The 144,179-nt window shown below is 46.4% G+C and overlaps 2 protein-coding genes across 4 annotated transcripts; one reads left to right on the forward strand and one right to left on the reverse strand.

The window, feature by feature from the left end:
* Positions 1 to 11,996: 11,996 nt before the first annotated feature.
* On the forward strand, positions 11,997 to 20,453 carry BRI3 (brain protein I3). 2 transcript variants are annotated; one of them, XM_081257533.1, is made up of 4 exons: positions 11,997 to 12,338; positions 12,853 to 12,955; positions 19,084 to 19,135; positions 20,040 to 20,453. In XM_081257533.1, the coding sequence occupies exons 1-4, from the start codon at positions 12,194 to 12,196 to the stop codon at positions 20,217 to 20,219; spliced, it is 480 nt and encodes a 159-aa protein (XP_081113659.1). In that variant the 5' UTR covers positions 11,997 to 12,193; the 3' UTR covers positions 20,220 to 20,453. The 2 variants fall into 2 exon arrangements, with proteins under 2 accessions (XP_081113659.1, XP_081113660.1); XM_081257534.1 differs by lacking the exon at positions 19,084 to 19,135 and having other exon boundaries at positions 12,001 to 12,338.
* A 1,665-nt stretch (positions 20,454 to 22,118) lies between these two features.
* Positions 22,119 to 108,307, reverse strand: BAIAP2L1 (BAR/IMD domain containing adaptor protein 2 like 1). 2 transcript variants are annotated; one of them, XM_081257532.1, is made up of 14 exons: positions 108,085 to 108,307; positions 85,414 to 85,489; positions 80,414 to 80,500; positions 49,727 to 49,788; positions 49,551 to 49,622; positions 48,162 to 48,299; positions 47,342 to 47,494; positions 44,257 to 44,424; positions 41,232 to 41,379; positions 39,271 to 39,478; positions 38,576 to 38,653; positions 36,748 to 36,928; positions 23,165 to 23,202; positions 22,119 to 22,561 (listed from the first exon to the last, which is right to left on the reverse strand). In XM_081257532.1, exons 1-14 carry the CDS (start codon positions 108,133 to 108,135, stop codon positions 22,489 to 22,491), a joined length of 1,533 nt encoding a protein of 510 aa, XP_081113658.1. In that variant the 5' UTR covers positions 108,136 to 108,307; the 3' UTR covers positions 22,119 to 22,488. The 2 variants fall into 2 exon arrangements, with proteins under 2 accessions (XP_081113658.1, XP_081113657.1); XM_081257531.1 differs by having other exon boundaries at positions 22,119 to 22,564.
* Positions 108,308 to 144,179: the final 35,872 nt, after the last annotated feature.

Raw genomic sequence — 144,179 nt, forward strand, 5'->3', positions numbered from 1 at the left:
TCTGGCAAAGGGAAACTTGCAGAAACGGTCTGTAGAAAAATGCAACTCAGAGTTCATGTGCACGTCCAGATTCACACATCCAAGTACAGGCGACGATGCCTTGAAGTGAAGAGATGATGTTTTTGTGTCTAAGAGAAAACCTACAAAACCTCTAAAAGCAAACAGACAAAGAGTGAGCGAAACCTGGAAGCCAGTGATAGTCACTGTCCCAGCTGCCTGACCCTCGCCCAGTTATGCAAAGTCATGTAAACACAGCCAAGTCAAGCATTCGTTTGACAAACATTTTAGGAGTGCTTACTACGTGTTAGGCTCCGTGCAGGCACTGTTGGGAGTTCAGATTGGTCAAGAGACCTTTTCACCTGGAGCTGAGAAGGTCCAAGAGGGGAGAGAGAAATACGTTAGAAGGCAGGAAAGACTGTAACCCGTGAGGTTTTTTTTGAGTTGTGTGTATAAAGGCAATTAATTAGGGGTTAAGGAGGAGAAACTGATAAGGTCAGGGGTAAAGTACAAGGGTCAGGAGTAGACCAAAAGAAGACCCAGGGTAATTTGCTTAGCATAAGCTATGCTCCAGGAAGCAAAATAAAACTTGCACTCATACCTTCAGTCCCTAGTGTTTATATACCTGTTGGTATATGGGTCTCTGTATTTCTCTATTATCTGCCAGAAGCTTCTTAGGCAGGGTTCACCTTCTGCTCGCTTTCTGTGTTACCTGCGCTACGCCACATGACGGCTACTGGTCGACAGCAGTTTGAGGAGCTTCTAACGGCACTAAACTCGCACAGAATGTTCAAAACCGGACCACTAGGGATTCCCTGGCAGCGCAGTGGATAAGAATCCACCTGCCAATGCAGGCGACACGGATTCGAGCCCTGGTCCGGGAAGATCCCACATGCCGCGGAGCACCTAAGCCCATGCGCCACAACTACTGAGCCTGTGCTCTAGAGCCCGTGAGCCACAACTGCTGAGCCCGCATGCCACAACTACTGAAGCCCGCGCGCCTAGAGCCTGTGCTCCGCAACAAGAGAAGCCTGTGCACTGCAATGAAGAGTAGCCCCCGCTCGTCGCAACTAGAGAAAGCCCGCATGCAGCAACAAAGACCCAATGCAGCCAAAAATAAATAAGTAAATTTATAAAAAAAAAAAAAAAAAGTCGTCCCATAGACCCATTCAGTGGCAGGGCTGAGACTGATGCCCAGGGCTATGTACATGAATTTTACTGTCCCTTCCATCTTGCTTTGGACCCGGGGGATGGGACGGGTGGTGACCACTGGTCACCAGTGGCAGCATTCTCACCCCCTTGCATGGTTGCTGGTCTCAGATCCCACATGAACAGAGAGCTCACCCTGCCTGGACTGGAGACCACTTGCAGGAAGCTCCTGAGGTCCCCTCACAAAAATAAGTCCCAGCAGCAGCTCTTCAGTTACTTTCAAGCCAATAAATGTGCAGGTGCAGAGAGAAAAACTCCAGGCTCCTGCTCTAAAGAGCTTGCTGCCTACCCTCCTAAAACACCAGCTGTATCTTACTGCTACCGTGAATGCCTTTCATGTAAAATTCCTGAATTCCTCTATTCTGGTCCCCCATTGTATTTCCAAGTATATATTTTAGGGGTCAAGTACTCTGTGTGAAATCTCTTTTCCAATTTATGTTTTACAGTTATGGTCATGCCTCTTTCTCCCCAAGTGATAAAGCTCATCTATTAAAGGAAGCTTTAGGAATGCGAATTTCGGGATTGTTTGACAAGCTACTTCACTGGCTGGTGTAGTTCTTTGGGCATCATGGTAAGTACTTGACAAATAATAGTGAACGGTGAGAGGTGGCAGGTCGTGGAGAGAGAGGATGAATCTGATTTCGGTATTGAGAGCCTTCCATAGGTTACCTAATAAAAATGTCTCCTGATCCGAAGGAAGTCAAATTAAGGGAAACTTCATAAAGGCAATTCCTCCAGAAAGTGAAAAGGACCAGCAAGGGGTCGGGAGCAGCATGGGATCCCCCGCCAGGGCCTCTGACCACCAAGAAGGCAGGTGAGCTTGCCCTGAAACCACACAAGGAGCCACTTTGATCCCAGGTAGAAAGGAGTCAGCTGGATAACTGTGTATGTGGGCCAGGGGTCTATGAGAGCCCAGACCCCTGTCCGCACTTGACCAAGGACGACCCTCGGGCTCGGGGTGGGAGGTCACACGGTGGGTCCAGAGGCACCCGGGGTTCACCCTTCGGAGCCTGGCTCCTGACCCCTACGCTGCTGCTTCTCTGAGCGGTTTTCTGATTTCTCTGATGGGGCGACAGTTTAGCAGAGGCTAGAGATACAGTAAAGGAACGAGGATGTGGCTCTCTCAGGGGAGAGGGAAGTGGACAGAGAGAACGTCAAGTGCAAAGGCCCGGGACCAGCAGGGAGGCCAGGTGGCTGGAGACCTGGCGCAGGACACCTTGAGGGAGACGGCCTTTGGGTCTGCGGCAAAGCCACAAGCTCATAGTGAAACTCCAAAGGGAACCATTACTATGATGTGTGCACAAAGGTAGTTGTAACTGCAGAAGATGGGGGAGAGTGGCCCCCGAGATCTCTGCCCCTCATGTAGCCCCCTCCCTTGAATGGGGGCTGACCCGTGACATCCTTCTAGCTGGCAGAACACTGCAAAGAGGAAGGGATTTTGCAGGTGTAATTAAGGTGCCCAATCAGTTGATTCTGAATTAATCGAAATGAAGATTATCCTGGTCGAACTTGGCTTAATTAGGGAAAAGCCCTTTGAAGACAGACTTGGCTCTTTGAGGCTAGGAAATTTCTCTGCTGCTGGCCTTGCAGAAGCAAACAGCCAGGCTGTGAACAGCCTCCAGGGACTGGGGGCACCCTCTAGATCCCAGGGCAGCCAACAGCCAACAAGAAGCCAGGACCCTCAGTCATCAGCTGCAAGGAAATGAATCCTGTAAACACCCTGCATGGGCCTGGCAGCGGATTCTCCTCACTGAGACCTCCAGGTAAGAATGCAGCCTGGTCGACCCCTTGATAGCAGCCTTGTGAGACCCTGAACAGAAGACCAGCTAAGCTGAGCCCAGACTCCTGGCCCACGGAAACTGTGAGATAATTAATGGGCATTGTTTTCAGCTGCTAAACCTGTGGTCCTCTTGTGTAGCACAGAAAACTAATACAGTAGGCGGCTGCTAATGTATAGGTGTGCTGTCCACCCCCCGCCCCGCCCCGATTATAAAGGGATGCTGTGTACTTGTTTCTGTCTGTGTAAGTAGAAACTGGTAAATGCGTGGACCAAGGGACAAAGCTAGTGGTGCCCAAAAAGCAGGAAGTGTCCACACTGGTGGTCACTCATGAGAACCAGGAGGGGTCTGCCCCAGCACTCACACACAGAAGCCAGGTAACGGGCAGGCGCAGCAGGGTGTTCCCAGATCCTGCACTCCCCAGGTGTCCTAAAGAGAAAACTTAACCACGAAGATTCAACCCTTCATTTCTGGGCAATGGAATTTTTACATGGCTTTGCTAATGTTAATGCAATACTAATAAGACACACATAACTTTAATAATGCTAACAGATAAGTCACTAATTCGTAATGACAGGACCAGGTTAGTTGATCAGAAAAACCCAAAGATGGATTACATAATACTGTATTACCAAGCAAGACTTTACAAATGCATCGTTTTAGGGGAGACACAAGGCGGCAAAGAAAACCTACGCGAAGGGTTTGAGCTTTCAAATCTGATCGATGTAGCAAATGGCATTTACTTATAAACAGCAACTTTCAACTGATGGCCTTGGGAAGAGCCGTCTAGATCCAGCCCTATCCAGGAATTACTCCGTCTATAACCAAAATGCCTTAACTCGGCTGATTAGAGATGGTATTCTTCTTCTCTGGGGCCATCAATCCTGGAAGATTATCAAAGTAAAGATAACTGTAACCCGAAGAAGGTATTTGAAAAAAATAATAAAGGAAATAACGAAGATGTTAGTTAAATCCATGATGTTGATATTTGGAGTAAGAAATTGGTTTTGTAGTCATCACATTAATATAAGCTTTATTTGCTGTCTGAGGTGTTTGCAGTATTCGAAAGAATCAACCATGCCATATTGAAAACTGCAGGTTACATTGTTTAAGAGAGTTACTTTAATGTATTTGTAATCGTTGTTTAGATGTGCAAAACAAAGAAAGATGTGTAAAATTTGGTTCATTGGACATGAGAGTTACATTGAGCATTAAACAAAGTGCAGGGAGTGTGGATGCTCCTGGGACAATTGGGAACCCCATCAGCAAGTGAAAGGGATCTGGGTATGGGGTCCCAATTGGGGGACCTGGCCTTCCAACAAGCAGGGACGTATATGGATCAGACAGAGGACAGAGATCATGGGTATCTTAGAGGAGAAGCAAAGATCTCCAAGTGGAAAAAACAAATTACCCAACAAGACAGAACATGTCCCCACGTGGGGAAAAGGCAACCCTAGTCTATTACATATGCATGTAACTGACAGGAAAGATGACAAGATCCACTCCACACCATTCACCAAGATTGCTGGGTGGGGGGCAGCAGGGGGACGGTCAGGTCTCACCGAATGTCAATGCTTGACGTGCCACTGCCCTGTGCAGGGGCCCCAGGCAGCAGCCAGTGCTCAGAGGCAATAACCACACTTGGCTGATGGTCGCTCACTTGGTGCCACGTGCCGTGTCCTGGACCTCTCACAAAGATCGGATGAGTACGTGCTATTAATACCTCATTTTACAGTTGAGGAAACTGAGTCACGAGTGGGCTCCTCCTTAGCAGGCTAAGGAGACGGAGTAGCGGACCCCAGACTGCCTGGCCTCCTGGCACCTGCGTGCTGAGCGTGGAGGCTCTCAGGCATGGCGTGAGGGGCGCCTGGAGAGATGGGACGCCTGCAGGTGACAGAGGCCAGGACCCGCAGCCCTGAGATGGAAAAGCAGGCTGTGTCGCCTTTAAAAGAAAGACCACACGATTACACCTCCCAACAGGCTACAGGTAGGAAGACAGGAAGGAGACCTGTTTTCACTAAAGGCCACTCCTCCTAAATGAAAGAGGGGTAAGGGTTACATAGTGGGTAGCGCCAAAGACCAAAACTTAGTCTACAGCACCCAGCTCTGCTCGCTGTAAGGATGTGAACTGCAGGTAACAGCTCAGTTTGCCAACGGGTTCCTTGGGCAAGGTGGTTCGTGGTAAGCATCTGGGAACCCTCCCACACAGCACACCTGTTACCGCTTTCCACCTGCAGCAGCTGAAAGTACGGGCAGCCCAGGGAGCACAGGACATGCCCTGGACAGAGTGCACGCCTCCAGGGTCCTCCCGCCAGCTCCCTGCACAGACCCCGGGTACCCCCTCCTCCTGGCGGAGGTGCACGACACCACTCCCCTTTCCTTGGGCCTTTGTCAAAACTGCAGAAGGAACTTGGCCTCAGAAAGTAAAGGGAGGAACCCGCGAAAGCGAACGAACAGTGGCCCCATTTGAGGGGGGCCTGGCTCTTGGAATTTCAGGGGTTATTCGTGTCAACATTCCCCACCCCTCCAGTCCCTGCTGACACTTTATAGGGACACGGGAAAAAGCCTGACGCTGGGCCTTTGTCTTTGGTGCCAGTCACATTTTGTCGTCACCTGAGTGGCTCTCCTGCCCCTACAGACCATCAGTTATGGTTTTCATCAGGGATCCCCTGGGCAGTGCTCTTAAACGGGCTTCTCGCCGAACCCTCCCGGCTCCCAGGGGTGAAATCTGGCGGTGGCACCTCAAGCCTCTTCCTAGAGGCGGGACTCCAGGCTCAGAACCTGAGAATCTTGGATTGTGAGCCAGCATTCTGTCCCCCAAGAGGCCCGGCCCAGCCCAGCTCTCCCGGCCTTCCTGTCCCACCCCTGTGGCCTTCTCCATCACCCATTCATGTTGGCCCCTGCCCATCTTCTGCTGGAGCATAAGGGGACTCTTCCTGGCCCCCGTCCTCAGGCTCCCGCCCACCGCCCAGGGGTATCTCACTGAAGCCAGCCATGTCCACCGTGCAGGCAGCAGGTAGGAGCCACCAAACAGGGCTGGAGAGGGGGCCCAGGGTGGGCCTGGCCGGAGGAGGGTATGGAGCAGGTGGGGTGGGACAGAGGGGGCCCTCACGGCAGAGGCGGCCTCTCCTTCCTGAGGACCCCTGCCCTCTGCAGTCTTCCGGGCCACCTGTTTTACAAAGCCAGGGCCCCATGACGACATGGTTTCTTCTGCTTCCCTCTGCGGCCTACAGGAAAACTGAGTTATGTGGCAGAATAGACTAATGACCGCGAGAGCAGGAGACCAAGACTCTCCCAGGCCCCGCAGGGCCCCTTAAAAATCACTCACGATGAGGGGAGGTGGTTGGGTGACCCACAGAGGTCCCGCCCTGACCTAAGGAAGTGACCTCTCCCCTCAGCTTGGGAGTGGTCATTTGCTTGCCCTCAAACAAAGATGCCGCCTGGTTGCCACCAAATTCAGTGCTCTGGTAAATGGTAACAAGTCCACTTGGCGGCAGATTTCAAAGGGAAGTACTTTCTGTAAATCTGAGTAACTTTCACTGATGCCTGGCAGAGGGTAGAAAACTTGAGCAGTCCATCATTTCGCCTGAATGACACTCTGTAATCACAGAAAACACCGAGTGAGTCCCAAAGAGCAGTCATCATCTTAACGAGTGTCTCCCCTACTATCTGGGCACTCTTGATTTTATAAAACCAGGAATGGCCTTTTGGAATGGTCCAGACCTATTTCTAGCCTGAAGCGGGGGCGGGGGTGGGGTGGGGGACACACCTCACAGTCTCTGGGCCGGAGCTCAAGTCTGGAGGCAGAAGGACCTAGGTTTGAACCCTCACCTGGGCAAGTGACCCTGAGTTCCATTAGACATTCATTGAGCACCTACTACGTTCCAGGCACTGGGGATGCAGAGATAAGATACAAGGGGTTCAGTGGACCCAGCTCAGTGGGGAGGTGGCCTCTTTCCTCCAAGTTGGGGGTGATACCCGAGTATCACGGCCTTGATAGGAAGTATGAGTCCCCACAGCGTCCAACGCATAGCAGGAGCAGGATACACGTTGGTTTCTCTCTCGAAGTTCCATTTAGAATTGGCGATTCTGTCATTCTGGAAGGTGATGGGGTAAAACTGCCCCCCACAGAAGAGACGTTGTTGTATTTCTGAAAGGATGGTGGATATCTTCGTGTAAGAAAGCCCAGCTCCCAGAGGTGAAGTGACTTGTCCAAGTCACACAGGGAGTTTGTAGAACCGTCAGGATGGGGACCACATGCCTCCTCAGCATCCAAATGTGGCTGAAGTTTTCTTGGACTCCCCCTGCCCTCAGTCAAGAAGTCCTGGAGAAGCACCCTGTTCTGTTACTCTGAATGTGGCAGATGTAAAAGGCGTTCAGTTCATCTTGCGTGTGGTTGCCATAAATGTGTGGACTTCTGTGTTTTAGCTCATCGTTAGTCCAGATGCATCACTGACATCTATTGATACTGCAGTGTTTTCAGAGGTTTTGAGTACAGCTGCTTGGTAACTTATTTAGCTGGAAACTTTCTATTCAGAACTTACTCTCTGTTCTTGCGAGAATTGCTAGAAAATGTTGACTTAAAGAGATGCTTCTGTGTTTCATTGCACAAGTAAGTGTGTTCTGCTGAGCAGGATTATGCAGTGAGGACCACCTCTTAGAGACTGAAGGGCGTAGTATGGATTTAAATATAGTAATACATCCAAGCAGACCTCGGAGGTATTTTGGGTTTGGTTCCAGACCACCGCAATAAAGCGGGTCACACAATTTTTTCTTTTCCCAGTGCATAGAAAAGTTATGTTTACAGCACACTGTAGTCTGTTAAGTGTGCAATAGCATTAGGTCTAAAAAAAAATGTGCATACCTTAATTTAAAAATAATTTATTGTTAAAAAATACTAATCCTCATCTTAGCCTTCGGTGAGTCGCAGTAGTAACATAAAGATCGCTGATCATAGATCACCATCACAAAGATAATAATAATGAAAAAGCTTGAAATATTGGGACAATTACCAAAATGTGCCACGGAGACATGAAGTGAGCAAATGCTGTTGGAAGAGTGGCGCCGACAGACTTCCCGCGGGCCTTCAACTTGTAAAAAATGCAGGTCTGCAAAGTGCCGTAAAGCAAAGTGCACTAAAACGAGGTCTGCCCGTGTATTGTACTTGTGATAAGACTGACCTCGTGATTTGCATGAAATTGTCATTTGTGTTGTGTAAAAACATCTGTGCTTAATTTCTAAAATATTTAGAAAGATATTCCTGGTAGAACTGTAAGGCTTGCCATCAGACGGAAACCTCGGTGTTCATCTAAGATAAACATTTAGCAAATATTTGGCAAGGGCTTTCTCCAAGCCAGGCACTTGTAATCAGTTACAGCCTTGAATTTGGAAATGATATTTGCTTCCTTTTTTTAAATTTTACTTTATTTTTGCCACAATCCCAACCACGTGAGGTGCTGCTTCTCAGATGCGCGAGCAGCCCACGTGACGGGTTATCAGCACTTCTCAAAGCCTGCCAGAAAGGGTGCAGTCCCGGTTTTGGTTTCCTTTGGCTATATCTGAGGACAGTCCTTGGTGACAGTCAAGGTCTGGAGGACAGTGGCACCTTCCCTGGCCCCCTGGCCAGGGGCCAGCACGTCCCCTACCCGACAAGGTCCCCTGCTGAGTGCTCCCAGCGAAAACATGTACGGATAGCAGTTAAAATCATATTCTCACTTCTATGGAACTGGCAATGCTAAAAAATTCTTTTGTTAATGTATGCATGATATAAAAGTGGATTGGGAGCAGAATTTCAGAGACCTGAAAAATATGCACAGAGGAAGGTATGTTTCCAAGCCTTCTTCAAGAAGAAAGTGTTTCTGTTAAAATCAGCACACAGTGGCAGGCTTTCCTCTCATGCATTTGTCATGGAGGCCACGTGCTGGGATCGTTAGGGTCACCTGTGCTGGATCAGGGATCCAGAGATCCACTTTCTGTGGCTGGGAGACGGCAGAAAGGTCACGGAAACTCTGTGTGCCTGGGTTTCCTCGTCAAGCGATCGGGGGATGTTGGTGCCTACTTCTCAGGATGGCCCCAAGGATGAGCTGAGATAGGAAGTAGCTTGGAGGTGAGGTTACTCCTGGAGGCTGGCCTTGCTTCCTGTTTCATGTAGAAAACAGAAGCAATCAGAAGCGAGCGTCCCCTCCCGCCTCCTGCCCTCCTGCCCGAGTGCCCACGTGCTCCACCTTCTCCCGCTTCTGTGGGTGGCTCGTCTGGGACTCTGCCAGGGACCCCACACCCTTTTTCCTCCTCCCCCGCTTTCTCCCACACCCCCCTCCTCTGCATCCAATTGTTCCCCCAGCTTACAAACTGTGCTGTTACTTCCCCTTTCCCTTAAAACACCAGCAAACTGGCAAACACACAAAAGCTGGTCCCTCCGGCCTCCTCACGGCTGGCTCTCCGACCTCCTTCCAGACTCTGCCCACCTACTGGCTCAGCCTCTCTGAACAGCAAAGTAAAATCGCACACCACTCACTGCACCGCCTTGCCTGCCTCACTCCCTATGCCCCTGACCTGCTCATTCTGTACCCCCCCACCCCGCCCACCCGCTGACTTTGCAGCACCGGCCCCACCCCATTGGAGTGTCAGCTCCACAAGGCAGGATGTTGCCAGTTTTGTTGCCTCCTGGGGCAGAGTGTCTGCTCCAAAATACTTGTGGGTGAACTGCCACTGAGACGGCGCAGGTCTTTATCTGAAGGCTAGTGCTTCACGGATGCGTACACTCGCCTTTGGTTAGGTGTCGCTTCAGGATGTGCACATTCCGAGTCCACCCGGGCCCCTCAGCCTCCCCACCCGCCCCGTCCCCTCCTGTTGGCTCCTCCTGATCCACATCCAGGTCTTGGCACCACTGTCACCTGAGCCCGAGACCCGAGCGTCCTGAGTCTCCCATATCCAGCCAGGCGGTCGCCAGGCCTTAGCGGGCTCTCCACCTCACGCACCTGGCCTCTCCTCCCCGTCCCTGCAGCTGTCCCTCCTCGTTGATCCCCCCTGCACCTCTCACCCTTCACGCTGCTGCCAAAGTCATTTTTCTAATAGATCTGATGCTCCTACTTCTCTGTTTCAACTCCCAGCGGTTCAGCCCCCTCCCAGGGCTCCGGCCGCACCAGGTGACCTAGAGTCTCAGCAGGTAGTGAGCTAATGCTCTCTGGGACCGCAGTTCACTCTGCCTGGAATGCTCGTCCCCTGGTCCCTCGGGACCAGTCACTGCTGGCCATACTTTCAGGTGGGGCACTCCCGGGGCACCCAGGGTTCACGGGCACCTCTAACTCTCCCCCCTCAAGCCTCGCTTGCTGCACTGCTGTAGTGAGGCTTCCTACTGGACCGCTCCTTTTCCGTGGCCAGTTATCTTTGTTCCCCTCAGGCCTTGCTTGGGGGAAGCTTGGAGAGCCGGTCACCCTCGGCTCAGTGAAGGAATGACAGGGAGGGGCCTGCTTTGTTGGGAAGTCCCACATCCTGTCATTCACTGAGACGGACTTCCAAGCTGGGGGGCACTGCTGGGGGCGAAAATCTATTACTGGAAGAGAAGGGAGCCTGTGGCTATGGATTCTTCGGAGTTTGATCTGTAAACACAGACACGTGGGGAAGGGAAAATTAACCTTGAAATTGAAGAGACATCTGCCAACTTGAGTCTGATAGGAAAGGCTGAGGGGTAGGCGGGGAAGGATGGGGGCCCCGCAGGAGTGTCCACAGCTGACGAATCTTAGGAGGCCTGCCCCGAACCCACTTTTCCGCACTCCTTGGTGAGGCTTGGGCTCGCGCCTCAGATTTCCCTAGGGCACGGGGGGGGGGGGGCGGTCTTGATTTTGGCTGCTCTCACCCTATGGTTGGTCACAGCTCACAGCTGCCCCTTGGAGTGCAGGGCTTCCCAACCGTAGCCAGGACCTCTGCTGGCCGGAAGTCCTTGGCCACTCGGGGCCAGTCTCCATTCTGTACCTGGCTCTTCCCCCCAGTGCCAGCCAGGCCCTTACCCGGCCGCCCCTCCTCCCTTCCCACTGGATTGTTGGGCTACACTTGCGATAAAGAATCTCGATGGTCTCTTAAGAAAAGTTGAAAATGAGGCGGGGTCTGAGAGTTGTCCCTGAGCTAGATCAAAGTGCGGGTCACGTGAGAAAGGCTGGGAAACCCCAAACGCTGCAAAAGGCCCGGGAGGGGTGCAGGGGGAGCTACAGGGTGTCAGGGCCTGAAGCTCACACATCTGTTTGTTTAAAGTTTTATTACAAAACCATTAAGCTCTTAGCATGTGACATAGTGCTTCCGTGAGGGCGTGGGACTTAGCGGCCTTGGCGGTCCAGTCTAGGTCACTCCCCTCTTCTGAGCCGTCTCCGGACTGTGGACCAGGGGTCAGTACTTCCTTGGGTTGCCGTGAAGATTACCGAACCGAGGAGCAACAGTGGGACAGAACCTGCCACACAGCGGTGCCCGATATTTAGGGTTTGTCCCCAACAGGGGAGTTAATTTGTAATCAGTGGCCACAACCCCTATAAATTACCGAATTTAGTTTGTCAAAAAGAAAACCGAGGAATTGAACACCAGCTGAGCACGAGCAGGCACGATTCACGGGGTCGCTCAGAATGCGGAGGCCCCGGCCCCTCTGCCCGGGGCGGTGACAACCAGGGGGCAGCCTGGGGACTCGCCCCGCCTAGCACCTCCTCCGGGCCGCCCCTGCCCCCCAGGCCTCAGCCCTCCTCAGTGGTGGGTGGGCTCGGGCCTGGGCTCGGGCCCCCGAGGCCCAGCGGGCCAGGAGCGCCGGGAGGGACAGGTCGACCGGCCATAAGGTCACGCCCCTAGTGCGGCGTCTCTGGGTCGGCGTGGGGGCGGGGTCTTTCCTCGCGGTGTGAGGTCTGGGGCTGCGGATGTCGGGACGCCCGGACTGGAGGCCCGCGGGGCGGCTGAGAGCGGGCGCGGCTCCTTTAAGACGCCGCCGGCCCCGCCCCGCCCCGCCCCACCCCCCCGCGGGAGCCGCGCCACGTGATCCGGGTCTTGTGACCGGCGGGGGGAGGCGCGGGGGGAAGCCCGCGGCACCCGCCTCCAGGGGGCCCAGCCCCGCCGCCGCCGCCGCCCGCGAAGAGCGGGTCCCGCCGCCGGGCGTCCGGGCGTCCCCGCGAATCCGAGTAGGAGCCGAGTCAGAGCGCGAGCGGGAGCCGGGCCGGGCGCAGTGGGCGCCGCCCGCCATGGACCACAAGCCCCTGCTGCAGGAGCGGCCGCCCGCCTACAACCTGGAGGCCGGCCAGGGCGACTTCGCGTGCGGCCCGCACGGCTACGGCGCCATCCCCGCCGCCGCCGCCCCGCCGCCGCCCTACCCCTACCTCGTCACAGGTGGGCCCGGGGCCCGGGGGGCGGGGTGGGGGTCGGCCCGGGACCAGGGCTGGCCGAGCGGGCGGGGCCCGGGGCCCCGGGAGCAAACTTTGGGCGGAGTTCTGTGGCGACCTTTAACCCCGAAACCAACTTTTCTCCGGACGCGGCTGCGGCGGGGGCGCGGCCGAGGGGAGACCCGGTGGCGGGCAGTCTCCGCTCCGCGAACCTGATGTCGGGACCCCGAGTCTGGGTGCTGCCCGAGGGCCCTCAGCCCACCTGCGCGGTCGCGCGCGCCCGGCTCGCCCTTCCCGGGAAGCATCACCATCTCCTTGCAAATTAACTTTATTAATGAGATGCTGTCTGCAAGTTAGCACCTGATAAAGCCCATAGTAGGCACTTAGTGGACGCTGTTGTTGTCTTGATTTTGAAAAGGATGCGAGTTTTTGGTGGGGAGAGGGGAAGGGCAGGAGAAGTAGACCTCTGACTCCCCGCGTTTTCCTGCCTGCCCCCTTCTGATGTGCTTTCCTGCCCACAGGGTTACCCACGCACCACCCCAGGGTCTACAACATCCACAGTCGAAATGTCACCCGGTACCCTGCCAATTCCATCGTTGTCGTTGGAGGCTGCCCTGTCTGCAGGTATGTCACGGGCCTGGGGGCCCCAGAAACCTCTAAGAACACACTTACTGAAACTCATAAAGGCAGGGTCGTTTGGAGACACGGTCAGTCTTGGGACAGGCTGCTCACTGGGGCATGGGAGAGAGTGGGTTCAGTGGTCCTTGGGTCCATGCACCTTTCATGGGGCAGAGGGGGCTGGGTTCTCTTTCCTGGGGGAGTTGCGTGCTTTGGGGGCCACTGAGTCCCAAGTGGGTGGGATGAAGAAATGGTAGCAGTTAGACTGGCAGCCTCTCATCCCCGGTTCTGGGAGCTGCAAGTTTGCTCTGCGGTTGATTCTTGAAGGTGGTAGAAGGTTCTCTTCTCGCGGGAGGGTCAGTTTGAAGTGCGTGGGCAGGAGAGACCGACTCAGGTGGCCCGTGTTAGAGGAGCTGGAAGGCCAGGGGGCCAGGGGAGCAGCCGGTGTCAGGGCTGCTTCATGCCATCAGGGCCCTTACCTGCATAAGGGCAGCAACGCCGAGGTTCTTTGGGGTGGGAGCGATATTTCAGATTCTCAACCTTGAACCTCTAGAATTTTCTGTTTTTGTAGGGCCTGAGAGGCAGCTGTTAGATGCTTGTTCTGTGTGGGTCCTGAGGATTCAAATTTAGATAAGACTTGGTCCTTGCCCTTGGTGGATTCGACTGCATGGACAGTTTAGAAAGTCAGGGCAGACTTGGCAAGGACGGGGTGTTCAGCCTGGGTGGAGAGGCGGGTGGCGGAGGAAGTTGGAGTTCGTGAGATGGAACTGAGAAGCCCTGTTTTACACTTAGGCTTAATTTCAAAAGTGTATCAGGGACGCCCAGAGTGGAGTCGAAGGGAAGTTAACAGTTTGAGTCACAAGGGTCAATTGTGTGGGGAGACAAGGGCCTGGGAATTGGGGGGACGTCTGGAAGTGAGGGCAGGAGGCTGGACCCCCGGAACCAACCGTGAGTTTCCTAAAGGGGCTGTGGGCAGGGGAGAGCCCTCTGGGTTGCGTGCCGGCCAGGTGGATCTTGATTTGCAAACCCTAAGCAGGTGTCTCTTGGGACACATCTGGTGATACTCTGGCCTTTGGAGAATGTGAAGGGGGAGGGGAGACAGCTGGCCGCCTCCGGAGAGGAGCTCTCTGCACCCTGCACCGGGCACCTGTAGGCGGCGGAGTTCTTGGGGTTGGGGGCATGTGGGTGGGCTTGGAGATGGGGGCATGGCCTGGGAGGCTGGTCCCTTGTGGAGAGAGCCATTGGGAATCCTTTTGGAAAGTTGCACAGAGAGGTGGGCGACGGGAAACCCGCTGTGCTTGGCTTTGAGGCTGGTTCCGGGTGCCCAGAGCCTTGCTGTGTGCACGGCCCTTCTGTCCCCAAGGAGCCCAGCTGGGCGATTCCAAAGGCCTGTTTCCGGGCGGGAGGGGTTCCGAGCGATATCCTAAGTGTAAGGAGGGGTTTCAGGCTGGCAGCTGAGGAGGCGCCGCACCTGGAGCAGAGCCCTCTGGCTGGGGTTTCAGCGTCTCCCCGCAGGGCCCAGCCTGCCAGACGAGCTGGGCTCCGATCCTGGCCTTGCCAGCTGCCAGCTGGGCCCGTTTCCCCATCTGGGAGATGGGGTGTCTGATAGGATGGTCCAAGGCTCTTGCTGGCTCAAGGCCCTGAGCGTGGAGGAGGGGAGACCAGCAGTGGGGTTTACGGGGCACGGATCCCCCAGGGTTGTGAGCTTCCAGGCTGCTGCAGAACGGGGAGCATTTCCCTTGATTCCTCTCTTTCCCTGGGGTGGGGGCTGTCACAGCGGAGGCCCCGGCTTCTGCTCTCAGCCCCCAACGTGCAGAATGTGGGTCACCGTCTCTCTGCTCTTCTGAGGAGGGGTCTGGGCTCAGGGCTGCTCGAAGGCTGAGGGTGGGCGCCTGCATCCGGGATCGTTTCTTCCCTTTTGTCGGATCGCCGGCCTCTGGGTGGTGGGCGCAACGACGGGGAGCAGGTGCTCTGAGAACAAGTCTGGGGCCCGGGTGGGGAGCACACACTCTGACTCCCGCCAGGACGTGTCCTCCGTGGGCCCTTCTGTCAGCTTGAGGACAGATGCCGGCGGTTAGGGCCCTCCCGGCGCTTGGGCTCTTACACAGGGGTGTCCTGGCCCCCTGCCTGCAGTGCCCTCTGCTGCCGAAGAGTGGGCTGGGGGCCCGGGGAGGTGGGCAGCAGGAAGCAGGGGAAGGCCGGGTGCTTCCAAGGAAGCTCCGCGGTGGTTTGGGGAGAGGGTGCCTAGTCCCTGGGGACAGCCCGTGTGGCTGCTGTCCGGCGTCATAGGGTTGGGAGACAAGCGGCTTCTCATGTGACCACACTTCCTTCCTTCCCAGCCAGCCCGCCAGGCTCCGTCCCTCCCTGGGAGCTTGGCAGGAGTTTGCCGAAGTCACACGTCTGTGATTCCCTCTGAGTGAGGCCTGGCGTCAGAGGCCTGTGCCACTTGTCACTTTGCCACCGTCTGAGCTTTCCCTTAAGCAGCCTGACCCCATCTTCCCTTTTTAGCCACTATGAGAGCATTTCTTTCTACCCCTGCAGACTGAGCATGCGCCTCACCCCACCCCTGCCCGCCCGCGGCCCCTGTGGACCAGCCTTGGCTGGTGGGGCTTCGGCCAGGCCTCGGGCCTCTCTGAAGCTGTCCTTCTCTGGGGCGTGGGCTGTCCCTGGATGAGGCCACTTCGGGTCTGGGGGCCCGGGGCTGCAGTGGGAGGGCCTGTGCAGAGGGCGCTGGGCAGCGCGGGTCGGAGGCTGGAAGGCGCGTCGAGGCGCGGGGCCTGGCTGCACCCGGCTTCCCGCTGGGCGTCGCTGGGCGTTCGGTCTTAGGGGTGACCAAAGAGGTAGGAGGGAATCCAGGAACGGCCGGGGTCTTGGAAGCCAAGACAGGGGCTCAAGGAATAGCTGTGGAGGTCAGATGCTGCCCAGAGGTCAGGACAGTGATGAGGCCGGGGCTCCGGCCCCGAGCACTGATGAGCCGGTCCCGGCTCCCGGGCTGCCGCGGGCAGGCCGTGCCGACCGTGGGGGCCTGGGAGCGCTCGGGGCCTCTCCGTCCAGATGTGCTTGGACTGAGCCTGGGGTCCGGGGAGCCCCCGGAGCCCCAGGCAGGCCTTCCCACCTTGCAGGCCTCCTGCAGCATTTGTTCTGCTTGGGGAGGCTCTGGGCTACCCGGCTGCAGGCTTGCTCAGAAGCGCCCCTGGAGTGGCCGGCGGCTCCCCGTCCCTGTGGGACCGTGGGACAGCTGGGGGCGAGGTATGACCTGGTCTCTGGAGGGGGCTGGCCAGGTGCTATGGGGCATCATGCCCCGCCCCTGCCTGTCTGCAGGCTCGTGGCCACCGGCACGAAGCCCTCTGCTCCCCTCTCTCGGCTTGTCTGGGATTGTTCTGCGGCAGATCCTGACCTGAGGCCACCTTGTGCTGGGAGCAGTGGTGGCACCAACTGGAGGGGGGGTGCTCAGAGGGTAGGGAGGCCCTGGGCTGGGGTCTGGATTGTTCCCGGCCAGGCCACTCGCTGCCTGAACAAGGCTCCGGGCTCCAGCTTCGTGTAAGGGGGACGCGATGGGACGGGGAGGACGCTGTGAGGAAACGGGGGGTGGTGAGGATGGGATGGGACATGTGGGTTGCAGGGTCTCCACTGCGCTCGTCCTGGGGCCCCACCCAGCCCAGCTCCCTGAGCAGATGGGTGTCAGTGGAATCGAGTGACCACTCTCCCCATAAGGTCAGAGTTCGTTAAGGAAGTGTTTTCAGAATCAGTTCCCAGATTTCTCCAGTTTCTATATCCTCCCCACCCCCATTGTTCAGGAATGGGGGAGGGGCCTTTTAACCACAGCTGGAGCCGCTTGGATTCTGAGCCAGTGGATGAAGAGGTGAAACTCACTTTGAAACGGTTAGGGCTTTTGAGGGGCTTGGAGAGAAAGAGAGGCCACGCCACTTAGGAGAGGCTGGCAGGACGGGCAGGGGGTTTCCTCCCTCCCACGTGGTCCCAGAAGGACAGGTTTGCTCTGCAGCCTGCTGTTGCTGCGTCAGGACTGGCCTAGAGACCAGATTGTGTTCTCAGTTCAGAAGATTTTGGATGTTTAAAAACAGTAAATCATGCCAGCACTGCTTTTGAGGTTTGGGCAGTACCCATGGTCAAATGTTAACATTTCTGCAGCAAGACACAAATATTCCCATTAAGGGGACACATTAAGACTATAAAAGGCCACACGTCAGTTCAGGTCACATGTGGCTGCCAGCTGGGTTCGTTACAAACTTATAAAGAAGTTCTGCGTTCAGAGCTTTTGGCATTTGCAATTGTGGGTAAGAGGTGTGGACTGCGGGTAGCAGGTCCCTTGGGCTGGGAAGCCACGTTGGCGGGTCGGGCCGTGGTTCTCCGTGGAAGGTCTGAGTGTGGAGCAGACCTGCTGGCAGGGCCCGGATTCTGCCCACCTCCCTGGCTGCTGAAGGGAAACGGCCTGGCTCTGCCGCCTTCTTGGGGTGGGCTGGAGGTGAACGGGGGAGAGGGCGTGGGGTTTCTCCCCATCAAACCCGGACTCCTGACTGAGGGTGTTGGGAAGGGGAGGCCCAAGCTGCCTGCTCTGCTCTGGCTCGAGGGAGTGATGGATCTGGACAGAAAGCACTCCAGCTTTGTGGAATGAGGGAGTGTGTTCCTCCTGCCTGGGCTGCCAGGGCCTCCCCCGGCTGGTCTGGCTGCTGCTGGAAAGCTGTGCTCACGCGGGGCCAGTCCACTGGCCTCATGGTGGGGAGGGCCCGGATGAGAGTGACTGGCCCTCCTGGGCTTCCCCCAGCTTTAGACAGTGTCGACTGGGGTCTGGGTGGAGAATTAGGGAAGAGGCAGATGGGGGGCTGTTGCTGTTTGACCCCCAACCCCAGAGGACAGGAACGAGTCGCAGACGGGCCAGTTCACGCGGACGCGGGCACCAGGCAGCACAGGGCAAGCCCCGCCCCTCCACTGTGGGGAGACAGCCGCCACTCGGAGGGCTTCTCCAGCCAGGGGGCGCAGGGTGCCCTCCAGGGCACCAAGGGCAGCAGGGCGGGACCCCACCTGGGCCCAGCCTCCTCCTGGGATCTCCTGGAGCCTTTGAGTGGACACACTGGGTTCTAAGCTCTGCCTCTGAACAGCTTTGATCCTTAGGTGAGATAGTACAGAGCATCTGGTAGTCACTGTCCTCGGGCCTCATTGGCCCCTGGAGGGGACATGAGGCACCCTGGTGACTCAGAAGGTTCTCAGCTGGTGCAGGTGACCCAGCTGTGAGGCCTAGTTCAACTCTGTCCTGTGCTTCTCCTCCCTTGGACATTCTAACCGAACGTACAAACCGGTTTGAGTCTGGGGATTTCAGCTGTAGGTGGAACCTGGTTCGGTGCCTGGAGGAAGCAGGGAGATGGGGCCATGGCTCCCCGAGTGGTCCCCGGCTGCCTGGCTGCCCCCAGTTATTCTCAGGTGGCCTGATGAATACCACTAGGTGTAGGAGCTGCTGGCAGCAACTGCACAGAGCAGGCGTGTTCCGGGCCCGGGGCAGCCTGTCACGTCCTCCTTTGTGTGGAGCCACAGGTGGTGGCTCAGGGCCTTCTGGAAGCCCCGCTCCCTACTTCGGCCGCGTGGCCTCAGGTGCTCGCTCTCTCAGCAGGTTCTTCTGCCACCTGGTCTGAGAGGGCCTCGAAGCTGGGGCAGGTGGGGTCTGGACGGGCACGGGACACGGCGTGGTGACCTGACAGCCTGTGTTATACTGTCTGGGCCAGAAATGGCGGCCCTGCTGACAGATGCTGGCCAGCTGATGCGCTTTCCCTTGGGGCGGGCCTGGCCTGTGGGCGGCGTCCGTGAGTCTGGGCTCAGCAGGTGTCTCCGCTGCAGGGCTGCTCAGAACCTTTCCTCAACTAACTCGGGGCGTGAGGCAGGTCCCCAACACCCCCCGCCCTTGGTCTCTCTGCAGAGCTCCCAGGGCTCCCGCTGGCCAGGCCCGCTGGGAGGTGCTGCGGGAGTGGAGTGTCTCCCGCGCCCTCTCCTCCGGGGCAGGGCTTGGAGTCGGAGTCCCGGCTGAGCTGCCCCTCGCTGGGCCCCCGCAGCTCTGTTTGCCCGCGCCCCCCCCCCCCCCCGCCCACGCTTGTTGGTTGGGCCGAACCTTCCTCCTCTCCACACAGGCGGCCAGAGGAGGGTCGTGGGCATAAAGGATCCTTACCATGTTTGAGGACGGTAAGTGGCTTCAGGAAGCCCAAGGACCTTGGCGTGTGCGTGGGGGGATGGGCTGGGGGCCCGAGGGCGGGGCACTGGTTCTGCGCTGCAGCTGGGGCGGGGCTGGGCCTGTGGGGCCGGAGAGAAACGCTTCTGGGGGGCGGGCATCATTGGGCGTCGCCGGAGGAGCTGAGCACAGGGCTCCTGCTCCCCCGCTTCGGGGCCTTTGAAAAGGACCCGAGACCCGGGGTGGTGCCCTCGTGGGCACACGGTGGGGGGATGGCCCCTAGCGGTCCGAGGGATTATGTACTGTGCATGTTGAAGGTTATCGTGACTTTTTCCAAAGAGGAAGCTTTGAGATTAAATTTCTCAAGATAAGTGACATTGTGTGAACATGGTGTGAACATGGCTGATTTTAGTCTTTCACTAAAATCTGCCCCCCCGCCCCGCCCAAACCGATAAAAATCACACAAAATCCAAACTCTATCACTATTTTTGGAATTTCCCTGTAGGGAATGGGAAAATAAGTCTAAAACTTTTCAGCGTTGGGAAAAAATATCCTAAAGTGATTTGGGTTTCTTGGTCTTGTTCTTCTCAGAGATGTAAGAATTTTTATAGAAACCAGCATTTGCCTCTTGTTCCTCGTTTTGTAAGAGAAAACATGTGGCAGGTTATATGGCAGCCAGATGTTCTTGCTTTTATCAGTAGGTGCTGGTGCCTCCCAAGCGGCTCTTCTGTCCTCTTCACATTTTCTGTGCAGCGACTGGTGGCAGCTGGCCGTTCCCTCCACGACCGGCGCCCGAGCTCTGGAGGCACCTAGGCTTGCGGACGTGGGCGGGAGGCACCTTGGGGACAGGGGTTCGCTGGGCCGGCAGGCCTGGGGTCTGCGAGGGCCCTAACCCGCGTGCCCCCTCTCTCTCCGCAGGGTCGGGGTTCTGGAGGACTCCTTCACCTTCCTGGGCATCTTCTTGGCCATCGTCTTGTTCCCCTTTGGGTTCATCTGCTGTTTTGCCTTGAGGAAGCGAAGATGCCCCAACTGTGGAGCAAACTTTACTTAAAGGGAACAGCACGCCTGGCTTCCCCACACCCAGCTCTCTTTTTCTAATGTAAATGTCGTGTACAGTAGCTTCATGGGATTCAGCTTCAGGACTGTTTTGTAAAGGGAGGTGGGTGGACTGGGCGCTGGAGCCGAGGGCACAGGGGTCGGGAGTGTGGACGCGCACGGCACTGCTCCCAGGTCAACGACAGCTCAGTAAAGCACTGCTTTTACTTTTCGCAGTCTTCACTTTGAGAAAGGTGAGAAACACTGTTTTAAATAAATGAGATCCATACCATTGTTTACCTGGTTTTGCTTATTCAGTGTTTGCACACTGCCACTTACAGAAATCAAGTTTTGTTACGAAAACTTCAAACATATACAAAATAGAGAAGAGTGTTTACCTCTCCTAACTCAGCTTCAACATTATCCAGTTCACACCGACCTTCTTTTATTCCTCAGTAGGCATTTACAGCTCAAAAAATGTGCTTGTTTTCAAGTTTGTATTATAATAATGAAACCTAATACCTTGACATTTACAGAGCACGCACCCCAGTGCCCAGGACCTAAGGCAAGGCCTCCCGTGCTGTGTGACGCAGGTAAGTGACGGCTATCGTCCCTTCTGTGGAGGTGTAGAGGGTCTGGGTGAGCCAGGCGGGCCTGCAAGTGGCATCTGATAATCCCAGGACCTGTGCCATCCCTGTAACCTAGCCTAACAAACACAGCCAGAAGACCCCCAGCAGCAGAGCTCTGGGGGCCGGGGCCATGGTGTGACACCCCCTGCCCCTTTCCCTTATTAACAAGCTTCTACACCTCACTCCTTCCACACTGTTGAAAATGAAGGGCTTCTGTGAACCCTACTCTTGTCAAACGGTGAGAGGAGCGATGGGCCACGTGACTAATTTGATTGTGTTTTCTTGGCTGGTGGACGGGTCTGCTCTCAAAAGACAAGTGTGCTGCTTGACAGATGCCCTTAGCCTGCGGGTCCTGGGAGCCCTCCCACAGCCCCAGACCCCCACCACCAAGGGGTCATAGTCGACCAGCCAGGAGGAAGATGGGACCAAGAACCCAAAGCATCACATGCTTACACTGGTTTACCTGCATTTGACCTTGACCAATTTCAAGCTTACAGAAAAATAATATTCATGGCAAAGCCAAAAGCTGTGGTCAGCAACAGGCTCCCCTCCCCTGCCCCCATACAGTGGATGGCCTGCATGTGAGTTTTCATCACCTCTCTCCACTCCTCCAAATTGGGCGTAGTCCCTGACAGCCAGAGATAAACCCTGCCACTGGCTCCGCCTCGCCTCGCTGCTGCAGAAGCGGAGGTTCCGGGTACGCCGGCGTGGGGCTCAGCCGAGGTGCAGCCTCCCACTACCCTCCCCTGGCTCCCAGAGGTCCTCCTGGCTTCAGCAGCGCTGTTTGCAGTTTCAGCACCTGACTGAAAAGTGGAGAAACTTGCACCCCAAGAGGTTTCAGAGTAAATCAGTGATGGAGGCAGCTTTGGTCAACTAGCTTAGCAAGAGGACCCTGGGTTTCTACATGCGGAGTCCCCAGACGCATGTGTTACCCTGTGAGCCAGGCCCGCATGTAGCATGGCCTGGCATGTTTTCATTGGTATTCCAGTTGGTAACTCAGAACGCTGAATTCAGTACCTCTTAGAAATTATTCAAGTGCTAATATCATGGCTGTGATAGAGGACAGGTGAATTCTCAGTGCCCTAGCGCTGTGTCTAGATCACGAGAACTTGTGGGATGCTTTATCTTGGGTAGGGCTGCATTTGATTTAAGCAAACATTTAAAAGTTTTTAAGTTAAAAAATTAAATTTTATACAATATTCTCATAATTTATATTGCTTAAGATTATTTGCATGCTGGGATGCAAATCTACACAGTGTTTTCTTTAAACATCATAATGCTATTTGAGAGCACATGCTTTATAAAATAAAACTGTGATCTTATTTGCATTCAGGTGCAGAAAGCCAGTCACAGAAGCATCGACTGTCCCTTATTCTGGCTATTAAAAAAAAATTCATAGAATATTTAAAAAAATGATACAATAGGATTGGAACCAAATTTACAGTTCTTGAACAGAATAGAAAGAAAATACTTTAAATGATTGAGTTGTACCTAAACTATGACGGAGTTATCTTAAAGACAGAAATATGTAAACCCAACTATGTTAAATTAGAAAATGCACTGATTTGCTCAAGTGGAATACATGTAAAATCAGGCACCCTCCTGTGCAGCTTTACAACAGGACAGCACTTATCACACGCGTATACCTATCATTTCCCAAGCGAGAACCGAACGGGGAACCAGAAGAATCTGGGCCCACCTCTTCATCGAATGACTGGTGCTGAGCGATCGTTTGTCACCGTTGGTCGGAGTTTCACAGTAGCAAAGGGATTTTCTCTGCTGGGGAGGCGGGGGGAGAAAAAAATTGTTGGCAGAAATACTTCAAGACAGGGATTTGGTTCAGAAAAAGAGCTAATAACTCCTCTTGCTCTGTAAAATTATATAGCTTATATAAATCCCAGACATTTTCTGAACATGAAAGTTTTGTTCTGTGACAGTTCTCTCCATGCGCCCATTATAAGCTGCTAATTTGTTTCGTTTTGGCCGCAGAGGGGCCTGATGCTGAGAAAGCCTCAGGCCTGGGGGTCCTCTGGGAGCGGGGCCTGCCCAGCATCTACCTGATCCAGAAGGGGGTTCCCCTGGCCTCGTGTTGCATTTGGCACTTAATAATGCAGCCGCTGTCCTAGAAGGCTCTCCCACCACCACCTCCCCGCCCCACACAGGACTGCAGAGAGGTACGCTGCCCTCTGTCAGAAATGTTTAAAGCTCTGATAGTTCTGTAATGAGCGGTGGGCTTCCCTGGCGGTCCAGTGGTTAGCACTCCACACTTTCATTGCCAAGGGCCTGGGTTCAATCCCTGGTCGGGGAACTGAGATCCTGCAAGCCCAGTCCTCCTGGGCTGAGCAAGGGGGAGGGCCCTTGTGGAGGAAAGTAACATACCTGAGAAAAGGAGGCTTTGCAAACCCATTTGCATCATTCTGTGGGAAAGAAAAAGAAGTTTATGGAAGGCTCATGAAATTGGGGCATTTTTAATAAGACCTGAAGGTAAAGACATCTAAAGCATAAGGGACTGCTTAAAGCTATGCATGTTTCAAAGTGCCCTGGAGTCTCAATTCATTTGTCTCATTTAACTAAGTTCACTCAGAGGCTTAAGGGCAAGAACAGAAGACATTCTGAAACACAGTGAGGGACCCTCACAAGTGCTGGAACATCTTAGAGGGAAACACAGGGTCTGCTGCTCCCTGCCTGTGGCCTGAATTCAGGTGCAAAACTGTAGTGATTATGGTTGGCTTTTTGGGAGCCCGATCCTGAACGATGCCATGAGAAACAGTAAAAAGAAAACCTTGTTGGGTTTCGGTGCCGTAGACTGGTGCCAACTGCCAAGCAGAGATCTGATCTTGTACAAGTTCCGTAATTGCGGGAGAGAGAGGACGGAACAGTGCCGGCACTGTCTTTGCCTTCAGGAATTGCCAGAGCCCTCTCGGAGCCCCGGCCTCCGGCTCCCAGGGGCTCGGGGTCTCCCAGTGTGGCCGGGGACCAGGTGGTCGTGTGTCCTCTCCTTCATTCCACAAAGAATCTGCTTTAAATCTACTCTGGCTGTTGTTGTAAGAAATAACTGGCCCAAGCTGGTGGGCTTATTCAGATGGCTGCCCAGGAGAGGGCAGTGTCATGCCGTCTGACTGGGGCCACCAGGCCAGCTCCCAGGATGCCCCATGGTGTCGGGGCTTGCAGGCCTCTGAGCTCCTCTCACTTCCCCTTGCCAGTTGCCAGCCTGGGGCTGAAGGCCACGCCTGGAGTAAAAGCCAGGCCAGGGCTCCCTTGGGACGGCCTCTCCTGGGTGCTGGATATACAGACTCAAGGCAGAAGGGGGCTGGGGGCACCAGGGCTACTTCAGACCTGCACCTGCTGTCTCCGGGCCTCTGGGGACCTCACACCTTGACCATGAACCTGGGGCCAGCAAGGTCATCCCGAGGGGGAGCCCCCAGCACCAGGGGCAGCCAGCCCGGCGTCTGGATTCAATGTCTCCCTCTCAGGACTGAAGCACAAAGCAGCTGCTCTGCTCGTTAGCACATCCTAAAAGGGCCTGTCCCACAGGGCGCGCCGGGCTTGCTCAGCAGGCCTCGGAGTGAGCAGTTTCTGGTGTAACATTCATGTTACAGGATGAGTAAGGGCTAACTTATGATTTATTTAAAAAATACCCCAGAATGCCTGTCGTGCAGTCCCACACGTGCTCAGGGTGCTGGCATTAACCTGCTGCCCAGAGCAGGTGCCCCCAGACTGGGGAGGCTGAGTCCGGGCTGTGACTGTGGCTCAGGGGGAGGCTGGCTGCATCCTCCCGGCCTGGAAGGCCCACGTCCGGCCAAGCTGGACTCCCTGGATGCGGCCTCCGGAGGGCATGTAACAGAAACCACCTTCCTGCCTGTCCTTGGGGCAGGACACTGTTTCCCTCCCCTGTGTGTCCTCAACTTGAGCAGCGCCCCCGCTGCCCTCAAGGCAGAAACCTTGGAGCCCGACTGAACTCTGAAACGAGCTTAGCCATGGTTTCACAGGCTGTGTTATCTGGGTGACACGACATGGTGAGAAACAAACACTGGAGGAGATGCACTGAAGTCCAGCCCTGGCGGTAAAGTGGCAAGAAGTAACAACTTGTGCTATGAGGAAAGAGAGCAAAATGACCCTTAAGACGGCAGCCCGAAGCTACCGGGCCCTGGCACATGCCCCAGCGAGCCCACTCCTGGTTGGTACAAGCAACGTGCGTGCACATTGGCACTGAGACACCCGCTAGGATGCATGGGGCAGCCCTTTCCTCACAACAGGAGAGATGTCAGGCAAAACATTCTCTGACATAAATCGTAGCAATGTTTTCTTAGGTTCCCAAGGGAATAGAAATAAAAGCAAACAAACAAATGGGACCTAATCAAACTTACAAGCTTTTGCACAGCAAAGGAAACCATGAACCAAACGAAAAGACAACCTACGGACTGGGAGAAAATCTTGGCAAACTATGTGACCGACAAAGGCTTAGTTTCCAAAATATACGAATAGCTCATACAGCTCAATAACGAAAAAACAATCCAATCCAAAAATGGACAGAAGACTTAGACATTTCTCTGAAGAAGACATACAGATGGTCAACAGGCACATAAAAAGGTGCTCAACATTGCTAATTATTAGAAAAATGCAAATCAAAACAACAGTGAGGTTCCACCCTCACACTGGTTAGAATGGCCGTTATTAAAAAGTCCACAAATAAATGCTGGAGAGGGTGTGGAGAAAAGGGAACCCTCCTACACTGTGGGTGGGAATGTAAATTGGTGCAGCCACTATGGAGAACAGCATGGAGGTTCCTTAAAAAACTAAAAATAGAATTGCCATATGAATCAGCAATTCCACTCCTGGGCAGATATCTGGACAAAGCTCTAGTTCAAAAAGATAAATGCACCCCAACGTTCATAGCAGCACTATTTACAGTAACCAAGACACGGAAACAACCTAAAGTGTCCATCAACAGATGAATGGATAAAGAAGATGGGGTACATATATACAATGGAATATTATTCAGGCATAAAAAGAGTGAAATAATGTCATTTGCAGCAAAATGGATGGACCTATGGATTATTGTACTAAGTGAAGGAAGTCAAGAAGAGAAAGACGAATACCAATATGATATCACTTATATGTGGAATCTAAAATATGACATAGGGACTTCCCTGGTGGTCCAGTGGGTAAGACGCCACGCTCCCAATGCAGGGGGCCCCCCCGGGTTCGATCCCTGGTTGGGGAACTAGACTACCACATGCATGCAGCAACTAAGATCCCACGTGCCACAACTAAACGTGCCACAAAGAAGATCCCACATACTGCAACTAAGACCCGGTGCAGCCAAAATAAATATTTTAAAGAAATAGAATATGACACAAATAACTTATTTACGAAACAGAAACAGATTCACAGACATAGAAAACAAACATGGTTACCAAAGGGGAACACGGGGAGGGATAAATTAGAAGTTTGGGATTAACAGATACACACTACTATACATAAAATAGGTAAACAAGGTCCTATATTCAGTATCATGTAATATACTGTAATGAAAAAGAATATTTTAAAAAAGAATGTATACGTATGTATAACTGAATCACTGTGCTGTACACCTGAAACTAATGCAACGTAAATCAGTTATTCTAACAGGAGGGATGACAGCCTCTGTTGAGACACCAGTGGAACCACAGGGGGACACAGTTCTGTCTACGCAGGGCCAGACCAGACAGGCACCCAGCGTCCAGAGGAGGGCAGTCTGGCCTGTGAGATGGGACAGTGGCGGGAGGGACTCCTGGAGGGCTGGTAATGCTCCAGTTCCTGATTGGGTGTTGGTTATATGGAGTCACTTTGTGAAAAGTGACTTTTCTTGCACTTTTCTGTATATGGTACTCTTCAATATTTACTTAAAAAAATAGGACCTTTTCAGAAAGGTGTCCTCTTTAACACACCTGCCAGCGAGCTTATTGCCACGGCCGCCCTCCTCCCTGCTCCCTTCTCCTCGGCGAAGGCACCTCCTTTACCCAGAGAGGAGCTCCGGAACGCTGGCCTCAGACCCGCCCGCACGGCCCATCCCCCGCCGGCTGAGCCGGGAGCCACCTGTCCCTCTACTGCCTCCACCAGCCTGCGGTGAGGGATTTGGGGTCTCCCCCCCACACCCCGTCTTTCCCTCCTCCATCGCCTGGCACACGTTGCCCTGTGCCACCGAGGGCTCGGGAGGCTCTTCTTGGTCGTTCTGACCCATCTCGGCACAGCTTCTGGCATGCCCGGGGCACCTCCTCTGTCGCAGTGCGGGCCACACAGCATGCGCTCGGAACAGCTCCGGGCCATCCACTGGGGAGACGCTGGTCTTCACTCACCTGTTGGGCTCTGCTCGAGTTCGCAGCACACCTCCCGCCCCCACTTCCCTCAGGCTTCACAGAGCACGACTTGCAGGCGCTGGTCCCTCTGCTGGGCTGCACCCGTGGCCACGGGCTGTCGCATGTTGTGTCCCTGCTTGGCAGCCAGCATGCTTCCCTCCCTGCGAGTGGCCAGGCTGCCAGGGGACAGCGGGGCCGGGGAGGCCTGGGGACTGGATGGCGAGACAGCCCACAGGTGGGAACAGGCACAGGACACGCCTGGTGACTTCTCCCGAAAAACCCCAAACCCCAGGCCACCTGGAGGTGGCCCTTGCTGGCTGTCACGGTGTCCGCGTCACCCCGGAGTTCTGCCGGGTGTCTACTGCGTGCCCGTGTGCCTTGAAGATGATGATGCGGTCCCAGCCTACGGGTCAGCTCAGATGCACAGAGATGATGGGACCTGCAGCCCAGCCAAGGCTCTGCTGAGAAGCCTCACAGGGAGCCCTCCACTCCCCTGGGGACCGAGCCACCCTGCAGACAGCAGGGCCTGAGGGACGGGCCCTAGGGCTTCCTTGGTGCCTGCCCTCCTGCACGGCTGCTTCCTCGGACAGAACGTCCCTTCCTCTCCACCGCCAGCTGGAGAGCAGCTTCGCGTGGCCCGCAGTGTGAGCAACCCTGAGTGACACAGCTTTACGTGTTAACAACTAAGTCCTCAGCTGCAGGCTGGACTCTCCCAGTTCACAACCTCTGACCCAGTTCAACCTCTTTATTTTTTTTTAATTTATTTATTTTTGGCTGCACTGGTCTTACTTGCTGTGCACAGGCTTTCTCTCTCTAGTTGTGGAGAGCGGAGGCTACTCTACGTTGTGGTGCGCGGGCTTCTCATTGCAGTGGCTTCTCTTGTTGCGGAGCACGGGCTCTAGGTGCATGGGCTTCAGCAGTTGTGGCACGCGGGCTCTAGAGCGCAGGCTCAGTAGTTGTGGCGCATGGGCTTAGTTGCTCCATGGCATGTGGGATCTTCCCGGACCAGGGCTCAAACCCGTGTCCCCTGCATTGGCAAGTGGATTCTTAACCACTGTACCACCAGGGAAGCCCAACCCGTTTATTTTTAAAAGGGGAACTGAAGCCCAGATGGGGAAAGCCGACTGCCCTGGTCATGGGGCTCTTTTCTGAAACCAAGGTGCCCACTCGGTGAGGCGGGGGGTAGGGGTGGGGGTTGGAGGCAGCACCCGCTCAGCGCAGCTCTTACAGGTCGGCAGACGCGCTGTGAAATCTGTGTGTAGGTCTGAGGGCTTGGTTTCTCAATGGCTATTTAAAGCCCAGTTATCGGATTACTTAAAAGCTACTGCCACTAAGGCAGAGAGCACGTGACCGACGCCCAGCCCCTGGGTAGCGAGAAGATGGCATCTGATCTCTTGAGATGGGACGTCCCAGGGCAGCTGGGTCCACCTCACTGGGTTCAGGAACATTCTCTGATGGGTGGCTCCCAGGTACACCCTAGGTTTCCTGGTGTTTAAGGAAAACTCTGTGTGTAACTGACAGTATTCTGATGGTTGTGTGTAAAAACTACATATATAAAAGTGTTAAGCTGCTTTACCAGCTCCCACGGACCCCAGAGTTTGGCTGAGACAGAACATACTTTTTTCTCCAGTGTTATCAGCTGGTGTAAACAGTTTAGGAAAGATAAATGACCAGCCCAGTTGGGTGTAAGAACCTCTGAGATACGAAATTCCAGGGCTGTGTCTCCAGCCCTCAGGGGGTCCTGGAAGGGCCTCATCATGGTACCTGCTTCTCCACCACCACTCTCTGGATCAGGTTTCTAAATGGAATCTCGTTCTCTCTTGTGTGATCTGTACCTGACTGATACGGCAGCCGCTCACTGTATGACTAGATGAAAATACAAATTTAAAATTAAAAACTCAGTTCCTTACAGTTGCACTCTCCAGTTTTCAAGTGCTCAGCAGCCCCTGTGTCCAGTGGCCACTCTGCTGGGCCACCCAGTTCTGGAACATTTCTGCCCGATCCATAATCTCTCTGGGTTTGTTCACTGACGCACAGATGATTGGATCCTGTGTCTGCTGCCTTTGCAAGAGGCCACGACGAATAGGTGGCCTATTAAAAACAGGCCTTTTCACCTGCTCCCCAGGGGCTCTCTTTGGGGCAGAGCCGGTCCTTCTGTCCGCTTTGCTGTGCTCTTGGACTCCCACTCTGACTTGGTAGCGATGAAACGCGGTAGCTTGTCTAACGGACAGGATGTAGGCAGCGGAGGTATCTGAGGGTGTACACCGCTGACAGTTGCAGCTTTTTCTTTGGCACTTTGCAGAGGATACTGAAATATTACTTCAAAAGATGAAGCGATAGAAATGGAATACGAATCAGTCATTATACCTCATGATGCGTCTGTGAACGCCCTGTACTTACTTTTGGGTTATTACCATCTTCAGCCCAAGGTTAGATGCACGTTTACAGATGTGGAAAATTGGACATCCAGAAGAGTCAGGGTGACTGGGTGAGAGGCCCTGAAATGACGGCTGGCAGTGCCTCGTTCAGGAAGTGCACGAACCTTGTGGCCTTTGATGATTTTTAAAAGCCAATTAATATTTTCTTGTGGCCTTTATTAATTGGCATTTTCCACTATTCTCCAGATCAGAACAACATAGTAACCTATTGGTACCTCTTAAACAGCACACAGGTGACGGCAGTACTTGTCTCATCAACAGAGTTCTGATGGAGGGACACCTACAGGCTGCTGATCCGTGAGGACGAGAGGGGCGCGGAGGTGCATTCATGGGCTCACAGGGTTCCTGCCGCAGGCCTGCAGCTCATCACAGCCCAGGCACAGTGCTGGGGCTTGTTAGAAGCATAAATGCTTCTAAGGTGACATGAGAAAATGCTATGGTCCCACCATGAGGGTGGGTGCTGGGGAGGGAGGGGAAAATATCTATGTATCTAAATATATCAATATTTATCTATATCTCAAAGGAAATATAATGAAATGTTAACAGGAGTTATCCTAGAAGTGAGATTATAAATAGAATTTTCTTTTTAATACTTGTTCTATGTTTCCCAAATTTTCTACCAAAACAAAAATTCTCTGGATTATTTTTATGAGCAGAAAGTGTTATTTTTAGAAGTAGTATTTAAAATGAGATGTAATGATTAGATGTTTTAATTTTTACAAAGAGACCCTGACCAAACTTGGATTTTGCTGTTTAGCCAAAACCTGTAGCTTTGACTGCCAGCCGGATTTAAAAGGAAACCTCATTTCAGCGTATGTTTAATGTACCCAGCAAATGGCAACATTGGAGGTGAAAAATATTAAAACATACTTTTGTTTACTTAAAGCATGGGATGGATAAATATTAATTTAAGAGTTCATCCTTATTTGTCTCGAGTGGGATAATTTATCAGTTTATTTGCGAAGTAGAATTTTAGATAAAAATCTTACCATAAAGCCATTTCTTAATATAGTAGTCAAATCATGAAATATATAAATACCTCCATGAAAGGCAACTTTTATCTGTTTTTTAATCAAAAGTGGGAAGGGGGCGGTTTCTCAAATTGTAGGTACTTTAACAAACCATAAGTAACTTTGTCTTTAATTAATACAATCATACTTATTGGACACTGATTATTTTTAATTATTCAGAACCTCCAAAATAAATACTTATATTTTTCTAGTAGTTAAAAGTGTAAGAATGTTTTTTCTTTCTAATGCTGGCATGTTAAAGATCTAATGTATGTGCTCGTTATATAAATTATCCAAAGAAAGAAAAAGGCTCCAAAATATGTAAACACGAGTAAACCAGATCTGCTCCCAGAGCTGAGACAGAACAGCGCTCTCTCCCGTGTAGGTACCAGCAGTTAGTCACTAGCTCTATCAGTTCTTCCCCTTAAGTACTGACAACTCCTGTCACCCCATCCCCAGCAGTGGACGGGGCTCCTACCGTCCCCTCCCTGGATGACCGAATGCCACCCGGAAGGACGGGAAAGGACGCAGTACAGCCCAGGTGGCCTGGCTCGGGGAGCGTCACCCCTGGCCTGCCCATCCCCCGCTTCTCCACCATTGCCGCGACCGCGCCCAGCCACGCAGACCCCACGACACCGTTGGAAGGCTTTGGGTTTCATCAGAGCTCTTCCTTCAGGACTCGGCTCAAATGCTTGCCTCCAAGAAGCCACTTCTGATGCTTCCCAGGAGCCTGAGCCAGGGCCCTTCCTGCCTCCTGTCACCCTGCACCTTGTCCGCAGCCCCAGTAAACACCGCTCACTGGACTCAGCTCTGGGGTTGATTCCTATTTGTTTCTCTAGAGCCTAGCCCAGGGCCTGGACCGTAATAAGCTCGTCAATAAATGTTCCATGGACGAGTTCCAATGCGACCCGCAGATCCCCTCTACAAAGTGTACCTTCACGTGCCATGTGATTGTGTTTAAAAAAGTTTCGTTGGTCACAGTAGTCTGATGCCATAGAAATGTTTGTTGCCAGCGTTATAAATGTGACCTCACTGTAACTATCGACTCTATACCTGTTCCCTTTTACTGCGAGGTTTCACTTATTATTAAGAAAAGTGTTCGTCAACATTCATTATTCTGACATTTGCAAAATCAACGGCAACTAATCGCCATTGGAATCACAGAAGGAGGGCGTTTTCATTACATATTTAGAGCTTTTAAATATTCTTATATGAAATAAAGAAATAAAGGCCACTAAAATGAAAGACTGAAAAAGGCCTTCCAGCCTGCAAGGCAGAAATAGGGGCCTATCATCAAAAAATCTACAAACAATAAATGCTGGAGAGGGTGTGGAGAAAAGGGAACCCTCTTGCACTGTTGGTGGGAATGTAAATTGATACAGCCACTATGGAGAACAGTATGGAGGTTCCTTAAAAAACTAAAAATAGAACTACCATACGACCCAGCAATCCCACTACTGGGCATATACCCTGAGAAAACCTTAATTCAAAAAGAGTCATGTACCACAATGTTCATTGCAGCTCTATTTACAATAGCCAGGACATGGAAGCAACCTAAGTGTCCATCGACAGATGAATGCTTAAAGAAGGTGTGGCACATATATACAATGGAATATTACTCAGCCATAAAAAGAAACGAAACAGTTATTTGTAGTGAGGTGGATGGACCTAGAATCTGTCATACAGGGTGAAGTCAGAAAGAGAAAAACAAATACCGTATGCTAACACATATATATGGAATCTAAAAAAAAAAAAGGTTCTGAAGAACCTAGGGGCAGAACAGGAATAAAGACGCAGAGGTAGAGAATGGACTTGAGGACACGGGGAGGGGGAAGGGTAAGCTGGGACGAAGCGAGAGAGTGGCATGGACTATATACACTGCCAGATGTAAAACAGATAGCTAGTGGGAAGCAGCCACATAGCACAGGGAGATCAGCTCAGTGCTTTCTGTACACCTAGAGGGGTGGGATAGGGAGGGCGGGAGGGAGACGCAAGAGGGAGGGGATATGGTGATATATGTATACATATAGCTGATTCACTTTGTTATACAGCAGCAACTAACACAACATTGTAAAGCAATTACACTCCAATAAAGATGTTAAAAAAAAAGAAATAGGGGGCCTGACCAGAGTGTCAGGGCAATGCTGGCCTCACAGAAAGAGTTAGGAATTCTCTCCACTTTTAAGGAAAGTGTGAGTAGGATTGGTATTAGTTCTTTAGACGTTTGATAGAATTCACCAGTGAAGCCATCGGGTTTTGGGCTTTGTCAGGAGATCTTAAGTTACCGGTGGGGAGGGGCTTCGGGTGTGGAGCTCTGCCTGGAGGCGGCCTGGGACCTCACAGACCGCAGACCGGGACCCCCAGGGTGTGAGCTGAGGACACCTGCACCTGGTCCAGGGGGCAGGGCAGCAGCTTCCACGAGGGCCTGCCACAGAGGAGGCGGCCCCAGGGCAGCCAGGCCACCCTGGGCCTCGGGAGAAAGTAGTGTGCTTGAAGCTCTGCTGCTCAGCAAGTGGGAAGGGATAAAAAGGTGGGCACGGTGTGCAGTGCTGCTCCCTAGCTGGTCTCCATGCTTTTCAAGACAGCCTCCTGGTACTGACAGTCTATTATGATCCAGTCAACAGAGAGGTTTAAAAATAAAGTTAGAGCTCATTTAAACTGCCAAATGCTTAATAATGAATATCATTACTGACTATATTGATATCTAAAACCAGGATTTTTCAATCTATCCATCCAGTGTGGTAAGAAGTGCACCAATGCTTTCTTCATTGAGCTTTATCCACGTGGTAAAAATACTGAAAATTAAAAAGTTATTTTCTAAAATCGGTGCTGTTAGCTAAAATGTGTTTTCATTTATAATTCCAGTGCTAGCTATGATTTGGGGGCAAGGTTCTTTTACCCTAAAAGACACTATACAGGCAGACCTCATTTTATTGCATTTCACCTGACTGTGCTTCACAGATGCTGCTTTTTTTTTCTTACAAATTGAAGGTCGTGGCAAGGCTATTGGCATCATTTTCCAACGGCATTTGCTCACTTCGTGTCTCTGCATCACATTTTGGTAATGCCTGCAATATTTCAGCTTTTCATGATTATTACAGTCACAGTGATCTGTGATCAGTGGTCTATGGTGTCACTACTACGACTCACTGAAGGCTCTGATGATGGTTAGCATTTTTTATCAATAAAGTATTTTTAAATTGAGTCTTTTTGAGACATAATGCTATTACACACTCAACAGACTACAGTATAGTGTAAACATAACTTTTAAATGCACTGGGAAACCAAAAAGTTCCTGTGACTTGCGTTATCGAGATGGTCTGGAACCAAACCTGCTACATCTCTGAGGCCTGCCTGTACAACCTGCGTCTATGGAGCCGGGCGGTCATTATCAATGGCTGCTGACATCACGGAAGGAAACAAGCAGACACGTGTACCCACCACCACCGCTGATGAAATGCTCTACGAAACAAATCTGATCAAAGCGGGAAATATAGGACAAAGGGGAACTCAGTAAAGGACACCATGTGGATGCAACCAGCAAAAATCCAGACTGGGGACACCCTCCAGGACCAGTAACCTGGGTTTTCTACAGAGAGATTACAAGGAAAAAGAGACAGGGGAGACCTCTAGATATGGAAAGACTCATCACGAGGCTGAACCACCAATTACAATGTAGGGAGCTAGCCTGGGTCCAGATTCGAACTATACTGTCAAGAAATTTTTAATGAGACAATCAGAAATTTGAAGTGACCAGGTGATGATACTCAGGAATTATTGTCAATTTTAAAAGATACGATAATTGGCATTGTGGTCATGTGAGAGAAAAAAAGAGGATCTTTAATATATTTACAGATGAATGATATGATGTCTGTCGTTAGCTTCAAACTGATCTCGGAGTGGGTGGGGGAGAGATGAAACAAGATTTATAAATGAATTGTTAAAGCTAACCTGGGGGACCAGGTCATTAGATTATTCTGTCCATTTTTCTGTGTGTTTGAATTTTTCTATAAGAAAAAGTTGAAAATCAAAACCAGGAGAAGGCACTACAGACGGACAGGTCACACCTGAACAATGTGCCTCATGTGCCTGGATTCTGAGTTTTGTGACATGCAAATTGTAAGGTTTTTTTTCCCCCAGCAAAAGGAATTGTTAAGCTTTCAGAAATGCCTTAAGATCATTTCCAAAGAGTTTGAATACTGTTTTAAAATATACTGGGGCCTTTAACAAAATAGCATTTCACATGTGCCCTTCCCAAGCAGTTTGTCCAGTTTTGACATCTACTGCTAACAAAATGGAAGACCTCCATTTTCTTCTGAAAATAATTTTTGGAGTTAGTTGGGGGTAATTTGCAAACAATCATGCAGTATGCTTATCTAAGAGGAGAAGCCAAAGGCATTTTTGAATGAGATTTCAGAACAGTGCATTTCCTGGATCAAAACACGTGCTTCGGCCTGTGAGGGGGCCGGCACGGTCCCTGACACCTGCGCTCGCACTGTAGCACGGGCCCATCTCCTGTAACCGACTCCGCCCCCGTCCCACTCAGAGCTGAACAGAGGCCCCCACTAGGGGTGACAACACACCCCATGGGAGGCATGGCTTCTGCACGCACCACAGGAAGGAGCACATGATAACGAAGGATGAGGAAAACAAGCAGAAACAGTGGCCCAGGCTTACGCACCAGCTGCTCGTATCCCACTCCTCTCTGGAGCATGCTCACTTTCTCACTCTGCAAAACACCTCTGGCACAAATTCTCTTCTTTCGAACTTGTTCAGCACCACCCTGCCCACCCCGTCCGCTGGTGATCTGTCCTTCGGCACTGACAGACGTCCCCCAACACAGCCCTTGAGCCTGTCCTCCCAGCTGCACCCAGGCCCCCGCCCTCGGCCTTCCCGTCGGCACAGTGGACCCGCATCCCTGCCCCGCCGGCCGGCTCCTCCCCGTGTGCTCTTCTTCCTTCTCAGTCATCCCCTTTCCTCCATCCTTTCCCCCTTCTCTACTGTATAATCTACACTGAAAATAAAGTTTAAAAAAGACGAGAGCCCCCTCAGGAGGCTCCGCCGCCCTGGAATCCTCGCCTCCCTCCTCTGCTCCCTGAGGGTGCCGAGTCCACCCCCACTTCAGGACTTTTAAACTTTCTGCTCCTTCTGTCTGGGAAGCTCCTCCCCTTGACCCCTGGGTCTCAGATGTCACCCCCCCCCCCCGAGAAGTGCTCCGCTGCAGGCTCTGTCATGTGTCGCCCAGATCCCCTTCAGGACTGGGACTGGTTCTGGCTGTGGGGAGATGGCCCTCGGCTGGCAGCGCTGCTCGGGAATCGCTCTGGCTGACCCCGGCCCCCAGATGCTGCCCCAAACCCAGGCAGCTCCAAGGGCCGTCCCAGCCCAGAGGTCTCGGCAGGGGCAATGGAGGCACCGGCCCAGCCTCTCCCTTCCGTATGGGGCCCGGGCGGCTCTCATCAGCACCCGCACTCGTTCTCAGAGTCAGCTTCCCAAAACACCCAACCCCTGACCTCTGTCCAGGACGTCACCTGATCCCTCATTCCTCTCCGTAGCTTCTAGCATTAATATTTGTGTTTACTTCTCATCGTCTGCTTCTTATCACTAGAACCTAAGTTCCAGCAGAGCCAGGGGCTGGTCTTGTTTATCTTTGCGTCTCCAGAGCCCACACCGGGGCCTGGCCCAGAAGACAGAGTTGTCAGAGGAACAGACGAAGTGACTCACAGCCTCTGTGCCTCTTACCGGCTTGTTTAGGATTACAGATAACGTACACACAGGGTTCACACAGCACACTTTCTGAAGGTGTAATGATCAGATCGCTATGTTCAACCTTAAGTCTTCCTTCAGAAAACAATATGAAAACGGAAGAAAATGCAGAAAAAGGTCCCTACAGGTCTAAAGGACTGCAGCCATGACCCAAAGTAAGGAGAGCTTAAAACCTGATACAGTCTGGCAAACGATGGACCTACTGTGTGTAAACTGTCATTTACAGATAAACTAAAAACAAAAGGGGGACTGAAGTTAAGGAAGTTGAAAGGCTGTGTGACAGGGGAATCTGCAGGCCCTGGGAGCAAGTCTCCACCCCGCCTGAGGGTCATCACCTTCCTGTGTGGAGGGAAAAGCACCCCGCATCACCAGAGCCTGTTGTTCAGGATCGGGGTGCACTGGGCCTTACTCACAGGAGACGTGGTTTCTGGTTTGGACACTGGTGCTTTAAAGGTAGAAGCGTTTTGGGAAACAGCTCCTTTCTTTTCTGCAGCCGCCCCCGTGGATGAGCGTTCTAAGTAATCCGGTGGGGGGATGACGACGCTGCTTTTCTCAGACAAGTTCATCGTGCTCACGCTCCGTACAGATACCGAGCTAGCAAACAAGAACCAGAGGATACAAGTTAGATGTGACCTGGCCCCTGCGCCCCAAACATCCCCAATCTCCTATGACCAGAATTGCAGTGGATTAATAATCCAATATGGTGAGGGAGGAGGAGATTACCCCCCCACACACACACACACTGTATATGACACTGCAGTGTTTCTACTGACTTATAAATGTACACTCAAAAGAAATCCTTTAAAAGACATGACAGGGCTTCCCTGGTGGCGCAGTGGTTGAGTGTCCGCCTGCCGATGCAGGGGACACGGGTTCGTGCCCCGGTCCGGGAAGATCCCACATGCTGCGGAGCGGCTGGGCCTGTGAGCCATGGCTGCTGAGCCTGCGCGTCCGGAGCCTGTGCTCCGCAACAGGAGAGGCCACAACAGTGAGAGGCCCGCGTACCGCAAACAAACAAAAACAAACAAACAAACAAACAAAGACATGACAAAAGAAAAGGAGAGGAAAACTGGCTCAATTAGGGGCTGGCTCTTAATTCAAGGAGTTCAGTAAGAAAATACAGCAAATGCCTTAAGCAAAAGCATCGAGTACTTCGGACTAAAAAATCTCAGAATTTTAACATCCTAAAAATATTTAGTTTCATTCCTTGGCCACTGGCAGCTGAGCTATTCTGCAAGGGACGGAGACACACAGATGGCTTGGAGCAAGTATAATGGGAGGACTTGCAGGGGGCATCAGGTGCGGCGTCCGTGGTCCGCCGGGGACACGGGATGGGTCAGGACGGTTGCTCTGACATGGGAAACACTGTGGCCAAGACGATGCCACGTTCAGCTTGGACATGTTTCTGAGGACCCACACCACATACAAACATTCACATCTTGGCTGGGAGACACCTGCCTGGGTTAGTCTAGTCTTGGGTCCACCACTTCCAGCTCCTTGAGCAAGTTATTACACCTTTCCGTGCCCCCGTCTTCTCAATTTTCAAGCGGGGACCTATCTCACAAGGTTGTATGACGATTAAATGACCTGGTCAGTGTAAGGCACTTTGGACAGTTCCTAAGCAACGGTGATAATGATCATATCTGGGTGGGATACAGATGTGAGGGGGCAGTGATGGCACAGAGGCGCTGAGTGAAGCCCGTTGATGTAATTCGAGCTTAGGGGGCAGACACAGTGGCCCAGGAAGCACCAAAAAGGAAAAAAGGACTGAGGACAGGTCCCGAGGACACCTATTGTCTAAGCACAGGGCAGAGGAGAGGTCTGAAAGAGTACTGAAGATGGATGGCTGGTGAGGTAGAGGGGAAATAAAGAGTGCAAGGGCAAGAGAACATTCCAGATAAAGTGTTCATCAGTGTTAAAGGCTGCCAAGTAAGACCAAGATGGAGCACATGGGCCCTGGATTCAGCTGCGGTGGGCGGTGGGGAGAGTGCTTCTGAGGCTGAAGGGGGTTCTGAGGCGCGTCTCTTTCCAGCAGATGGTCAGTGAAGCGCGTGGGCAACAGAAGTCAGGAAGGAAACAATCATGGAGCAGCAATCCCCCGCAACCCCCCACTATTCCACACCGTCTGCGGCCTCCCCGTGGGCTCTGCTGCACATCCAGATTAATCCCGACACGCCTGAGAACACGAGGTCGAGGTGCGTGTTCTGCCCCTGGGCCATCTGAGCCGCAGGCAGGTCCTACCTTGGCCCGGGCATGCTCATGGTCTCCTCCTCGTTTTCCTCCAGCAACTTTGTGTATGACGACGGGAACCAACCCCTCCTGCAGGTGAAGAGTGGGGAGAAAAAGACCTCGCTGGGATGCTCACAGCAGACAAGCAAACCATAAACACACCCAGGAATGGCTCGGTCACAGCTCAGGGGCCGGCCGGGCCACTTTCATCACAGGATCTCATAGGTATCTTATATACAGGATTACTTTTATTTGGATTCCCTTTTTGTCTTTTGTTTCCATATTGGTTTTACTTAATACCTGAATAATCTACACAGAAACTTGATTTAACCTACTTCCTGTAAAGCTTATGCACGTACAGTTGAAATGATGACAGTGGCATTTAAACTATCAGGTGCTAAATCTTAACAAAGTATATCTTGAGAAATCTGAAGTCACATGAAAAAAACATTTAAAACTACTTTCAGAAGTGACTCCTATTTATTTATGCATCAAATTCATCTATATACGCACACACATACAGAAAACAGTTTGGGAATGACTGGGAATAGAATAACTGCAGTTAACTATAACTATCATTAAACTATGAACCTAACTGTGGTGAAAATGCTAATCTGCCCACAAGGAAGACCTGCTACGAGGAGAGACAGCAGCCTTCTCGGTGTGGGACTGCTGGACCCCGTGCGGAGGCCGCTCCCGAGACCTACACTTTGGTGGCCTCGTGCTCTCCGTACAGCCAGCCGTCCTTCTCCTCGGAGACGAGCAGCGTGATGACATCTCCCTGCGCGAAGCTAAGTAAGGTCTGGTTAGCGCCGGCCGTGTGCGGAAAGATGGTTTTCACTTTCTGCTTTTTTACCCTGTTCAGTCCGGTGGCAACAGAAACCGATCGCTGTAAACTGGGGTCATCTAAAGAACCTGTCAAAATGAACCGAGCGGTGATGGCTTTTCAAGGAAGGATGATCAGGCAAGTTCAAAGGAGCCAACCCCAGGAAACCACCCGCCCCCATCTCTCCAGCACACTCATTCTACTGAGACACCAATCGGATTATATTTCCACACCTCCACCCATGTCTGGATGGACAGGGACAGCAAGGGACAGCAGCAGAGCCATGGCCCAAGGCCTCTCAGAGGAGGATGCCTGTGGCTAAAGGCTCTTTTCCAGACCAAGAGGATAAAGTAGTGTAGCCAAGCTTCGTCTGCACTGATTCAATCAGGACGGCTCTTAAAGAGGCAAAGTGCTCCACCACCAAGTGGCCCACTGCTTTCATTGCCCCGCTCCCCCAGAACAAATCACAGAAGGGCTGTGAGGCACCAACTCAGACCAAACTGTCCAAGGCCTGTGCCACAAAAAAGAGAGAAACCGGAAATGCAGATGTCCTTGCTACCATGGCTGCTCACCTGCGAGCGCGGCAGGGATGTGGTGAGGACGACTCACGTGTATTGACCCCTCCCCCTAGGTGACGTGGCAGAGGCAGGAACCAGACTGAACCAGATTCAGGCGGCCTGGCTCCACGGCCTAACGCTGCACTACGTCATGTCTCAGCTCAACGCAGGCTGATATCTACCAGCACTCCCCCCGCCGCCCCAAAATTGGAATGGAAAAATTTTTTTCCAGATTTTTTTCCACTCAAATTTTGCTAGCCCACTATTTACTATAAAATAATGCAAAATCTCTTTCTGCATCATTCTCGCAAATTCTTACTAAGTACAATGTAAACTCTGCTATCTCTTCAACATGCCGCACAGTCTAATTACCTTGGCTGTATTGAATTCAGTGATTTTCATTTAGCTTTTACCAATAAGAACCAAAGAATCATTTGAATGACTGGGCTGCACACAGCATTGTATATTTTAACTTTATATTATATATAACTTATAGTTCTTCAAAGGCAAATGGCTACAGAGTATCATCTTTCCAGCTGACATTCTGAAAATCCCGTCTCTTCCCCAAGAGCTGCACGCGCTGGACAGCCCATGGGCTCTCGCGAGCAGCACACCGTGTGACTGCCACAACTTCACGCCCAAGGGGCCCATGAGTCCCCCCAACAGAGACGGGTCTGGCGCCACGACAGTCTTGAGGTCCTGGCTGCCAAAGACTCTGTGTAGGCAGAGTGGAGCCTAACCAAAGCCACCTGAAATGCCTGCAAACAATAACTGGTCCCAGTTTACTGAAATAGAGTCAACTGGGTTAAGAAATGCAAGCAGTTAGAACCTAAGCCCCCACAAAGCATGAAGTGCTCTGTTAGAGATGATGAAAACACCGATTATAATTCAAACGAAGCCTACTGGTAAGACTGATAACCATTAATTTTGTCATGTGAACTTCTAGTTTGTTTCATTGAAAAAAAAGAAATTTTAGTCCAATTGCCACAAATACGTAACACAGCGTGAGGCTCTGTAAGTTATATCCCATTTCTTTGAAAATATAACACCTTTCAATAGGATGTTCACTCTATGTAAACATCAATCTGTATATAGAATTAGCATGTGTCAAAGCAACATGTCTTAGAATAAACCTAGACTCCATCAGAAGGTGTGAGCTCCTCCAAGCCAGTGTGGAGGGGGTGCTACCATACAAGTGTATTTACCTCTATCTCAAGGCACACTTATCCTAAATATTTAAAAAATTTTAAAGGTACTTTAAAAGAAACCCAACTAAGTATCTCACCTGTTGAATTATCTTTTCTTGCTGAATTCTGTGCGACTGTGGCTGGGTTATTAAACATATCAATCAAAGGGCTGGTTGACGCTCTGCCTGAAGGAGCTGAGGGGATCTTCGGTGAATATTTAGAAAGGGTGTCATAACCTCGCCCAACCTGTGAAAAATTCCTTATTAGTTTAACATTAGTATAATACAGCAATGGCATTAGACAGATCCCCAGGACTGTTTTGCATTACGTGCTTTAAATTCCATTTTTTTCCCCAAACTTTTTGTAGGGCAATGCCCCTTTTTGAATTATTTCAAGAACACCACATCCGTTTTTCCATTTTTGTCTTTTTTTTTTTTTTTAAAGAAGTTACTCCCCATTTTCCCCACCCCTTGAAAAGCACTCATCTCCTTCCTATCTCTATGGATTTTTAGGCTCCCTTTTAAGTGCTGCTTGGCTAAAGGCATCTACATTTAAAATTATTTTTCCACAGAATTTTGAGTGCATTACTCCATTACTTTCTAACATCTTATTTTCCAGTATCAGTGGGATTCTCTTTTCTTTGTGAGTAATCTATTTTTGCCCTCCCTGAAAGTTTTCAGAATCTTCTCTTTATCGCTAGCATTCTGCCGTCTGTTGAGGTTCTGGTCTTTTCCATTCAGCCAGGATCACCCTCCTGCTGTGTTAAAGGCCAGGCTACCATGGTCATCTCTGCCGGACCTCGGTTAGAGCAGGGTGGGGGTAGAAGTGGTGGGAAACAACAGTGTGTACCTGCGGGCTAGCCGCGGCCTAACAGAGGGAGAAGGTCGATGTCCGGTGTCCGTGCTGCTGGAAGGATGAAGCCGCCATTTACTGGACGGGAAAGACTGATGAGAAGCAGGGTTAGAGTGAGAGCGCCTCAGGTTTGTGGTTTTGGACACGCTGAGCGGGAAGATCCCCACTAGACATGCAGGCGGTGAGGCCCCAGGCGGCAGCTGGACGTACCTCCCACGTTTCAACCCAGCTAACATTATGTTTATCCTCTTTGATTTTTTTTTTTTTTTTTTTTGCTGTACGCAGGCCTCTCACTGTTGCGGCCTCTCCCGTTGCGGAGCACAGGCTCTGGGAGCACAGGCTCAGCGGCCATGGCTCACGGGCCCAGCCGCTCCACAGCATGTGGGATCTTCCCAGACCAGGGCACGAACCCGTGTCCCCTGCATCGGCAGGCGGACTCTCAACCACTGCGCCACCAGGGAAGCCCTGATTTTTTTTTTTTTTAAATCCTGTTTTTGCACTGTATTTTGGGAGAGTTCTCTGGCTTAATTTCCCAAGCTGATTCATTCTGCTAAGGAGCCCAGCTGTTGTTTTGGGGTGTTTTTGGAGGGGACGAGGGGGAAATGAAAAACTTTAATTTTAGAAAAATTTTGAACAGGTACAAAAGTAGAGAAAACAGCACAATAAATCTCCATGTACCCAACGCCTAGCTTCAACAATTACCAATCCACGGCCATTCTCGTTTCCTGTATGCCCCATCCATCTTCCCCCACAACTGGATTATTTTGAAGCGAATCTCAGACATACCATTTTAACTAGAAATAATAATCCTTTTAAATTTCCAAGACCACTGACTCTTCTCTGTGGTTGTGATAGCCTTTCATTTCATCTCTTTTCTCCTCTGCCCTGTTGGCTCTGTTGCCCCTTTTACTTGTCATTCCTGTTTTTACTTTGGTGCGTCTTTTTATGACACTGGTTTCCCCCACCTGTTCAGTGACCGCTGGTTGTCTGTCCATCTTTGTAGTGGGTGGCGGTCCCCATTCTTTTTATTGTACACGACGGTCTGTGTTTTCTCTGTGCTCGATCGCATGCGATGTGGGGAAGAGGCAAGACACACCCCCAGGAGTGAGCCCCACCCTTCAGTCCACACATGCTGTTTCAGTTCACAGACGAAAGCCCAGGCTGCCTGTGCTTTAGCACAGGTGGGACCAGCGGAGGGACCAAGCAGCCTGGACAGGCTGCACCAGTTCCCCAGCCGACAACACATAGGACACCCCAGCTTCTTCCCCGCTTGGATCCACTGGCTCTGAACTGACGGCTCCACCCTCTGCAGGAACCTTGCCCTGCACATCTTCCCTGGGGCTGAGACGTCCTTCTATTTTCATTCTCCACATGCCAACCTTGCCTTTCTCGCGCTGGAGACTCCTTCAGCGTTTCTGGTCCGTTGACAGCATCTGCTCTTTATTTTCCCATGCAGTTATGGATCTATTAGGCAGGTTGATGGCTCGTCATTAATATCTTTGCTGTCATTTCAGAGGGCTTTATATGGAAAGGGAGGGTGGACTGACTCATGTGTTCAAACTACCTGCTGGATTCGAATCTCCACACGTGTTTGTGAAAAAATAATAAAGCCCATGTTCAAAGAACAGTGAACTACGATGCTTGAATTCATTACCTGGAATACTGGGGTGATTATTTTTTTCCTCAGGTGCCTTATGTAGTGATGAATGGCACCAGAGTTTTGCTAATCTGTGTTCTAAGACACTTTACGCTTCCTTCAATGGGAATAAACTTATAAAGTTGGAATCATTACAATTAAAAACAGAATCAGTGGGCTTCCCTGGTGGCGCAGTGGTTGAGAGTCCGCCTGCCAATGCAGGGGACGCGGGTTCGTGCCCCGGTCTGGGAAGATCCCACATGCCGTGGAGCGGCTGGGCCCGTGAGCCATGGCCGCTGAGCCTGCGTGTTCGGAGCCTGTGCTCCACAACGGGAGAGGCCACAACGGTGAGAGGCCCACGTACCGCAAAAAAACAAACAAACAAACAAACAAAAACAGAATCAGTAAAAACATCTCTGAAACAAAGATTACAGTGCTAACACAGTGTGAAACATTTTCACATCTAGTTTCAAATCTGAAGGTAAGGGGATAAAAGAAAAGGCAGGCCCTAGAAGTAGTACAGGAGGACCCGTGATTTCCACTAACAAAGAAGGCCTTGGTCTGTCGTGCAAATTTGGCTGAAATCTTATTAGCAAACATACAACCGAAATCTTGAGGAGACAACCAGCTCTTACCATGCTGCTTCTCTCGATCATGGGTGAAGGCAGAGGCGTTCCAGACATTGGGGTGGAGATTGGGGTCTTAATTTCTTCGATCATATTCATGATTTTCTCTGGTACTTTGGTGGCATCACCACATGTTTCTTGCCACTTAGGCAATTTGGAATTGATCAATTCTGCAGACTATAAATTCAAAAGAAACAAAACCAAAGACAAATGTGTACTGTTGGAAGGACTGACACAAATTACAAGTACTACTAATGTCTTCCTGGCTTACCACCGGAAGTGTGGGAGCTATGAGTTAAATTCAATGAGGAGCTTAAGCACCTACAAGGATCTGCTGTGGGCCTCCCTGGTGGCGCAGTGGTTGAGAGTCCGCCTGCCGATGCAGGGGATGCGGGTTCGTGCCCCGGTCTGGGAGGATCCCATATGCCGCGGAGCGGCTGGGCCCGTGAGCCATGGCCGCTGGGCCTGCGCATCCGGAGCCTGTGCTCCGCAATGGGAGAGGCCACAACAGTGAGAGGCCCGCATACCGCAAAAAAGAAAAAAAAAAAAAAAAAAAAAAAAAAAAAAAAAAAAAAGGATCTGCTGTGTCTTATTTGCTGAGGATGTAGAGGCTCCTGTTCTATAGGAATTTACCGTCTCCCTCAGGGTGAATACAGAGTTCAAGACTAATACAAGGATTGTACATGATTCAAAAGAAGTTCAAAAACTAAAAGGGAAGGCGGAGCAATCCGTCTTAATCCCCATGTTTCCCCGCGGCCCCAGAACTGCCAATCCCTGCTGTCTTCCTCCCACAAGAAGCACCTCTGACCGAGCGACAGGACCAGGAGTGGACTCTGTGTGTGTGTATGTTCGTGTGCACTAAACACTGTCCTAAGTACTTCATCCTTGTTAATTCACTGCATCTGCCCCACAATCCTAAAGTAGGTACCATTCTCATCCCCATTTCACAGATGAGGAAACTGAGAACTTTGAGAGGCTAAGTAACTGGTTAACACAGCCTTCCGTGGTAGATCCAGGACCCTGAGGTTTCAGCTACTGGGACCTCAGGGAAACCGGACTGGCGTGTTAGAGGAGTGAATCAGACCTGCCCTAAGAAGTTCCTCTACGGGACAGAGGGACTAGAAGCAGAGCGTGGTGGGTCTTCAGAGTCGGGGGCAGTGCTGAGGGGAAGCCTCGCCCACAGGCCAGCTGGGGCTCTGGGGCAGGCAGACCATGGGCCTTGCAGAAAAGCTGGATTGCTGAACAGACAGATGCAGAAGGACAGCGACGAGACCCCCTTAGCCCCAGAGGCAGAGGCATCTGTCCTGGTTCCCACAGCCTGGCTCTTCCTCCAACTGGACTCCCAGACTCCCCGCAGCCTTTCCGAGAACCCCTTTTTCCAGGGCGGCAATCTAGTTGGAAAAGGGAAGTAGGGGATGTTTTTTGAAACTATTTTCATAACAACCACACTGTTTTCATCTAGGCTCTGTGTCCATCAGAAGTGGGCTGGGGGAGTTGGTGTAAATCCTAAGCCCCGCCCCTCACACCACCCTGTCCCCTGCCTGTGATGCAGACACACTGCGGACCAACTACTAAGCCTGCTTCATCCAGGACTGGGATCAGGGAAGGCACAAAAGCGGTTTCAGAGACTTGAAGAGACTTCTGCTAGGGAAAGGAGGAGATCTGGCTTGCATCACACTAAAAAACGTAACAGGGACTCAAGGTTAAGTGTAAGAAAGACTCTGTCAACAACTAGAGCTCTCTGGAAATAGGCCATGTTGCCTCACGACACAGCAAGTACCCCATTGTCACCACAGAGAGCTTCAATGTTGCTTCTGTGCCCCTCCGGCCCACGACCCTGCCCCAATAGGACACTGTCACCATGGAAACATTAGTACGTATGCACTGGTGACAAAAGCGATCATCTAATGCAGCATATTTTTCTTTCCTGTAACAACCTGAGACCTTAGGTATTTAGATTTGGTAGCTGAATATTCCTTAAAGTTGCAAAAACTTTATGGAATATGTAACCTGTGATATATGCATACATACAAGTCCAAGTTTTTCTTTCCCCTGAAAAGAGGAAGTTGTGCTATATTCAAGCTCTTACAAAGCTTCTCATATCACGGAGTGCTCTCTAAATTACTTTATTATGAATAACAATGAATATTTGACTTCAGTCAATGCTAGTTCTGGATGCTTACATAAGCCCAATAGAATTCATAATTTAAAAAACAAAGAGAGAGAGGAAAGGAAATTTAACACACGGTTTGTAATGATTCCTGGAAATATAACCTCACAACTGCACATGCTGAAGGAGAGGGATAAATCCAGTCACACAGCTGATGCGACCTTGAACAGACACACAACCTGAGGAGGAGTGAAAAAGGAGCCCCGACCAGCTGTCCTGAGGCTGTGAATGGGGTCTGTGGCCTGGGATAGAATTTCCAGCAAGGCCATCTACATGGACCCCCAAGGTGAGCATCTCAGGCCACCCAGGTGGACCTGGGGCCTGCCGGGACTCACCCCGTGGTTCTGGGGAAGACACTGATGTTGAAGATGCATCAGAAAGAGTCTGAGAAAAGCTGACTCATGGGTGAGAAAAGGAAAAAAGTGCCATTTCTCAGTTATTCGTTAAGTATGAATGTGTTACTAAATTAAACACTATAAACAAGCATTTGACCATTTCATCTACATTTCTAAAAGTTTACACATTCAAGTTGGTAAAAAATTATTTCCTTGGGGAACTTCCCTGGTGGCCCAGTGATTAGGAATCCACCTTCCAATGCAGGGGACGTGGGTTCAGTCTCTGGTCAGGGAACTAAAATCCCACATGCCACGGGGCAACTAAACCCACGTGTTCTAGAGCCCGCGCGCCGCGATGAAAGATCCCGCATGCCACAGCTAAGGTATCCTGTGTGCCGCAACTAAGACCCAGTGCAGCCAGATAAATAAATAAATAACTATTATAAAAAATATAATTCCTTGGAATCTTCTCCCTGGTAAAATAAGCCTTTCGCTTTATATTTGGGCATGTATGGAAGGTGAAGCCTTTCAAGGGCATTTAAATATGAATAAAATTAGTCCACACAACGCAATTTGCCACCACACCCACCTGTAAGTGATACTGATGAATGTGATTTGCGAAGCTGCAGTGTTTGTCAACTAGGAAGCAGAAGCGCCTTTTCTCTTCAAGTAGAGCTTCTTTGCAACCATCTGCAATAAATTTCTGGATTTCATTCTGGCGAGAAGTGATGGTTTCTACATACTAGGAAAATAAATAATAATTATACAAGTATGACATGAGGAATCAAATAGCTACACAGCCTGACACTTATCTTCTCCCATCTTTATGCTTGGTTTATTTTGATAATGGAGTAAGTGCTAAATGCAGATAAACATTAGACAAAACGACGTACTTGTAACCTGATCTGAGCAGATGGCAAATTCTCATTAAGATCCCTGACTCATGCTTGGAGAGAAGTTGCCAAAGGCCTTACATTCCACTGGGCAATTTGCACAAAATATTACTTTGTAATCCAGCGATATGATCATGTTTTACTGGAAAATCGTGGGACCAAAAAGTTCAGAACCAGAAAGTTCAAGTTCAAATCCCAGTTCCAAGTGCCAACCATGTGACTTAACCTAAGCCTCACTTTCCCCATCTGTAAAATGGAGATAGTAATGCTTATAATGGGGAGTCCCTGACCCTCCCTGAGTTGGGAGAAAATGTCAGTGCTCTTGACTAATTATCCTTAACTCCATGGAACTCAGAGGCCTTCAGCTCCTACCAAGTCGAAATGCTTATTTTTAACTTTCAACAGCAGCACAACAGTGACGGATGAAGTATAGACTGACTGAGGTGAGCACGCTTCCCAGTTAACTGTACAAATCATCAACCCCAAAATAAAGTAAAATAGTGCTGAAAAGTTCACCTCAATCTCCTTGTGTTCATATTTGAGTGCATTTCGTCCTCCTTGACTTTTCCTTCTGATCTTCTTCAATTCAGCTTGAGATTTCTCCAAAGAATCTAATTTATTCCTGTGTTCTGCTTGGTATCTTTTGAGAGTCGCCTGTAAGTTAAACGTTGCACTTATTTTTACTGCAGCACCAGGCAAAGTGTCAGGCGGTTACTCTTGCTGCGTTTCCACTGGGCATGGTGGCAACAGGCCCACGCTTTGCGCTGCCCTGCCTGGCTGCAGGTATCCCCACTTCACACCACCCCCCTCCGCTCCTTCGACTTCAATGTCCTGTCCTGAAGTTCCCCGTTTATATGATGAGCCCCTGACCAGAAGGGCAGCTTCTCGGAGGAAAACAATGTCGTTTCTTTCTTTTATTCCTTTTTTCTCCAAGGTTTTTGGACACTGGGTGCCCTGTAAGTACTTTGATGAATAAATGAACAATATCAACTCACACACTCCTGTTTTATGACTTAACAATTTCAAGAAACAGAATGAACAAGAGCCATCGCTTCCGGTGATTCTGAGGGCTGTGAAACAAGAGTGTTTTGGAGCCTCACAGACCTGGGTTAGAATTCTGGCTTCATCCCTCATTTCCTGTGTGATCTCAGCAATTACTTAATTTTTCTGAAATCCATGCTTACCCTCTAATCTGTACAGTGGGGATAGTGAGCGTACCTACGTTAGAGTTTCTGTGGGGATAAAAATCAGACAATGCACGTAAAGGGCTTGGTATTACATCCTCCGGGCCGCACAGCGCGTGCACGCAGGGCAGCAGAACAACTTCAGGGTGACCCCCACCGCTTACTGCCATGCAGGGCTTGTGGAGAAGAAGGGGGGCTTCGGGTGGCCAAGGAAGCAGCTACTGTGCAGCAGGAAGGCGAGGCAGAAGGAACAAACTGCTGGAATCGACACTGCCGTAGGGCAACAGGGGAGAGACACCATGATGGGACCTGGAGCCCCAGGGAGCCCCAGACGGCGTCCTCCCACATGGCTCACGTCCGCAAGTGCCGGTTTGTGAAAGCAACAGCTGCACTAACGCAGATGCAGGTGTCATCCACATATGCGTGTTCCTTGAAAACAATGTTTTCCAGACGTGTATGATTCCCTGCAGGATTTCCTGCTATGCTTTTTAGTGAAGATCCCAAGTGTTAGCACGTGGCCCACTCAGCCCAAAGGGACCTTGTCGGTGTTATGCGGCTGTGTACACACTCGACGGCCAGCTCCATACCTGCTGCTGCCGAGTCAGCAGTGGGGGAAGTTGTCCTCGAGCTCAGCCATCAGGCAAGTGCAGCCTTCGCGAGCTGGGCCCCCAGCCCCGGGCCACCTCCACCCACGGGAGGTGGAGCAGAACTAGGTACTCACGTTCATATATTTTACATCAAGCTCTGTCTTCTTCTCCAGCTCATGGATAATCTCCTTACGGAATTTTCTGAACTGTGAACACAAGGAAATGAAAAATTCAGACCAGGTTTGAGACTGGAAGTGAAATAAAATTTAAAAATAAGTATATTTGGTAAATATAAAAACAGTTCACATACATTTTCATCAAGGCTCTCGTTGAGTTTCTTATGGATACTCGAAATCTCTATGAGAACGTGGCCTGTGGACAAAACCAGGTACGTTAGGGCAAAAAGCCATTACGTGGTTTTTGTAAAGATACAAAGGGAAGTAAAGTGGTGGATGAAGCCCAGTCCCCGGCTGCTCCCAGAGCAGGTGGGCACCAGCCCCGTGGCACTGGGAACACCGGCTGCGTCCTGACAGCGAGGGTGGGTCAGATGGACACAGCTGACAGCAAACTTACTCCACAACACCGTTCGTCAAAAGCTCGCCAACTTTGTCTTCAAACTCACGTTGTTCTCTCGCCATTTACTCATTCCCTAAGCTGAATCCTATTTATCTGGTTTAACTGTTAAATTCTCTTACAGGAGATTATCTTGGTCATTATAGTTCTAACTATGGGGAACAAATGACTGATTTTCACTGAATCCTGGGTAATCTGATTATCTGTCAGGCATAAAAGATAGAGGTTATTTTCTCTTTCTCATATTAGTTCTCGTATCATTCTGGAAAATCTCAACGCCACGGGAAACTGCAGCAGGGACAGTGTTCTGCCTCGCATCTCCTGGGGCTACGCCGTCCTCTGAAGTGACTGCACAGAAGAGAATGTTCCGGGACAAAGGAGTGTTGCTCCAAAAAAGCAGCGAGATGACCACTTGATTTGCAAAGCACATGTCTTGTGGCTCGCAGCAAAGCGTGGCCTCCCCGCTTCTAAAGGTGAACAAGAGCCCCCCTGCCAACTTCTCTACAGGAATCAAATGGGTCTGATACCCAAAAACTGGGAGCAAAAGAGTTATTTGGAACCACCACCAAATCATCCCAAACCACAAAACGTGCCGAGCGGACCATCCTACGGTTCGGTGGGCAGATAAAAAGGAGTTCTTTGGGCAAACTGAAAGGCTGTGGATGAGGGAGAATGAAAAGGACGACTATGGTAGACACGGGGGAAGAGGAAAAGATTACTGACTAGACTCTGGCTTCAGCGAGCACCTCTATGCAAATGACTTTAGTAGGCCCAGTTCTGGAAACACCTGAAGACATCTGACATTACGGGGGCAGCCCAGGCTCTTCCCCCATCTTCAGACTCAGAAATTCTGCCTGTCCTGAACACGTCCACCTGGATGTCCCACTAGGTGCCCCGTATTCAGCAGGCCTATAAGTGAACCCCACCCCACCCTCATCTTCTCTAATCCCAGCTCTTGGCTGCCAGCCAGCTGGTCATGAGGGGTCAACACCCCGCCTACGCCCAATGACAAAGGCTCATTCCCTTGTGCCATCACTTGGGCACCTCCGGCATGGAACCATGCCTCTTACTCATCCTGCTTCCTTGGGCAACAAATGTGCCAGCCCTCCCCTGCCCAGGAGAGAAGGCACGTGGGGATGACGTGAAGTCGATGTTCGCTCGATGACCTGTTCTAGGAGAGGTGGGCAGGGGTCTCCCCAGGCCCTCTGCCCCACACGTTTACACCTGCTAGTTGGACCTCTTAAGAGGCACCCTCCTCCTTCAAGCTCTTATTTCTCATGACTCCCAGCTTGTTCTCTTCTGGATCTCCTCCCTCACAGGTGCCAGGGATCTTTCCAATCTCCATGTAAAATGTCACTCCCTCCCATGGGGTCCCAGATAAAACAACTCCTTGGCCTGAAGCCCACCATGAGCAGTGTTGCTTAAAATAACCATGGTGGGTGGTGGGGACAGAGAATCTCCTGGAAGGATATAACCATGTTAATAGGTTATAGGTACATGTAAGTCCCTAAGCACCATGTGATTATAGGAACATCTGCTGGATAAGCATGAGAGCGAGGGCAGACACGTCCCCAGCACTCATGGTCCACGTGCCAGGGTATCAAGGTACCCACTCTACACCCTCAGTGACACTGACTCCATTTATCCCATAATTCAGTTCTCCTAAAGCTCAACAGGAACCAAATAAACCAGAGTTCTTCACAAAGGAAGCCTTTATATGACCAAGAATATAATTACATTAATATGTCATTTCATATATTGAAATAATCTGAGTTACCTTCACATCTATTTTAAAACCATAACTCCGAGTTGGAGATGAAAAATAAACAACAACAACAAAAACCACTTCAATTAATTGAAAATCAAGCACTCTATCCTGGGCAAATCAGATCTACTTAAAAAAGAAAAAGGTCTAAAAATAATTTTGCTTAAGTCATTCAGAGTGATTCAGGCTAGAAGCAAAGTGTTCACTTTTTTTTTCATGTTGTCATGAACTTAATTTCTACAACCTTATATAACATGGACCTCCGAGAAGCGTGTCAAAAGTATGTGCTTGTGCAGTGCCCTCGGGAACGCCAGCGCTGCTAAAGCCAGCGCTCCGGCCTGAGGGCCCCGGCCACCCGAGCCCCCTCCTCACTCTCCCCCTCCTGTCCACAGTCTCTCCCCGCCCCGCAGGCGCCCAGTGAAAAGGCCCAGTGAAACAGCCCATTCACTCTGTGGGCAGAGACGGAACACCTGACCTTCCCCCCTGTTATTCCTGTCCCTCACAGTTCGTGGAATTTAAATGCCAACCTCATAGCAGCAGCCACTGAGTCCTCAGTCATAAAAAGGATTAAAAAACATCTTTACTGTGATTTTGCAAGCTGCCAAAAGAGTATCTTGAAACAGAAAATGAAAACAGCCTTTATGTTCAATCTACAGAAGTTTATTCTTAACATAGCAAGTGTTACTTTATGTCTGAAATGTGGTATCGCACGTTTTACTCTTAGCCCTGTAACCTACTTTTTCATAAATTACATTTGGGAAGAAAAAAATTTTTGAAACGAGAGGATGCAGTCGAGAAAGCATGGCCCAGATTCTAATGGAGCAGAACTAAGTAAACGCCTAAACAGGAATCAGAGTGTTGATCTCAGAAATTACAGTACCGTATGTACTGGATCAACCATTTCCTTTTTTCCCTTTTAGGTTCTGAGTCAATATTTTGGGAAGAAACTCATAGTAAGTACAGTAATGTAATTCGGTCTGAATAAATTATATTCTTAAATGGCAATATTAAGGGAATTTAAATATTTACGAATTTTTCAAAATCATGAACTTGATACAACTAAAAGTCAATGTCTACCATCAATTTTTCTCTAAAATTCATACAAATAATAGCTACTCGTGGTATCACTCTAATTTTAGGAACTATGAGCAAATATGTCCAATATTTTGGACAATACTGTATGAAGATGCACACTTAGCCAATAGGCAGTATGGACTTTAAAAGTTAAACAAAAATTAAAAAATATTACTAGTATGAACACAAAGAAAGTTTTCATCTGAAATATAGGTTAGTCATTGGACTATTAATATATTTTCAACTAGATAATTCTTCATCAATTCCCAGTATAAATTTAGAGGAACCAGATGGACACTACTAACAGACTTGAGTAGTACAGAACGTGTAGGCATAAATATTCTTTTTCATTTATATTTGATTGTGGATAATCAGAACATTTATTATTTCCAGATAGCACAGAGCAGTGACAGGCGCACACTACTTCCTCCAAGTGACTTTGAGTGGAATCAGACAATAAAATGACAAGATGGAAGCCAACCCACTACTGGCCTAAAGTTACACTGTATGGATGAAAGGAAAACTGATAGAAAAAAATTTTTTTCACTGGAAAAAGGATATACTTTTTCTGAGAGTTTTTCAAATGCCCAATGTGATGCAGAGAAAATATAATGAAAGTAAAACAAATTACACATAGATGGGATACGTTAGAAAACACAAGTATGTACTCAGGGTCACCAACACTGTTAGCAGAGTCGGAGTAGTACCCACCAACATGTGACCCAGCTTGGAAGGCTTTGCCAGCATCTAAGAATAGCTCCCAATGGCTGTTCCCGAGTCCCTGGATGCAGGTGGAGGTGCTCGTCTCTCGTCAGTATTGAAATTGTGCAAATAAACAATGTGCACATAGGCACAATGCCAAGTCAGTGACAGGGTGAGCATTTCATCCAACGTTCCTCCAAAGTCTAGCTTTTGACTTACCCAATCATAGTTCCACAGTTCTAATTAACACCTTGCATGGAGACTATAATTATTCTACCATTGATCATGATTTATCCCATCTGATGAAAACAAGTGAGACAAACTGAAGTTATACAACAGAATTATATAGTGTTCCAAAGTTCTTTCATTGTCAGAAATGAAAGTAAAGTGCCAAGCAACAATTGACTTTGATAAGAAAAGGTGCATGGTGAAATCTCCAGGGTAGCCAATAAAAGAATAAAGTTCATATAACTATCAAGCTAATAGAGAGGAGAAAAAATAAGTCAAAAAGAGGACTAGAGAAGAAATTAACACAGGACAGAGAGTAGAAAGCAAAAGTAATTACACTGGAGGTAAATGGAGTATATAGTTTAATTAAAAGACAAAGATTGTTAGGATTAAAAAAACAACACCCAACTATATTCTGCTTACAAGAAACACACTTAAATACAGAAAGGTTGAGAGTAAAAGGACGGAATCAGATACATGGCAAACACTAACCAAAAGAAAGCTGATGCAGGTACATTAAGACCAAACAAAGAAGACAAAATAGTCAAAGAAGGCAAGAAGCATTATTAGAGATAAAGCAGTCATTTCATAATGGCAAAAGGTTCAATTCATCTGGAAGATAGAAAAATTTTGTATTTGTGTGCATCTCAATGTAGTCTCAATGTTTCTAAAACAAAACTGAATTATAAAAAAAAACAGATAAATCAATAGCCATCATAGGAGATTTTAATATATCTCTCTTAGTAAACTGATAGAACAAGCAGACAAAAAATCAGTACAGATATAGGTGACTGAATAATGCAATAAATAAACTTGATCTAGTGAACATATAAATAATACTATATAATACATATAAAGAATACATTATCTATATATACCCTACATATAAAGCTTATCCAATAATTTCATTTTAAAGCAAACACAAAATACTAAAAAGGAACCACAAGAAAGCCTCCCGGTATTTCAGAAAAACTGATATTATACTTAGAATGTTCTTTAAATGCACCACAATTAAGCTAGAAATCATTAACAAAAAAGTAACTAGAAAATGTCCATATATTGGAAATGAAACAGACTTCTAAATAACCTGTAAGTCAAAGAAGAGAGCACAATGGAAGTTAAAATGATCTTGAAATGAAATGATAAAAGAAAATATAGCATATAAAACATGTAAGATGCAACTAAAGCTGTGGTTACAGGTAATTTTATAACCTCAAAATGTATATATTAGAAAAAAATGAGTGAAAAATCAATGCTCTAAGCACCCATTTCAAGAATTTAATGAAATACTACCCAATAATAAAAAGAAATGAACTAGACATAAAAATATGGATGAATTCCAAACACATTATGCTCAATGAAAGCTACATACTGTATGATTCCATTTATAAAACATTCCAGAAAAGGCAAAACTGACAGTTATCTGATAAACAAATCTGCTTACCCTATTACCCAGCAATTCTACTCCTAGATATTTTTCCCAAGAGAAATGAGTGCATTTGTTCACCAAGACATGTACAAGAATGTTCACAGCAGTTTTATTCATCATATCTCCAAGCTAAAAACAACCCAAATATCCATCAACATAAGAATGGATAAATTGTGGAATACTCACTCACACAATGGAGGAGCAGGGAGACCTCAAACTGTATATAAATTCCCCTCAAATCCTTGACTAACACTTAAATTGCACATGCTCAGGGTGAGACTAGGAAATGCAGCAAAAGCAACAGTTGGAAGGTTGGAAAGCTTAGCGGATGTTCTCAGGATACACAGTGTTGGGAATACAGAGTTTGGAATTCAAGGTCTGGTAAACACCACAGGCTTCCCACTGAAATTGAGAAGGGCTATACCTTAGGAATGAGGACTAAGTCACAGGACTAAGGGCAAAACCAAAATAGATCCACCAGAAAAAAGTCCAAAATTAAGCCTCCACAAAGTCAGGTGATTCATCAGTAATTTAACTGTCTGCTAGAATAGAACTCCACACTCTTAAGAGGAGGGTAACAGAATCCAAAGTCTCTACAATATTTTACCACAATATACAGAATAGGAAAAAAAAATCAGTAGACAGGGTGAATGGTAAAACTACAAACAAACTCTGAACTCTTTTTCCCAAGAGTTAGTATGGTCATTTTTGGGTATTTAAAATATATTTCATAACTCTAATAATAGTTAAGTTTATAACTTATAATAAAATATATTAACATATAATATAAATTTATAATATAAAATTATAAATTTATAAAATTTCTAATAATTCCAAAGCTATTTTAGATGTATTATAGGATTGAGAAAGTGTGTAAATATGTTGATGTTACCGGGAGCCAGGGTTCTCAAACATTTCCAAAATACGTAAGTGTAAGTGCATTTGCTCATTTGTGTATGAATATATGTGTGTATACATATATATATACACACATGTCTATTTTTGTGTATGTACACAATATAAGCTATACACATGTATATATTTCCTAGCTCTGTTGGCTGAAAGGACCCAGATGACATCTCAATAGCAATGAGCACACCTAGTACCCAAATCTTGGTTTCTAAAATCATTCCCCACTAAGGGGAAGCAACACTCCTCAGAAAAATGGCTATGGATTCCACAGCTGAGGCGTAAAAGGACAAGATGAGCCCAGAACACACTGTTATGCAAAAGAGTAAGGAAGTGCACAGGAATGAATGAATGAATGAGTAAAAGAGTCAGCTCAAAAGAGCTCCTATAGGCCAAACATGGGACAGTTTGAGCACCAAAATAAGGACAGTAATATATTATAAATCATTGAAAAATTCGTAGAATCCATGAGACCATAGCAATAATAAATAGATACATTTAAAAAGAAAGAAATGAGGGAGAAGGGAGGGCTCCTGCTAAAAGTGGAATGCCAAGTGCCAACTGGTCAGTATGATGGGAATGTTAGAGCTGGAAAATCATCACAGTAGAGTTTGCAACCATCACAGAAAAGACTGGTTCGGGCAAAAATCATTAATAGGTGCTAAATTTAGGATACAAATGTTGATAAGGAATAAGATATTTACATAGTCTGAAAGTAGCAACAGAAAAAAAAAGCAACTGTACATTGGAGGAATCAGACAACACCTTCACTGGACAGTCAAAAATAATGCCACAAATGAGAGGCAGGTAACACTGTGTGTCCAAATTGATATTCTGAGCACAAACTGCCTTAGACAGCATTCATATAACCTGAATCTATTCATGAAGACCTGGCATTTGAGAGTTATTATCTTGCGTTCCTGACTATTCATCCCCTTTTAGGGTTTCTGATACAGGGCTATCTCATGCTAGTTCTTTATTGCCAACATTAAATTTATTTGCTTACTGTTGGAGAAGAATAAAATGATTTCATCCTTCTCTGATGGTTCATCCAGTACTAGCCGACAAAGGTAAGGAAGAGATGAAGAGGTCTGTTGTCAGGAGAAATAACATCAATGTTCTACTTATTTAATAGTAAGACCTCTGAAAACCTCGATTTTAGAAAATAGTAGAAATGGCCAAAGATCTGAAAGTGACAAGTCCTCTGAGCCAAACAAAAGTTGTAACCACAAACCTAAACACCACCCCTGCCCCCGACCCCACCAGAGTGGAGTCCCTTTTAGACACAGAACGAACAGAACTTACTTTTATATAAAAGTCTAGAAGAGATTGCCTAAAGGATGTCGGTTTTTCATAATAAGAGGCCAGCAGCTACTGCTGATGTCTTAGTAATAGAACACAAGATCTTTAGGAAGAAGAGCTCATGAAGAAGATGAAAGGCTGGTAAAGGAGTCTGGAAAGGGCCAGGGTACTGTGAAAGCTAAAAGACTGAAGCATCTTCAGAAAGTGGGGTCCTCTGGGCTGTCATCACCCACAGAGAACTCAAGGGACACGAAGACTGGGCAAAGGTCAGAGTCTGCAATAAGTTACAATGGTGCCAGACAAGCCTCTTAGCTGTGCACACCTGGGAAGTTACTTAACTTCTCTCCAGGTAATCTCACCTGTATGGTGGTAACTAGAATACTTACTTCACAGGCTTGGGTGAGTGTGATACTTTCCTGTGAGTTGAAGAGAAATACTGGCTGGTAAGGTGTGTGCGTCCAGACAGAAGTAGCAAATTAGTTCAATAATGCATGATATATGCCAACAGCATGGGGCCCACACTCCTCAACACGCCATTTTCTGGGTGAGTACTTGTTTTCTAGAAATAAAATCCACATACTAGGTTGTCAACTTGTAACTAGTCACCGTGTTTCATTATTTTTTGTTTCTTATACATATACATCTATATATTCTTTAGTATGCTTTATTGTACTATGTTTAAAATGCTTCGGAATAACTCTTAAAACTTACAGAATGAGAGAAACAGACATCAACCTCTCCTAAACTCATCTCCTCCCTCCCCACCCTCCATTCCCAGGGTCCCCAAAGGAAAAACTGCTACTCTCCTACTACCAAACGGAACACAGTTAGAGAATACACTCTGCTTTCCTCCACCTCACAGCCTTTACAGTACTGTAGTTAAACAGTATCTATCAGGATTGATCCACGATGAGAAGAGGTACATCTGACCACTGCAGGTTAGAACGAATTGCAAGGGCACTTCTGGTTTCTGCTCCAACGTGTAAAAAGCCTGCAAGTCGTCACTCCCTTACTTACAACAAGAAACAAGCTAAACAAACTGAAAAACAACTCTTAGATTCATCAGAGAATTAAGTTCACAGGCTGATGTGGAAAATCAGAGTTTGCCAGGAGCAGAGACTGATGCTGGAGCCATGGCTGCCAGGAACCCAAACGGTAACTGAGGCTTTGCTGGAGGCTCAGTGTGGACCAGCTTGAGAGTTAAAAACAACAGGCGGCTCACATTTTCATGAGTTTTATCTGTAGGAGGCATCCTCGCCACCAGGTTTTTATTGTTAGGAATGGAGAAAATTCCTCTGGGGCTTCTGGCAAGGGGAGGGAGAAAACGACCATTTTGAGATCTGCCCGAAGTTGTTCTGTTCTTGTTTTGTTCTGTGTAAGGAAGGCTAGCCCTCCAGGGAAACACTTTTCATCAGCTTTATCTGATCTGGGGAAAGACAACTAGCTACCTGCAGCCCCTCTAGCCTCCCTGTCTCAAGTAAGGGGAGGGGGATAAAGGCTAAGAAATTCTTCCGAAGGTCATATCCCAGATACTGTGGCCCACTGTAAAAACCAAAAATACCCAACAAAACAAAACAATGGAGATTTAAACGTGAGATTATACAATGGCCCCCTTCTCCAATACTTTACCACCACATCACCCATCAACAGGACTCCAGGATAATAACAGTGGATTATAACTGACACTCCATTTAGAAGGATTTTCAAAAGAAACCCAAAGACAACAGGGGAGACAAAGACAATGGAGAAAGGATAGTCCTTTCAACAAAGGATGCTAAACAACTAGACATCCACTTGCAATGAATCTAGACACTGATCTTATACTTTTCACAAAAAGCAACTGAAAATGGAGCATACACCTAAATGTAAAATGCAAAACTATAAAACTTTTAGAAGATAACACCAGAGAAAATACACATGACTTTGGTTTAGCAATGAGTTTTTAGATATAATGCCAAGCATGATCCATGAAAGAAAAAAAACTGGTTAAGTTGGACTTCAGTAAAATTACAAACTTATGCTCTACAAAAAACACTGCTAATAGAATGAAAAGACAAGCCACAGATTGGGAGAAAATATTTGCAACACACATATCTGATAAAGGACTTGTATCCAAAATACATGTAAAAAATATATAAAGACTGCTTAAAGCTCAACCATAAGAAAACAAACTCAGTTAAAATGTAAGATATACAGGGCTTCCCTGGTGGCACAGTGGTTGAGAATCTGCCTGCTAATGCAGGGGACACGGGTTCGAGCCCTGGTCTGGGAGGATCCCATATGCCGCGGAGCAACTAGGCCCGTGAGCCACAACTACTGAGCCTGCGTGTCTGGAGGCTGTACTCCGCAACGAGAGGCCGCAATAGTGAGAGGCCCGCGCACTGCGATGAAGAGTGGCCCCCACTTGCCACAACTAGAGAAAGCCCTCGCACAGAAACGAAGACCCAACACAGCAAAAATTAATTAATTAATTAATTAACTCCTACCTCCAACATCTTAAAAAAAAAACTATAGAAAAAAAGAAAAATGTAAGATATACAGATGGCCAATAAGCATATGAAAAGACGATCCATATCATATGATTAGGGAACTGCAAATTAAAACAACAAGATACCACCATACACCTATCAGAATGGCTATAATCCAGAAAACTGACAACACCAAATGCTGAAGTGGAGCAAGAGGAACTCTCATTCATTACGGGTGGGAATGCAAAATGGTACAGTCACTTCTCAAGATAGTCTGGCAGTTTCTTACAAAGGTAAACAGTCTTATTTGATCTAGCAATTGTGCTCCTAGGTGTTTACCCAAATGACTAGAAATATTATACCAGTGGAAAAACCTGTACAGTATATGAATGCCTATAGCATCTTTATTTATATTGCCAAACCCTGGAAACAACCCAGATGAGTGGATAAACAAACTGTGGTACATTTGTACAACTGAATATTAACCAGGGATTAAAAAGAAACCAGCTATTAAACCACAAAAAGACATGAAGGGAGTTTAAAGGTATGTCATTTAGTGAAAGAAGTCAGTCTGAAAAGGCTGCATAGTACACAATTCCAACTAAATGACATTCTGGAGAAGGCAAAACTATAAAAACAGTAAAAAGATCGGTGACTGCCAAGGACTGGTGGGGGAGGGTGGCTGTTTATACATTTGTCAACCTCATAGAACCCCAATATAAACTATGATCTTTAGTTAATAATAATGTACCAATACTGGTTCATCATTTGTAACAAATGTACCACACCAATGCAAGATGTTAAAAACAGGGGAAATAGTGAGTGGGGGAGAGAGTGTGTGTGAGAACTGTATGAGATCTATTCAATTTTGTATAAACCTAAAACTGCTCTAAAAACTAAAGTCTATTAATTAAAAATAAATTCACAGCAGTCATCTGGAACCTACAGTGATTAGGAACCAGCACACTGCTTGGAGAAACACACACGTAGTGCCTGAACGTTTCTGGCAGTTACACATGGAAGAGAACTTGATCTTCTGATTCCGTTACCTATGTGACCCCCAGTGTCTGCCTGGAACACACCGGCCTTAAAAGTCTGGTTGTTAATGAATATACTGAACACACAAATGAAAGGGTGACTGCAGTGAAGCATGGAAGTTCAGTGATTGCAGGAGAAGAAAACCAGCAAAAGCTGGACCTATCAGAAAGTGGCATCTGTAGTGTTTGATTTTATCGGTATGAATATATTGATTACAGAAATGCCTATAGGAAAAGTGAGTTTTGTGAAACCCAAATGCCTGTTCCCTAACGTGTGAGCGCTGGGCATCCATCTGCAGCCACAGCAGAGCCGGCTGGCTCCAGGTGGGGCTGTTTCCATCCTCAGGGCTCCAGGAGCAAGTTCCTGTCATCTTTTGTTTCCTATCACCAAGATTTAGTAACACTGAGGTCCAGTCTCAGAGGCTTCTGAGTCACAAACAAGATAATTAAAAAAAAAAAAAAAACAAGAGACATATTTGTTTATAAAATTTTCATTTTGCCAAGCAAGAAGCTACAATCCCAGACTCTGTGGGTTCAGTGCTGGACACCTGGCAACCCGAGTTGTGAGGATTAAGTGCCTAACAAGTGGAATGTGCTAAGAGCAAGACACACACTAGACACTTAGTGTTTGATTCCTTCCAGCTTCCTGATAAAAAGTGGGAGAGGAAGGGAGAGACGAGGGAGAAAGGAGGAAGCTGGCATAAACTACTTATTTTGGAAGTTTAGCAATAGAAGAAAAGTGAATTAAGAAGGTAGCTAGAAAAAGAAACATTAAAACATTTTTTCTTTTTTAAGAAACATTTTCTTTTTCTAAATAAGGTCTGAAAAAGGAAAAATGGAAACTAATAAACCCCATATGACTGACACACTGAATTAAATTTAAGCTTATGTAAGAATGCTTTTAAAAATAAAATATTACTATTATCCCAACAACAGGACTTAAATCTCAATGGGAATTATCACTAGAAAACCTTCTGGATATTTTAAAATCAAGTCTTTTCAGTTAGGTATAGAGCAAATGCAATCCCGCAATATCAGCGATCTAGTCTTCTCAATACCTAAGGTAATACCTAGTAGAGATGTCCTCTCAGAAAATTATAACCAAGTATTATGTCAAGGAGGGTGGAGATTCGGGGCTTAGGTGATAATTCTGTCATTAGATTGATTCAGGAAGCAAACTGAATGTTTATTATCCACTTCATTTTTGATGAGCAATTAAACTGATTTAGCCTACCTGCTACACATAAGTGCTGTCAAGTTAAACAAAGTACAGGATTTGCAATGAAAATATTTCCCAAGTTGGATTTTAATGTACTACTCTTACTTTAGCTAAAAGAATAATGTGAATTTGTTCAAGTGTATCAATTATATCACACAAATAATTTATCAATTTTGCATCCATATACAGATTATAAGTTGTCTTCTTTACATGTGAATGTAAAATACAGCATTAAAAGATTAAAAGTTTTCTATAAGTTATTACATCAAGTGAGGTAAATTAACATTAATTATTTATTCTTTTTCATTGATTAGTAGTTTAAGGTTAAAATACAACCATTTTGATGCCAACAAAAATGACAGCAGGTGCGCATTATCAATAATGAATGAAGCTGACAACCAGTTAGTCTCATGGAATCACTAATTAACTGCATGCATTTTCATTGAAGCTTGAAAAATGCTACATCTGAAAAAATTTTAAGTTCTTTAAAATTATTAAAACAGGACCCCAAATGCAAAGATGAGGACAATACACAGGTAGAGGAGGCACTAAGAGACAATTTCCGTCCAGTATTACTGAGTAAAACCATATTAAATTTTCAAGTGAAGAAATTTTTCAAAAGACTATGGTTTTTTGTTGTTTTCTTTTAAGGCAACCAGTTCTAATTAGGCAAGTTTAAAAACACAAAATAAAACTGGGCTACCGCTCCCAACTTTTGGATGGAAAGCCATTAATCTAAAACCATACTCCCCATGTGGATGTTGGTCAGTCCTATTATGACGTAAATTTAAGGGAGATTCCACAAAATCCAGAATCCATTTCCTTATATCTCTTACTCCGAAGGGACAACTGAGCAAACAGGATAACTTGGTGCTTTCACAGTTCAAAAGTATTCCTCACCTTCTTCTCCTTCAGACAGGAAGATGACAACTGTATGATCCTCACGGACAGCTTACAGGTGTCAAGTCCTTGCCTCGTGCCAAGCACGGTGCGAGCTGCCTTACAGAAATGGCCTCATTTAGTCTTCACAGCCCAAGAAGAAGTAGCTCTATTACCTCACGGTACAGAAGGGGAAGCTGAGACTTTGAGAGGTTAGATGATTTTTCCCCAAATTACACAAGTACTAAAGGTGGTGGGGCTGGAATTTGAACTCATGTCCGACCCAGAGTCTGTGCTCTTAACTACTTTGCATCCTCACTCAAATATGCAAAAGGAATCAGATTTTCCCTACCGGGTACCCTAGGACAGAATGATGCCCAGTACGTGTGAATTACAGGGACAGGCATGTGTACCCAACATCCACCAGGACACTTTAATTATTAGGGCTGTTTTAAAATGGAATAGGCTACCTCTGCGGCGGGGGGGGGGCAGTATCACAGAGGCACGGACGCACCGGGTGAGGGCTGGCCTGGTCGCTTGAAGCCATTTCAGCTCAATGTTTGGTTTGTGCAGGAAGTAAAACCAAAGTAGTAGGACTGAATCCCCAAGGCAGCCCATGACAATCAGCCTCCCCACACCTGTCACAGCCCAAACACACCACACACACAGGCCCTAACTCCAAGTCAAACAGAGTGGTCGATGGCCACCTTGCCTGATGCACCTAAACTTTTGAAACAAACTAATAAAATGCTTTAGGAAAGGAACTAGGGAGGCATAAAAAGATGACGATCCACTGCAAAGGGCAGAGAACCCCACAGCCTCCAGTACAGCTACACTGGGGAAGAGTGCTCAGAAAAGGGCTGGGCTGCCAGCCCGACTGGCACGTTCCTGTGGCTGTGAGGCTTTATGTGGGGTGGGGAGGGCTGGTCCCTGCATCCCTGGTTCATCTGTATGATGGACATGTAAACAAACAGCCCCCGATATGACCTGGCGAGAATCAAATGAGAACACAGAGGTGAAGCATCTGACTCGCTGTGATGCTTATAACTGTTGGTTTCCTTGTGACTGAGGGAAGCCACAGGGCACACTGCGTGAGCGAAAGAGGGCCTGTCTTGCCCACAGGGATAAAAAGCTACTCGTTCAATGAACTCCGGACCCACGTTTCCAGCTGCTGCCTCAACATTTCCGCTTGGTCTAACAGGCATCCCAAACCTAAGACATCTACGAACAAACCCTGACCCCTCATCCACCACACCCCCTCACAGCTAGCGGCCAGTGCACAGCAAGCCCACTGCCTCTTCCTTCAATCCCAGGCCGACCCAGCGTTCTGGCTCACCTGCACTGGGACAACAGCCTCCCAGCCCGTGTCCCTGCTCCCACCCTTCTACAGCCTATTCTTTGAGCAGAGCCAGGAAGAACCTTGCCACTCCGGAGTCCAAAGCCCTCAGAAGCCCCTCACCCTCACCTCAGGTCAAAAGGCAACGTTCTTACCATGACCCACAAGGCCCCACGGGGCCTGGTCCCACCCGCGCAGCCCACCTCCAGCCCTCATCCCCTCCCTCCTCCCATCCTGAACTGCACCTCAACCGACCGGCTTCCCAACTGGGACCCAAGCTCACCAGGCCTCAGGAACGCTGCACTTGCCGGCCTCCTCGGAACGGTCTCCTGGGACATCCGCTCTCCCTCCTGACTGCACGTCCCTGAACGCCCCACCCAAACCAGCTGCGCTCACCCCTTTCCTCCATCAGTGGCCCCTCGCCTCATTACTGCCTGGCAAATTAGACCTGTTTACCACCCACTAGAATGCAAGTTCCCAACAGCAGGGACTTCCATGTATTGATTTACCCCTAAGTGATCAGAACAACGCCTAGCAGAGATGCTCACTGAATGGAGCATACTGTTACTTAAATGAGGAAAGAAAAACTACTGTAATCCCTTGATTACTGAATATTTGGTTTTATGTGCTTTTCAGAAAACCATAGAAGGACTTTTCTGTTTAGTTAAAGGACAATTTTTCACAAGAGCAAAGAAGAACAAACCCTGTACTCATCCCGCTACCACAATGCTCACCCTCCTCCCCAGCACTGGGACTCCACCTCCGTGCCAACAGAGGAAAAGTTAAAGAAGTGAAATGTAGGCAGCCATCAAAATGATGAGTAAATGGATTACTTATGAATTCAAAGAAATATGTGTGGAATGTTAGGTTAAAAAAGCAGTGCCCCCTCAATGTTCACAGCAGCACTCTTTACAATGGCCAAGACATGGAAACAACCTAAGTGTCCATCGACAGATGAATGGATAAAGAAGATGTGGTATATATCAAGATATACAATGGAATATTACTCCACCATAAAAAAAAGGAATGAAACAATGCCATTTGCAGCAACATGGATGAACCCAGAGATTATCATACTAAGTTAAGGAAGTCACACAAATATCATAGGATATCACTTATATGTAGAATCTTAAAAAAATGATACAAATGAATTTATTTAAAAAACAGAAATAAGACTACTGACATAGAAAACAAATTTATGGTTACCAAAGGGGAAAGCAGGGAGAGGGATAAACTAGTAGTCTGGGATTAGCAGATACAAACTACTATATATAAAATATAGGTACTACTGTATATAGCACACGAAACTATATTCAATATCTTGTAATAAACTATAATGGAAAAGAATCTGAAAAAGAATACATATATATGACTGAATCACTTTGCTGTACACCACAAACTAATGCAACATTATAAATCAACTATACTTTGATTAAAAAAAAAAAAAGCAGTGCCCAAGATAGTTTATATAGCCACGGGTTTTAATTATTTTAAAACAGACATTTTAAAATAATAAGGAAAGAAACTCTTTCTTAGGTTCATTTTTCAGTAAAAGTATTAATTTTTTTAATATTTGAAGTGTATTTTAATACTCATTATAAAACAAGTTCTAAACTTCCTAGAGGATTCATAAGTTGTTTTAAAATATTAATATGAAGTGGAAAGTTGGGCAGGATTGAGTACAGAATAAAAGTTAGATAATATTAAAACATTTATTCATATATATATGAAGAGAAAAAAGAAACCTTAGTATGTCACAAGTTTCTACTGTTATAAAAATGGAAGCCGCTATCAGCTATGGCTTTGAGTTATAAATACCCGAGACATATACACATATCAGTTTCACTGCACTCAAGAGTTACAGGAATAGACTTATTCTGGACACTAAGAGTCCAGTTTTTAGTTGTAAAGAGTGTGCCATTTAATTTGCCTTTTTAGTCATCTCATATTTTTTTATCTTTGAACTCATGTTCCTAAAATATTAGTCAGCTTTTAATAATGCAAAACCTTTTAGTCCTAATAATACTCTTACTTCAATTTGAAATGAGACATACAAACACAGAATCTGTAGCCTATCACTCAAAGTAATAAGGCTCCAATTCTAACCTACACTCATGACCCTCTCCATGAACCCTGAATCCCAGGCAAACTGAAATATCCCCTGTCCCTTCCACCTGCTCCCTCCACCAGAAACCACCCCCTTCCTACTCAGGATTACAGCACCCCCTGACTCAGTCTGCCTCGACCTCCTCCACCTGCACGTGGGTGTGACTGCCTCCTCCCATGAAGTCCTGTAGCCTTGGTACCTTTTACTCTTGCACTGGGTCCTGTATTAAAGGTATGTATGTATATATTCTCATAATCTCCCTTACTAAGCTGTAGATACCCTGAAGGTGGGGACCAAGTTTATTAATGCTGTAAATGACAGTCATGGTTTCAAGAAAGCCCAGAAAAACCTGATTCATAGAGTTAGAATGCAAGAGCCCAACACCTTTACCTGATACACTCATTTCGTCCATCAACAAACATTTCTAAGCTCATCCTAGAGCTTACTTCTCACTGAAAGTTTCACTTAGCAGGGCAGTGGTGGCACATTTGTTTTAACTGCTGCCATCTCCCCCTCTGGAACCTCCCTAGAGCAGACACTGCTAAAGGACCATCAGGATACCTCCCCCAGCCTCAGAATCCTTCTTGAGACATTGCTGCAAGCACAGCTGTTCATAGCTCCTTTGCAGGTTTTATAGGAGGACTTGTCCCAAGGCCATTTTCTATACTGAACCAAATGCCAGCTTCCCGTCACTTCCTCCCACTGGATTTCAGGAACAATACACGAGCGACTACACCCTTCTGTTGCACACCCTGTCTTCCAGATTTTAAAGACTACTTTTGTAATTTGTTCCCTGTGTAGAAATCCAACTTTTGTGGGGTCCTCTTTAAGGAGTACAAAATCACAAATTCAAAATTAAGTACAAGGTTTTAAAAGATGTCGTGAAACTGAGAGGCCTTAAAGCTTAAACTCGGAGTCTGTGGGAAACCCTGCACTCGCCATGGAATCAACCAACTGGAATTTAAACCCCAGCTTCACTCCTAACCACTTGTGTGAAGTTAGACAAGTTATTTAACCTAAGTTTTCGTTTTCTTGTTTATAAAATGGGAATGATATCTCCTTCCTCAGAGGACTGCTGTGAGAATTACATGAGACTCTTGAATTTTGTATTTCCATTAACGCCAACAAAATTCATTAAAGTTTTTTTTATATTGAAGTATAATTAACAATTCATATTGTATTAGTTTCAGGTGTACAAAATGATACAATGTTTGTATACACTGCAAAACAATCACCACAAGAAGTCGTTACCACCTGTTACCATGCGTTACCAAAACATTTTGTGTGTGTGTGACGAGAATTTTTAAGTTATACTCTCTTGGCAACTTTCAAATATGCACTACAATATTATCGACTATAGTCATCATGCTGTACATCACATTCCAATGACTTACTTATTTTATAACTGGAAGTGTGCACCTCAAAATTCATTTACTGTGTAATTCATTCTGAGTCGGGCAGAGCCAACTAAAACCCTTCACAGGGGCTGGGAAATGTGTACCACTAGCCTCTTGAATCATTACAGTGTCTATTATATTGTTTTTAGCATGAATTAATTAGGATATCCCATATATTGGGGACTTCTCAGAAGTGGCATACTTATTTTTGAGGGGGTTTTTTGGTGGTAGAATACACATAACCTAAATTTACCAAGTGACATTTAGTACATTCACAATGCTGTACAACCATCAACACTATCCAGTTCAGAAATTTCACTACTTGAAAAGGAAACCCTGTACCCATCAAGTAGTTATTCCCCATTCTCCCCTCTCCCCAGCCCCCGGCAACCACCAATCTGCTTTTTGTCTCTTACGAATTTGCTCTAGAGCTTTTGTATGAATGGAATCTTACAATATGTGGCCTTTTAATCTGGCTTCTGTCACTTGGCATGTTTTCAAGGTTCATCCATGTTGTAGCATGTGTCAGTACTTCATTCTTTATGACTGAATAACACCCTACAGTATGGATATACTATATTTTGTTTAGCAGTTCATCAGCTGCTGGACATTTGGGTTGTTTCCACCTTGTGCCTGCTGGGAATAATGCTAAGACTTTGTATGGGCATTTCTCTTGAGGAGACATCTAAGGAATGGAATTGCCGGGTCATAAGGTAAACTGTATTTTGAGGAACTGACAGACTCTTTTCAATGCAGCTACTCCATTTTACATTCCCACCAGCAATGCACAAGGGTTCCCATTTCTCTACATCTCTGCCAACATCTCCTTAATTACAGCTGCTGCGGGGTGTGAAGTGGTATCTCATTGTGGTTATGATGTGCAAATCCCTAATGGCTAATGGTGTTGACCAGCTTTTCATGTGCTCCTTTGTCATCCTTACTTTTTCTTTTTTCCTTCAATTGAGGGATAGCTGATTTACACTGGCATCCTTCCTTTTAATAATTTTGTTAAGGCATCCAGACCAGGAAAGAGTACCTGAGGAAGTGCATTTACTTCCAAGTGGAAGACCAAAAACATTCAGAACCCCACGAGCGCTAACAAATCTACCATGTCCCCCCCGCCAAGGCTGTCATTCTCCTCCGCAGCATGCCCGTGTGCTGGGGAACATGTGGCTGGCAGGGTCAAGGCAGGCCTCACCGCACCACGATTCTAACTACACCTGTCTCCGCCGTGTCCCTCTCCCTTTAACTTCGCTGTCCTCCCCCCTCAACCTACTGCAGGGGCCATACCCTTTGCTGTGTCTGGTGCCTCTGACCAGAGCCACTCTTTCTTGCTGTGAAGTCCCTTCCCCTATTTGTGTGTTAGAACTTTGTGTTTTTGTTTGACTCCTAATTTCAGGCCCAGCAAAGCACCATGAATAGAGTAAGACACCCGCGGGCATTTGTGAGAGGATGTGGGTAGCTCTCGTGAATGACGACAGAGGCGGTCACGAGGCAGAGCCCCCAGCCCCTGCCTCGTGGAGGCCTGGACAGTTGCTGTGGCCCCCTGACCGCTGTTCTTTGGCCACGGCTGAGAGCCTGAGAATAAGGAGTCCTATCATCTCCCCATCCGGAGTCGACAGGACACATGATATCCTTTGAGGAGAAAAAGACCAATTTAAATAATTGTGAAAACTGGGTCTAAACAAGATAATTTTCCCTTCACACACTTCAAAATTCAAAGATTTAAGAGAACAGGCAAGTATCATAAAGTGCATTGAAAAATAGGTAATGACATTCAGGATGTGCCCATCATGCCGTCAGGAAGCATTAAATGTTAAAATGACTCATCTTGATTTGACATCTTAGCTTTTATACCTGTAGTTTTTACTAATTATAATACATCATCTGCACATATGGTTACTTCAAAGCTGGGAGAAGGAATGCTTTTCTTATAATAACTTCTGTAGGGAGGTACAATTTACAACACAGAACATCCTCTCACAGTTTTAGAAATTTATATATACTTATACCAATATGCCTAGATGATATATGGACTTATATGGTATGTGCTTATATAGATGTTATAAATTATACATTTATAAATTATAAGCCTATCTTTCCCTACAGTTAGATCTTTTTTTTGCTCCCAAAGAGGAGCAAATGAAAATTGAAATGGCAAGTCATTTGCAAAGTTGGAATAAATGGTCATGTAATCAATGCTCCTAATACAAAATACAAACTCTTGATTATATCTGATAAAAACACAAAATACAGAATCATACTCACATGATGAATCAGTTTCAGACTATATGATGGTTCACTATTTAACACAACCTTTTATCTGCTGAACTATAATGGACAGGACAATCTGACTGCCATAAAATAAATCATATCAGAAAAAGCCCATCTTTTCGACATGTAGAAAATTAAATCAGCGTAACAGGCCACGCAGCTGGTAGACTACCTGGGCTCAAATTAACCAGCCGTTAACCAGCTGGGTGACTTCGGCAAGTTATTTAACTCTCTTTGAACCCCAGTTTCCTCATCTGTAAAATGAAAATAATAATAACAATAGTACCCACACTTCAGAGAGCTATCACGATGAGTACAGGAGTTAATATGCATACGTCAGGTACAATGTTAAGCAAATAAAATGAATTCCCTACTGTTTCCTATTTTTGCGGAAAGGATTTTAATCTCTTTAAAGTGAGCCTCACCTGCAACTAAAAGATAAATGGTTTTGGTCAATAACAACTGCTTTGACTCAACTTAGCTCTCTCATTGACTCTGGCATGAATTCTTTTATCTTATCTAGACCTTAGGAATCTATCTATGATATTTCTGTGAATGAATAACATTAAAAAAATATTTCAGGTATTTTTTTCTGCTCTTATTTTTAAGACCCAAGACTGTCAGGTTGGATTTTGAGTGTCAACAAGACAAAACTGTAATAAATATATTTTTTTAGTTGCATGATCAATAAACATTCTATCAATAACAAAAGAAAACTTATGATTTTCTAGGTTTCCTGATGGTGAGGAGATAAAATCCTCTGTTTTGTGATCAATTTAAGAAACTGGCCCAAACAATTTAAAAGATGATTCAAAATAATGTGGGCTTCCCTGGTGGCGCAGTGGTTAAGAATCCACCTGCCAATGCAGGGGACACGGGTTCAAGCCCTGGTCCGAGAAGATCCCACATGCCGCGGAGCAGCTAAGCCCGTGTGCCACAATTACTGAGCCTGTGCTCTAGAGCCTGTGTGCAACAACTACTGAGCCCGCGTGCTGCAACTACTGAAGCCCGTGCACCTAGAGCTCGTGCTCCGCAACAGGAGAAGCCACCACAGTGAGAAGCCAACGCACCGCAAGGAAGAGTAGCCCCCGCTCGATGCAACTAAAGAAAGCCCGGGCGCCACAACGAAGACCCAATGCAGCCATACATACATGCATAAATAATGTAATAGCTGGCTGAATTGGAACATAACAACATAGTCTAAATTTATGTAATGCTGAGGTCCTTACCCCTTACAGGAAATTTGTCAACTCCCTGAAGAAAGTCCCCTGTTATTCCTTGAGAAATAAGTGAGAACAAGCTTTATTTTTCTATGGTTTAAAGATGAAAAAACTGGTTCAAAGTTTCTTTTGAATATTTTGCCAAAATATTTTCCCCTGACCATTTCTGTTTTCCCTTTCCACCACTTCCATATTTCCTAAGTCTTAAAAAATAAACGTCATTTGATTTAGGAAGCTTTAGACAAATTTCAGTTTCCTCTTTTAAATGAGCACTGTTCCTTGAGTTGAACTGTGTATCTGTGATAAGGATTTATGTGCACGGCTACAGGTACACACCCTGACGATCTGAGTCACATGAATTATTATTCATATGACTTACTATTTAACAAACACAGTGGATTAAAATATTTTACCTGCCAAATCCTGACTACAGAGCTCTGGTCTTTGGCTTTGCATTTGTCTGTTCGTTTGTTTCTCCCAACAGGGCAAGGCGGTTTCGCCCCAGAGCTGCTTACACGCTGTGGTTATTGGGATCATGCTGTTAATGTGTGTTAAACCCAAGCACTTAGTAACAGACTACAGGAATGATCCCGGAAAGTACAGTCTTAAACCCAAGCACTTAGATCGCAGATGGGAAGGAGCTGCTTTTTCTTTGGAGAAAAGGATATCAAATCCCTCACACAATGGCTCCGTCCTGAGTGACTTAAGCAACTGGATGACCCTAAAGGCCTTCTGCTGTCAAGTAAGGGCCTGCAAGGGGCCGGGTTGAACAGTTCAGGTCTCTGTTGCAACCGCTTAGCTCTGCCACTGTAGCTGCAGACAACACATGAACAAGTGGGCACGGCTGTGTCCCAATAAAATTTTAGTTTCAAATCGGTGCTGGCCAGCCCCTTGGTTCTTGTTTGCTCAGTTAAGGTACAACTGATAAAAGGTGATGCTTTAACAAAGCGGATTTGAAGGCTACTTCAAAATATATGCTAATTCTTACTGTAATCTTCTAGTGGTTCAGCCCATTTAGCATAAAAATGACTAAAATTTGGCATTTCTCTTGAGTCAGTAAAATTTTTCTATTACTTTCAATTATAGTTGAGAAAAAGCAATGACACATTTCCTCAATATTCTCTATAATAGGAGAACAGACTCTATTCATAAAGGACCTTTTATTTTCAAGAGAAAACCATTAGGAATGACTCTTGGGAGAAGGCTGTGTATCTAGCCTATTTATAGAACATTAAAACCTGCCATTATTTAAGTTTTAGATAATCAGAATAGCTTACAAATTTAAGACATTTAAAGATATTTTCCGTAAAGTCTGAGTCACTTTCCCTGCAAAACTGGCAGAATACCTTTGTTAGTATGGATATGACAGAAAATAAAGGAGCATTTCATTTGCACATTCTAAATATTTTACAAGAATTTTATCAAATGGTAAGTCATATTCCATCAACTATTTTTATTTTCTAAGAATTAAACATATTTAAATGAGAGAAGCTCCACCATTGCTTGGCATTTCTACATTTCATTTCTTGGTGACTTCCAATGGCAAAACTTTTACACCTCCATAGGTGACCCCAACATGGAAGAGAACAATGAGATGACAATAAAACCCATACAGAAATATTTCCACATGAATGAGAATCAAGAGGCACCATAAAGCATCAGCAGAATTAGACTGTCAAGAACTTCAAACTGGGACTTCCCTGGTGGCACTTTGGTTAAGAATGCCTGCCAATGCAGGCGACATGGGTTCGAGCCCTGGACCTGGAAGATCCCACATGCCACGGAGCAACTAAGCCCACGTGCCACAACTACTGAGCCCGCGCTCTAGAGCCCGTGAGCCACAACTACCGAGCCCGCATGCCACTACTACTGCAGCCTGTGAGCCTAGAGCCTGTGCTCCGCAACAAAGAGAAGCCACTGCAATGAGAAGCCCGCACACCACAACAAAGAGTAGCCCCCACTCGCCGCAACTAGAGAAAGCCCACGCACAGCAATGAAGACCCAATGCAGCCAATAAATAAATAAATAAATAGATAGATAGATAAAGAAAGAACTTCAAGCTGCATTGATAATAAAAAGAATCAAAAGAGAAAAACAAAACTTTATTAAAAGTTGATTGGCGAACTCAATAATAAAAAGACAAATAACCCAAGTAAAAATGGGCAAAGGATCTGAATAGACATTTCTCTAAAGATGATATGTAATGACCAGTAAGAACATGAAAAGATACTCAACATTAACCACTAGGGAAATGTAAATCAAAACTCAAATGAGGTAGTACCTCACACTCACTAGGATGGCTATAATCAAAAAGACAGACAATAACAAGTGTTGGCAGGGACTTAAAGAAGTTGGAACCCTCGTACACTGCTGGTGGGAATGTAAAATGGTGCATTTGCTTTGAAAAACACTGGCAGTTCCTCAAAGGGTTAAATTTAGAGTTAACATATGAGCCACCAATTCTACTCCTAAGTATATACCCAAGAGACAGAAAAATGTATATACACACAAAATTTGTACACGAATGTTCATAGCAGCAGTATGTTTTAATAGCTAAAAGGTAGAAGCAACCTAAGTATCTACCAACTGATAAAACAGATAAACAAAATGTGGTATATCTATACAATAGGATATTATCCATCCATAAAAAGAAAGGAAGTACTGCTACATGTTACAATGTGAAGGACCCTTGAAATCATTGTGCTAAGTGAAAGAAACCAGTGACAAAAGATCACATATTGTATGATTCCATTTATGTGAAAAGTCCAGCAAAACCAACTCTATAGGAGACAAGATATATTAATGGTTAAATACGACTGGAGTTGGGGGTGAATGGGAGGTGACTGCTAACGGGTATGTGATTTCTTTTTGGAGTGAGGAAAATATTCTAAGGTTGACTGTGGTGATAATTTAAAACTTTGTGAATATACTAAAAACCACTGAACTATACACTTTAAATGGGGCAATTGTACTATATGTTAATCAGATCTCAATAAAGCTATTAGTAAAATGATAAAAATTAATTCACAGATTTCAAAAGAACTAAATAGAACTTATAGTAATGAAAAAGAATGACAAATTGAAATCTCAACAGAATTAAAAAAATAGAAAATAAAAAAATTTAAAAAGCCATTTACAATAGGACAAAAATGTCATAAGTATCTAAAAATGCATGTATAAAAATGTGTAAGACTTCTACAATGAAAATTACAAAATAGTGCTAACAGAAATTAAAGAAGTCCCAAGTAAAAGGATATACCATCTTCATGGATTAGAAGATTGAGTCAGTTCTCTCTAAATTCATCTATAGATTCAATCTATAGTCAAAAATCCGAGATTTTTTTTTTAGTGAGAATTGACAAGCTGATGCTAAAGAACGTGTAGATGCGGAAGTCCTATAATAGCTAAGACGATCTTGAATAAAATCTACTTACTTTACTTGATATCTCCTACTAGATATCAAGATTTATCATTGAGTTACAGTAATTAAGACAGTGTGGTGTTGCTGCAAGGACTGCAAATACAGCACACAGACAGCAAAGTGTGTAGGTGTGTTGCCTCCTTGTTTCCCAGTGACAAACCCATGTGATGTGTTACAAATATGAATAATTGAAAGAGGAAGTGCAGCAAAGACATTAAAAGTGGTAACAATGACTGTAAATGGAATTACAGAAGAAATACCTGCCTGTGGGAACGTCGACACTGCTACTGTTTGAGAGACCCTGGATGTACAGCCACAAGAATGGAGTGAAGCCCAGAATCATCAACATAATTGAGGAAAGCGTTTGTGGTGAAAAGGATGAAGGTGTTTCAGAGAAAGTGATACCAGCCAAAAAAACTTCACATTAAAGGAACTCTCAAGGCTATCTCACAACGTTGAAATCACCGAGGATAAAATGCTGGAAGCTGATCCAAGCTTAGAGAGGAGCATGACAATTTGCGAAAGCATATTGTATCTTAAGTTATACAAGAAGGCGACAAGAGTTGTTGAAACAACTCGAGTTTTTTACAAATAAATAAAAATGCTCTAACTATCAGTGTTTCTAATGCTTTAAAGTACTGTGTACTAAATAAATATCAGTTTTATTTTTTCCATTTCCTTACACATTTATAACTGAAAGTGAGAGAGTTTTTAATGTTTCTGGCAAACATTTTTAAAGGTCACAGGACAATCATAATTTTCCCCATTGATTATTAAGATGGTTTTTCATGGTTTTAACTTGTATGGTCATCTTTGTGGTCCTACCTGAATTTAAAATTAATGAGTTAAATGTATCATTTCAGAAATTAGAAAAAGAGCAGAATAATCCCAAAGATAGTACAAGGAAGAAAACAAGGGTAAGAGTAGAGATTAATGAAATAGAAAATGAAGATACAATGGAGAGAACTGAAATAATTTGTTCTTGAATAATCAAGCAAAAGTGTATATTCTTACAAACATATCACCTACTTTATGGAAGAGAATAATGTCAATGAAAAAAATTGGTATGATTTTTGAGTTCTCAAATACTTGTGAACATATGAAGCGGCAACAGAGAGGCATCTTTCTGGTCTGTGAAACTTTAGAAAACACAAGGCACATTATCTCATTTCATCTTCAAACAACCCAGAACGTGTTGCTGTCCTCTCCCTTAGTCCTGCCAACCACTCATGAGGTGACGTGTTGCCCAGGGTGGTGTAAGTTGACAGCGGCACTATAACAACACAAGCTTCACTGAGCATCTCTCAGGTGTTGGGCAGTCTCAGGGGAAAATACAATCTGGCCTGGCCTCCCTGTCCTGGGTCACAGGATCGTTCCAAGCAGCACCAATGCCACCTACCATCCTCTCGCAGAGGTCACGACCTCCACAGCCCTTGCTCTGCCTTGCTTGGCTGCAGAGCACATGGCTGAGGACACAGGACCCAATGTGGTTGCCCATGGAGGTTATCTCACCACCATGCAGAAGGCTGTGACTGCCAAGTTTACCCTTATGGTCTACCAGCCTCCCCAGGGAAATGCGGGGTGAGCATCCACCCTGCAGACCTCAGAGGAAACATCTATCCACGAGGCTCCTGAGGATGAGAAGAGGCAACACACGAAGGACCCGGCACACAACACGCACTTAGTGAGACCTGAGTTTCTATGTGAAGCACAGCTGTACAAAAGTCAAGCAATATGTGTAAGAAGGCATACATATGTAAGTAAAACTTCTGTTAGTTCCATCTTCCTCAACCCTGTAACACCTGGTGTTTATGGTCAGGACCCTAGTGAAGCCACCATTTCTGAGGGGGCCAGTGAGCTCCAATCACCACACCTGCCATCCCCTCTCCAGTCTCCGGCTGCTCTGACACCAACGATTCCCTCCCATCTCCTTCTTGAAAAGGTCCCTGTCGTGGGGTTCCTGTTTTCTTTCTCTTCAGCAACCCGTGATTGGCTGCCTCTTTCCTTTCCCTTTGCCTCAGTGAAGTGCAGTAAGTGCAGAGGTGAAGATCTCAGGTCCTCAAGTCGGACCACCTGCTAACTGTGTGACCCAGGCACACACTTCACCTCTGGGTCTTACGTGGAAAACGGAGACAGTGGAAGTGCCTGCACCCAGCTCTGTGCAGGACGGCTCTGGGGACTAAATGAGACGCTGAACTAAAGGCCCTGTCAGGCACTGGGTCCTGTGCACGAGGAGAGCATGCACTCAATGTTGGCTCTTAGGCACAAACTCACCAGAAGAAAAGCCTGGAAAGAAATATGGCAGTGATGAAAGAGGCTGTGAGACCATGCAGGTATGTCAGCAGAGAGGAAGATGAGAGGAGGAAAGAAAGGAGAGAGAAGCGGAGGCAGGGAAGATGCCCCAAGAGTTTGTGATGAAAAGTTACCCAAAGGCTTGAGAAGAAAAGCAAAAGGACAGAAAAACAAAAACTACCCCACATCCCTAATTCATCTTCTGTGCTTGGGAGTCCCACTTCCCAAATAGGAATAGACTGGGAAGGATGGCTGTGGTCTACTGGAGAAACAACAATCATAAATAGAGTGTGAAGTACACACGATAGTAAAACCACACAACCCATGTGGGAGAAAAACACGATCCCAATCAGAGACACAAGCAAAATGCAGCAGCACTTTGCAGCTCACGGCACAGCTAAAGCAGTAACATGTGTGTTAAGTCCTTTCCTTTCACTGAAAGCCGTTGAAACAAGACCTTTGATAACCAGAGCTGCCTGACTGGTGGCACTATCGGGTGTCCTCCTAACAACTGTGCCCTCTCCCCTCGATGTATCCCTTGGCCAACCATGCCTGGGAAACCTCTACTGCTGCTGGGTCACGGGCGTGTGATCCAAATCAGGCCAGAGGGGACAAGAGGGTGTGTGCTGGGGCTCCTGGGAAAAGGTTTCCTCCTCTGTAAAGGGTGCTCCTTCCTGCTTTTGGACATAGTGGGAAGAGGCAGGATGTGATGCCTGAGACCAGCAATGGCAGGGCAGCCATCTTGGTACCATAAGGAGCTGGGCTTTAGGATGAGAAGAAAGAGAGAAAGAACCAGAGTCCTTAGTAATGATTAACCAAGAACCCCTTGTTCCTGGCCTTCTTATGTGGGATAATAAACATCCTTATTGCTTACACCACTGTTAGCTGGGTATTTTGTTACTCGTGGGCAAGAGCATCTTAAATGAGTCACACAGCACTGGGTGAGCTGATGCCAAAAGAGGGATATCAAAATGAAAACACCCATAGCTAGAAGTCAGAAATGGTACTGCTGCAGCTCTGTGCTACTAACAGAGGCCGACCCAGAAGACAAAATGTAAAAGGCTAATCAACACCCACACACACACACCTTTTCTTTCCTCTAAAGTGAGAAGAGACTGAAATGCTTAGCTTTGCCACCCTGATTTACATTAATAATGTATTTGGCCAAGTTTTCCAAGTTGAATCTTCACTACAAATTTCTATGAATTAAGTAAATATTTTTACCCAGAGGGTATTTTCCTCCCAAAGCAAAAATTTTTAATGGAAAATTGTATAACTATAGGATTTTTTTGCGGGGGCTGGGGCATGGGAAAAGAAAGGCTTTTCAGAAATAGTACTCTTCAGGAATGAAAATTTTGAAATGATTCATAATCTTCACGTATGTAATACCCCTTCAGTTTTTAACAAATGGAATTTATAACATAAGTTTCATAATAAAGTATGAAGACCAATACCAAAATGTCAGTAACTAGATCAGAAAATCTTGAAAAACAAGAAAGGTACAATCAACTTTAGGTCTCTCTTTTTTCTATGAATTGTCCAGTGCTCTTCCATACAGGAATTTAAACAGATATAGGGTAGTATTTTAGTCTGAACTTTAACAACAAAATAAAAAACTAAGCAAATCAAAAGAAGTAAATGTTAGGCCTCCAAAAGCAACTCCTACTAGGATTGCACTTTATCATGGAATGGCTGCAAATGAGTAGGAAATTAACTACATGATAGAGTGAATATAAGCAAAAGGACAACTTGGAAGAAAAATGGCAGCAAGTAATTTCCATTCCCTCTGAATGAAATACAAACATGAAAGAAACTGCACCATTGCAACATATTTTCCTTATTGAAACCGAAATTTTAAGCTCCTGTTTATAACAACACGGTTGCTGTGGAAACAGCTGATTCAACATTATGAACTCACAGCTGAATCAAATAAGGTGTGGAACAGAAGTCTTATTTAAACAGTGGCAAGAATCATAAAACATTAAAAAGGCAAACTGAATGACGGTGAGTTAAAGCGCCATATGTTTTAACATAAGGGTCATACTTTCTTTTTCCCCTGATGCCTGACACAAATAGGCTGTTTCTTTTTAATTTAGTTCTATTTTTGGAAACTATAATCACCCCAATCATCCCTCAAATGTCCTAAATTTTATTATCTGCTTCTGTCTACATAACACAGGGTGTATTTTATTAAATTGATCCACTTTAGACAGAGTTACTATAGTTCGTTCAGACCTTGCCAGGACAACAGAATACAAGTCAGGGCTTTGAAAATTTTCTACACGTAACTGATTCTATTCAGTATCGCAGTACTGACTTATTCATCACCCAGCATCACTTCAGGCTTAGCTTTTGCCTACAGATTTCAAGACTATGAACTCTTCCGGTACAAAAGCTGTCAGAGAATGTTAACGAGCGCCCAGATCCACTGCAGGCGCAGCAGCCCAGCCCCCAACCCCAGAACCATCATCACACCTTGATTTGTTCCTTGGCTTTTATGGGTCAGTTAGGAGTTTTCCAAGCAATCCTGAAAACCCTCAAGACACTTAACATACGAATGGTGTGAATTATTTGAACCTTAAACATATGCTCCTTTGCCCCTCTGCTTCCCTTTCCACTTTTTAATTGGAGAGGAACACACCTTTCTTTAAACACACACTTTACCAATCCTTTCCTCTGGTTTTCTGAACCTTTCAAATTCTGACAAACATTTTAAACTGTGAAATGTTACCCTCTGTGAAGTAAAACATATTTAACAAGTTATTAAAATGATGGTTACGTGCGGGGCTATTAAAAAAAAAAAAATCCACCTTTCCCCACTTCGGAGATGGTACAGTGAACCGGCTCTGTAAATAGAAGCCTTGGTGCTGCCGAGGGTGCGGCTGCCCTCGCCCTCCGCGTGTGCACAGGGGATCGATTCATACCAGCAAAACCGGAAAAATCACAACTGAGAGCAACTGTGGAAGCAGCGACGGCCAAGAGCAGAATGTAAAGGGGCTGGACTCTGCAAGGTGAGTCACAGGAAACGCTCTGCCAGAGGCCGGAGGCTGCGTGCACATCCCCTTCAGTTAAAAATGTGGCTCAAGGCTCCCCCGGCTTCACGCTTCAGGGAGCAGCAGGGAACTAGGGCCCAAACCTCAGAGGCAGAAGCCCAGTTCCTAGTAGCCTGCCCTTAACTAAGCCTCCACTTTGGACAGACCACGGAGGAGTCAATCACTGCAGAGGTGAACAAACCCGAGTGCTGGGCTAGCCCTCTTTTCCATTCTGGATCTGGGCCACTTCGTATGTTCTCATCAGGGCTCGCAGGACGAAGGCTCCGGAACCGCGCTCAAGTTGGGTGTATATGTAACGGACGGTCAGCTCACCCAGCTCTGTCGACACAGGGGACCCGCTGGCAATCTCACCGATCTTGGCCACTCCATCGTAGTAGGCTTTTCCCGCCAGAATCATAGCTAGACAGGGAAGGTGACACACACAATCATCACTTATACATGGAAAGGAGGAAACGACACAGAGGTTTTCTTCCAAACACCCAGGAGTCCCTCGCGGCTGAGGCAAGTGCGGCTCTCCAGGGGCGGGGCTTGAGCTTGCGAGCTGTGCCGGGGGCAGAGGTCCCTCCACTGCACTCCTGCAGGCCCCCCACCCACCGGAAAGCCCTCATGGGATCCTCGCCTCCGACCAGCTCTGGGGAACCTTCAGCAGCGGCAGAGGCTGGGGGTCTGGAGAAGGTTCCACCTACTCCTCAGGCCAGCTCCAGAGGCGATATGTTCCTAACACGGAATTGGGGCTGGAACACATCCACTGCAGCAAGCTGGTCATTCTACAGCAATACAGGTCTGCAATACTGTTAGCTAGAGGGGCTTGTGTGGGCTGGTCTAGGCGCCTGGGCCTTCTATGGCATTTTTACTTTTTCTATTGAAAAAGATATTCTGAGACACAAGCAACTACTATACTTGTTGCCAGGAGAGAAATCTATGAAACCTGAAATATATTATCATTTTTTAAAAAATGAAATTATCTGAAAAATAACTGAATGCTCTGCTTTTCTTTCCGCTCCTTTTTGGTAGAGACAGGAAAACTCTTACTGCTATACAAGCTGGATTCTAACTATCTTAAAAATCACATTTCTCCTTTCAAACTGATTCTGAAAACTACATTATAAGGTACAGAAATCTGCTTTTGATTTCTTTTTCTTTTCCTTTTGTTTTCCCTTTCCTTTTTCTTTTTTGGGGGGGTGCGGGGAGGTTGGAGGTGGGAGTCAGGAGCAAGACGAATCTGGGTTTGAATTCTACTGTTACTTCCAACAACATGAGCTTCTTGGGCAAGTTAGTTATCCTTTTGAAACAAAGGATTTGAATCTATAAAATGCCCTAACAGTGTGAGTATTGGACAAACTAATGGAAGCTGCTAATACCCATTCCTTCTGTCACTTTACACCAGCTGGGTTTCAGGAGACTGAAGGTGTTCAACAAGCAAGCTTTTCAATAAGATCTAGCCTATTTAGTGTGACTTTGGAGAAAATATTTTATCTTGCTCAAAGGCTAGCTTCATACACAGACATCACTTTGCCCGGTAGCTTTGGAGACCACAGGATTTGGGAGATAGAAGAGCCCTAAGCAACCCTTATCAGGTTCCTTTCCTCTCACTGAGAAGAAAACCTGAGGCCACACCAGTTTATAATGAGTATTGTTTTTAAAAGATGGATTTTAAAAGGTATTTCAAGTTTTAAAAAGGTGGGGGAGGAGGTCACAGAATGAATTAATGTCTAAGTCTCGCTGAAGATATGCAGGCCAAAAAAAGTAGTATTTTCATGGCAAATCAATCTATTTTTGCATGTCTTGTAGAATTAAAAAAAATTATGAAAGTTACAGCCTTTACTACATATATATACAAGTTCATGAAATCTAATGCTCTACTATACTGTTATTTCATAAGGCTAAGGATAACCGTAAAGCGTAATTATAAAAAAGAGCAGTAACAAATAGCATTTATGTAAACTTTCCAAATCATTACTTAAATTAATTAATCTACCACACTACATTAAGACATAGGGTGGTGATGTTATCACCCCATTTCACGAAGTGGAGCAGAGATATTCTGGGACATGTCCAAGGTCAATGGCGAAGCAGAGGCAGTGCACACAACCCTGGCAGTTCTAAATCATGGTGCTTTTGGACTCTTTGGTCTCAGCTAGCACTGAAAAGAGATGACTCCACCGAAAAACAAGGTTTATAGCCAGTAAACTGTCAAGTTAATATATGTAATATTTTAGTGGGAAGATTTAAAATTGCAAGGTGCTGATAAGCTGAAAAGCAAATTAACGGGGGAGAATGGTAATACAGGATTACACAACACTTAAATAAAATTTTTGGTTTGCATCCACACATTGAAATTTTTTAACTGTTGACTTATGTTTAAAACTATTTAACCTTATTAGTCTAGTAAAATATCCTGCTTTTATGATAAAGCTGCATTAACTTAAAAATTATAATTTATCCAGAAAAAATAAACTAATATTTTCATAATTCTGTCCCCTTTTGTAGATAGAGATTTTCTACCACTTACTGTTTTAAGGAATGAAGCTTATTAATTTTTAGTGGTTGATCAACTACTTCATCAATCTAAACTATACATTTCTACCAGAAAAACTTTCCTTAAAATATCAATATGATTTCACTAGGTTACAGTTCTGCTCAAAAGCCTTCAATGGCCTCCCAATGGCCACAGGGTACGCCTGTCACACTCCACAGAGTTCATCGTAGATTTTTACAGTCATGGCCTTCAATGAATCACACCTCCCGGAATTCCCAGCTGGTGTAGTTGTCTAGGACGCTGATATGCTGTTTGGTCATGTGACTTGCTTTGGCCAATGGGGAACGAGCAGGTATAACTCCCACGGGGCTTGTACTCTTGGGACAGCCAGCTATGCCTGAGAGAGGAAGTGAGCTCAGCCCCAGTCCACTGTAACTGCAGAGTCCCAGGTGTACAGACAACTGCACTGCCTTTACAGGACGACTGAAAATAACGAACTATTATTGTCTTAACGCGGCAATAGCTAACAGATGCTGCATCCAAATGCATTCATAGTAGGACCTTATTCTACCTTATGTTTTACTGTTCCCTCACAGCTTCTCACCCATGCTAGCGTGGACCCCCGGTCTCGGCTTGGATACTGTCTTTTCTGCCTGAAGCACTAGTAAGCAGCGTCTGCCTACTGAAACCTAACGTCTGTCAGCTGGCTCAGCTCCTACACAGCCTCCTGCCTGCTCCATACCCCACCGGCCTCCTGCTCAAACTCCTATGACGCTGCTCGGCCTGTGCTCTTCATCAGCTCTGCTGCTGCGCTGGGCTACAATCTAACTGTTGACTGCACATCTGGCATCCTCGACTATACTACAGATTCTTACCAACGACTTTACACATTTTATTGAAGTTTCTCAATGGCTTCAGCCAAAAACAGATGGCCTGTAGAAATCCTGGAACACCTTATGAAATGCAGAATAGGCCCCAGGAGGTGTTAAAGTGGTAGAGGCTGCTGGGGAGAAGCCCTGTTAGCAGGAGGCTAAGCTGTGGGCTCTTCACTGCATCACCTTGTAAAACTCCGCCTCAGAGAGGCAGCTCATGCTAGAAAGAAAAAAAATCACTGCAGGTCAGAGTGATTTCCTTCCCGGGGATGGATAAAGCAATGACTTTGTGGTCTTGTGACTAGGTAATCATCAGGAGAGAGTCAGCTTCCAAAACAAGGCTCCAGTTCTTTGAAGGAGGGAGGGGGCACCCATAGGAGTCACTGGTACTGCTAGAGGGAGAGGGAGGGAAATCCCAGGCCTGCTGCATATCCTGGCACTGAACACGTCTGGCCAAGAGCACAGAGATCCAGAAGGAAGTCAATAAGCAGTTTACTTTTGCAGTGACTGAAACGATAGTTCATCTGTAATACAAAGTCCCGAGTCTCGCCAGCACCTCCCCTTTCCTGGAGCAGGCTCACACTGAGGGTGTGGGGGCGCAGGTTTATTTTCAAAACATCATCAGGGAGCAGCCAAAGGTGGGGTATCGTGAAAGAGAGAAAGAAGAGGGGGAAAAAAGACACAAAGCTTGGTCTGAAGCCTTCTTCAAATCTCAAACCGCTGGAAACTAAATTTTCTGCTTATGTTACGTGCTGGTCTTAGTGAACCAGGGTAGATGGTAAAACTGGGATCTGAATATTTTGGGGGTGACACTTGCTACATACGGAGAATTGTTCTGACCATGTTAGAATTTGGTGATTGTTAGCATCTTGAGTTTTCAAGGTGATCACTGATAAGGGACTTCCCTGACAGTCCAGTGGTTGAGACTTCACCTTCCAATGCAGGGGGTGTGGGTTCGATCCCTGGTTGGGGAGCTAAGATCCCACATGCCTCAGGGCCAGAAAACCAAAACATAAAACTGATGCAATACAGTAACAAATTCAATAAAGACTTTAAAAAAAATGGTCCACATCAAGGTGATCACTGATAACGTTCCTCTTTTGGGAGGGGAATGCATGTGTAGATGCACACTGGCCTCCTCAGATGAAATCTGCTCAAACCAGTAAACTCTGGTTCACAGAGAGACAAAAGCCAATGTCTGGGGCTTCCCTGGTGGCACAGTGGTTGACAGTCCGCCTGCCGGTGCAGGGGACACGGGTTAGTGCCCCGGTCTAGGAGGATCCCACATGCCGCAGAGCGGCTGGGCCCGTGAGCCATGGCCGCTAAGCGTGCGCGTCCAGAGCCTGTGCTCCGCAACGGGAGAGGCCACAACAGTGAGAGGCCCGCAAACTGCAAAAAAAAAAAAAAAAAAAAAAAAAAAGCCAATGCCTGAGTTCATTTTAAATTAAGCACTCATTTTGAAATGAGAATCTAAGTTCAACCTTTAACTTAGATGTCTTACCATTCAGGCTAAAACATTTTATTTCTCATATTACTATCAAAAGTGATACACCCAAAGACAAGAAATTCTTCTACATAAATAAAAAGGAGAATAATTCCTATGCTTCAGGATCTTAAAATTTTAAGTACACTTTTTATAAATGTTATTAGTTTACAAAGAATTTGGTGTAAAAAGTAGAAAATATGTTTATGTCAATGATATAAAAGATTAAGCAGTGCCAAAAAGCAAAATCTGATATATAAGATATGTCACTTTTGGTAGCCTATTATTCAACCTACTCATTTCAGGTATACTAATATCCTATCACTGCAAAGTTCTACAGATTAATTGTAAACAGTTTCTACCAATTTAAAGATATTTTAAAAATTCAGTAGCAAGCATTTAAAAATAATTAAGTAAAATATTTAATGAATGGCTTTCATATGCACTCTATATTTATAAATTTAGAAAACAGACTTACCATTAACAGCTTTTTCGTAATTTTTTCCTAGGTTTATTAAATTTCGTAGCCCAGGATTGAACTGTTCCATAACATTCTGAAAAACAAACAAACAAAAAAACCAAATTAATAAAATAAGCAAACGGCAGACCAAGTAATCTTTAGATGGTGTCACTGCATAGCCTAGGATCCCCACATGTGCCTGATGGTACCGTCCACAAAGTCATGATCTGAAAGTAGTGAAGAGCACTTCCATCCTAACTGATGGAGTGGTGAGGTGCATGTGACCCTGGCAGTTCCCTGCCTGCCCAGGAGCTGCCTAGAATTTACTGTAAATGAAGCAGGTAGCAGACATTCCATCTCTATAAAGTACACCCTGTGGGGACCATGAGTCCAGAAGCTGATGCTCCCTTTTGGGTTTAGGTAAGTTAATGGCTGTCATGATAGTGCTAAGAAACAGGGGCACATGATAGGAACTTAATTATATGGGCAGTGTTTTGGCTATCAGTAGAACAGGAATTTCCAAGAGATGTTGTTTTTGCTCTGCCTAATTACTGGGGAAGGGATGGGGGTGGGTGCTGCTGACGGCCCTAAGACATAGGCCAGCCTAGAACTTTCTTTCTAGGTGGTCACTGGCATTTTTTTTCCTAGCCATCAGTTCATTCATTATTCATGGAGTGTGCGGTAGGTCCTGTGCTCACAGCAGTGGAGGGGGAGACGTGGTTTCCCATTATGGACTTCATGATGCTCTATCTCCGCAGATGTCATGGTTTTCATTTTTAAAAGTGTCATTTCTGTATCACTAGAAGGTCATAAACATAGAGAGAAGTGCTATGACAAGTATAAAACAGGCAACTATTTAGAACATTGGCCTAAATTTAAAATGCTACCCTAAATCTGAAGTACAGACAAGAAATCATTCCTATGGGTCTCTGGCTTCTTGACCCAGAACACATGGTGACGTATATCTGTCACACCTACAAACCATAAGGTTTACAATATGAATCATTCCAGACAGACCAGCCAAATCCCTTTACCCCCCTCCCAAAATGTGTACCTTGTTTGTAGAGGACCAAGCAACAAAAAGAATAAAAAACCATACAACATCCAAAGGGGCAGATACTTGACACATTATTCTTCAGGATAAAAAGTCCTCCATTACGAGTTAGTACAGAAAGACTATAATAACTTTATCAGACAGTATAAAGGCTTATCATGAAAAAGAACCCCTGCCCCAACCCTTCCCTACCCCTGGCCTTACACCCACATAACAGCTTGCTTGCAAGTGCTCTTTTGTATTTGCTGCCATAGTTTTGATGAATATTCTTGACTTCTCAATTTTGGACAATAACTACTGGATTTCTGCTACGGTAGACAACCCTACTCTTCCTTTCCCAGTCTTTCCTATATAATTAAATAACAGTTTCCTGGTAAATCAACAGTCAAGGTTTATTATGACTTTGTAAATAATGGTCACTACAATGCAAGGAATGTACAAGAATTATGCTTCCTTTCTTGATATACTCTTTTTGTTTCTCCTGGGATTAATAATTGTCTCATTCCCACCCCCGCCTTAGATTTTTCTATGTATCTACCTTAAATGTTTCCACATGCTCCATGGGATCTCACAGGAGCCTATCACTGTTTTTCAAATGTACAAAGCTGTCAGCTAACCTTCCATCCATTTTTTCCCCCAGAACTTCCTCCAAGGACTCTCCGTCCTCTTACTCAGTCTGGCCTGACCGTTCCTGCCACACTGTTGCCCTTGCATGTCCCTTTCTGGTCCCCTGTGTGACAGTCTCATTAGCTGGATTCCACACCTTCCTCCTTCATTTATTGCTATCTGCTGGAGATCATTCTCCAAGAGTGACCTAAAAAATGACGCAGGAGGTAAATTTGAGTCCCCACATGTCTGAAATTATCTTTACTTTGACATTTAACTGGTATTTCGCTGGGCTGTGTATTACCGGTTGGAAGTGCTTTTCCCTTAGGATTTTAAAGATATTGCTCCAGTCTTCAATATCCAGTTTTGCTATTGAGAAGTCAGCTATTATTTGTACATGACTTTTTTTTTTTTTTGGTGGGGGGCAGGTGGTGGGAGGGGGCTTATTTCTGGAACCCTTCTCTTTATCCCTGTGCTCTGAAACTACCCAATGGGCTGTCTCAGTGTGGGTACTTTTTTCATTTATTTTACTGGGCACTCAACAGACCCTACCCATAGAGAAAATTATGTCCTTCAGGTCTGAAAAGTGTTCCTGTTTTGATTCTTGCCTCTTCATTCTCTGGAACTCTGAGGAGGATTTTATATGACCTGGATTTATTCTCTAATCATCTTACCCCTTTTCTCTGATTTTCCACTTTTTGTTCTATCTCTGACAGATGTCCTCAACTGTACATTCTAACTCCTCTTATGTTTTTCAAACTTTTGATATCATATTTTTAATTTGGGCTTTTTCAGGTTTTTTTGGTTATTCCTTTTTAAGAGCATCCTGTTGTTTTATGGATGCAGTATCATCTCTTATCTGAATAAACTGTAATTTTGGGGATATTTTCTGCCAGTTCCCCATATTGTCTGGTTATTTCTTCTCATTGTTTGGTATCCAACTGTCTTTTGTGTTGGAGGCTTTCCCCAAATGTCTGGTGATCCTTGACTGTCAGTTTGTATTTAGGAGTAAAGCCCTAAAATGTTGGCTGGAAGTGTGTGTGTGTGCATACAGGGTGGCTACTGACCAGTAGGCTTCATTCAGAGTGACTGGACAGCAAGTCAGCTGTAAAGAAACTGGCCAAGTGACGGTAACCAGGGGCCACTGGGTCTCTCCAGAGAAGTTTCTAATTTCCTATCACTGGGCGGGGGAAGGGGCAATCAGCAGGTGGTCAGCTTTCCCAGGTCTGGAAGGGGGTTGGGAATCCCACAGGTTTCCTGTGCTGATTTTTCCTGAATTCCAGTACCTCAGCTGGTGTTTCCAAGTCCAGAGTGCCTCTGATTCAACACATCCTGAGAGTGAATCTCCAGGCTGCCACGCCAAGGGAGCAGCTGTAATAGTGGTGGCTGGGGCAGGAAAGGGGACCTGGCAGTTTAACCACCTGTGTAACTCCTATCCTAGCCCTCTCTCTCCTAGTACCAGCTCTCACTGGTACTCCTCTCTGCAGTTTCTTTCAGTTCTCTTAAGGCAGTTACCACACCTCCGTCCATTTCTAACAACCCAAATTTCTTTAGGCCTTTTGTCAACTGATATTTCCTTTTTCAGATCTCTACACTATGGATTTACAGGCATTTTCTTTAAGTTCCTTTGCCATCATTTTAATGTATTCTCAAAAGGAAGAGAAGAAAAAGACTTGAGGTCAATAGGCCACGCTTAACTGGAAGTCCACTCAGCTTGTTTTCCTGGAGCCAGTCAGCTGTTTGAGCCTCATTCACAACCAGTAGCCATGAAGCTCCAGAGCCGATGCTGACCCCTCACCAGTCCCTCTGCAAGATGGTCAGCCCCAGTACCTGATCACGGGGACCTGTCGCCACAGCTGCTATTTCTATCGTCTTTCCTCAAGTTCTTTGTTTTGTTTTTAAGCTTTTAATTTTGAAATAGTTTAAGAGTCACAAGAAGTTATAAAAACTGTACAAAGAGTTCCCATGTATGCTTCCTCCAATGGTAACTTATATGGCCATAGTACATCATCAAAACCAGGAAACCAACATTGGTACAACACTATTAAACTATAGACCTTATCTGGATTTACCAGTTTTCATGTCTCTAATCTGCGGGGTGTGTGCCTTGTTTCTATGAAATTTTATCACACGTATAGATTTGTATAAGTCACCATCACCACAGTTATTATACAGAACTGTTCCATTAGCACAAAGATCTCCCTGATGCCACCCCTTTACAGCCACACCCTCCTCACCAATCCTAAGCCCTGGCAACCGCTGATCTCAGTCACAATAGTTTTGTCATTGTGAGGATGTAATATAAGTGGATCACAGTATGTGACCTTTTGAGATTTACTTTTTCACTCAGCACAATGCCCTTAAGAACCATCCCAGTTGCTGGGCGTATCAAGTTTGTTCCCTTTCTTTGCTATCAGTGGTCCAGAGAATGAATGTATCACAGTTTATCCATTTAATTGTTGACCATTTGGGTTGTTTCCAGTTTTTGGCAATTACAAATAAACCTGATATGGACAATCATGTACAGGTTTTTGTGTGACCATGAGTGTTCACATCTCTAGAATAAACACCTGGTAGGTCAACTGCTGCGTCACATGGTAGGTGTACGTTTAACTTCATAAGAAACTGCCAAACTGGTTTCCAGAGTTGGCTGTACTATTTTACATTTTCATCGGCAATGTATGAGATCTCAGTAATTTTTAACATCTAATAACTTTATTAGAAAATGGTTGTTTTCTAATAAAAAAACCTATTTTTCAAATACCTCATCTACAATCCTTAAAATAATCTTACAACACCAAGTCTGGATGGTAAGAATATAAGTTCTAATAAAAAGATAAAACTATTTTTAAAACATCATTTAAAATTCTTAAAATAATCTCACGTGGCTGAGTCTAGATGGTAATATGTATAAGGAAATCAATACAGAGCAAGCTCCGTCCTCTAGCAGATAAGCAGTTACAAAAAGAAGCTAAGATCCGTGTTTTTTCTTAAGATTATTCTTTGTTCAGCATATTCAAATAATGGGAAAGTATAATTTGATTTCTTGATATAATTCTTGAAATGTTTACATATAACTCCTATCTTAAAATTTCAAAAACAATGAAATAATGAGAACTTCCAAAGTTAATACCAAGCATAAACCACTATCCAAATGATTCAACAGGAAAATAGTTCAACTAAGACATGAGACTACAATCAGCTTCAGAGAAAATATAAGAATTTTTAAGCTTGTAAGTTCAACATACACTTCAATTCTTTATTTTAGGTTTAGCTACAGAAATGTTTCCCCTGGAAATTCTGGCCTCTCTGAACAGTGGAAAATCCATTTCTACACTGGCTGTTGGCCATTAATCTAGTTATTTTAGCTGAAGTACATGTATTTTTAAACCCAGGAACAAAAAAGCAGTGCGCTGTCATATTCCACAATCCATAAAATTTTTACAGTGGATGTCCTTGTGAATTGGATGGGTTCTACATTTTGGAGGGAGGGCAGCAGTTGGGTCAAAGGTCATGCTGTGTCAAGGCTTGTCAAGACCTGAATTGTTTATAGAGCCTCAAACTTAGAGAGAATCACCAGCAGTAATGAACAAATCCATTTTAAGTTTGGCACTAGGAATAAAAGGTTTAAGATTCCAAGTACAAAAACAAAATAAATTATAAAAGGCATTATCGGGCCAAGAAGCACTATTTTGTTACCATCTATAACAAAAGCTTAGTATGTATCCCAACAGTTACTGCTTGGCAAGGAGGATAATGTGGCAAATCAGTTTGAACCAGAATGAGTTTCATCTTCATTCAGGGAAGAATATGGACCATCTAGGCTAAAATAAGATGACTGGCAACATCACTGTTGTACCTGTGCTGTGTCTCATAATGAAGAGGGTTGGTCCTATCACAAGAGCTCCGCAGCACTGGAGAATCAGTGCTTAGGTATTTCCAAAACTGCTGAGAAACAGGCCACTTGGACCCTACAGGCACTTTCCACCAGATTTCTAGTTGGTCCATTTATCTCATACATTTCCTCTGCCTCCTGTACCGTTACAGATCATAATTTTTAAACGAATTATACAACCTTATGATGGTTTTTAACTTTCTCACCATTTAGATTTTTCTTTCATTACTGAAAAATTATTACCTTTACCAGTATGAAACTATAGACTATGAAGCATAAATACAATTATGACTAGTTAAACTGAGCTGATTTTAAATTTCTAAGAATTAGTTTCTCTTTCCATTTCTTTTTCCAGTTCTCTACAAGACCAAGGACAAGTTATTTGAGATTTCAGTGCTTAATCTTCTCAGTTGAAAAGTGTGGGTTATATTTACACTGGAATAAACTTTAAAAGTGATTTAAGAATCTCTAATACGGGGCTTCCCTGGTGGCGCAGTGGTGGAGAGTCTGCCTGCCGATGCAGGGGACATGGGATCGTGCCCCGGTCCGGGAAGATCCCATATGCCGCGGATCGGCTGGGCCGGTGAGCCATGGCCACTGAGCCTGCGCGTCCGGAGCCTGTGCTCCGCAACGGGAGAGACCACAACAGTGAGAGGCCCGCCTACCGCAAAAGAAAAAAAAAAAAAAAAAGAATCTCTAATACAGTTTTTTTATAACTTGATTCAGGTACTGTATGTCTGAAAATTTTGATATTTTATTCTAAATAATCTCATACGAATTAATCTAGCAATTTCACAAATGCTTAAACTAATCAAGGCACATTTTAATTTCGTGTGACAAGAATACCTGTTCATAAGGGCTAACTGAGAATACTTCTAGATATAAGTCATTTGTAAAAAATCTCGCTTCCTCTTGCATGTGTTGTCGGAAGCTGCTGTTCCTAGACTAACATCACCAGTATGTAATTATGTCCCCTGCCTTTAGGGAAAGTACTGATGAGTAAATTTGACAAAAATGCAGATGCCTGTGGGCTAACTGATGGTCAGAAGAGCCATGTTTTTCATACCCATCTTGAATGGGGAGCAGAAGCCAAGCAAAGGAAAGTTAGACAACTAAGATGTTTTTTGTTTGAAATATTGAGTTAGAGCAAAAATACTCATATTTGAAGATATAAATACACAAAAATGCTTCCCGTCAGTCAAATGTGAACAATGTTTTGGCCCCCTCAGTCTGTATGATCTATCTAGGCTACCAGTTAGCAACTTGTTTTACATATCAATTTGTATCATTTATAATTTGTAACATGCCACCCTAGTAGCAATGAACCTGAGGGGTGGGGGAATATTGCATAAAAAATACTTTGGCCTTGAGTCCTCGGGCAAATCACATCCCTCCTTGTTGAGCCTCAGTCTCCTCCTCTATATGGGAAAACCTCTAATTTCCACCTCATGAGGGGTATGAGAATTCACTGAAATTATAACTAATATTTATGGAGCACCTACTGTGTGTTCTTCAAGGCACCTGACACTCAGTGCACTGAATCAACTGTAGTAATTAACGTTGCAAGACAGAACATAGAAAATATTAGTCAACTCTTCAGATGGATGAGCATTGCTATTTACACAGAAGTCTCCAGGCTCTACCACTTCCTTTCTGTAACATGAAAACAAACGATCCGGGCTCTTCTGCCTCAAAGCATCACATCAGGATGAGAGAGACCGTGAACACAAAAACCTCCAGAAGTCTGCAGTACAAAGGAAACTGGAGGTGTAATTATTATCTGCTTTATTCAGTTCAAAACTCTTTACTCCTTTTTTCCTTTAGCGATACATTTTGACACTCTGCAGCCTATGTTTCAGGCTCTATGCCTAGCACTTCACATGGATTTGCTCATTAGATCCTAACAAGGCGATGGTTATCCTCCCCATTTTACAGATGAGACAAGAAGCTCTGAGATGTTAAATGTAAAAACCCGGCCGAAGGTCCCACAGGCAGTGAGAGGCAGGGTCAGGCCCGGGCACTAACCTTTGCGCTCACCACTGAGGCCTCCAGACAAGTTCCTTGAGAATTGTGCAATAAAGTGAGATGAAAACGCTTCTATGACAGAGAGCACTATTTTAGGGTGAGAAATTATGGGAGCCTCTACAATATTTTCTTTTTCTTTTTGGATGCCTTCTTGTAATCTTACTCCTGATTTTAGATGATTATAATTAATCTTCCAATAGCATCACAATATGGACCAATTCTACATGGGTAAGTATTTCTGATCTTCTTCTTTTCTTTCCCTTAAAAAAAGGAGGAAGTGGGGGAGAAAAAGAAGATTCTCCAACTACCTGCAGTCCTCCCAAGAATTCATAATGGTTAACAATGTCATATTAATTTCCTTTGCTGAAAAGAAATCAAAACGTTACAGAACGACACTGCAAAACCACAGGTGTTTCGGCCACCCTATCCAAGTCTCATATCCTTTTTTTTCTCCCCAGAGAACCACTAATTAAGACTGTAAACTTTCTAACTCATACTTATACACATATATTTAGTCAGGATTGATAAATAATTTTGCTTTGTACATTTAATAAAATAAACAGTATCATGTAATACATTTTACTTTTACATCCTTTTTTAAATTCAGTGTTACGCTTCTGAGACCTGTCTATCTTGATATGTATTAACCGGCTTTATTCCGATTTAACTTCTGTATGGTATCCCTTTGTGATGGCTAATTTTATGTGTCTGCTACAGTACCAGGTCAACTGAATACTAATTTCGGTGCGGCCAGGTAGGAATTTTGTCGATGTGGCTAACTACCAGTAAACTTTAAGAGATTACCCTCAGAAATCTGAGTGGGCTTCCTTCAGTCGGCTGAAAGGCTCTAAGAATGAAACTGAGGTTCCCTGAGGAAAAAGACCTTCCGCTCGTAGACTCCGGGCTGCTGGGCTGCCCCACAATTTCACACCTTCCAGGCCGCACAGCAGCGTGAGCCGGTTTCTGGACTTCCTCTACCAAGCGACATTTAGGCGACTTCCAGGTTTTTGCTAACACCAACTGTGTGGCAAGAAGCTGTCGATGTCTCCTTGTGCACATGGGCGAGAATTCCCCTTGAAACACAACTGCTGGGGCACAGGGTACATGAAGATATTTTGGGTTTGTTAGCTACTGCCGAATACTTTCTCCGAAGTGGCTGCTGCAATCTGTGCTCCTACAACTGCTGCGCTATTTTACCACAATCACCAACACTTGGTTTTATACTTCTTTTGCCCAATGGGTGAAAAACAGTACTTTTTTTTTTAAGTACCATAAACCGTTTCCCTTGTCAGCATTAAAAAAAAAGGACACAGGACTGGAACTATCTAAGCAGGGGAAGAGAAACAATGAAAGGTGGTTTTTATCCTCAGCTCTCAAGTCTATCATGGAGTAAAGTCATTAGTGACTTTTGTCCTTTTCACCACAGGGTAAGAAGAGGCACCAAAAGCAAGGATCACGCCTGCAATCAAGCCAGTCTGGGCTGTGGCCTCCCCTCCCTACCCCCATCTCTGTGCTCCAGGCCAATGGCCTCTGGGCTGTGCTCGGAACAGGCCAAACCAATTCCACTGCAGGGATCCTGTACCTGCTCTCCTTCTGCCTGGAGGCTCTTCTCCTGGATACCCGCCCACCGGGTCTCAGAGACAGCTTCCTCCCCCCTTCTCCCCCCCCAGCTGTTTCTTGCTTCTCTTTCATCAAAAGGCTTGTCACTACCTTACAGGATATTACCTGTTTACTCTGTCTCCTTAGTAGAAACTAAGGAAATTAAGTAAATTAAGGCCAAGGACCACTGCACCTCCAGCACCAAGAACAGTACCTGGACTATGTAATGCCCAAGGTGTACTCGCAGCAGTTTTTGAATTCTTTTAAAATTACATAAGAGATGTATGTGCTCGTGGACGAATCAGCTGCATCATGTGCCTTCAGCTCATCTGGACACACAGACACAATGAGCCGGTGGGCTGATTAGCCATAGCAAGGATTGGTGGAGTGAGGTAATGCTCTGCTCGCAGCTTCATTAGCTCAAAGTACCAGCTCCAACAGAGGCTCCTAGAAGCTGCAAGATTCTGCCCTCTTACCTACTAAGTCATAACAGGCTTACAAAATCTCCAAGTGCCACATCTTTCCTTGTGCACTTTGCTTCCCAACCCTATGTTTTCCCAAGCTGACATTTAAATTACTTTTTAAGTATTAGGCGATAACACAGTCCTTAAAAAAATACATTGCTGGAAACAACCCAAATGTCCATTAACTGGTGAATAGATGAAAAAACTATAATTTTATAGTTTATAAGTTACACCTCAATAAAGCTATTTAAAAAAAAACACTGGGCTTCCCTGGTGGCGCAGTGGTTGAGGATCTGCCTGCTAATGCAGGGGACACGGGTTCAAGCCCTGGTCTGGGAGGATCTCACATGCCGCGGAGCAACTAGGCCCGTGAGCCACAACTACTGAGCCTGCGTGTCTGGAGCCTGTGCTCCACAACAAGAGAGGCCGCGATAGTGAGAGGCCCGCGCACCACGATGAAGAGTGGCCCCTGCTTGCCACAACTAGAGAAAGCCCTCGCACAGAAACGAAGACCCAACACAGCAAAAATAAATAAATAAAAATTAATAAACTCCTACCCCCAACTTCTTTAAAAAACAAACAAACAACAGCAACAACAAAAACCCTACTCTTCTCGACATCCCAGGCTGCTAAGGGTTCAGGCTCTAAATCCTCAATGCTGAGAAATGCCACAAAGCTGTGGTTTCTAACTAGCCTGCCCACAGAAGATCCAGATGTGCTGAGGTGCAGGCCATCCACTGTCCTCTGTGAACACTGCTCCAGGACCAGAGAGAACAATGCTCCTGGTCTGCAGAGCATGTATGCCCATGTAGCTGTTAGCAGCAACTTCCACTGCTCAATCAGTTAGATCCATTAGTAGAAAAAGATAACCCAGCTATTTTGAGACCAAACTCCTGCTTGGCAGTTATCTTTCCAGCTATGATTGGGGAAGGAGTTTGGCAAATGTTTCTCCAGGCAAAAAATCATTACCGTGTCCCTCTAGAAGGACAGTTTCATAGGAAATCTTCAGCCCACAGAGGGAACTCCACTCCATGAAACTTTCACTATGACTTAAACACTGTTTTGCCTTCCTTCTTCCTTTCCTTTCTTTATTCATAACCAGGCTTTGGTTTGTAGATAATTATTTCTGCAAAAGTGGTCCTTCATTCAGAGGGCAAAGAGCATGCCAGAAATGAAGCCACGAGGCACCAAGGGTTCCATGGCTCCCCCCCAGAAACATGACCTCTGCACCAGAAGCCACTGGGCTAGTGGTCAGTAAAGAATAGGGCTACCCCTTTGGGCTTAGCCTCTCCTAGAACATTCTGAGAGAGTTCTGAGAGCATCTGGTAGATCCCAAGCTCCTTAAGAACCAACCAAGTGATGAGAACCAGTGTGATCAGAACCAGAAAGGTACGTCTTGCTGCCCTTAAGATCCGTTACTAGAAGCAATTACATCTCCGGGACCTTTTATTTCATTGTTTAAAGAAACAGATTTCTGTGACAAAACTCCATCTTCCCTACTCATTTAGGCAGCAAGAACTGCTCTGAAGCCAAAGCACAATTAAGCAAAACAAAAAGGTCCCAACATACTGCTGTGAGAAAGAAGTGTGTTCTATAACTGTTCAGACGTTTTGGAAGAAGTTATCAAGCATGTCAAGAAAATGAGGTCCCAGAGCTACCCCACCCAGTAAACTAGTGTACTAATTTTCAATTGTTATTTTTAAAGAAAATTGTGGAGGGAGAACCAAGTTATAGGTAATCGGTGTTCATGACCACCTGATAACATAACTTGGGGGAAAAAAATGGCCTGAACCTTATTCAACACTTTCAATGAAAGAAAGTTTCATTTTACTTTAAACACTAGACAAAAGTTTCGCATGTGTCTATGAGGGGAATCATTTGAAACCACGTTTCCTTGTAGTTTTTTTTTTAATTTATTTTTGGCTGCATTAGGCCTTCGTTGCTGCGCACGGGCTTTCTTTAGTTGGGGCGAGCAGGGGGTTAATCTTCGCTGTGGTGCGCAGGCTTCTCACTGCGGTGGCTTCCCTTGTTGTGAAGCACGAGCTCTAGGCGCGTGGGCTTCAGTAGTTGTGGCACACGGGCTCAGTAGTTGTGGCTCGTGGGCTCTAGAGCGCAGGCTCAGTAGTTGTGGTGCACGGGCTTAGCTGCTCTGCAGCATGTGGGATCTTCCCAGACCGGGGCTCAAACCCGTGTCCCCTGCATTGGCTGGCGGATTCTTAACCACTGCGCCAGCAGGAAAGCCCTTCCTTGTAGTTTTAAGTACAGATGATTACACTGGGTCCAAGGTCCAGCAGGTGCTATAACACCATATAGTTGCATGTATTTCCTGGCAGCACTAAAAACCCTTTCCAGGCTGAGAGTAGGCAATCCTAGCTTACTAACTGCCAATGCTATCAGACATGGTAGCAATGTCTGGCCCATACTAGCCTCCATCAGCAAGAGGATTTGGGGATCCTACCCCAGATTTCAAGCAACTTTTGGACCTTGAACTTCAGAGGAAGTAGTACCTGTGAGACTAAAGTAAAAAATCACTTCTTGAAATTCCAGCTATGATAATATTAGTATCCATTTTTGTTTGGTTCCTACAGGTCCATGTTCTTATTTGAAAGAATGGAAATAATCCTTCCTATAAGCCACAGTGCTAGGACAACTCTTACATAACTTTCTATCAGAATCTGGAAATTTGCTTCTTTCCTGGTACTTTCATGTGTGTGTGTGTGTGTGTGTGTGTGTGTGTGTGTGTGTGTGAGAGAGAGAGAGAGAGAGAGAGACAGAGACAGAGAGAGAGAGAGAGAGAGAGAGAGAGAGAGAGAGAGAGGGAGGGAGGGAGCGAGGGAGAGAGATCATGGCAAGTATTAGAGAACACATACTTACGTATCACTCCACTAACTTGTAAAGTCCTCACGTTTGGGCCTTTGAAACAACTACGCATTTGTTCACTTTTTATTACACACATACAGTGAGCCTAACCTTATGTTGGATGTACAGAACCCATAGATGAATGAGGTAAGAGTTCCAGCCCTTGAAAATGCATGGTCGGGACTTCCCTGGCAGTCCAGTGGTTAAGACTTCGCCTTCCAGTGCAGGGGATGCAGGTCTGATCCCTGGTTGGGGAGCTAAGATCACACATGCCTCACAGCCAAAAAGCCAAAACACAAAACAGAAGCAATATTGTAACAAATGCAATAAAGACTTTAAAAATGGTACACATAAAAAAAATCTTTTAAAAAAAAAAAGAAAATGCATGGTCTAAGGGAGACGGGTATGAAAAAATACCCAGGCAATCTAGATTGACATGGTGAAAATAAGAAATGAAAAATACCTTTAATGTAACTTGAAAATCATTTAGAAATATATAACTTTACCACAGAGAGATGGCATGTATTAAGGAAACAGTAACTGATTAGTTACTGGGTTTAAAATAGCTGTTGACAGACATACACTTTGAAGACTACAGGGCGCGCTAGACCATTTGGTTAAGTGTTCTTGCCTGCCTGGTTATTAATTTTAAAAGGTGTGTCATGGAATAAAAAGCAAGCAATGAATTTACAGGAAAGAATGTCTCATGTGCTCAGTTGCATTTGTTTAGAAAGTCCCCAAGTACTTAACGAGCAACAGGAACTTTACCAGATCAAAGTACAGTTGACTCTTGAACAATATGAGGCGTAGGGGTGCCCACGCTCCCCACAGTTTCAATCTGAGTATAGATGGCCCTCCGTATCCACAGATTCAATCAATGCGATGGTGCAGTACTGTAGTATTTACTATTGAGAAAAATCCAAGTATAAGCGAACCTGTACAAATTCAAACCTGTGTTGTTCAAGCGTCAGCGGTAAATTGCTGATTTCATATCGCAAGCGACATTCCTTTTTTTAGTTCACTAGTTCTTTCCAAACACCACTCTTACATAATATCTGGAATAATTCTAATGAACTGCCCTCAATAAGATCCTGTGAGACAGGTCATTCTGCTTTGTATTAAAATCCCAGCCCTTGGGACTTCCCTGGTGGTGCAGTGGACAAGACTCCATGCTCCCAACGCAGGGGGCCCGGGTTTGATCCCTGGTCAGGGAACTAGATCCTACATGCATGCTGCAACTAAGAGTTAGCATGCCACAACTAAGGAGCTGACAAGCCTCAACTAAGGAGTCCGCCTACCGCAGATAAGACCTGGCGCAACCAAAAAAAAAAAAAAAATCCCAGCCCTTGCAATCTGAGAAATATTGTTCAAAAATCCAAAATAATGTAAAAATAGTTCAAGTTTGTTAAATACAGTTCTGATACCAGTAAGGGGAATCAAAACTTCCAAAACTTTTGTTGTTTTGTTTTCATCTACTTCTCTCATATAGCCAACTTTCCAAAGACTTCTTACAAACTGCCTAAGAAACTCTTCTTGACCTTAACCTGCTCATACATCACTCTTTTCCTCCTTTCTTCCAATACTGGGACAAAGCAAACAAAGTCCGAAGAATGGAACTGGTAAAGGCAGGACGCCTCTGGTACTGCTGGAGGCGGGGGGAAGGAGCAAGGACGCAGAATTTATGATCCGGGGCAGGCCAAGGTGGAGGGGAAAGGCTGGCATTGCTGTGCTGTCATAAACTATAAACTCGAGAAAAGCACAGGCTCTGTTTCTTCTCTAGGGTGGTTTCCAGTGGTGACCACAGTGCTTGGTACAGCCTGGGGCACAAGAAAAGCTGCAGAAGGAATGAATGTAGGTGGGAAGCTTAGTTAGTGCATCCCCAACAGATGCTCAGAACACGGTAGCTGTGATTGTTAGTGCCACCTCAGTCTCAGTGGCCACGGAGCAGGTGAGGATTTAGTTACAACTGTGAGATAAGCATAGATCCGTACTTATTCAACAAATATTTCTGAGTTCTTACTGTGCCATCAGCACAATGAGGGATTTCAAAAAATCCTCAAGGAGTGTACAGTTCATCGACTGAGAGACACATTTGTGCCAATAATATTAATACTATTCTTTTACCCGCCTATGTGTCAGTTACTCTACTAGATGCTGAGGATAAGCAATAAACAAAACACATGAAAATCAATGCACGTAGGGTGGTATGGTCCAGCAAACACAAGCTACTACTGCTCGCAGCCAACACACTGTTCTAAGAGCTTTCGTTTATTATGGTTTTGTTTGTTTGTTTGTTTGTTTGTTTTTTGCGGTACGTGGGCCTCTCACTGTTGTGGCCTCTCCCGTTGCGGAGCACAGGCTCCGGATGCGCAGGCCCAGCAGCCATGGCTCACGGGCCCAGCCGCTCCGCGGCATGTGGGATCCTCCCGGACCGGGGCACGAACCCGTGTCCCCTGCACTGGCAGGCAGACTCTCAACCACTGCGCCACCAGGGAAGCCCTATTATTATGTTTAATCTTCACAACAACCATGAGGTGGGTACTATCCTCACCCTTGTTCACAGACGTGAAAATTGAAGGCAAGGTCAAATGAAGGAATGTGGCATTATCAAGTACATACCAGAATCTGGGGTAACACAAAGGATGGACTGGTTTGCTGAAGAAGTTGTCTGTCTCAGGGGCACAACAGTTGGACTGAGTGTCATGTAAGGACAGTGTTTTGCATGTTTAAAGTGTTCACACACTTAGAAATATATTGTACCATCAGACGTAGTTACGGCCGGCACCTCAATCTGCTCCAAGTGTAAGATGAAGCCCGTGAAAAAATACACCATTTGGTCAATTGAAACCATTAAAAAAATTTTTTTTAAATTACAGCACTTAAATATAAGGAATTATCATTGCGATTTTCCTGATTCTCTTCTGTCACTTGAGTTTTTGCGTCCAGAAATGGATTGGTCTGTTAGCTTAGGTCTCAGGCATCCGAATCCAAGAGGTGACCAGGGTTGTCTCTGGTCCTCCTCTCCCCTCCCTTCCCCCAGCCCCCCCAGACTGGAGCTTCTCTTCTCCTAACTCAGGAGGGGGCTGCTCCATACAGAAGGTCAAAGGGAAGCCCTTAGGGTGGCTGGTAGCTGGACTCGTCATCTGAGATCTGTCCTGACCCACAACCCAGGGCTTTTTCATGTTTATTATAGGCAATATGTTCTTATCATCTGAACTTTTATCCCTTCTTACTTTGGCAGGTTGTTAATACCACTTTTGTACCTTTCCTGGTCCTTCTTACTGCTTTCGTACCGTTCAAGGATACAGCCACACCTCGAAGTAGATCAGCTGCTTGCAACATCAGGAATAAGACTTTGAAAAGCTAGTTGTAATAACTAGAATTTGGTTCTCAGTTTTGTTGAATTTTTCTTCTGTTGCACTCATAGTCTCAGGTTAGTAAAAGTTAAAAATGTACCCGCATAAGTAAAAATTAAGAGAAAATGGTAAGATTTTAAATTAGGTTTACCCTCAGAAGGTTAATTTGCAAAACAGAGGTAGAAAGTGGCACATTTTACCTTAGTTTTTAAAACTTTTTATCCATTAAAATGGAATAGATTTATCAATTTCTAGGTTTTTTTTTTTTTTAGCTTAAGTATTTTAAAAGTAACCCGCTCACATAAAATGTAAACACTCCAGAAGGTAGACTGTAAGTAAGAAGTAAAAGCCCCCTGCCCCCTGCCCTAGAGCTAACCACAGCCAGCCCTTAATATTTTTAGTGGACGAATTGCTACTGTTTAGGGACATTTAACCCCCAAATTACCATATAAATAAAACCAGTTTAAGCAACAAACCCAGAAGTATCTTCACCCACTGGCTGTTCTCTCTCAGAACACAGCTCTAGAAGGCCCTGAGCAATCCTTTACATCTCTGAGGGGTGCTTATTTATTTTGCTTCCTAGATTGGGAACACATTCTGGTAATATTTTTCATTTATTTTGGAACAAGAGAGAAACCAGTAACATTTCATCTCATTTCCGCAACTCTTACCTTTAACCATAAAGATCTGAGTTACAACCAGAACACAGTCCTTAAAATAATGATAAACCAGAAAGACAGACTCAAGGTCTGGAAAACATAAAGAGAAGTATAAAATCAAGGCTGATGAAAGTAAGAACAGAAACATACAGGCCTCAGGGGCCACAGAGCTGTAATTACTCTGGACACATCTACAAGTACAAAGTTTATAGGGGAAATTATACCCAGTAGTGCTAGACATGAAATCTAGGGTGTTCTCCCAGCCAATGTCCACAAGCTATTCTATGTTATAGGTATACATGTTTTACTACTTTTTTTTTTAAACCCTCTAAAGGTTATAAAAAAAAAAAAAAGGAAGCAGTTTTAAAAGACCTACTTAAGTGGTTGAGGTTCAGGAAAGGTACATTCTCACACGATCAGATTACAGCATAAATTGGGGCATGTTTTCTGGAGGCCATTTTGCAATGTATCACAAATATGCTCTACAATGTTGACTACCCTTTGACCCACAACTCCTGCTGGGGATTTAGCTTAAGGAAAAGATACCAGATTTGTGCAAAGCTTTACCTGCAATGATGCTCAGTGCAGCACTTTAATAGCAAAGTATTGGCAATGACCTTACATCCAAGAAAAGGGGAGTGGATCAATAAATTCTGATGAAGAATGGAGAGTCATCAAAGTGATGAAGCACACAATACTGACTGACATGGAAAGAGGTACTGAAAGATACTGGAAAGAGTGACATTAAGAGTTAGTGTGGGATTCTGGGTGACTTTTACTTTTGGTGTAAATATTCATAGAAATTTTGGAAATTCTCTGGTATCAGAGAAAAATATAGTTTTAAAGAGCCTCTGAGATTAAAAACAACACACACATGTAAATTAATACAACATGAATGACTGTGGGAAATGCTGAGAAGTATAATCTGGGGGACTTGTTCACAAGCATGTACAATCTATGTGGGGAGAAGACCCAAATTAAAAATAACAGGGACTTCCCTGGTGGTCCAGTGGCTGGGACTCCACGCTACCAATGCAGGGGGCCCAGGTTCGATCCCTGGTTGGGGAACTAGATCCCGCATGCATGGGGGATCTACTAACTACAGTGGAGTTAGATCTACTCTAACTACAACTACTACAATGATATGGATGAATCCAACAGACACATTGGGTGGAAGAAGGCAGACAAAATAAGCCAAACTAATTAGCGCTGCTAGAAGTCAGGAGAGTAGTTATCTTGGAGGGGATACAGTGACTGGCAGGGGCCATGAGAGGGACTGGGGGCTGATCATGGTCTACTTCTTGATCTGGGTGCTGGTTACACACGTGGGTTCAGTTTGTGACAATTTAGTGAGCTCTATACGCCTAAGCAAACCTTTCAGTGGGCATATTAAAGTTCAATAAAAAGTTTTAGAAATAAGAATGGATAAACAACAAGGTCCTACTGTATAGCACAGGGAACTATTAAACCAGAATGGAAAAGGGTTTTTAAAAGAATGTACATATATGTATAACTGAATCACTCTGCTGTAGAGCAGAAATTAACACAGCACTGTAAATCAACTATACTTCAATAAAAATTAAAAATAAGTTTTAGAAATAAAAATATATATATTTGCAAATGTTAACAGATAAGCTAAATGAGTATTTGTGCTGCATTTATAATGATTTTTACTTTTGAACTGCAGAATAAATACCTGTGTGGAATGTTGAGGGGAAAAAAATCCAACTGGTTGCAATTGCACAGACATTAGGTTTCCCCTGCAGGTCTGCCTGCAGCTCATTACGATAAAAGTGCAAGGCAAGAATTAATGCCTAATCCTGGAATAATGTCACAAGTGTAAACTCTAAAGCAACCTGAAACTTGGTGTCACAAGTCCAAGTGGCCCCAGCCTTCATTAAAAAGGACGTTGTTCTGTCTGCTTAGCAATGTTATTGTAGTTCTAAAACCTCTTTCCAATCAAGAAAAATGTTATGACAAGAAAGGACATTCAGTGTTTGGCTTTGTGTTTTCATTTTACCATACAAAAAGCTACAATACTGGGCTGTGCAGTTTCATATTTGATACCTGGCAACGCTTTCTGCTGCTACCTGGCACCTGATTCTTACAATCCCCTTTTTTAGTCATCATGGAGCCAAGAGCAAGTTGTCTGGTCTTCTGCAAGGCCCATTTTATCTTCAGCATACCTGAAGAAAGTAGTGTTACGGCGGGAACACATGAAGATATCAAGTAGCCTACACAGCAACAACAATAAACATAAACGTCAACTGAAAGCTTCAAAAGCTAGACCTATATGCCACAGTCCACACTGGAAGCCAACCAGGCAGGGACTTTCACTTACATGTCCCCACTTAAACCCAAGTCGAGAAAATAAACCACCCTTACACAAACAAAACCTAGCACGTAGGCCTAGACTGCTCGCTTTACCCAGTGAAAGAACAAAAGTACCTCATTTTCTTATTTAAAGAAGGTTTGTTCAAAACATGTCAATGATGATGAGTTAACAATGACAGAAACTTCTGGGTGACATCTTAGATGACTGAAGTATGAAAATGTTATTTGGTTTGTGCATTTGTTGGCCACTACAAGCTAAATTTCTATACAGAAAAGGAGAGGGATGAAGGCTGGCAGGGGAACTGGCATGTGGGCACTGGTCTCTCACAGACTTTGGGCCTCACTTTCTCAATGGTAAACAAGATCCACGTCCACCTAGACGGCTGATGTACACTTCGAATGAAACAAAGTGTCAGGGGAGGGAGAGGGGAGACTGGCACAGGACAGGTGCTAACGAAATTAATTAAATGTTCATTTATTCAACAAATATGTACACCTACTAGGTGCCAGGAACTGTTCTAATTGCTCGGAACACAACCAAACAAAGCTTCTTTCCTTTGGGAGCTCACATTCTAGTTGGAGTAGGAATAAACATACATGATAAGTAAATATATATTACATGCTAAGGTCATAAGCACTGTGGGGGGGGGGAGGTAAAGTAGGCTTAGGTGGGATTGGGAGATGGACAGCGTCATCTGGGATTTTAAAGCTGTTTCAGTGGGACTCTGAGAAGGTGGCATTTAAACAAAGACCTCTGCGTCCCCTTCCCCATCACTGCTGCTTCAGCAAGATTAATGTAGGGGTGACATCCCTGGATGACATCACATCCAGCCTTCCTCAACTTCCTAAGACCAACAGTTCTAACTTCTAGGAAGGTTGTGGTTACTTTTTTGCGTGTGTGTGGTTACTTTTAATTAAGGTTTTTTCTTAACTTTACTTCTTCCTTGTACCACTAAAGCATGTACTCATCAGAAAACCATGCAAAATCACAAGCAAGCTGCTGAGGGAAAATTATGGGCATAGTATAGGCTGAAGAGTGGGGAGGGAGAGGGATCTTTGGCTTAATTCTAATTAGCAACAGTGACAATACCTGACATTTTGGGACTTACTACCATGCCATTTGTTTGTGATGCCGTAAAATACACATCTTCCTGGGATTTAGCATGGCTCTCCAGTAATCATTTGTCTAAGTATACATTTTAGAAAACTCAGCAAATGTTTAAATAAATATGTAAAGATATTTGATACTGCATACAGAGGATCACACCACTTTATAATTCCCCCTTTTCTCTAGAATTTATTCCTGGGCTTCCCTGGTGGCGCAGTGGTTGAGAGTCCGCCTGCCGATGCAGGGGACACGGGTTCGTGCCCCGGTCTGGGAAGATCCCACATGCCGCAGAGCGGCTGGGCCCGTGAGCCATGGCCGTTGAGCCTGCGCGTCCGGAGCCTGTGCTCCGCAACGGGAGAGGCCACAACAGTGAGAGGCCCACATGCCGCAAAAAAAAAAAAAAAAAAAAAAGAATTTATTCCTTTATTTCAAAGTTAGAGAAATTTCAGTATTAAAAAAAAAATCTAAAACCCATACAAGTCATAAAATCTCATTTGCAGGTGGCTTTTGTAAACACACCTGGTTAGGTTGTGTTTCTATTAGTAAAACATTCTAGTTTGCCAGGTAACATAAAGGAGATCTCTTTTCTAGGTTCATCAACACTGCAGGGAGATTTTTACCATATTAAACCTAAATTGTTTTCAGCTTTCGTCTTTGTGGGGTGGGGTGGGGGAGGGGAAGAACCCAAAGAGGAGGTGGTGAAAGGATGCTGGGCTTTCAATCAGAGCTGTGAACGTAAAATTTCACTGTGCATTTCCATCATAGTCAAAGCGTGAGCTAGCAGCATCCACTTCATAGATTACATATAAACTTATTGTCTGGAGCTGTAAATTATTATCCCACCATCCCAACCTAAACATGACCCCTAAACATTAACGAGGATATGGTGATTAAAGTCAGTCAATAAACACCTGTGAGATTTTCGTATCTTTTAAGACACCTGGGAGTAGTAAGCAATAAGGTACTGGTCTCTAATCTTCAGTGTATTATAGCCTTTCAAAGTATGAAAATGATTTGCAATGCTTTATGTCTATAAATACACATAACCAAAACTATAAAATCCACACTTTTCCCCTCCTGCCTCAGTTCTCTGGGTAATGCGACATTGGCATTTGTGGCACTGGAATTCACTTGAGTACAGTCCCTCCACTAAGTCACCACTAAAAGTGAAAGTCAGCAAGAATTGGGAGAAAAAGCAGAGAAGAGTGACTTCAGGATTGCATGCCAGAGTTGGTATCTCAGGTTGGAAAGATATATGTGTCTGTGTTTTGGAGGCAGGAGGAGCGCAACTCCACTCAAATTTGCAATGATCTGCATTCCTCACAAATGTACAGTTTTACCGTCCCTAACTGGACAGTCATCAGAGTAGCCACTACTCCCAAGTCCAAGAGTAAAAATGTTATATTTACACACTTTGTCAACATGCCCCACTTCCTACCCCACCATCTTCAGGATCATTTAAATATTAAACAATCTCAACCCAAAGGTAGAACTTTAACATTCAAATTTCTGGGATTTCTAAAAGCTGCCCTCTATTAAGGAAACATGAATAAGGAACGGATTTTGGTCACATTTACTTACTGAGCCCCAAAATACCATGACAACTGTACCTATTGTATCTATCTATGCAGTATAAGCTACATATGACAGTATTTGTGCATCCAGATGAAGGGAACCAATCTTTTAAACTTCGAAGGATTATGAAACTATTTTCATGCTTTTATTCTTATCCAACAAAAGTCAGTAAACTCTGATTTCAGGAATTCACTCAGACCTTGCGAAACTAGAAACTAAATTTTAGGGTTAAAAAAACTATAAAAATGACCCAACTGTGGGTCTTAAAAATGGCTACAAATGAATTTAGAGAACTTGAGTTCCATGAGCCTAAGCCGAATTAAAACAAAAGTTGTTTTGTATTCTATTAATATCAGATGATTAAACACATATCTTATTTCAACTGGAATTCATTTATAAGTACTTAAACTTACTAAACTGGCCACTAATCCTAAAACTATGTTCGTTTCTGGAAACATTCGCTCGTAATAAGTGAAAGTTAAGAGAATGACCATCGACGCATTTCTTGAAGTTAGGTCTATCTTATTCAAACCTCGGGCGTTCTTTGACTCCCATAACCTCACAAAACAATCGATGTCTAAAAAGCCAAGCTGAACTTAAAGCTATGTGAGACAGGGTCTCAGAGGGAGCGCCCCCCGGAGGCCCCCGCGCCGAGCCCAGCTCACCTGGCGCTTGTTAATTACCTGGGAGTTTCCCCCCCTACATTCTCAGAGGAAACTCGAGCTTGGCTCTTTGCTCTCCGAGAGCTTAATCGCCGCAGCCACGCCGGCGCGGTCACCGACCCCAAGGAGAAGCTGGGGAAGAGGACGCGCCCCAGGGGCGACACAAGACGCCCCCGCCCCCAACTCTCCCCACAGACGTTTGCTTGTGAAATGTGTAATCTGTTGGGCGGCTCCAGCGCTGGGAGGGGAGAGGAGGGGGAGGGGAGAAGGGGAGAGGATGGGGGAGGGAAGGACATTCCCGCGTAAAGTTCCCTCCTCACCCCGAAGGTGAAAAATCCCGACCATCTCCCCCGGCGAGAACTGCCGGCCGCCGGCGGGGCCTCCCCGCTTCCCTGGCCTCGAACCCCAGCGCCCCCACTGTCCCCGGGACTCCCGCCCTCGAACCCCGAACCCCGGCACTCCCAGGGTCCTGGGCCGCCCCGGGCCAGCTTACCCGGTAGGTGCTCTCCGTGAGCCGGTTCACCTCCTCCGGCCCCCGCGACATGGCTGCAGCCGCCGGGCTGGCGAGCGCGGAAGAACGCGGCCGGGCCTCGTGGCCGCCCGACCCTGGGCGGAGGGAGCGCCGGGGCGCGGCTGAGGGGCCCTCGAAGGTCAGCCGCCTCCACAGCCGTCGGCCGGGGAGTGCAGGCGCGCGCCTCCGCGTCCGAAACGTCAAAACTTGCAGCGCTACCGCCAACGCCGCGGCCGCCCTGGAAGGGCTGAGGAGGAGCAGCCCAACCCTGCTGGAGCGAGCAGGGCTGGCCAGGAGGCCCCACCTGAGGCGGGCGGGGGGGGCGGGGCGGCCGCGAGGCGGGGCGGCCCGGGTGGGCGGGGCTACCCCACCTGAGGCGGCAGGGGCAGTGGGAAGGAGGCGGGCCGAGCGGGCGGCCCGTGGTGGGCGGGTCAGTGAGGCCCGTGTGGGCGGGGCAGAGGCGCGCTGGGCCAAATGAGCCGAGCAACCCTTCTTGAGGCGGTGGGCGGGCGAAGGTGAGCTGGGTCAAGTGGGCGGAGCGTCCCCACCTGAGGCACACTGGCCCGCTGGGGCGCCGGGGCCCGGACCCCGCGAGGCTGCCCTGCTTGGAGTCCACACCGAATTCCGTCAGGCCTCTCTGGTCCTAGAGCCCTGTAGTGCCCCTCTCAGTGGTGGCGACGAATGCCCTGACACCCGCGCTCTCCGCGGGTGCTACCCCCAGCTGCCTTTTGGGGACTTGGGAAGAGGGTCCCACGTCCGCCAGTTGTATTGATTTCCCTGCTTGACCCCTTCCTGCGCACCCGTGTCCCTGACCGCAAAGATCTGCGGGACCCCAGGACATAGGCTCTCATAGGTGGAGGAAAGGGGCTGCCACTTGCAGCCCTTTTTGGAAGCTCCTGATACATGAAAAAATTAATAAATGCCACGATCTGGTTACAGAAATAGCAGTACGTTTTTAAACTTTGCTCTAAGAAGGACCTTTAATTCGATGTAATGCTATGTAACCGTGCTATTCACAAGATCGTGCTATTCACAAGATAGAGATTTAGAAGACCCTGTTGAGTGCAGGTGTTGTGGATTAACTCCCCGTTCTGTCTCCATCCCAGCCCCAGCCCTGACCCTGAGGATCCAGAAAAGGCTTCTCCAAGCGGGAAACACGGCTTCGTATCTGAGACACTCACCCAACAAGGGCAGGAGACCTTATGCTGGATTTTTAAAACTTCTATCTGGGTGCAATTTCATCTTTTATGGGCTGTTAGGTCATGAGGCTTCTAAACTTCTCCTGTTATAAAATTCACTGGGAAATGTACACAAAGAAAGCACTGTGTGACCTAGGTGGGAACACCAGAGCATGAGATGCAGCTGGACTTAGAATCAACAACTTGGACTCTGGGACAATGTTATCAGGTTTTGCAAGCTATAAAGCATATCATGCTTGGGAACCAAAAGGTTATGTGTCCTTGGGTGTTGGGGGAAATAACACAACAGCCCTAGGTTTCAGGCAGTGGAAGCAGCTGCCTCTTTCCTAACAGATTTCTAGCATTTGACTCATAAGACTTGCCAGGTGGGTTTTATTTGCCATATTGAGTGAACTGATGACCTTATCATTATCACGGTTACCTACTGGGCTCTTCAAGGATGTCTGTTGGTTTTTATTTAAACTTGAAAATCGCTGCCTTAACTTTGCAGGTCGGTTACCTTTTGTTTTACAACCTCCCTCTGTGCCTTCTGATGAATGGGGTCATTTCACCCTTTGCTGCAAGGCAGTCAACCGAGGAGCCGGAAAGAGAGCAGAGGCTTAACCTTTAACACCCCACAGCTCAGCATTGTGGTTTGGGGCAATTAATAAACCGCCATAAAACCAGCACATACCTCAGATGGCCCAGTTTGATTTCCAAGGTTGGAATTTGATTGAAGGACCAGGTTCACAATTGTATGCAGATCTTCAAACAGATATTTAACTGTCATATTGAACTCTCCTTTATGGAAATAATTTCCTGGTTAGGACCGTCCTGCTCCTTTAGAAGTCGTAGAGAATGGTCAGCTCTTGGTCTATACTGACATCAGGACTAGTGCCGCTCAGTCCCAAATAACAAGAGAGTATTGATTATCTGCTCTGTGCCAGGGGCTCTCCTGGGGGCAGGAGGAGTGCAGAGTGTACTGGCCTTGACCCAAGCCTTTCATACATGTGCAGGAGGTAGAATTTAAGGAGGACTGCAATGAAAGCTGTAGTAGAGGTACAGTCAAATGTGCTATAGGTTTAAAAAGATGGGAGCACTCTCCAAAGGCCATTTGTATTAGGCTTTTCAGGTGTGTGGTTTAATGCAAACTTGAAAACTCTCAGTCTTAGTTGTTCTGAGATTTCATGATGCTCAGCGTGAAGTAAAGTGAATCAATAGAAAGGAATGACTCAGGAGAAGGTGAGAGGCAGATTCTGCCTGCTGAGAAAGCACAGCAGCTGCTCTCCAACTTCCCGGAACCCCAGCCTGAAGGGCTGGCCTGGCCTCACTGGAGATCAGCTCCACAACTTCAGGGGCGGGCAACCAAGCTTTCCTCTCTTAGCTCCTGCTTGAGTTTAAATAACCAAAAATCCTGTTTATGTTAACAAAAGTTGTAAGATGCAATTGCCGGTGACAACATCAATAAGATTTTGAAGGCCACACTCCAAACTGTCTCGTTTTGAGGTTTATGCCTTTTTTTTTTTTTTTTTGGCCGTGTCGTGCAGCTCGTAGGATCTTAGTTCTCCGACTGGTGTCCCCTGCATTGGGAGCATAGAGTCTTAAATTAAGCACTGGACCACCAAGGAAGTCCAAAGTTTATGCCTTCTTCTGAACTTACTGTGGGGCCTGCCAATGGGCTCTCTGCCTTGATGGGTGCCCTGGGATGTCCACAAGAATTCCATTATGTTTTGTGACCAAAGGGGTCCGTGCTGATAACAGTAATTTGGGACAAATTACCATTTAAAGACCCAGAGATTAGATGTGGCTTTAAGTGTTCTTATTCTGAAAAAGCAAATGTAAATTGAAAACTCACTTGCTTTTCTGTAACTTCCTTCCAATCCAAGCAGCACTAACTTCTCCAGCATGCCAAATTTATTTCTGCTGTAGAGTTGTTGGTTTTTTTCCCCTAAGTTCCCCAACCAGGGATTGAGTCATGCCCTCGGCAATGAAAGCACCGAGTCCTAACCACTGGACTGCCAGGGAATTTCCCTGCTGTAGAGTTTTTCACTAGCTGTTCCCTCTGCCTAGAACGTTCTCCCCACTACAGTATTTCCCTGTAATGTGGATTTTAGCCTACAGGGACCTTCCTTCACCTGAAGTATTGATAGTATTTCAGGCCGTCTCTCACACAGCATTCTATTTTAATTCTATTAGTGCTTACCCCTAGCTATAGTAGGCTGAATAAAGATTCCCCAGGATGCTCAAGTCCTAATCCTTGCAACCTGTGAATGTTACTTTATATGACAAAAGGGACTTTGCAAATGTGATCAAGATAAGGATTTGGAGAGGAGGGGATTGTTTTGGATTATCTGGATGGGCCAGTTATAATCACAAAGGTCGTTATTAGAGGAACACAGGAGAAGTCGGAGGAGGAGGCAATGTGATGGCAGAGACTGGAGTGATGTGCCTTGAAGATGGATGAGGAGGCCACAAGCCAAGGAATACAGGGGGCCACTAGAAGCTGGAAAAGGCAAGTATGTGGATTCTCCCCTCAGAGCCTCCAGAAGGAACTAGCCCTGCTGACATCTTGGTTTCAGCCCTGTAAGACTCTTTTCAGACATTTGCCCCAGAGCTACATGAGAATGAATGTGTGTAGTTTTAAGCCACTAAATTTGCAGTAATTTGTTACAGTGGCCAGGGGAAATGAAGACACTACTAATCTTTTTCTTGTTCATCTTTTTGTTGATCATGTCCTCCCACCCACCACCCACCATAAGAATACAAGTGTCACAAGGGCAAGGATGATTTTTGCCTTGTTCACTGCAGGCTGCTCAGTCCCTAGCACATAGTAGGTGCTCAAGAACTGTTAGGAGGATAAACTTATGAGGTAGTCAAGATGCTCTTCATTTCATAAGAAACAACTACAGCGGGGGTTTGCTTTCTTCAGTTTTCAAGAAACAATAGAATAAACCGATTGTGGGTCGGAAGTCTAGAAGGGAATATACAGATTCTATTCAACAACTATCAAAAGGTAACAAAGCATTGGCATGAACAGAATTTGATAAAAAGCTGTGAATTTTCTAGCACAGTAAATTGCAAACACCCAGTCACTGTTATATATTTATACAATAAAAATGTTAGTGCTCAAAAAAGGTACATATTTATCAAATTCATAAAAACACTAAATGAGGGACTTTCCTGGTGGCGCAGTGGTTTGGAGTCCGCCTGCAGACATAGGGGACACGGGCTCGAGCCCTGGTCCAGGAGGATCCCACGCGCCACGGGGCAACTGGGCCCGTGAGCCACAACCACTGAGCCCACGAGCTGCAACTACTGAAGCTTGAGTGCCTAGAGTCTGTGCTCTGCAACAAGAGAATCCACTGCAATGAGAAGCCTGCACACCACAATGAAGAGTAGCCCCTGATCCCCACAACTGAAGAGAGCCCTTGCATAGCAACAAAGACCCAACGCAGCCAAAAATAAAGAAAGGAAGGAAGGAAGGAAGGAAGGAAGGAAGGAAGGAAGGAAGGAAGGAAGGAAGAAAGTTAAAAAAAAAAAACCAGGGCCTCCCTGGTGGCGCAGTGGTTGAGAGTCCGCCTGCCGATGCAGGGGACGCGGGTTCGTGCCCCGGTCCGGGAGGATCCCACGTGCCGCGGAGCGGCTGGGCCTGTGGGCCATGGCCGCTGAGCCTGCGCGTCCGGAGCCTGTGCTCCGCAGAGGGGGAGGCCGCGACAGTGAGAGGCCCGCGTACCACAAAAAAAAAAAAAAAAAACCAAAAAACACTAAATGATGTATCTAAAGCATACGGGTGTATTCAACTCTGGTATAAGTCCCTCTAGGAATAAGTTAAATGCAACATGTATTAATTTACCATAAATGCTATATGATCATGAAGTTTCAACAGACTCCATAAGATATATATATGAAAACCCATTTTGTCACTCCAGTGATATTCGAACCATTTCTGCTTTTCAACTTTATTCTGTTTAGAAAGCTCAAATCTTAATCCATCCTCTCTGTTGCTCAAGAATTATTAACAAGTATCCTGAAAATGTTATTTTGTTTATTTCTAGAAGTGGTATTTTATCCAGCAACACTTTTTTTTTTTTTTTTTTTGCGGTACGCGGGCCTCTCACTGTTGTGGCCTCTCCCGTTGCAGAGCACAGGCTCCGGACACGCAGGCCCAGCGGCCATGGCTCACGGGCCCAGCCACTCTGCAGCATGTGGGATCTTCCTGGACCGGGGCACGAACCCGTGTCCCCTGCATCGGCAGGCGGACTCTCAACCACAGCGTCACCAGGGAAGCCCCAGCAACACTTTAATAGTTGTTGTGTTTTGTGTCAACGAACACTTAAGTTTGTCATGATGAAATCAGAGCTGGCGGTGTTGAAAGGGCTCTCACTACTGACTGGTAGTTTAGCTGGGTGTAGAAATCATACCCCTCTTTTACATTTTTCACATCTTTATCATTCTGTGCTGCATTCCAGATAGTTTCTTCAGAATCATCTTCTAAATCACTCATTCTTTATTTGGCTGTGTTAAATTCCTATTTAACCTGTCCTTTGAGTTTTAAAGTTCAAGATTTGGACTTCCCTGGTGGTCCAGTGGCTAAGACTGTGCTCCCAATGCAGGGAGACCCAGGTTCAATCCCTGGTCAGGGAACTAGATCCCACATGCCACAACCAAGAGTTCGCATGCAGCAACTAAAAAAAAAAAAAAAGAAGATCCTGCAAGCCGTAATGAAGATCCCACGTGCTGTGGCTAAGACCTGAAGCAGCCAAATAAATAAATAATAAATATTAAAGAAAAGTTCAAGATGTTTTTTCATTTCTCTACATTCTATTATATTCCTTTTCAACTATCAGTTTATTTTTTTTGAAACAGCTTTATTGAGATATAATTCACATATAACGTACCCATTAAAGTGTACAATTCAATGGTTGGTAGTTTATTCATAAAGTTGTGCCACCATTACTGCCATCAATTTTAGAACATTTTCATCACCCTGAAAAGAAATCCTGTACCCATTAGCAGTTTCTCCCCATTTCTCCCCAATCCTCTCCCCCAGTCCTAGACAACCACTACATCTGCTTTCTGTCTCAGTAAATTTGCCCATTATGAACATTTCATATAAATGGAATCATACAATATGTGGTTGTTACAATTGGTTTCTTTCACTTAGTACAGAGTTTTCAAGGTTCGTCCATGTTGCAGCATCTATCGCTACATCATTCCTTTTGATTGCCGAATAATATTCCATTGTATGGATAAACCACATTTGTTTATGCATTCATCCATTGATGGACATTCAGGTTGCTTCCACTTTTGGCTATTGTGAATAATACTGCTGTGACCATTTGTGTATAGGTTTTTGTGTGGATGTATATTTTCACTTCTTTTATGTACATGCATGGGAATAGATTTGCTGGGTCATAAGGTCATTGTGTGCTTAACATTTTTAAGAATCACCAAACTGTTTTTCAAAGTGGCTGCATCATTTTACATTTCCACCAGCAATGTATGAGGGTTCCACATCTTTGCCAACACTTGTTATTGTCTTTCTTTTTTATTTTTTTATTTTTTGCGGTACGTGGGCCTCTCACTGTTGTGGCCTCTCCCATCGCGGAGCACAGGCTCCAGACGCGCAGGCCCAGTGGCCATGGCTCACAGGCCCAGCCGCTCCGCGGCATGTGGGATCTTCCCAGACTGGGGCACGAACCCGTGTCCCCTGCATCGGCAGGTGGACTCTCAACCACTGCGCCACCAGGGAAGCCCTGTCTTTCTTTTTTTTTTTTAATGCATCACACATTATTTTTTTTATTATGGAAATATGTATGTATGTCTGAAAACAAAAGTAGAAAAAAATAGTGTAATGAACTACTACATCATTCAGTTCAACAATTATTAGCATTCTGTCAATCTTTTTCATGTATCTGCTCCCCGCCCCCCTGTCTTTCTTTTTGCTTATAGCCATCCTACAGGGTTTGAATTGTGGTTTTCATTTGCATTTCCCTAGTGGCTAATGATGTTGAGCATTTTTCATGTACTTCTTGTATATCATCTTTGGAGGAATGTCTATTCAGATCCTTGGCCCTTTTTTTTTTGGTACGCGGGCTTCTCACTGCTGTGGCCTCTCCCGTTGCGGAGCACAGGCTCAGCGGCCATGGCTCATGGGCCCAGCCACTCCGCGGCATGTGGGATCTTCCCGAACCGGGGCACGAACCCGTGTCCCCTGCATCGGCAGGCGGACTCTCAACCACTGCGCCACCAGGGAAGCCCTTGGCCCTTTTTAAAAATGTGTGATTTTATCTTCTTCTTATTGAGTCATCAGAGTTCTTTATTTATTCTGGATACAAGTCCCTTATCAGATACATAGATTTACAAATATTTTCTCCTTTTCTGTGGGTTGTCCTTTGAAGCACAAAAACATTTTAAGTCCTATTTATCTATTTTTTTCCTTTTGTTGCTTTTGATTTTGGTGTCATATCTAAAAAACCATTGCCTAACCCAAGGTCACAAAGATTTACCACTATATTTTCTTCTAATAGTTTTAGAGTTTTAGGTCTATGATTCATTTTGAGTTAATTTTGGGGTGTAGTATAAGAAGAGGTCCAATTTCATTCTTTAGCCTGTGGATATCCAGTTGTTCTAGCACCATTTGTTGAAAAGATGATTCTTTTCCCCATTGAATTGTCTTGGCACTCTTATAAAAAGCCACTTGACCATAAATGTAAGGGTTTATTTCTTGACTTTCAATTCTGTTCAATTGACCTATACATCTATCCTACCACTACACTGCCATACTGTCTTCATTACTGTAGCTTTGTAGTAAGTTTTTTTTTTTTTTTTTTTTTTTTTTGGTGTGTGGTATGCGGGCCTCTCACTGTTGTGGCCTCTCCCGTTGCGGAGCACAGGCTCCGGACGCGCAGGCCCAGCGGCCATGGCTCACGGGCCCAGCCGCTCCACGGCATATGGGATCCTCCCAGACCGGGGCACGAACCTGTATCCCCTGCATCGGCAGGCGGACTCTCAACCACTGCGCCACCAGGGAGGCCCTGTAGTAAGTTTTGAAATTGGGAAGTGTGAGTCCTCCAACTTTGTCTTTTTGTTTGTTTGTTTTTTGTCTTTTTCAAGATTGTTTTGGCTACCCTGGGTGCCTTGTACTTCCAAATCAGTTTTAGGATTTGCTTGTTAGTTTATGCAGGAAAAGCATCAGGAATTTTGATAAGGATTTTATTGAATCTGTAGATCAGTTTGGGAAGTATTACTATCTTAACCATATTACATCTTCTGATCCATGAACACAGAATGTCCTTCCTTTTATTTAGGTCTTCCTTCATTTCTTTAAACAACGTTTTGTAGTTTTCAGAGTACAACTTTTATACTTTTGCTCAATTTATTCCTAAGTATTTTATCTTTTGGATGCTATTATAAGTGAAATTGTTTTCTTATTTTCATTTTCAGACTATTCATTGCAAGTGTACAAAAATGTAATTGATTCTTGTAACCTGCAATATTGCTGAACTTGTTCATTAGTTCTAGTAGTTAGACTGAGGAAATTCCCTTCTATTCCTAGTTTATGGAGAGTTATTATCATGAAAGAGTGTTGGATTTTGTCAAATGCTTTTTCTGTGTCTATTGAGATGATCATGTGTTTTTTGACCTTTATTCTGTGGATTTGGTATATTACAATGACTGATTTTTATGTGTTGAATCCACCTTGCATTCCTGGGATAAATTCCACTTAGTCATGGTATATAATACTTTTATCGTTGCTGGATTCAGTTTGCTAGTATTTTGTTGATGACTCATGTCTATATTCATAGGGGATATTGGTGTATTGTTTTCTTGTGATGGCTTTGACTGGTTTTTATATTAGGGTAATACCAGCTCTATAGAAGGAGTTGGGAAGTGTTCCCTCATCTTCTATTTTTTGGAAGAGTGTACGAAGAATTGGTATTTATTTTTCTTTAAACGTTTAGTAGAATTCATCAGTGAAACCATCTAGATCTGAACTTTGCTTTGTGAGAAATTTCAAAATTACTAATCCAATCTCTTGCTATAGATCTTTCAGTTTATTTTTTAGTGTTATTTCCTCGGGTTTCTATTCCTTCATGTCTTTAATCATTTATGATATTACTTTATAGTCTCTACCAGATAATTCTGTGTGGTTTTTGTTTGTTTGTTTGTTTAATCTTGCCTGGTTTGGTTGTTTATTGTTTCATTCATCCATGGTTGTATCTGCTGATTCTCTGGCATGGTGGATCCATCATTTCCTTATCTATTTTGGTAATTTTTAATTATGAGGTGATCTTTTGTAGCAATCCATTTGTCATTAGGAACCCCATGTGACCTGAATTGTAAAGTATTCCTCCAGAAGTGTTTTGTATTTGTTCCTGCCAGGTACTCCAAGGAGCTCCCCCAGGAGACTGTAAAATTCAGACTCTGTGCCTGCCCCGTATCACAGGCTTGGGCTGTTAATTTCTCTTGGGATATATATATTTTTTCTGCTCAAGACCCCAGTTAAGTCAAATTCCCATGTCCTCCCGCTGGGCCAATAAGTATTTAAGTATTTTTGAGTGCCCCTCTTATTGACACGTGGTCTTTTGAGGGTCCCACTGTGTGAATGGGTCTTAGTGTCTGCTCTCCTTTTTACACAGTCCTTATGTAGGTAAAACACCTAACATTCAAAACACCTGAACATTTGGGTCCATTTCCAGCTCCCATACTCGCATCCACACCCCCAAGAGCTGCCATATCCTCTGTTCCAGGGCTTGGTTTTCTTCCCTTTGTGTTTTTGGTATCTGTTTTCCTTTTTTCTTGCAAACTCAGCTATGTATTAACATATTTTTGTTACGTTTTATCTATAATTTAAAGTATTTGTAGCTGGAGAAATTCTGGGTCAGTCAGCCAGAAACCTAAAAGGGCCTTTGTAGTTTCCTTGTGAGACTGCTTATGGAGTGATAAAGGCTGGGCGAGCAGGAAGGATCATGTACCAGTCTGTCTCTATCTGTATGCGGGCCTGGGCAAGGCATTTTTCAATTCTTGGTCTCAGTTTTTTTCACCTCTGTAATAGGGTAGTTGGTCTTCAAGTTATTTTTAGTTCTAAAATTGTCTGTTTGTTTTTTATTTTTAACTTCTGTCCACAGTGCTGATTCTGAAGTCTTTCTTTTTCTCTAGGTGCAGGTTGGCCTCTGTAAAGAGAGGCTCTTTGCCAGAGGCCAAGATAACCTGAGCATTCTTTATTTTTCCAAGGGCAGAAAGGGAGACACTGGTCTGTTGTCCTGAAAACACCACAGTGATTTGGCTTCACGGGGAAATGGCCAATCTGTGGAAGCGGATCTGCCTGGCCTATCTTCTTCTGCCTTGTCTTGATTTTTCCATGGGAAAGCATCAGCAGAGAGAGCTCCAGACTTTCTTTTCCTAAGCAGACTTTTTTTCTGTGTTTAGCAAATTCCAAACATCGACCACATCTGCAAGTTTCCTCTTTGTAGGACTTAAATCGTTGCTGGGTATGCCCAATATTTTCCCTTGATAAACAAGCGCAGTAAATTCTGGAACAATTTTACCTTCACTTGGGAATTTTTCTGAGAGAGAAGACTTGGGGAAAGATGCTCTGAAGTGCTTTTACAGAAATCTATTGAGCCAGATAAGCAATTCTCATTTCCTTCCCTGTCCCTGCTGTGAAGCCACAAGGAAAACACCTGGATTGTCAAGCAGTTCCAAAATGTGAACAGCAGGGGGCGCTGAGGGGGTGGAATATAAGGGAATATTCTTTTCCACTAGGATGATCTGTCTTTCAGTGTTCTAATTCTCTTTCAGGGAGAGCAGAAGGCTGCCTCTGATGAACTTTTGTTTTTTGTCTGCAAGCCCACTTATCACACACCCATCTTTGTATCCATGTGCCTGCTGGGTACCACCTCATCACATGGGGCCGCTTCAACTTCGGGCCCTGGCATTTCCAGTGAATTTGTTTCCAGACCAGCTCAGACCTCTGTAACCTTTCCTTCTGTCTACACGATGCCTCTGCTCTGACTCTGAATTTCCATGGATCTATGAGAGCAATAAACGATGAGAGAATGCAACCTTTTACTAAAAGGGGAAGTATTATCCCCGTGGATCTTGAAATTCAGCACAAAGTGAAAATTTCCATTAGGCAAATGCATACAATTATAAATAATTAAGCAAAGGCCTTGAGTAGTAATTTATGTGTTTCTTTTAAAATGTCCCCAACCTATTGACATTGGCCAGGAAGTACAAGAAATCTGGAGAATCAACGGAAACTCTGCTGAGTGCTAAAGGCAGACTTTGCCACGTAAGCCGGTTTGTAATGTCCCATTAGTATCCAATGACTATAAAACTTTTAGGATGCGTTTGGCTATGATGTCAGGCGGTACCTGGGGCCCAGAAGTAGGAGTCACAGATTCATGGTAGAAAGAGCTTTGCTATTTTAATACTCTCAATAGGATGCACTTAACAATGAAAAGCATGCATTCTAGGCTTCATCTGTTGTGTTTACAGATATTTAAAGTCTATAGTTGTGAGCACAGAGTTTTCTGTTCTTTGTCGCCGAAAGCATTCCTAAAGTGACGTACATTGTCATTAAAATTTGGGAGAATTTGAGATTGTGTTGAAGTCAACAAACACAAATGAATCTTCAAATGAAAAATCCAAATGGTGAAAAAGAGCTTCTTGAAACTTTAAATATATTTACATTTCTTCATCTGGGGGAATGACCATATTTTGGAGATAAAACAAAAAAGACCCATGGACTGTCAAATAAGAACGTGATTATAGAGACCAAAGGGGAGAATGTTATTAAAATTGGGACTCTCATGGAAAATCCCCTATTGTGAGTTTATATCCTTAGGCCACTTTCCAAGAGCACTTTTATTTTACTAAAATTGAAGAACACAATTTTACACCCACTTTTCCAAGAAATACATTTCTGAATCATTTTTCAAAGTTGGAAAATAAAAACCATGTAGAGATAAATCACCTGCTTTGCTTAAATCACCTGCTTTGCTTTTGAGTCAGCCATTGTTCCCACAAAACAACAATGATGACAGTATCCCCAGGGGACCTGAGTAGAAAAGTCTTCATGCATTATTGTTAACTAAAATAATAGAACCATCTCTAGGGCTGTAATTGAGTTCATAATGCTTGGAAGATTTCTCCTATAGTAGCAGCTTTCTTCTAAACGCGAAAGGAGATGAGATTTTGGCACAAAATATCAGAGCTTCTGAGGTCATGAAACATTTGGATCTTTGATATTAAGCACACAAAATATTTGGGTTACCTCCTTTCCTTCTGACTGAGCTAGATGTTGGGTTATCGGGTTGACTCTTGGGTGTAGACTCAACGGATTCTTCTTCCATGTAGAAACAGCAGCTGGGGAAAAGGAACAGCGTTTGTGCCTTGTAATGTTGCCAGGCTGTTGTCAGCCTGACTTGACATTGGGGTAGCCCTAGGCTCCTGAGGCCTGTCCCCACTGTGACTTGGTGACAGGGGTCTCCTGCTGCCACTGAAATGGGACAGGCACCAGGATGGTGTGCCTGTCATGGCGGGAAGGGAGTTGGAAGGTAGGCCTGGTGAATTTCATTTCTGTTTAATGATAACAGTCCCTATGTGACTTGGAGCAAGTCACATCCTGTCCCTGGGCCTCCATGTCCTGATAGATCGGAATGAGGGTGGACAGTCCTGCAGATGACCCTGAGGGCAGTGAGAGGCCTCTTTTGTGGCATTCCCCTAGAGATGCAGCTACCTGGCCAGGCTCCCTCTCAGAATACACAGGAGCGAGAAGCAGCTGTGTAGGCCAGCCGGTCACCCTGTCCTGGGACTGCTGGCTGAAGGGAGGTCAAGGGTTCACATTCTGAGGTTGCAGCCTGCCCCTTCCCTCCCCTGCCAGGCTGCCTTTGATCTCCAGATCACTTCACTCCACTGTCAACAGAGATTGCAGCTCACGCTGAGATCTGCAGGCCTGTTCTTTCCCCCTCACCTTCAGGCCCTGAGCCTGTTGGTCGAGGCACATGGAATTTCCACACTCCTCACACGTTGTGCAACTACTGTACAGATGCATTTTAAGTTTAATTATTATCATTACTTTTTGCAGAGTGAACACTTGTTGATTTATTATGTTTTTCGATGGCCCACCCATCTGAATCACTGATGTTTTTAGCAATCGTCATGGGAGAGAAAGGGCCAGGTGACCAGGCTGAAAGCAACCATTCCTGGGTAACCGTCTGGAGAAGACTGCTTTGGAAGAAGCCAGGAACCTGCTGGAATTTGAACCCACACATAAGAGATCTCCATTCCCTGATAGATTTGTTCTAACCTGGTTTGCCTGCCTCTCTGTGGAATACCTCTCTCCCCTTTCTGCCTTTTGAAATCATTTCTCCTGGACTGATTTTGCTGCCTCTGCACCAGTGAGTAAGCAAACCCTCCGGTCAACTGCTTGCTGTGTGTCTTTGGGCAGGATACTTCCCCGCTCTGAGCCTTTTTTTTCTCATTGGATTATTATTTTTTTCTTTTTTTGCAGTACGCGGGCCTCTCACTGTTGTGGGCTCTCCCGTTGCGGAGCACAGGCTCCAGACGCGCAGGCTCAGCGGCCATGGCTCACGGGCCCAGCCGCTCCGCGGCATGTGGGATCTTCCCGGACCGGGGCACGAACCCGTGTCCCCTGCATAGGCAGGTGGACTCTCAACCACTGCGCCACCAGGGAAGCCCCTTTTCTCTCATTTGACACATGGGAATGAGATGCTGTGAGCTGCCACAAGGTGCTGAGTGAGGGGTGGGCATTCTGAGACGCCCCTTCGTCGACCTTCCTTACGTCAGCGGCCGTGTCTCATCTGTAGGGTTTCACTCCAGCTGGGTCACTCCAGGGAGCCAGATACTTGCTTGTTTGGGTGGGTCACAGTATGACTCACCTTGACCAGCAGCTCACCCTTGAGTCACCAGGAAGTGACCAGGAAGCCCGGGATGGATGTGACATCATCGGTAAACACAGCCAGTCATGGATACGGGGGCAGCTCTGTTTGTCTTGGAGATAAACGCCACCACTCTGCCTGGTGCTCAGTGGAGGAGATGAAGGACGGCAGGCCCTGGGTATTAACTTGGTGTGGTGATGTGTCTGTGGAGGGACCCCAGCATCCCAGGGTGGGAGACATCCTCAAGGGTCATCCTGTCACTTTGCTACAGGAATCGAGAGGGGGGAAGCTGTGTCCTTAGCTGTGCAGGGAAAGGGTGCCCAGAGGCAGCCGTTCCTGTTGCCTGGTTTGCTGCTCTGAAGCTGAGCTCTAGTCTCCCCTGGGGTCGCTGTTATTTAAAGTCCAAGCAGAGAACCCCCTAATGCCCTGCTCCTGTCCTTATGTGTCTCAGCTCGACTATGGTGGCTCCCTTGAGGGCAGGGTGGGCTCCGAGCTCAGTGCCTGTGTCCATCACGGCAGAGAACGTATGGAGACCAATCTTCTTCCCCGGGTAAACAGAATACACATTGGGACTGGAGTTTGCCATTTTCTTCAGGGCCATATCATTCTTGGTGATGACATGCTTCTGGAACCCAGGCTCTGGGCCAGCCCGGCCCCCGGCTGATGTGGCAGGTGCCCCTGGCTCCCTCCAGGGCTCTCCTGGGGCCAGGCTGGTGAGGCATAGGACCTGTAACATGCCCCGTGAACCCTACTGGAGTCTGAGGCGGATGGAAAATTCAGGAAAATGATCCCATCTTTCTTTGAGGATTTGCTATTTTGTTCATCATAGTTTTTTTTTTTTTTTTTTGCAGTAATTTTGATTTTCTGAAACGCTGCATTAAGATATCTTGCTCACCGAGGCAATTCTGTGCTGAGTCAACTGTCTCCCTCACCTCACTTGTCTAATCCTGTTCTTCCTGAATGCCCTCTCTCTTGTTGCTGTCCGTGAATCAGAGGGGTGTGGATGGACAGAAGGAGATGATCGCCCTGGGCCGCCCAGCCCTGGAGTTCCAGCTTGCCCTGCAGGGAAGGTGAAAAGGACTGTCTTGCTCTGGGGCTTGCATAGACTTGGAGCCTCTTAAACCTTCCTGAGCACCAGCTGCCTCCTGGGGTCCAGGAGGGCCTGGTGTGTACCCGCTGCCCTGATTGCCCGCTCTGCCCACTAGATGGCGCGCTGGTTGCACGGGTGAGCACGGGGCCCCCTCCACCCCTGCCCCACCACCCCAGCTTTTGTGAATTGCTGGCTAGTTTGGAGAACACCTGTCCAGTTGATCCCCACCGCGGGCCCAAAGCATAGATGAGACTGAGGCACGGAGAGGCGAGCTGAGGTGACACACCTGATGCCTTTAACATATTAACATTGGCTGTGGGGTCTGGCATTGTACCTGCCACAGCCAAACGCCCCTTCCTCCTGGATCACTTTTTCTTGGTCTGTTTTAGAGGCACCTGTGCCAACCTGGTGAGAGCCATTGGACCCCTCCTTGGAAAAAGTTTGAAAATAATTTCCTGGGCTTCCAGAACAGTCCAGGAATAGATGAGGCGCCTCTTTCCTGCATGTTTGCAGTATACACGTTTGATTTGGGGTTTAGAGTTAACTCCTAACATTCTGTTTCAGATATGAATTTAACTATGCAATCCATCCATTCCTTGAAGAAATATTTATTGAGCACCTACTATGTGCAAACCACTAGAGATACTTGCCTTTGTGGAGCTCATGTTCTGGGGAGTTGGGGGTGGCAAATGATAAAAACAGGCAAAATTATAGTAGTTATTACTGCTCCAAATAGTCCCAGTTTTCCCCTTTCTGGGCACATGGTAGGATTTTACTCCCTGGTCTTGTGATTGCGTGAAACCATGTGGCCAGTTCTGCCCAATGAATTGAGAAGTGATGTCACTTCCAGGCCAGAGCATTTAATTACTGACGAGAGACCCTCCAGAGCCTTCCCTCTGCCCCTGGACGTGGACACTAGAAACATTTCAGATGGAGGCTGTGCAGTCAGCCTAGGTCCCTGAGCCTTGTAGCACAAGTGAGAAATCAACATTTGTTTCTTTAAGTCACTGAGATTTTGAGGGTGTTTGTTATTGCAACAACAAAAGAAATCTTAAATAATTATTCAAAAGTTATTTGGCTAACTTCTCTTCATTTATTTTATATTTATTAATATGTTATTTCTGTGATGACAATAAAAATGATATTCTTAGGAAAAATAAATAAAATGTCTATTAGACCCCACGTGGAGATGTGTGGGAGACACTGGATGACTGAGTCTGGAGTTAGGAGAATATAAATTTGGGAGTCATTGACAGAAAGATGGTATCAATAGTTTAATGTCTCAAAACACTTTGGCTGGTTATAAAGAGGAACTTTGAAGTGCAGCGTTATAGCCAGGGCCGATTCTAAGGGCTTAGATGAGGATTAGGGAAGACGATGTGGTGAACTTACTGTCACCTTTGATGGTATCAGGGAGGTTATTCTGTTCTCTTTGCTTTAGGAATGTCAAGGACATGGTCCATTGCATCATGCAATGCTCCTCCATCCTAATAAATTTCATCTTTTGCTAAGTCCTGGGAGAAGTTCTGCTTTCCCTGAGGAACTGACATGCTTCCTCTTTCCCCAAAATGAAAATCATGAAAAGATTGCGTGTCTCTTTTCTCTTCAGTTGCCAGGGAGCTCAAAGCCAAATTTGAAACTCAACTTTACTACATTAACCACTTGGACCTGTGAAGCCTGCATATTTGTGTTTTTACTTTCCCTCCCCCTGACTTCTTACTTTAAATTCCCAGTCTTAGTTTTTTAAATTTTTATTTTATCATGTGTTCTTGCTAGAGTCGTCTCAAGTCTATATGGAATGAAGTGGAGTGTAAAATAAAGAAAGGAATGTAACTGAATAGAGTTGCTTTTTAATAACAATGCAACTCATTTATAAATGAAAAAGATATTGAAAATTTGTCTCTAAGGTAATTTCCTATATGCAGTCTTATTCCAGCTGAATTTCATTATAAAATTGAAAATGTGTTCCTCAAGGGAAAAGAATCCTAGTCCTGAAATGTTATAAAAATCACACTTTTAAATTGCAGCAAATATGTAAATTCACATATCTTAAAGAAAGTTATTGTAAGATACTGAGAATAATATGCAAAATAAGTCATAGAATACAAATGCAAAAGAACTAGAGTTGTTTTGATGTTTTAGGACAAGGATTTAAAGCTTGTGGGAAAAAAGAATGTGAGTGTTCCTAACAGGACATGCTACTCTGTGAGACTCCACAGCCCACCTTTTTCCTGGAATTACCGAAGCAGATTTCTCAGGGCTTAGTCAGCCTTCACTTTGCCACACACGTATAAACACCTGATTTATTAGTCTGTCAATATTGGCTCTTCAAATCAATTTGCTTTTTAAACTTATTTAAAGAGGAACTGGTCTAAATAATATACAGTAGGTGTGAATTCATGGATTTGCTGTTTTCTTAATGCACATTAAAATCAATGCATAGCTATTAAATGAAAAAATGATATAGTGTGTTCCCCTAAAAACACCTCTTTCACCACATGCCACCCCACAGCACGTGAGGGGTTCTGCTCCCAGCCTTTGGAAGTTGCCAGTGGGTCTTGAAAACAACTAGATAAACTAGGCTGAAGGGAGGAGGGGCCCTGGCATCAGCTGAGATACATGTGTAACTGATTCAGCAGAGGGGGAGGCCCCCCCAGTTAAAGAGAAAATGAGGTGAAGTGCGGATATTTTTGCAGAACACACATGACAGAGTCCTGTAGAGTGAATGCTGAATAGAACCCTTGAGAAAGATCTTAAGAAAGCCAGCTGGGATGAGGACACCACACTGCAATATGGTCACCACCTGCATCTAGTCCCCCTCCGGCTCTTGCCTGCTACGATGCTCACCCATTTGGGCCAGCTGTATGAATGACATCATTGGTTTCCAATAGTAAATCTTACTCTTGGCCTTTAGAACTGTGGTTCTCAAATGCAGTCCCTGGACCAGCATCAGCATCACCTGGGCACTTGTGAGAGATGCAGACTATTGGGCCCCACCCCAGCCCTGCAGGGATTCCGATGGATGCTGATGTTTGAGAACCACTGTTGTACAGTCAACAGAAGGCCATTGGCAAGGAGACCTGGTTTCTAGTACAGGTCTGTAGCCAACAAGATGTGACCCAACGTCAAATCACTCACAGACTCAGTTTCCTCATCCATAATGTGAGAAAACGCCTGGTTCTGAGCAGAGGTTCCCAGCCCAGAGGTCTATTAGAATTACCTGGCATCTTCTCAATTATGATGCTGCTACACCAGCTGCTACTATACAGTCAGCCCTCCATATCCACGGGTTCCACATCTGTATTCAACCAACCTTGGATATACATAGTATTTACATAGCATTTACATTGTATTTACATAACATTTACATTGTATTAGGTATTATAAGTAATCTAGAGATGATTTAAAGTATACGGGAGGAAGGGCAGTAGGTTTTATGCAAATACTACACCATTTCACATAAGGAACTTGAACATGATTGGATTTTGGAATGCTCTGGGGTCCTAGAATCCCTCTTGGATACCGAGGGATGACTGTACTTTATGATTCTGTTTATATTAAGGTCTGAAACAGGCAAAAACTAATCTGTAATGGGAACAATCAGGACAGTGGTTGTCTGGGGGAGATGGGAGGGGTGATTGGGAAGGGACAGGTGGGAACTTTCTGGGCTGATGCTGCTATTCTGTCTTGATGGGAATATGGGTTACACAGGTGTATGCATTTGTCAAAAATGTATTGAATGGTACGCTGAAGATTTGTGCATTTTATTGTATGCATATTTTACCTCAAAAGAAAAACAAAAGGGCTGTAAACAAATATTGGACTCTAGTTAATAGTTTATGTGCCGAAGTGTTTAGGGATGAAATGCACTGACATCCCGATTCATTTTGAAATACATCAAATTATTAGATGGCTTGTTGACTGGACAGAGAAATGGCTAGTTGGATAGATATGTGATAAAGTAAGTATAATATTCAATAAGATGTTAGTTGCAGAATCCAGGTGGTGGGTATATGAGTAATCACTGAAAAGTTCTTTCAATTTTTCTTTAAGTTTGAAAATTTGTATCATAAAATGTTGGAGGGGGAAATTCTGATGCTGGTATTCTACACTCACGTCTATTAGCTCAGGATCCTTCCTACCATTGGAAGAAAGGAAACCTCTACCATTGGACGGAGGTACATTTCTTTCTCCGAGGTAGCAGTTTTTAAGCCATTCATGCAGACATTCTGGGGAGAGGTGACAGACACATGGGGAGACTGTTGGTTTTTACTCCTGACAATGTATTTACTGGGCTGGAATCTTCCAACAGGTAACGATAATGGGAAAGGCATAGGTGGTGCACCTGGGCTTCATTGCTGTTCGAGCCACCCCACCCCTCAGCTGCCACCTGTTCTCTGGGTGCAAGATTAGGCCTCCCCTCTGCAGAGCGTCTACTTGCCTCCGCCACCAGGGGGAGCTGTCACCCCAGCAGTTGCCTGAAGCGCCCACAATATTCAAACCCAGAGCTTGGAACGATTCTGTGCCCCTCTGAGGGGATTACAGGGCTCTTCCCATCATGCCTCGCTTCCCCTGTTAATCCATCACCCCCCAAAAGACCAAGCCTCCGAGCCATGGACCGTCTTTCCAGATCTGCACGTTCTCTGACTCAACGCACCTCCCCACCCCCATCCTTCCTCAGACTTGACTGATGGCACCGTGAGATCCATGGCCAGCAAACTCCCTTCTGGGTGTGTTCTCCTGGCTCTTACCTGGCTCGCCGCCTCGCCTGGTGCCCTCTCATGGGTGCTCTTCTCTTACACCCCGCGCACTGCAGAATCCCGCCGGGGTCAGTATCCTCCGTGCTCCCGGGACATCTCCTTCTCATTCAAAACCCAGCCATATCACCTGCTGTCCGTCTGCTGGTCATCTCATTCTCTGGGGACATGGTTCCTGGCTTACTGTTTCCTCCATCCTCCTGTCTTATTCTCCAGGACCCATGTGGATGGACCATCCTACCCCCTGGTCTCTCGCTACCTTGATTCCCTCACCTCCAGTGATCTTCCCAACAGTCCGATCCAGCCACCCCTTCCTGTGGTCACACCCGGGACCCTGACTTTATCTGGAAGAGAGATCCAAGCATCTCTCCTGCCCCCCACTCGCTATAGCACTCCTGCCAGCCTCATCCGGAGCTCCCACCATCTCCCTCCCTTACTCATCATCCCTCGTTTAATCACCTCCCTTGTCTCTCTCCTGCCGTCATCCCCCGCTGAGCACACCCCAGGGTGGTTGACACACACGCTGGCTGGCTCTTCTCCATCTTCTCCCAGCATCCCTGTGCTGCCCGGCAATCCCACTACTGTCCCCGTAGGTTGTTCTCCTACTCTCTGCAATGAGGACTTCGTACCTCCTCTTCTCTCCTCGGCTGCCCACGCTCCTACCCAACCCCCTTCTGCTTAGCGGACACCCCCATTTCTAACTTCACCCAGGAACGACAAGCCAGCAGAGTGAGCTCCCTCCTTCCTGCCACCGTCTGCCCGCCGCTTTCCATTCCCACTTCACAGCAGAAGAATCGTGCCTTCTCCTCCGTGAAGCCAGCTGCCCCCCTAGATCCGGTGCCCATCCCTTCTTGCTGCTCAGGCTTGTCACTCTTAGCAGATCCCTGTTTCCTAGTCAACTGGAAACTTTCACTAGAGGGCGGAGAACTGGCTCTATAGTTGGGGACCCAAATGTCACTGAATTTTTCTAATTGCCACCTGGCTAAGGATGGGCCTGGCGGGGGGCGTCTGGTCTTGGTACAAGTCTTTCAGGTGACCCTGGTCTTTGGTCCACACATGTCCCTCTCGGGGTGGCTTCTGGGAATTAATGAGCTCTGACACAGAACAGCATCTCAAAGCTCTCCCAGACCTGCATGTCCTCATGCAATCCCCCCACCCTCACCCCGCCCGGTCCAGGCATTCTCACCCCTGGCAGGTGAGGAAAAGGACACCTCTGTGTCCACGGAGGACATACCTGAGATGGCACAGCCAGAGTTCCCAGCACTCAGAAGATGCTCGCTATCCCGGAATGGTCGCGCAGGGGTGTGTAGAGGGCATGTCTGAGGATGCTCCTCCACTATCACTGAGCCCGGGGAGGTGAAGGCACCCTGGGTATCCTCGCTCACGGAGAGGTCAGGCAAGGCGGTCGAAACCCAGCAAAATATTGCGCAGCAGCCGGGGTAACGGGTTAGATGGACACAGAGCAGCATTTTTAAAGCTGAGAGCTGCCTGGAAACAGAAGGACGATGAGGCCCACAGTGCTTGCATTTGTGGTCATAAAAATACCTGCACACAAAACAACACAGGTGTTTCAGAGCGCACATGAAAACAAGTGTACACGTGGAGCCCATCGGAATGGTTATCTGTGGAGGGGGGAGGGGGGTAACAGACAGAGACAGGAGTGGGGTCTTGCATGGGGTCCTGCTGCCGTGGGCCATGGGCTGGACTGAGAGTGGGGTGCACTCGGTGTTCTCAGCTGAATTCCCCCCATCTAACCCAGCAAGGTGACCTCACCTGTGACTCTTGCTCCAGTCTCCCCTGTGAAGTGTGGGTACAGCTCACAGACCCACACTTTCCTGGGCCTCGCAGCCCCTCGGAAACAAGCTTCTGTTGGTAAAAGCCAAGAGGCCACTCCTTGCTGGGACCATAACTGAGGCCCCAACCATTAAAAAGCAAAAAGGTTCCAGCACCCACCACCTGCTGGGGCATTTTCCTATTTCCAGTGACACTCAGGACCCAGGTCTGGGCCTCGAACTCCTGGGGTCTGGTCGGCCCAGTCTTGGGGAGCCACGAGGGTTTGTGTGTTCAGTGGGGGTGGGGACACCTCCGGGGGAAAGGTATCGGCACGCCTGCCTGAGACGATGGGGCCTAAGGGGTTGGTCTCAGGGCCGGGGGTCCCGAAGTTAGTGAGCTGGGCCTGGAGGGTGCGTCCTGATCCCTCTTGTCTGCAGACCTGTGGTCCCACACCAACGAGCTTCCCGGGAACAGCGTCTGATTCCAAGCTACCAAGGTGAGTGAGGAGTTGCGAAGAGCCGCACATGGTCAGGGCGCTCTTGGGGGCCCGGAAGGGCCGCGCCACTGCCCATGCCCTGCCGATGGTGGCAGGAGGGGATGGAGCTCCAGAGGAGGAGCAAGGGGGCAGCTGGGGGCCCATTGCCGTGCTGTGATAGAGAGACCCTCACTTAAGCTAGACCCGTCTCCTCAGACCCTCACGAGGAAAGTGGAGGCTTGCTCTACTTTTATGTAGAAATCCACACAGATTGGACATTCTCATGAGAATGTCACTTAAACAGAACAGACGTCAGTTTGCAGGTGAGAACTTCTGTGTTCATGGCCCTGGGACACACACCCAACCTTTTCATGTAGGGAATCAGGAATTTGGAAAATCGCTGTCATTTTTGTTCAAAGGAAACTCAAATGTTTCCCTCTATAGAAACTTGTAGTAAGAAAAGAAGGCAAGTTGCCAAGGCGGGGTTGCGGGGGGAAGGGAAGGACTGGGAGGTTGGGATGAGCAGATGCAAACTATTATGTAGAGAACGGATAAACAACAAGGGCCTACTGTAGAGCACAGGGAACTATCCTGTGACAAACCATAATGGAAAAGAATGTAAGAAAAAGAATGTATATATATGTATAACTGAATCTCTGCTGTACAGCAGAAATTAATATAACATTGTAAATCAACTATACTTCAATAAAATTAAAAAAAAAAAAAGAAGACAGACGTCTAATCTCCTGTTTCTTGCAGGTGAATTAATCGCTTCTCATCTTGTAATATTTACAGAATAGGGATGAAGAGCTGAGGGGAAGGAGAGAAAACAACCTCTTATAAAAGAGGAATATTTAGGCACAAAAAGGAAACTGTATTAATCAAGGTTCTCCAGAGAACAGAACCTATATATATATATATACATCTCCCGTGATCCAGCGAAGTTGATACATATAATTAACCACCACGGAAACCATACCTGTTAAGGAAGACAAGATGCTTCTTAAAAAGGAGAAGAGGGCTTCCCTGGTGGCACAGTGGTTGAGAATCCACCTGCCAAGGCAGGGGACACGGGTTCGAGCCCTGGCACGGGAAGATCCCACATGCAGCGGAGCAACTAAGCCCGTGCGCTGCAGCTACTGAGCCTGCGCTCTAGAGCCCATGAGCCACGACTACTGAGCCCACGTGCCACAACTACTGAAGCCCATGCGCCTAGAGCCCGTGCTCCACAACAAGAGAAGCCACTGCAATGAGAAGCCTGTGCACCGCAATGAAGAGTAGCCCCCGCTCGCCACAACTAGAGAAAGCCTGTGTGCAGCAATGAAGACCCAATGCAGCCAAAAACAAACAAACAAATAAATAAATAAATTTATTAAAAAAGAAAAGGAGGAGACACAGATGATGAGGTTGGGTAGGAGCCTTGAGTGGCTGCATAGGAGGACTTCTGGGTGTGGACCAAGTGGGTCCTTCTAGAACCTTCTAGGAACTGTTTCTCTCATGTTATGGTCTAGCATGCCTTAGCATTGGAAAGCACAATTCCTGCTTTGCTGGGATTCCAATAGAATGGGAAAGCAGAAATGGCTGGTTTTCTTTAAGCTGAAATTTCAGATGTTTCCCAGGGTTCATTTACAAAGCAGTTCATTTAATAATAATAAATTTTAGCCACCAATGATATTATTGTTTTTCCAAAAAAAACAAAAGCAACGTTTCTAATAGGCTGACCATGAGTCGCCAGCCTCATGTTGGCTCATGGTGGAATAATCAGGCCAGGCCGAGCTGGGGGGCACCCATATTTTTGGGTCCTTCCTCCCATACAAGGTCCAATGCTGCCTAGACTGACCCCATGGAAGAAACTGCTTCTGAGGTCAGGTCAAAGCTCTCTCCCACTTCCCCCTTCCTCCTATGGTCCCACATCTCACAGGTGCCACAGCAGGACCCAGCCATCCTCTCTGGGCCTAATGACCCAAGTGGTGGGCTGCCTTGCAGACAGTACTGGTGTGGGAGAGATGGCCAAGTGTCCACTAAGTCCTGCTCTCCATCTTAGAGTTTAGAGTTGGTTTAGGGCTGGTGCTATGGACTGAATGTCTGTGCCCCCCCCAATCCATATGTTGAAACCCTAATCCCAAGGTGATGGTATCAGGGGGTAGGGCCTTTGGGAGATGATTAGGTCATGAGGGTGGAGCCCTCATGAATGAGATTAGTGCCCTTATAAAAGAGACCCCAGGGAGCTCCCCTGCCCCTTCTGCCACATGAGGATACAGAGGAAAGATGTCATCTGTGAACCAGGAAGTGGGTGCTCACCAGACACAGAATCTGCTGATGCCTTGGTCCTTGACTTGCAGCCTCCAGAACCGTGAGAAATAAATATTTGTTGTTTACATGCCACCTGGTCTATGGTATTTCTGTTACAGCAGCCTGAACTGACTGAGAGAGGTGGGAAGGGGAGGCCCAGCCTGTCTCTGTTTTCCAGCAGCACCCATCGCTTCTCATGTTTTGGTGGGTTCATACATGGCAGGCTGTGTTTTCCCAAAAATGACATTGACACTGTTTCTGGTCTCATCTGTACTTGCTGCTCTCCCCTTGATAGGTGGACCAGGGGTGGGTCTTTGTGACAGCCTCAACCAACAGAGTAAGCAGATATGACCTGTGGGACTTCCGAGCCAGGACCCAGAAGGTGTCGCAACTTCTGCCTGGCTCTCTTTTGTGACGTGTCGTTTGGAGCCTGAGCCACTTTGCATGAGTTTGGCTGCCCTGGAGCTGCCATGCTGGAGAGACCACAGGGAGGTAAATGTGCACGAGGCCCCCGGTTGAGTCTTCCCAGCACCCCTTCCTCCATGTGAGAGACCCTGAGCAAGAGCCACCCAGCTGAGCCCAGACCATCCCACATTTGTGAACCAAAACGTGTTTGGTTATTGTTTCAAGCCACTGTTTCAGTGTGGTTCGTTACACAAAAACAGATCAGCGGAATACCATGTGGCCATGTTCACCAATAGCATGTGAAGCAAAGTGAAGCGGGTTGTTTCCAGATCAAGGTGGTTATGAAGTAGGGAGATCATATATCCGAGTTTGCCCTTACTGAGTTTATTGTCTTAGTATAATTCTTAATAACACCCCCATTCACTCTCAAAAGTGTCCTGGTTTGGGAGATATGTTATATAGTCACCCTTTAAGAACCAGATATGTCTTATAACTCTCTTTCCTTCCCTTGGGTTGGTGCAGACAAGCACAGTAACCTTGGAGGAGCCACAAGATGGAAGGGACCTGGGTCACTGAATCACTGCATAAAGGATGATTCCAGACCCCAACTCAGGACTCTAAGTGAACAAGAAATAAACTTCCAAGGTGAGTGACTTTTTTTGAGCCCTGATGCAGTTTATTTGTTATAGCAGCTAGCATGACCCTTAAATTGGTTATGAGCAAAAATTAGAGATCTCCATCCTGGTTTACAAAGCGAGAGTACAAGGTGTCAGTGTCAGGAATCTGAGTCTGTTCATTTCACACCTTCAAACCCCTAAATTGTGTGGATCCATAGCCAAGGTTGTGCAATTTTTGTGCACAAATAAATATATGTATATCTTTTAACCATTCATCACAAGCATGAACAATGTTTCAGTCAGTTTACTTCCCAGTTCTGTCTTTAATAGATCAGATGTGCTTGAGACTGTGGATTCTTCAGGTTGTAAATGAAGAAAAAATCATCTGTGTTCAAGATGACTGTGGGCTTTGGGAGTCAGGTGGGCTTCATGTAAATTAGTGTGAAGATGTTTGCTAGCTGTGCTGCCAGGAAGACATCACTTAATCTGTGTCCCAGGTTCCCTGAAATGACGATAATAATATTGACTTTCCTTTCCTTTTTTCTCCTCTTCCCCTTCCCTCTTTCTTCCCTTCGTAACATCTTGACAAGTTCATCCATGCACACATATGAAATAAGAGGTCCCAAAGTGCATACGGTGAATGGTACCTCTGCCTGGGTGACTTTCAGTCTTCACCTTGAACTTGGAGTAAAGTGGTGCTACAGAGAGATGATGGGTCAGGAGCCGTGTCCTGGTGCAGCATATGCTCTTGGCGCCTGCCCCACCCCATGTCCCCACGTCCACCTCTGACGTCATCTGCAGCTCAGTGGAAAGCTGGTGAGCTCAGGCCATGTGCAGGGGTGGCCCTGCCACCAGCGGGCCCCAGGGACAGCCTTCACCAGTGGAAGCAGGAGCTGGTGCACAGATGCCCCGGTCTGTGGTCTTGGAGGGATGAGTCTGATTCACAATCTCCTGGGTGCTCAGGTGTCCTGGGTGGATTGAGAGCCGGTGGCCTTCAGGGGTGACAGCTCAATCACAGTTGATGAGCTTTTCCTTCTTCTTGCTTTATTAGATTCCTAGGGCTGCCACAACAAAGTGCCACAAACTGGGTGGCTTAAAACAACTGATGTGTATTGTCTCACAGTTCTGGGACTAGGACTGCAAAATCAAGGTGTTAGAAGGGTCATACTCCCCCTGAAAGCTGTAGGGGGTTCCTCCCTTTGGCGTCCCTGGGCTTGTGGCTGCATCACTCCAGGCTCTGCCTTTGTCATCACGTGCTTTCCCTGTGTGTCTCTGTCTTCTTTTCTTTCTTTCTTTTTTTTTTTTTTTTTGCGGTACGCGGGCCTCTCACTGTTGTGGCCTCTCCTGTTGCGGGGCACAGGCTCTGGACGCACAGGCTCAGCAGCCATGGCTCACGGGCCCAGCCGCTCCACGGCATGTGGGGTCTTCCCGGACCAGGACACGAACCCATGTCCCCTGCATCGGCAGGCGGACTCTCAACCACTGCGCCACTAGGGAAGCCGTCTGTCTTCTTATAAGGACACCAGTCATCTTGGATTAGCAGTCCACCCTACTCCAGTATCACCTCATCTCAACAAACTGCAATGACCCTATATCCAAATAAGGTTACGACCTGAGCCTCTGGGGGTCAGGATTTCCCATCTCTTTTGGAGGGCTCTGTTTCATTCTCTTTGCTCCCTCCTTCCTCTTCCCCAGGATCACCTCCGGTACAACTACCTGACCCAGTCCTTCTCACAGGCTCTGCTTTTGGGGGAACCCAAACCCAAATACCTGGGGCCCGTCTCCCAGCTTCACGGTTCCTCAGCTCTGTGTCCTGACTTACTGTGTTGTGAGGTGTGTTAGTCTCTCCGTGTCCTGCCACACTGGAGGTTTGCCACTCAGGTCCCCGTGTGCTGCAGATCTGGGGGCTCTGCAGGGCGGCAAGCTGAGTGCTGATTCTGGGACTCCTGCTCCTTCCAATTCTAGATGCTGCCGTCTTGAAACACGGCCTTCACAGTGAACAACAGAGGGGAAGAGAGAGGGTGGGAGGTTGACAGAGGCTTATATTTGGGTGTGGAAGCAGCATGCATGAGTCCTAAGCATATTCTGTGTCCTAGAATCAGTCTACTGGGAAATGTCATCCGTGTGCCCAGGAGGAGAAGGTGGGCTGAGGGAGTATCTGGTCTGCTTTTGCCTCTGAAATTGCAGTTTCCTTGTCTATAAAATGGGATTCACTTTTGCCCTGTATCCTTGAGTCTCAGCTCTGAGTTAGGAGAGCTGCTCACAACAGCCTGGCGGCACACAGTAGGGACAGACAAGTGAGACTCTGGTTTGTATTGCGGCCAGGTGGGACAGCCGTTTGATTGCCACAACATCAGCTGCTCGTCCCTACGGGGCCATCCCTAAGGAAGGATTACAAGTCCCAACCCACTGACATCAGGCTTGGCCATGGGATGAAATGTGAGTGGAGCTCCTGGGGGTCAGGAAGGATCTGTTTCATTCTCTTTGCTCCCTCATCTGTCTTTCCCAGGATCCCCTCCCATTTTCTTGTCCTACATTACCCCTTCCCTCTGCTGCAAACCCAGAATGTGCCAGTAGAAGTGGCCCCTTTAGCCTTGGTCCCAGAATAAAGAGGACAGGGAGAAAAACCACAGCTGAACTGCAGCTAACAATGAAGATGATGAGAAACCAGCCTCTCTCCCTGTCTCCCTCCCTCTCTCTTTTTTCTTTCTTTCTTCTTCCCTCCCTCCCTTCCTCCTTTTCTCCCTCTCTTTTTCTTTGCCACTGAAATTTTTGGGGCTGTTTGTTACAGCAGCATAACCTAACCTTTCCTGACTGATACATCAGCAATGCCCTCATCTGGCCTTGTCAATCTCCTCCTCCCTGACATGGTACCTGAGTAAGAAAGTGTCTCTTGGCTTGGGTCCCAAATCCTGGTGTGGAAACTTTGTGATCCAAGCTGGATCCTATGGAGCCCCCTCTTTCCTAAGGTCCAGGAATTTGGGACAAAAGACCTATTATTCATATTTGTCAGCCCCAGAAGATGTGATCAGAGAGAGGCAGAGAACAAAACAGACCATATCGGTCCCCAGACCCTGAGACCCATCTGGTCTGGACTGAGCACCTCGCTGCCTCATGAGAGAAGAGGGTGGGGGTGGCCGGCCCAGCACTCTGTTACATCTGCATGGGAGGAGGAGGAGGGGGCCAGGGAGGAGGGTTGGCCGGGCCTGAGTCTCATCACTCCCTAGGTTCACCAGGATCACAAGTCAAAGGAGAAAGGTGAGTCCTAGGGACGTGTGAGTCCTTAGATAACAGTGATCTTCCCACTAGCGAACAGGCTCCAAACTGGCCCTGGACTCAGACCCGCCCATCGAGGCTATCCCCCTTCCCTTGCTCACAGAGCGGGGCTGGGGTCATGTCAGGAAAGCTTCCCGAGTGAGTTTTCACCCTAGAAGACATGTGAAAGCCAGGTGAAAACATGTTTGCAAAACTGCTTTGTAAATAGTGAAGCGTAACGCATACAACGGATATAATTTTAAGAGAGGTGGAGGAGAACTCTCATTTTAATCCAGGGAAGTCTCCTGAATCAGACCTCTCTTTCCCGGATCCTGATTGCTTGTGGAGGATGCTGATTAGAAGACGTGGGAAATACTTCTTTCAATCTAGAACAGGCAGGTGGATATTTTAGTAGTAGGTTTTCCTACAGACAAGGTGGGTGGAAAACTTTATCTAGAAGTGCCTCCCGTTAGTGTGGAATCAGTGGCATCGGATGCCTCTGGAGACAGAGGCTGCTCGTGGCTGAGAGCTTGCTTTCAATTCCACCTCTCAGCCAGCAGGAAACAGAAGCTCCGTAGACCTTAAAGGAAACCCAGGGGCAGCCATAAACTCTGTTTACAGCCTTCTAGGGCCCGAGAGAACCGCTGAGAAAAAGGAGTTGCCTAAGGAACCAGATAGTTATTCTATTATGGTTTTTTTTTTACCTGAAAATAAAAACTCACCTCTGATCTATGAATCATGAACCGGGCTGACCACAAGGCCTCCAGCCGGAAGGGTCGCTGAGGCCCTGGAGGTGGCTGGCCGGGCCCTCGGGAGCAGTTTCTTCTCCTCCGGGGCTTGGGGTGAAAGCGTAATTTTCCTTTCTCTCCCTCACGTCCAGCCGTGCCCACCTCCAGTTTCTTCCCCGGGCGGCGCTCACATCCTCGTTTCCGATGATGCTTTCCCTCCATTGCTCTCTCTCCTTTTTTTGAAAATTTATTTATTTATTTAATTTATTTATTTTTGGCTGCATTGGGTCTTCATTGCTGTGTGCAGGCTTTCTCTAGTTGCGGCGAACGGGGGCTACTCTTTGCTGCAGTGCGCGGGCTTCTCATTGCGGTGGCTTCTCTTGTTGCGGAGCACGAACTCTAGGTGCGCGGGCTTCAGTAGTTGTGGCACGTGGGCTCAGTAGTTGTGGCTCACAGGCTCTAGAGCACAGGCTAAGTAGTTGTGGCGCCTGGGCTTAGTTGCTCTGCGGCATGTGGGATCTTCCCGGACCAGGGCTTGAACCCGTGTCCCCTGTATTGGCAGGCGGATTTTTAACCACTGCACTACCAGAGAAGCCCTCCCTCTCCTTTTTACAAAATGTATTTCTCCATCCACTCACTTCCTTTCTGCTTCCTGGGAGTGGTGACCAATGCACCAAAGTGCTAATATCATATAAAACATGCCAGAAAGTGCCAGAGCACAGAGAAGAAGACACCCCCTTCTTCAGACACCCCCAGGTGCTGTGGCTGGAGGAAGGTGGACTACGGCCCAGGGCCCAGGCCCTGGATGACCCTTGGGGGCCTGGTTGCTGAAGCAGCTCCAGGACGTGGTGGGCTTGATCAGCTGGAGGCAGAGTCACAGAGCAGGGGTCACAGGGCACTGAGGGGCCGGTGCAGGAACTGCTGGCGAATGCTGGACTCCCTCCCACCGGAGCTCAGGGCCCAGGTGGACAGGTAGCTGGGCAGAGGGCACTTTGGAGAGATGTAGGTGAGAGGGGTGTGGGAACAGAAAGGAGCCTGACACCCTGGGAGGTATCCCATACCTGGGGGGCTAGGAACTGTTCTAGAACCCTCCACAGTGCTTCTCTTTTCTCCCTCACTCACCCCTGAGCCTTAGTGGGAGCAGTGGGTGAGGTGCAGACACAGGTCCCTTTCCCTCCTACCTGGTAGGTTACCGGTGAGGGGCTAGTGCTCACTCTTCAGGGGACATCCACCCATCCGGCAGACACTGACTGAAGTCTTCTGTGTTGAGCAGAGGGTTTAAGCTCATCGACTCTGGGTGCCTCCTCCACTGACAAGCTGTGTGACCTTCGGCAAGTGATTTAAACTCTCTGTGCCTTGGTTTCCTCATCTGTAAAATATCTTATTCATGAAAGTTAAATGAGGTAACATTTGTAAAGCATTTGGCCCAGTGCCTGGCATACAGTACACATGATATGTATGTTTGTTCAATAAAAATAAGCTGGGAGACCAGGGATGTTCTAACTCCATGGACCCCGCACGTTGGGGGTGGAGACAAACAACAGACGTGAACCAATAAATGATAGAATTGCAGTGTCAAGAGGAAATTAAATCAGCAACAGGATAGAGGGTAAGTAGCAGGCAGGGGAGTGTTATTTTAATCAAGGAAGTTAATGAAGGCCTCCCGGAGGATGTGGTATCTGCATGGAGACCGAAATGATGACCAGGACCAGCTGTGCAAAGATCAGAGGGGTGCAGGGACTTCCCTGGTGGTCCAGTGGCGAAGACTTTGTGCTCCCAATGCAGGGGGCCCAGGTTCAATCCCTGGTCAGGGAACTAGATTCCACGTGCTGCAACTAAGAGTTCTCATGCTTCAACTAAAGATCCTGCATGCAGCAACTAAAGATCCCACGCACCACAATGAAGATCCTGCGTGTCGCAACTAAGACCCGATGCAGCCAAATAAGTAAATATTAAAAAAAAAAATGATCAGAGGGGTGGATTCCAGGCAGCGGGCACAGCATATGCAAAGGGCCAGTGAGATGGAGGAAAAGTTAGGCAGGTGTGGCTGGAGCATGGTAGCCAATGGGAGAAGTTGTGTGTGGAAGAGTTTGGAGAGAAGAAGGTCCCATGGGGGCTGGTGGTCCAGGGAAGGGATTGAGGTTCTTTTCTAATTGCAATAAGGGACTGTGTTCATTTTCTAGGGCTGTGGCAACAAAGTACCATAAACTTGGTGATTTAAGACAGAAATGTATCTTCCCATAGCTCTGGAGGCCAGAAGTCCAAAATCAGGGTATTGGCCATGGTCCCTGCAAAGAATCTGGGTGGGGGGGGAGCCTTCCCTGCCTCTCCCAGCTTCTGGTGGGCTCAGGTGCTCCTTGGCTGTTGCTATATCCCTCCAAGTCTGTCTCCGTCTACACCTGCTATTCTCTGTGTGTGTGTGTGCTCTGTGCCCCCCCCTTTTTTTAAAGAAAGAAATAGAAATTTAAAAAATTTTATTGAAGTATAGTTGATTTACAATGTTGTGTTAATTTCTGCTGTACAGCAAAGTGATTCAGTTATACTCTGTACCTTTTTTATATTAGGACACCAGTCATTGGATTTAGAACCTAAATCCAATATGATAGCGTCTTGAGATCTTTAACTTAATTACATCTGCAAGGTCCTATTTCCAACTAAGTTAACATTCACAGATACTGGGGGTTAGGACTTGGACACAGTTCAACTCACTCAGAGACCACTGGAAGTTTAAGCAGAGGAGAGCTATGATCTGACTTATGATTTAACAGGATCACGCTGGCTGCTGTGTGGAGAAGAGCATGAAGATGGGGAGGCAAGTGCGGGCTCTTGCAGGCAGCTGAGCCGGAGATGACGGGTGAGAAAGAGAAAAAGGCATTTTCCTGTTGGACATAAACAATTTCACGGATCACCAACCTTAGACAAAGCCACTCTGTGACCACGATGGGTTAAGACAGCAACAAGGCTCTTCCGAAATCACGTCTGAACACAGACAAAACATGGACATCATCCAAACCGCAAAATCAACCAAACATCTCCCATCCTGGCTAACGTGACTCTTTTTTTCTTTTTAAACTTATCACAGTTCTAGCTTTGTCCCGTCTTTCTTACCTTCTAGATAAGAATTATTAAGATGCCCAATCATAGCACCACCCCTGATTCCTGATAGCATCTAACCCAGACTGAAGGCTTGATTCCCTGAACCCTCCCCCAGATCATATGACAGAAGCCCAAGTCCTGTACGAGGTCCTGACTGAGATGCCCCAGGGTTCCCAAAGGTGTGTGTTCACTCCTGCTGCATCAAGTTAACAAGCCCAACTTTTCTTCGACAGCTGTGCTCCTGGTGGTCTCTGGTTGAGGGGCAGGGGGGGCTTTGTGGGTGTGGGACCAGTGCCCCGAGCTTGGTGTAATGCTGTGCTGCTGCCGTATTGAAATTCTTAATAGTTTCTGTTTTTGTTTTTAATTAATTAATTTATTTATTTTTGGCTGCTTTGGGTCTTCGTTGTCGCGTGTGGGCTTTCTCTAGTTGCATCGAGCGGGGGCTATTCTTTCTTGTGGTGCGCGGGCTTCTCGTTGCGGTGGCTTCTCTTGTTGCGGAGCATGGGCTCTAGGCACGTGGGCTTCAGTAGTTGTGGCGCACGGGCTCAGTAGTTGTGGCTCGCGGGCTCTAGAGTGCAGGCTCAGTAGTTGTGGCGCACGGGCCCAGTTGCTCCGTGGCATGTGGGATCTTCCCGGACCAGGGCTTGAGCCCGTGTCCCCTGCACTGGCAGGCGGATTCTCAACCACTGTGCCACCAGGGAAGCCCCTCTTAATAGTTTTTGAACATGGGGTTCTGTACATTCATTTTTCACTGGGCCCTGCAAATTCTTTAGCTGGTTCTGCTGAAGAGCGTTGACAGTGGCTAATGCCAGGGTCATTGTGGTCCAGAGAGTGACAAGTGGGTGGATTCAGGACTGTTTTGGCCCCCCCACCAAAAAAAGTGAGAAAATGCAAGGAAGAGGGAGAGAAACCCTGAATGTGGGGCTGTGTACACTGTGCCCTTTATCTAAGTGGGAAATAATTGGGCGGCGAAGTCAAGCGGGTTTGGGAGTGGGAACGGGGAGACAAGAGCCTCCACTGGGTGAAAATATACTTCTTATCACACATTAGGAAATAGGCGTGGGATGTGACATTTTAAAAAATTGGTGACTCACTATTGTACTACTATTTTGCAAGATATTACCACAGGAAACAGGGGCAGGGGAGGAAGAATTGGGACTTGGGGATCTCTCTGTATTATTTCTTAACTGCATGAGAATCTACAACTATTTCAAGATTAAAAGTTTAATTAAAAAAATTGGTGACCCAGAAAATCAGGACATGAATGGAACGCCAGGCAGCTCCGGGCAGGTGTTGCTCATCTGTATTCATCGGTTCTTGAATCTGCAAGGAGTTGGGGGGCAGCTGACACAGGCGGACTCGGCCCAGTGAAGGGCCGTGGTTGGGGTCTGCAGGGACAGTGGCAGCAGCTGTGGCACCTGAGCGTCCTTCCTGGTGTTCTCGAGTCGGGGCTGATGGGGTGGAGAGCATCTCATCTCTCCGAGGTCCTGCCCAGTGCCAGGCATGGACTTGACAGAGGAAAGTTCCTTGAAGAAAGTGACTTGGGCACTCACCTCCTTTAGCTGTTTCAGGTCACTGCAGTAGGGGGGTCAGGCACGGGGAGCTTTGGGCTTGGGGACCGTGATTGGGAGCAGAGGCCAGAATGACTTCCGTTGGTCTCCACTTTCATGCTTCCGTTAGCAAGAACTCGTGTGGCCGGGGGTCAGGGGGGAGCATCTCATCTTGATACTTGCAGATTTATTCGTGGAACTCCCCACACATCTGGATGAGAATATATGACTTGCCCCCTGGAGGAAACAGTTAAGTGAATCGCTGAAGCACAAAACATTCCTGTAGAATTGCTTCCACATTTTATTAGACGCAGGTGAGCATGAATTATTGTGAAGCCAACAGGAGGGTTTGCAAATTCGGTTCTTGCCTTTCCACAAACAACTCTTCTATGTCTAGATTGTTATGGAAAGGCTTTAATGAATGTTGGCTTGTGATGGGACTGTTGAATAACTCACTCACTTATCCATCCATCCATCCATCCATCCATCTAGCATTTATTGGGCACTCACTGTATGCCAGGTAATGCCAGCTAAATTGCAGCTCAGGTATCATTCTCACTGACCTGCCTTCAAAAGACACCATCAGGGCTTCCCTGGTGGTGCAGTGGTTGAGAGTCCGCCCGCCAATGCAGGGGACACGGGTTCGTGCCCCAGTCCAGGAGGATCCCACATGCCGCAGAGCAGCTGGGCCCGTGAGCCATGGCCGCTGAGCCTGCGCGTCCGGAGCCTGTGCTCCGCAATGGGAGAGGCCACGACAGTGAGAGGCCTGTGTACCGCAAAAAAGAAAAAAAAAAAAAAAGACACCATCAGATGTACAAGGTCCTTGTGAGATGAGCCAATTTGGGGCTTTACTGTCGTGGGAGGGACACCATGTTGGGGGAGTGGGCTTCCTTTCATGTATCTCAGGAGGCCACTGGTCACAGAGAAAAAGGCCCATTTCCATATACCCCTCCATGGTTGGAAATGCTACTTACATTAAATTTCTCTTTCTTAGAATCTCCTCATTTGTGTCAAGGTGTGAAATTTCTTGGGGGAAAAATGGACACAGTCATATAAGATTAGCTTTCAAGTTGAATGGATCTTATTAGTTTCTCACACTCCATGTACTTCTGACAAACTGATCCTGGCTGGGCACCCATGGGGTCTGGTCTCCACTCAGAATGCTCAGAACGGGGGTCGGGGGATCTGGGGATAGGAGAATAAAACGTCATTTGTTTCTCCTCTCCTATTTGGCAGTTAAGCATCACAGCACGGCTTGTAGGATCCCTGGAAACCCGAGGGATTGGGGACCCTTTCACCATGCTCCTTCTGCCTCCACAGACAGAAGGTGGGGGACAGGAGTAGAGTTTACCTCTCTGAGCTGGGGATGGGAGCACGGCCACCAGTGACAGGGTCGGGCTCAGCAGAGGGTGGGGCTCACCCCACTGGGACCCCGGACTTGGAGGGCTGTCAGTGGCACTGCAAGCTGACGTTCTGGGGGCAGGGTGTGGAATCCGCCCTGAGGAGGGAGACTTCTTGAAGAAGAGCAAGAGGTGGGAAGGGCGCCCAGAGGCATGGCCTCTGCTGCACGGTTGATGTCTGGGGTTCTCACGGCAGCCTGTGGGACTCCTGAGCAAGGGAGTCCCTCCTGCCCCCAATTTGTGGGCAGAGAAATAGCTCAGCAAATCCAATAACATGTCCAAGATCACCCAGTGAGTTCTGGAGGCTGGATTGGAACTTACCATCCTTTCTCTACACCACGGCTTCCCGGACAGGAGCTCTGTGTTGACCCCGCCTCAAGGCAAAACAGTGCTGTAGAAAAACAATTGGGGGTGTCTGTGAGGAGGGCCCTGGGCAGGGAAAGGTGCACCTCACTGCATCTGTCCTCAGATGAGGTCAGATGAGAATGACCCGAGAATGTCTAGAAGCATCACCTCCCCTCTGAAGACTACAGTTCATGATCAGGCCAGGCAG

The sequence above is a fragment of the Mesoplodon bidens genome (genome assembly GCF_964165515.1).
Source record: "Mesoplodon bidens genome assembly, chromosome: 15".
Lineage (NCBI taxonomy): Eukaryota > Metazoa > Chordata > Mammalia > Artiodactyla > Ziphiidae > Mesoplodon > Mesoplodon bidens.

Bases quoted from the DNA above. Each gene is read 5' to 3' on its own strand.
- BRI3 (XM_081257533.1), top strand. From the start codon at position 12,194: ATGGACCACAAGCCCCTGCTGCAGGAGCGGCCGCCCGCCTACAACCTG. The intron at 12,339-12,852 runs GTGGGCCCGGGG...TCCTGCCCACAG, and splicing joins CTACCCCTACCTCGTCACAG to GGTTACCCACGCACCACCCC. The intron at 19,136-20,039 runs GTAAGTGGCTTC...CTCTCTCCGCAG, and splicing joins CCTTACCATGTTTGAGGACG to GGTCGGGGTTCTGGAGGACT.
- BAIAP2L1 (XM_081257531.1), bottom strand. From the start codon at position 108,135: ATGTCGCGGGGGCCGGAGGAGGTGAACCGGCTCACGGAGAGCACCTAC. The intron at 49,789-80,413 runs GTGAGCTGACCG...TTTTGTCCACAG, and splicing joins CCCTGTGTCGACAGAGCTGG to GCCACGTTCTCATAGAGATT. The intron at 48,300-49,550 runs GTGAGTACCTAG...TTTAACTTACAG, and splicing joins TTGATGTAAAATATATGAAC to GCGACTCTCAAAAGATACCA.